The sequence below is a fragment of the Lissotriton helveticus genome, chromosome 4_1 (genome assembly GCF_964261635.1).
Source record: "Lissotriton helveticus chromosome 4_1, aLisHel1.1, whole genome shotgun sequence".
In the NCBI taxonomy this organism is placed as follows: Eukaryota; Metazoa; Chordata; class Amphibia; order Caudata; family Salamandridae; genus Lissotriton; species Lissotriton helveticus.
In genome coordinates this window covers 1,384,688,195-1,384,832,373 of record NC_136063.1, presented here as the reverse complement: position 1 = coordinate 1,384,832,373, position 144,179 = coordinate 1,384,688,195, and positions in this window count along the sequence as shown.

Genomic DNA, 144,179 nt, shown 5'->3' with positions numbered 1-144,179 from the left:
GAGCATTTCATCGCTAATGCGTGAATATCGCTGTATTCTCAGTGACATTCGCGCATTTCGCCTCTATCGCTGGATATTTTAGCACAATGGAGAAAAACGTTGCTAATAGCATGTTTTCTCCGCTAACATATCCAGCGAGAGGCAGCGATAAAAAAATAGTCGCTAAGCCTATTTAGCGATAATTATCGCTACTTGTTGGTAATATGCCCCAGTGTTTTCCCCATGATGTAAGTAACTGATTAAAAATGCTACTATACTGTATTTCTCAGTGCAGGAACTGGGTAACCAAAATGGTATAAAATATGTTTTGTCCTAGAGAATGCTGTGTGGCACGTGTTGGGCCAGATATATTTTCTCCTGAGTTGTCTCCCAGAGCTTCCGAAGGAGAACATATTGGTCAGAATAAACTTTCATAAAACAAAGGGAATATACAAAATGAAAATTGCTGGCATGCCGGGACAATTCAGAGTAATTCATTCTATTTTCAGATACACATAGGTGGTAGGCATATAGACATCATACTTATCACTTTAATGCAACTTAAATGGTCAGCAGCTTTTTTTGAGGTAGGATTACCTACAAAAAACAGGATGTGTATTATACATGGACACATCTACCTGTCTTGACATTTTAGCAGAGTTATGTTCATTGAAGTACATTCAAGATCTCTTACGTTATCGTCTCTTACGCTGGTGAGCTATATAAAGCGTATACCTGCCCCAGGTAAACAATCAATAGAGGAAAAGGCAAATGATGTCTTCCTGCAAGATTGACCTCTCCAGATCCATATCCAGAGTAGAGTGTTTGCTAACTTAACTTTTCACACTACAGAGACTGTGATGTTTATTATGCTTTAAAGTTTAGGAAACTGAATTGAAAAGTAGGAACATGATTAAAAGGAAGAAGGTCGGATGCTGGGTTCAGGATAGATTAAAAAATGAAATTGACTACTTCTGTGCATTTAAAGCTCTTTCAAATGTATGAATTTTAGTACAACAGACGCTTAACGCGGAGTATCTCAAACGGTCACCATAAAACAAAGCAGAACGCTGAAAAAATACATTCAAAACACTAAAGTTTATACATATATTTTTTGTAATACAAAACACTAACTCATATGGCAACTTTCTAGTTTCAAACTGTAATGGTGAACGCACTTGTCCAAAATATATAAAACTGTAAACAATTTTCTTAACTTCTTTACTTCAGTCCGGGCACTCTTAATACCCATAAATATCTAGGGGCTCTTCTTGAGACACAAAGCCATGGTCTTCAGTGGGAAACAGGCTTCTTAATCATTACCTTTAGTACCAGAGAGAAATGTTCAGGCCAAATGGACTTTCTGGTTTTCTCCAAGGTAGCCCAGCACACTGTGGAACCCTCCTCCTCATTTGAAGCCCTACGAAGCGACAGTACTCAGAAAGGCTCTCCTGGATCATAGCTGAATCTACCGTTTGCTTGTGGGACAATGAGCACCTTCTCTGGTAATGAGAATGACCTCAGCTCTTGTGATTCTGAAGAAAGGTTTCCACCCGTCCTCCAATAGGAGACAGGAATGTGCTGTCCTCAGCCTCTTCTTGTCTTCCCAGGTTCCAGCATTTCCAGATGATGAGAGTCCACATTTATAGAGCTAATTCTGCAGTGATTGGTGGTCATCTAATCCAATCAATGTACATTTCCTATGCCGTCCCCACCAATGATATACAACACTTTTTCTTGCTAAAGGCATCACAGGAGCCACCTTTCCTGTATTTTTAAAAGTGGTAAAAAGAGAGGTAGGCCACTTCACAACTTGAGCTCCATAGGCATGCCTCTGCTCGAGTCAAGAGCAACTTTCTCCCATCAAAGACAAGCCCACTCATACTGATTGCCTATTTTTTGTCCCTCTGGGAGTGAGGTGAGAGTATGTCTCTGCGAAGACTGTCTTCAATCTTCAAAGGCCCTTCCATACATTCCCCTCCTTTCGGCTTGTGGGTGGGCATTACAAAAGGCCACGCCTGCTTTTGTATGATGCATTTGTCCAAACCTCCTCTCATTCCCTCAAATCTACCTTCTAAGAACAGTGATGGGATTCATGAGAGTGACAGCGAATGCAATTTAGGGTCAGATTTATTAAGAATTCACACAAAACAGAACAGCAAGGCAAGTTGTTGCGCTGTATTGTATGAATAGGAAAGCGCTGCAAATTGCCATATCTACTAAGATGTGATACTCTTCAGCTCTCTCCCTGCGTTGGCGCACTTGATGCTACCTACTGCCAACACACGCACCCTTGCACCATGATGTTTTTAATCCAACATATAGGTATCAAAAATGCTATGTTGCATCTTGCATTTGGTGTAAGACGTTTATGCCACTTGAGTTATTTTTGCACATTTTTATTGTGAACTTACTTAAAACAAAACCTGGTCTTTGCCAATCAATTGCCATGTTAGGGATTGAGCACAAGCATTGAGAGGTATTTATCACAACCTCATTGCACAGAGATCCAGAAAAGCAACCAACCTCCATCAATCTTAAACAAAAAATATGAGATGGAGCATGTGACCATGCGTATTTCTTTCGCTACACTTGCACATTCAGGGGCATATTATCAAGACAGGCGATAAAATTATTGCCACTTTATCTGCAGAAAACTGCCGCTAAACCGGCGATAATGGGCTTGATAATATGCTCTATGAAATTCCCATCGAAGCCCGTGTTAGATGTAAAGGAAGACATGGGCTTCGATTGGAATTCCATAGAGCATATCATCAAGCCCATTATCGCCGCTTTATCTGCAGTTTTCTGCCGATAAAGCGGCGATAATTTTATCGCCTGTATTGATAATATGCCCCTCAGTTCTTTTCTACCTTCCTTTCTTGTTCTTCTCTCCCTCTTCGCCTTTTTGACAGCTGTAATCGCGATATCCTAGCTTAGTGCAGGTCTTATAAATTAAGAACGTTCCTGCTTTTATTGCTCATTTTGTCGCTTGCATGAAACAGAATAGGCTTTGCCCCCAATCCCGACCTAAAACTTTCGCCCTCATCATACTTCCAGGAAGGCATGAGGATGTTTTATTAGTTAGGGTGTTTATGCTTTTTTTTGTTTATGACTTATTGATGGCTACTCGAAATAACAAAATGACTATTACATTCCCTACACATTAGTCACAATCAGCGAGCTAAATCGCCAAGTCTCTGTGTCCTCACTTCTTTTACTTGATCAACTCACGTGCTTTAACTGACAGTGACGTCAACTATAAGAAGCAATCCTCACATTGAGCTACAACTGTTCCACTTCTTGCATCAACTTTGTTTTTATAAAAAAAATCCAGGGCTGTGATAGTAATGATGTTAGAAATTTACTTTAAACTGATCTCCATTTTAACTTGGGAGAGACTTAAAAATCAGCCTTCACTATTGGACAATTTCGGGAAAAAACGTCTAAAGACGTTTTAATATTATTTGATTGGGTGCATTGTAAATATTCATGGGTAGAGTGGTGGAAAAAAATTATTAGATGATTCTATGTACTCACTTTGTAGAAAATCTTATGGCTGTGACAGAAGCTCTTGAGGACAGTATAAAGGGAAAGCTACTATTGATTAGGTAATTAACTCTTCATTGGATCATGCTAGCGGCCCACACATTATTGATGATGTGGACATTTTTATGGTATGCCATATACAATAGTAAATGCTGCAAATAAAACATACAAGATAAACAATAAAAGACCCCCAGGATCGTCAAGTCTGTTGATTTTCTTAATTGGATAGTAGTAACAATGGTAATTGCCAATTTCCCTTATTAGAGTGCCATATGAGTTAAAGTTCATTTTACACTTCACATTACACTTTAAAAGCCTTACCCCGTCAAAACTATCATGAAGCAAGACTACTTTAAAAGGAAACATTTCATATTTTATTCGGAACTTCTCTTTTCTCTTGAAGATTAATTCTTGAAATTTAGATTGATGTGCTTATTGAGTCGCAGTCGTCAAAGGTTTTTATCATTTTTTGAAAATTATAACATGGATATACCACTCTTTATTTTGCTATATCTTTAAGTAATGATCTTCATAGAAGGTGGTTTATAGGTCGTGCATGGGCAGCGCATGCGCTGCTCTGTAAGGCATGCTGTATTGAGGTAAGGCATAGAAGTTCCGCCCATTTCCCACCCACCTTTTCAATTGGCTCCTGTTATTGTCCTTGCAAAATTGTTGCTTTTCATTTGTGAATAGGCTTAGTAGTTCACCACCTTGGTACCTCCTTATCTGCATTTGCAATGTCCTATAACGACTAGACTTGTCACTTGTGTTGTTACACGGTCTGCTTTATGTAGTCGGCGAGCAACATTTTCTTTAATCATCCTCCCCTATCCCACCCAGGACATCGCAGCACGCTGCACACTTTTATATTATTAATAATGTATTTATTTAAATTACAGCACAGTCCGCTTTAATTATAACAGACACACTTATTTATTTATTTAATTTACAGAGCAGGCTGCTTTCACTTCAGCAGCCACGCTACAGAAGCTTTCGTAATTAATTTATTTTTTATCACTGGGTGAAAGCGCCCATACGCGTTTTCACTTTAATGTTGGCCATGCCCCTTTCTTTAGACGCTGCTCACTGTAACCTGAAAACGGCGAGCAGTGTCTAAAGAAAGGGGTGCGGCCACCATTAAAGTGGTCTCGCATAGGCGAGAGATAGAGCTATTGGGATTGGATATAACAATGCCTTTTATATATATGTGTTGCTTTTAAAAACACATAAATAAAAGGCATTGCCACTTACAATGCCAATAGCTTAAACGCTCACAAATGCGAGACTTATTGCATTGAAAATACTTATTTCAGATTTTAGGACCAATTCACAAAAAAGTAGTAAATCCTCACCCACAAATTTATATCTACACGTGTGTAAAGATGTACTACTTTTAGAGATTTGCAAACATTCCCACAAAGGCACCGAAAAAGCTGCTCTAGGCACAGGTTTTAAGGTATACTTCTGAGAATGCAATGTGCTCTTCCCACAGATCCTATTCTCCATGTAAAGAGATCTCCATACCGGTGAAGTTAGCTCAGGGGAAATAGCAGCCCCCTAGGCAAACACATAATTTCTTATGAAGTTGTTTTCCCCATAGGCAATAGTGCACTTTAAATGAGAATCAGATTTCACACTATTTTTAGGCATTGGAAGGTAAAGTGGTTTACTTAGAATCACAGGATGTTGAGTCAAATCTAGATTACAACCTTGTTTTCTAGTTCCACAGACAGCATTTCTAGCCGGTAGGATTAATCTCCTACCACTACTTCACATACTCCTAAATGCCTTTGTGAATTTGCACCAGGAAGTCAAAATTCTTTATTCAGCTCCATTGAGCCAAATATATCAGATCATAAAAAGAATATACAGTAAATGATACATAATTAAACAGCCATAAAAATTGCATTGTTAAAATAAACCTTTGATAAAATCAGAAACATTCATTAAATGGTATAAGAGCAGCAGAATGCAATTAAAACTTTCAGTATTTGGATCATAATCTTAAAGAATTTAAGATGTAATGCAGAACAGCAATAATAACAGCTTAATTTCCCAGACATTGCAAGTAAGGAAGGGCAACTGTGTAAGATCTAGAATCCAATGCATGCAGTACTTGGGCGCAGAAACTGCTTTCCTGGACGGGAACAAAATGTAAAAAATAAAGTGCAGAGTGCTTTGTTTAGCTGGGACTTCACAGTGACAGGGGGGCGAGTGCCTTTGGAAGGAAATGCTACCAGGAAGTGTTTAGTTTGTCGGAACCTTGTCAGTAAAAACTTCTGTCTGTAAGTAAAGTGCTGGGCTTGATGGTAAAAACCGGGAAATAACTGCACTATCTATGCCTAACTCGGACATTATTAACCATAAACTGGTGCGATCCACTGTGGCAAAGGCGCATGTTAGGTCCATAAAGGCAAGATGGACACATCCTTTTTCTAGCCTTTGTGCATTTTTGGACTCTAACAGGTACATGCATCAAAGGATTTAGGAATCGCAAACGGTGCGAATCGCAAAATTCGGCCGTTTGCGATTCCTAAATCACTATTTGGGATGCATTAACAAAAAATACAAGAAATCGCTATTTTTTGCGATTTCTAAAAACGCGATTGCATTTAAGGAATCGCAATTTGCGATTCCTTAAATGCAATGCATGACACTTAAAAAATAGTGAATTCGCAATTAGGAGGAAAAAATTACCATGAGGTTGGACCTCATGCTAATTTGCGAAAACTTAGAAATGTGCAATTTTGTGCATTTTTCTAACTGTCATATTGTGCACACACATGCCCTTAGGGCATGTGTGTGCACAACATATGTGTATAGATTGATTTCAGGGGTGCAACAGAATGTCCTCTGGACACCCCTGCACCCTTGAAATCGCAATCTCAATTTGCGATTAGCTAATTGGAATCGCAAATTGAGATTGTCTACCCATTCATTCCTATGGGCCTTTTGGCCCATAGGAATCAATGGGAAGGGATTCCTTAGTTGCGATTCGCAAATTGTGAATCGCAATTAAGGAAAATTAAGAAATCGCAAATAAAAGTGCGATTTCTTAATGCATACCAATTTGCAGTTTCTTAATTGCGATTCCTTAATTATCGCAATTAAGAAATCGCAAATGGGCACTTTGATGCATGTGGCTGTAGGAGACAGATTTAAGGTCTGCTCCACTGTTCCCAGGCCTGGGCAAAACCCAAACTGTAAGTCTGATAGCCCCTGTGTCTCTGCCACCCAACTTTCTAGTTTGGCTAGAATAATCCATCCTAAGAACTTAACCGTGCTATCCAGAAGAGAAATTGGCCGGTAACAGTGTGGCTGGCTTTTATCACCCTTTTTAAAAATAGGGATAATAATGGGCTCTTTCCATGTTTTACCCAGAGGCCCAATGATTGCACATCTTAGGACATTAGCTGTTACGGGTGCCCAGAACTCTGGGAGAGATTTAAAGATATCGGAGAGGATTTTATCGGGTCCTCAGGTATTCTCAGATGGACTATTTTCAATTGCTAAAATAACATCAGAGATCTTAATGGATCTGCTCAGTTCCCAGCTGAGGGTGGGGTTGCAGATAGGTATATCATCAATATCATGTGCAAGGGTCTGTGTCTTTGGGCCAAATATATTTGAAAAGTGGGTCACCCAGAAATTACTTGAGACAACACACTTAACTTTTAGTAGGGACTCATCTAGAAGGGCCTGAGAGTTTACTACCTTCCAAAAGGCTCAGGAATCTTTCAACTCACTAGCAGCTCTTAACTCTTTCCAGGCCCTTTCCATTATTTCTGTCTTCCTTCTTAAAATGGTTTCTTTATATGTTTTTCTGGCCATCGCTACTCCCAATCTATCCCATGGGCATTCATTAAGAGCTTACTTTAGGAGTTTGTGAGCTTTGGGAAAAGGTACTAAGAAACCACTTAGGGCCGGTGTAGATTTTTCCAGCATTTTTTGTCAGCTTATCTGCCATATACTTTTTAAGAGAGGTAAAATCCTGAATTGTGTCTCCTGGACTCGATTCCTCTTGAAGAACCTGATTAATCTCTATTTGATTGTGAGTGAATAGGTCTCTGTCAAAGGTACCCTTGTCAATCTTTCCCATCTAATGTTTAGACCTTTATTTTTATTATCTTCAATTTGATGTTGAGGGATGTTCTGAACATCCCTGGATAAAGGTAATTTAAGATTCAACATTAGTGGGTTATGATCACTTATGCATTAGGCAACTGTTTTACAAGCGACCAGTACTGGTAACAGATCCTTAGAAACTAATGTATTGTCTATGGTAAAATTAGACCCTGCCCCATGTATTTTGGAATCTGAATGGTGGACCACTTGCTATAAACATGTGCAAATACCAAATTGTTAGCAACAGACACTCTATTTAATGTGTCTCCATAGGGAGTATGTCTAAAATGTGTAAGGGGTTCACCTCAATCATCACTAATTCCACATATTGCAGAAAAACCCACACATTTTGATGTTAAAGTCTCCAGCCCACATGATTAATAAATCCATTATATGGTCGTTTAAGATCTTATGCAAAGCGTCCTGTATCCCATCAACAATCTTGATTTCATGCGGAGTCAAATATATTATAATAATAGTTAACCATAAATGGTCAAAAGATTTCTTCAGTGTGATCAGGAGTATGTGATAGAACGGGGTGATGCCCAGCTCAGAAACCTTACAGTCAGTCACTGTCACAGAGATAAATGTTATCAAACCCCTTTAGCTAGGCCTGATGTTGAGGGGATTGTTGGAACATGGAAAGTGATAAAGCCCTTTAAATGTGGTGGGTCCAATAGTCAGTACTCTAAACAGTCACAGGGGATAACATTCACTCAGTTATTTGCCTTTTCAAAATAAAAACTTAGCACTTCATCTGTTTTTATGTGAATTGTTGATTAAGCATGCATAGGTGCGTCTCGACCAGCACCAGTGCACTATTTGAAAGCCCTTCAAAAAAAGTGCTTCAGCGAAAGTACGTGAACAAATGCGTGCAGCCAGGGAATGTTAAACAAAGGCCCAATTAAATAATAAAAGTGTCAGAGAAACAAAGAAATGTAGCCATGCATGCTGCCATGAAAAATGCATCAGCAAAAGTAGGCAAACATTAGTTTAAAGGAATCGGATCCCAGCTTTAACCTAATAAAAAACGTTTCAGCCATAAAAGCGGATAAAAGCAGATAAGAATGAGTAATTGGGCCATGTAATACTGATAAGAGAATCACACCCTAAAAAAGGAAATGCAACGCTACAACCATTAGAAACGAAGAAAAAGTAAAGTGACAAGGACACGGACAAATAAGAAATGAAGGCGGGATGTAAGTTCCTTTTAAGGCATATTGAATTTCACAAGCACAGCACCAGTGTTGTGCAGGCAAAACCTAAGAAGGGGGTAAAGGGTGAGGGGGGATAATGGCATTGTAAAACCAACTGGAGCAAAGTAGGAGGGGCAGCAAAGTGATTGTAAAGAGTGGAGCATAGTGGGAGAGAAAAAGGAGTTTGAAAAACATAGGAGTAAAGTGGGAGGGGGTAGGTAGGTTGTAAAAATGGAGTAAAGAAGGAAGAGGTAAATGGTTTATAAAAACGGAATAAAGTGTGAAGAGTGAAGGGGTTGTAAAACGGGAGTAAAGCAGGACTTAGAGTAAGGAGTTTGTAAAAAAAGGACTACAGTAGTGAAGTTAGGGGTTTGTAAAAAGGAGTAAAATGAAAGGGAGTAATCTGTTTGTATAAAAAGCAGTAGAGTGGGAGAGGGAGTAAGGGTTTCTAACCATAAGGAGCAGAGCAGGAGGGGGGTTATCACCAAGGGCATGGAAGACAGGGAGAAAGGTCTTTAAAAAATTAGAAAAAGAGGGATAGGGATTAAGTAGGGAACCACCCCTTAAGAGAGCCAATAAAATCCACCTTAAAAAGGATTATGTTTGTCAAAAAACACTTTCACCAGTTTGGTTTCATCAACTTGGTAAAACACTTTCTTGATCAAAACAAATTTGTCAACATTAGTTTGATGAAAAAATGTAGTCGAAACCACTTACATTACGCTGGTCTTTCATTCCAAATTCCATACAACATATGCAAGCATTAAGAATTCATGACCAATCACAAACACCAGAACAGCAATGGTATGCCTCTAAGAAGCAGGGTTGCAATTCCAATGTCATATTATTATTCTACAATGCTTCCTACATTCTGCATACTTTTCACTATGTTAGTATATTTGCCAGCATACTCATGATAACACTAAGACAAAGATATCATCCATCATTGATATGTGATGTATTCTTGGTAGTGTATTTAGGAGCTATATTAATTAAATCATCATGACTCATATTAAGACTATTGTTCAGCTACTGAGAAGGTATAATCACATACAAAATAGGACATGGGCAAATGTTGCTCTGGCCCAGGGACTTCCTTCTTAGCATGACAAATTGTCTGCTATTGCATGTCCTGTGAACTAAATCTGAATGTACAATTTACAGTGAAAATGCCTTAGGATGAAGACAAATACCTACAAATCTGCAAGTCTATTCAAGGGACATTGTCACCATGAATAAGGGCAGAGATCTACTCCTGTCAAGCATAGGAGCAGATCTCAATCAAGGATGGTTCCATATTTATGAGGTTTGGTGGAATAGGTTTCTCTACCACGAAAAACCTTTCCCTTGAAAGGAAAAAATAATATTGTAACATTTAAATTCACAAATTTGCACCTATCATCATCAGTATCTGAGAATGCTTTTGTGTGAGAGAATGGAATTCACAAACACATTCCATAACTATTCCTAAGAAACTGCAACTGTTGCAGCTTCTCAGGTTTATTCCTGGAATTTGTGGATTTACACCAGTGCTGGCCCACAACTTGTCACTGTTACCACATTTTATTGCTTTAGAAATTTCTCCAATAAACAGTGGAATTACCTGCAAATTTAAGACCCTTAAATTGGTCTCAAATTAGGAGCAGGCTCACCTCACTTGCAAATTATACTGTAAACTTCAAAAATGGCACAGTAGTCTTAAATCACAGTAGAAGGGGGCCATATGCCAAATTGAAGACTAAATAAACACTAAATTAAATGAAACACTAAAGCAAACTCTTGAATAAGGTGCAGCCACAGCCAAGAGGTAGAGGAGAACATAACATCCAGGTCCTGATTACAAGTTGAGTGAAGTGGAATTTCTGAGTGAAATTCCACTCCACTCAATCATGAATGGACAAGTGTTCTTGCACCCTGAGTTTCAGGTTGTGGGGATAACTGATATGATTTTAACAGAAAATCCAGCTGGAATATTGCCTTAGAAATTGGCTACAGTGCAACCTGGCCCCATTCCTTGGCACAGGAGAAGCATTTAGGGCTAGATGTAGGTAATCTGAATTTACCGATTCATAAATACCGAATTTTACCGATTCGGTATTTATGAATCGGTAAATTTGAAGGAGGGAGATGTAGGGAGAATCGGTAATTGAATTACCGATTCTTTAAAATTCGGTATTTACCGATTCGGTAAATACCGAATCGGTATTTCGTATTGATTCCTATGGGCTGTGAAGCCCATAGGAGTCAATGGGAAATACCGAATTGGTATTTACCGATTCGGTAAATACCGATTTCAGCAAGGGAGCAGGGGGTGTCACTTTGACACCCTCTAGCACCCCAAAGACTGGCATGTGTGCCATGTGGCACACAGACATGCCCTAAGGGCATGTCTGTCTGTCACATGGCTAGGTGTGCATGCACACATGTGCATGCACACCTGGATTCGGTATTTTACCACCCAATTGGATTGGGTGGTAAAATACCGAATCTGTAATGGCTTTGGGACTCTGAAGAGTCCCACCTACATATGAAAGTTTCCGAATCGGTAAAAATACCGATTCGGTATTTTACCGATTCGGTAAATTTACCGATTCGATAAATTTACCGAATCTGTAAAATATGCCCCCTACATGCCAAATCTTAAATACCTGTCGGTAACGGCCGAAATCGGCCGTTACCGACTGGTATTTTGGCTCCTACATTTGGCCCATAATGCTTTTCCACCATCACCGTCTTCTTCCTTTTTGCACACTCCGCCAGCCACCACCCTGCATGAGCCTTCGCTGCCATTTAGCCCCTGCTCTGAACAGTTAGTAAATGTTAGCATTAACCTCCACTGAAAAGGAAATACCTTGTAGAATTCCACTGGGTAAAATCAGGTTTGCTTAGTTATTCCCATTCTGGAAATATTAACTCATAATTGCACAGTATTGTTGAGGAGTCATTTCATCTTATCCTTCCGGTGTTTACAGCTGCAAAGTTACCACCCGGCCAGCACCATGGAACTCCTAATCGTAGCCTTAATGGAGATGCAATTTAAAATGTCATTCAATTAAATGTTTGCCATTTAATAAGCTTTGCAACCAAGCTTTGATTCTTGACAGAATGAATTGTGATTCTAAGAAAATCACTTCATATTCATGTGCCTTAAATTGTCACTATGTATGTAATGTAACTATAGCAAAAGAGACTAGCGGTACAGTTTAATTGATATTACTGTCTCAGTGTCCCAATTAAGGGCCTCTCAAAATCCATAATGCATGGGGGATGTTGCAGAGGAGGGAGGGGGATAGTATCATTAGCAAAAGAGTAGCTTTCAGGTCCCAGGGAAAACTAAGGTAGGCAGGAAATTCTCCATGCAGAAAGCAGGGAAATCTTTTCTTATTCTGCTGTTCATGCTGAGTGTGTCCAGCAGGATATTTAAACACCAAACTTGGTCAGTTATTAGTAATCATCACTGAATAAATAAGGTCATGGTTCTTGTCTTCTCCCTCCTCAAACAAAAAAGCACATAATTTCATGATTCAGTAGCCTAGCTGCACAGATGATTGTTTAGATGTAGTGTAACACAAGCTGGAACTTTACTCTCCATGTTTCCTAAAATCCATGTACAAGGATGGATTTCCTACTTATTTGGTCTGTATAGCAAAACACACAAGATGATGGATGGAATATTGCACAATAACAAAACATTCACCCTCAGTCACAGATCTGGATTTAATCCATTGTTATTTTGCTCACCAAGCCACCCCAGTTCAGACATGGCCATATGCAAATCAGCCTTAACCCTGTGCCTCATGGGAACAGTCCAGCCCAAACTGCCAAGCCATGTCTTCCCTGGACAGGAATCAAGTATCCTAGGACTGGGATAGTGGGATAGTTGTTGAGCAGAAAAACGATGGATTGAGGCCCAGATCTCTGTACCGGGGTGAATGTATGACATTGTTCTGCATCCTGTCCATCAACTGTTGTTTTTGCATTTGTCACCCCGAGTGGGACGGGTATGCTCAAACGTGAGTTCCGTGCTCTCCATGCCACTGGAGTCAAGCTTTCCTGGCTGAAGACGGCTGATAGCCAGAAGCCGGATCTATGATGCTTGATTCCGGTCCAGGGAAGACATGGCTTGGCAGTTCGGGCAGGACTGTTCCCATGAGGCACAGGGTCAAGGCTGATTTGCATATGGCCATGTCTGAACTGGGATGGTGTGGTGAGCAGAAAAACGATGAATGTAGGCCCAGATCTCTTTACTGGGGTGAATGTATGACATTTTTCTGCATTCTGTCCATCAACTGTTGTTTTTGCATTTGTCACCCCGAGTGGGACGGGTATGCTCAGACGTGAGTCCCGTGCTCTCCACGCCACTGGAGTCAAGCTATCCCAGCTGAAGACGGCTGGTAGCCAGAAACCCGTCCTAGGATGCTTGATTCCGGTCCAGGGAAGACATGGCTTGGCAGTTCGGGCTGGACTGTTCCCATGAGGCACAGGGTCAAGGCAGATTTGCATATTGCCATGTCTGAACTGAGATGGTGTGGTGAGCAAAAAAACGATGGATAAAGGCCCAGATCTCTGTACTGGGGTAAATGTATGACATTGTTCTGCATTCTGTCCTTAAACTGTTGTTTTTGCATTTGTCACCCCGAGTGGGACGGGGATGCTCAGACGTGAGTCCCGTGCTCTTCACGCTACTGGAGTCAAGCTATCCTGGCTGAAAATGGCTGATAGCCAGAAACCGGTCCTAGGATGCTTGATTCCGGTCCAGGGAAGACATGGCTTGGCAGTTCGGACTGGACTGTTCCCATGAGGCACAGGGTTAAGGCTGATTTGCATATGGCAATGTCTGAACTGGGATGGTGTGGTGAGCAAAAAAACGAGGGATTTAGGCCCAGATCTCTGTACTGGAGTGAATGTATGACATTGTTCTCCATGTTGTCCATCAACTGTTATTTTTGCATTTGTCATCCCGAGTGGGACGGGTATCCTGAGACGTGAGTTCCGTGCTCTCCACATAACTGGAGTCAAGCTATCCTGGCTGAATTCGGATGATAGCCAGAAACCAGTTCTAGGATGCTTGATTCCGGTCCAGTGAAGACATGGCTTGGCAGTTCGGGCTGGACTGTTCCCATGAGGCACAGGGTCAAGGCTGATTTGCATATGGCCATGTCTGAACTGGGATGGTGTAGTGAGTAAAACAACTATAGATTTAGGCACAGATCTCTGTACTGGTGTGAATGTATGACATTGTTCTGCATTCTGTTCATCAACTGTTGTTTTTGCATTTGTCACCCTGAGTGGGACGGGTATGCTCAGACGTATGTCCTGTGCTCTCCACGCCACTGGAGTCAAGCTATCCTGGCTGAAGACGGCTGATAGCCAGAAACCAGTCCTAGGATGCTTGATTCTGGGTCAGGGAAGACATGGCTTGGCAGTTCGAGCTGGACTGTTCCCACGAGGTACAATGTCAAGGCTGATTTGCATCTGGCCATGTCTGAACTGGGATGGTGTGGTGAGCAAAAAAACTATGGATTTAGGCCCAGATCTCTGTACTGGGGTGAATGTATGACATTGTTCTGCATTCTGTCCATCAACTGTTGTTTTTGCATTTGTCACCCTGAGTGGGATGGGTATGCTCAGACGTGATTCCCGTGCTTTCCACGCCACTGGAGTCAAGCTATCCTGGCTGAAGACGGCTGATAGCCAGAAACCGGTCCTAGGATGCTTGATTCTGGGCCAGGGAAGACATGGCTTGGCAGTTCGAGCTGGCCTGTTCCCATGAGGTACAGGGTCAAGGCTGATTTGCATCTGGCCATGTCTGAACTGGGATGGTGTGGTGAGCATAAAAACAATGGATTTATGCCCAGATCTCTGTACTGGGGTGAATATATGACATTGTTCTGCGTTCTGTCCATCAACTGTTTTTTGTTGCATTCGTCACCCCGAGTGGGACGGGTATGCTCAAACGTGAGTCCCGTGCTCTCCACGCCACTGGAGTCAAGCTATCCTGGCGGAAAACGGCTGATAGCCAGAAAACGGTCCTAGGATGCTTGATTCCGGTCCAGGAAAGACATGGCTTGGCAGTTCGGGCTGGACTGTTCCCATGAGGCACAGGGTCAAGGCTGATTTGCATCTGGCCATGTCTGAATTGGGATGGTGTGGTGAGCCAAAAAACAATGAATTTAGGCCCAGATCTCTGTACTGGGGTGAATGTATGACATTGTTCTGCATTCTGTCCATCAACTGTTGTTTTTGCAGTTGCCACCCTGAGTGGGACGGGTATGCTCAGACGTGAGTCCCGTGCTCTCCACGCCACTGGAGTCAAGCTATACTGGCAGAAGACGGCTGATAGCCAGAAACCTGGGTTAGGATGCTTGATTCCGGTCCAGGGAAGACATGGCTTGGCAGTTCGGTCTGGACTGTTCCCATGACGCACAGGGTCAAGGCTGATTTGCCTATGGCCATGTCTGAAGTGGGATGGTGTGGTGAGCAAATAAACGATGGATTTAGGCCCAGATCTCTGTACAGGGGTGAATGTATGACATTGTTCTGCATTCTGTCCTTCAACTGTTGTTTTCGCATTTGTCACCCTTAGTGGGATGGGTACGCTCAGACGTGATTCCCGTGCTTTCCACGCCACTGGAGTCAAGCTATCCTGGCTGAAGACGGCTGATAGCCTGAAACCGGTCCTAGGGTGCTTGATTCTGGTCCAGGGAAGACATGGCTTGACAGTTTGAGCTGGACTGTTCCTATGAGGCACAGGGTCAAGGCTGATTTGCATATGGCCATATCTGAACTGGGATGGTGTGGTGAGCAATAAAACGATGGATTTAGGCCCAAATCTCTGTACTGGGGTGAATGTATGACATTGTTCTGCATTCTGTCCAACAACTGTTGTTTTAGCATTCATGGTCTGTATAGATATTTTTATACTAGAGATGTTCACAAGTTAATCGCTAATACACACAAGAGAAAACAAGATAAAAGACGAGGGTGGCAAACACAGAGTAAAAGACAGCACGGGAGTGAGAAAGAAAGAGAAAGAAAAAGGGGAGTTGAAAAAGAGCAAGATAGAGAGTGAGGCAAAAAGAGAGAAAGAAAAAAAAAGCAAGAGAGGACTCTTAACTACCATAAACTACCTTAGTGTGGAAACATTTTCACCAAATTAAGGTTTTTTAAACTAAGAAAGATGTGTTTTTCTAACATTTGCTACTAGTAATTTGGGAGCTGAACCCCAATAATCGTCTGAACCCATATCATGTAAAAAAACATTTTACCTTTGACAGTTTGGCTTCGAAATCTCTTGCTGATATAGTGGCAAGAAACTACACTATTCCTCAATTAAACATTACTTTAGCAGAGTAAAAATCTAGAGTCATTTAATAACTGAGATCTGGATCAAAATAGGGAAAAATTAAGAACGATACCGAAAAATGCATAATCTGCCATGAAGACTCGGATACATAAATACAGAATCACAAAAAAAGTGCCAGAGCGGAGATTCTTGTATCTTTTTTTAAATTTATCTTTTTATTAAACAAACTCGATATAGAGGTACAGTTCCAAAAGAGTCAATAAAGGGGGTTACAGTGAAATCAGATATACATACAAATACAAGAGGGTATTTCATTGGAAATCACGGCGAGGGGGGGATCATCACAATCAAGATCATGGGGAGGAGTACATATGTTGCCGCGGTATTTATTCCAGGGGACCCATGTCTTATATATACCACTTTCGGGGGCAGCCTCTGGCCATGTAAACTTTCTTTTCCCTTAGTATGCACCAATTAAGGTATTTTTTCCAATCTATAATCGTGGGTGTGTGTGAGGCACCCCAGAGCTGCGCGATATTTCTCTTGGCGATCATGCAGCCGAGTGTGACCCATTGTGTGGTGTGAGTATTGAGGTTGGAAGGTTCCCAGATGTTAAGGAGGCATCTGGGCGCTTCTGGCTTGATTTCAACCTTACAATGCCATATTATGTGCATGAACGTGCCCATTTGAGTGCACCCTCGCCTACAAGACCCGTCTGCCGGCCCACCCATGTGTATCAATTGGGGACCTGTTATATAAATTCTGTGCAGGGTTTTTAGATGCACCAGTCGGAGTCGCGCCGGGATCGCGACAGTTTTGGGGGAGCAGACTGCCATTTTGCCAGCTTTCATCGTCTAGTTCGATGCCATCTCCAGTCCATATTTCCCGTAGTGACAATAGGGGTCCTCCATATTATAAATGAGTCTTCGATAGGTTAGGGAAATAGCATTTTTGGGTAGATGGTCATCTAGCAGTCTGTCCTCCAGTGGGGAGCTATCTGGTGGAGAGGAGTTACGGGGCAACACTGTTTGCAACGCATGTCAGACTTGCAGGCATCGAAAACGCTCCGAGTCTGCCAGTGCATACTGACTTTGGAGGGTGTTGAAGGACTTCACGCCCTCTGCATCCCAAAGGTCCCTAATATGGGAGATGCCAATTAGATCCCATTTGTCAGAGCCTTTGGAATTTCCCAAGTCTCCCAGTTTTTGTGAGTCCCACAATGGTGTGGCAAGAGTCAACCTATGGTTGGTGCGGTCAGTAAGTGGGTATCCGTCTGTTTTGGAGTATAGTGCACGGGTCTAGGTCCCGTTTGGAAGAAGCCAACGATCCATAATGAACCCCAGGTCGTCAGGGTGACCATAAGTGCAGTGGTTTATTGCTGTAAGATGTGCTGCCTAATAATATTTTTAATGTTGTGTAATCCGATTCCGCCATCATACCAACTGAGCGTAAGTTTTTGTAAAGCAATACGCGGTCTCCCTCCCCAGAGAAGGTCCCACTGGAGCCCTTCAATTTCTTTAAAATACGAGTTTGGGACAGGGTTGGCCGAGTTCTGTAGGGCATATAGGAAACAGGGCAGGGATATCATTTTAAAAAGGGCTGCCTTGCTCAATAGTGAGAGCAGGAGTGCCTGTCACATTTGAGTCTTTGCAGTGGGGGGACAAGGTTATGAGCGTATCTGATAGAGGGGTCAAGAGAAATGAATATGCCTAGGTATTTCAAGCCTTCTGATACTATCGGTGTGGGGCAATTCCGGGGTATCGGAGGAGGGCTCCCACAGAGGACATATAGGAGAGAATTTTGCCAGTTGACATGAAAACCGGAGTATCTGTCAAAAATGGCCAGGATGTTGAATACGGCAATCAGGGATCTCCTGGGGAACGTGAGATACAGTAGGAAATCATCTGCATATAAAGAGATACGGTCTTCCCAGTCTGCCGACCATCGCATTCTCAAATCATAACATCCTTACGAAGCCATGCTGCAAGGGGTTCGAGGGCCAAAGTGAATAATGATATGGGGCGGTAGGAGGTGCAATCTGTTTTGGGTTTCCCTTCCTTGTAGATTGTAACAATGGTTGTGATTCTCTGATCTAGGGGCAGGGACCCCTGCTTCAGGCTGTCTTCAAACATGAATTTCGAATATGGGGCTAATTTATCTGGATAGAGCTTATAAAGTTTGATTGGGATACCGTTTGGGCCAAGGGCTTTACCCAAATGCAGCACTCGTATCGCGAGTGCTATTTTGTCAGCGTTGAGGGCACTATCCATAAACGTTCGGTCGGTGTCCGAGAGTGTAGGAATTGAGATATCTCTAAGTAGGTCTGAGGAATCTGTCTCAGTGTATGGCGTTACCGAGCTGTAGACTGTGTGCAAGTGGGCTGCAAACGGATTGACTATGTCTTGGGGGTCTGTTATGAGGGACATGTCAGAGTCTCTTAGGGCCAGATGTAGGTAATTCGTATTTACCGATTCATAAATACAGAATTTTACCGATTCGGTATTTATGAATCGGTAAATATGAAGGTGGGAGATGTAGGTATTTCCAGAAATAGAAATACCGAATCGTTAATATTCGGTATTTACCGATTCGGTAAATACCGAATCGGTATTTCCTATTGATTCCTATGGGCTGTGAAGCCCATAGGAATCAATGGGAAATACCGATTTGGTAATTACCGAATCGGTAAATACCGATTCCTGCCAGGGTGCAGGGGGTGTCACTTTGACACCCTCTAGCACCCCAAATACTGGCATGTGTGCCATGTGACAGACAGACATGCCCTCAGGGCATGTCTGTCTGGCACATGGCATAGGTGTGCATGCACACATGTGCAAGCACACCTGGATTCGGTATTTTACCACCCAATTGGATTGGGTGGTAAAATACCGAATCTGAAAGGCCTTTGGGACTCAGAAGAGTCCCACCTACATCTGGAACTTACCGAATCGGTAAAAATACCGATTCGGTATTTTACAGATTCGGTAAATTTAGCGATTCGGTAAATTTACTGAATCAGTAAAATAGGGCCCCTACATGCCAATTCCTAAATACCGGTCGGTAACGGCCAAAATCGGCCGTTACCGACCGGTATTTTGGCTCCTACATCTGGCCCTTAGTTCTGGAACGAGCCTACTAGCATGTTCTTTTTTTATCTAGCATGAAATAGTCGTCAATGGACTTATTTAGGTCTTTGCGTATTTTCGGGTTTTTGAGGTACCAGGGATTTATAGGGGCAACGTGTCCTACTTGTGTATGGTCTAGGACTATGTGAACCCATACAGGGGAATTGTCGGAAATACCTCTGGCCAGATGTAAGATCTCGTGGATATCTGTGACTTGCGGAGCCGGGACAATTAATGTATTCAAGGCGGGAGAGACTATTGTGTGCCCCAGAGTGAAAAGTGTGCTGAATCTTGTCCGGATTATATGTTCTCCATCCATCCACCAACCCCATTGCCTCCAAAAAACTGGAAAAGGAGTGTGCGGCTTAGGAGATTGGGCGAGGGGGATGTCTGTCTAGTGAGCCCGATAATATTTAGTTAAAGTCACCACAGAGCACTAGGTGCCCATCAGGCAGTGTTAGCAGCACAGCACTGAGGTCAGGGAATGTGACAGCTTGTAGCCCTGGAGGTGCGTATATCGACATGAAGGTGATGGTTCGGCCCTCCCAAGTGCCTGTGATCCCAAAATACCTGCCACGGTCATCAACACAGGTGGACGTGAGTGATAATGGGAATGATTTTTTTTGCATGATGCCCACCCCTCTTGAGTTAGACGCAAAGCCTGCGTGTGCCACCATTGAATATCCCCATCTACGCATAGCTTTGCATGTGTTACCTAAAAGGTGAGTTTCCTGAAGTAATACAATGTCCGGTGACAGTCTCTTGATATATTGCAATACCACACTTCTCTTAATCTTGTCCCCCAACCCGTTAACATTCCAACTTAAGATTTTGACTTCTTTGTTACACTGCACACCCATTGACATGTACTTAGAGCACCACAAATTGCATCTCACAAACAGGGACTGTATCATCGAGATAACGCAAAAAATAATAAACAAGAAAAAAAAAAACACCCTGCTCACCTGCACTCTGGGCTCAGAACTGCCCATAATTCTTAAATGCAGAGTGCCTGTTGCACAACAATATTGCTAAAAGAAGAATTTGGGAGGGGAGGCCACGTCAACCCCCTTTCCTACCGTTACTGATTACAGGTGCATTACGTAGTAGATGGTCAAAACACAGACTATTAAGTACTTCAGTACATTGGTGTATAGTTCGACGTCTTCGAGTGTGCGGATACTGTGAGTGGAGCTCAACTTACGGAGGGAACAGGTGGTTCGGAACCATCAAAAGCTGTCCGATGAAGATACATTATCTCTCTCAATGGTCGCTGGAGCTTCTTTCCAGTGTGATCCTCCAGCTGTCCATCCAGCCAGATGCTACCTCTGGTAGATCGAAGAAGCATGTTTTCCCATCGGCCTAGACTCGCAGACGTGCAGGGAAGAGCATGGAGTATGACCTTTTTCCCGCAGCCTTCATTTGACATCCAGGAATGAGCGTCCAGGCATCTGCACTGCCCGAGTGAAGTCGGGAAAGAAGGTGATTTTTGAGTTGTCCAGTTTGCTCGGAGAAGCGACCTCGGCGTCTTGCAGAATTGTATCCCTATCCCTATAGCTAAGCAATGGGGCCAGTATCGTACAGGGGGACTCCCGGCTTCGGGCGACCCCCGAGCACCCTGTGCACTCTTTCGATCACAAACAGCTTGGACAGGCCCTTCAGCTGCAGTTTCGTCGTGATCAGGTGTTCAATGAAAAAGTCTGTGGCGGGATCCTCCGATATCTCCGGCACCCCAAGAACGCGGATGTTATTGCGTCGTTAGCGCCCCTCATAGTCGTCCAGCTTGTCCTCTGCGAACTTACGTAACGCTTGGAGCACCCTGACATCTGTCTGCAATTGCGAAGTGTCTTCCACTAGGCTGGCGGTGGTGCGCTCCAGCTGTTTGACCTTTTCCCTATATTTTGTGAGGTCGGCCCTGATCAGTGTTACTTCAGAATATAGGGTATCAATGGAAGGATGAACCCCTGTGATAGCTGCCATTAAGTACTTCATTGTGGGCTCGGTAGGATCCTGTTCCGCCCCGCTCGGTTGTTTGTCGCCTGTTCCCCTCCGCTCGGGCAGGTCCGCCTTTGGACAGGTGTAACGGTCGAACCTGCTCTGCTGGGATGTTTTTGTACCCTTTGCATTAGACATGGTTAGGGCTTTGTCTGCGCGTCAGGCCAACAGCACGCTGATTAGTGATTCCGCCGGATCAAATCCGCCACGCCAGAGCTCCAGCGCGGGACAATGAACAAACGCCACGTGATGGAGGGTGCACAGGGCTTAGTTCGCAATTTTAGGCACTTTCACTGTTTCTTGCCGTGGCCCACGCACACCGTATGCGCAGAGGGGGGGCTTCCTCATCCCTGGACAGCCAACTCAGCGCGACCAGTGTCTGATACGTATGTCCCAGGACGCAAGGCCACAAAAGTCAGTGTCACTCCTTTCAGGGTGGGCCAGTAGCAAAGGCCCAGGTGGAGGAGCTAAATGGAGGTGAGTGAGGGAGGGGGGCACATGGGGCCCCCGGCAGCCGGCACTATAGGAATGCGGAGATTGAATAGCTCCCGATCTGCACTCGCATGTATAGGCCCTCCCAAGTCCTCTCACAGCATGCACAGATAAGCCTTCGATTTAGCATTGGCTTGCAAGTCCGCCTCACCGGGAGGAGCGCAGACTGTTAATGCCTCAGGTTCCGTGACCGTGCGCGTCGCAAGCTGATTTCCTTACTTGATGTTTGCGCCCCCGGGATGACTCAAGGGGGGCCGTCGGCACTTTGGGACTTGCTGCGGTAGGCACAGCCGCACCGGGTCTCGGTCCACACAACCGGAAGGCCCCAAGCGACTCGCCTCACCCCCTCGAGCCCAAGCGAGTGAGCGGGTGTTGGTCCATAGGGTCAGGTGCTGCTTCAGCTCCTGCACATATGATCACCCCTCCACAGATGGCGGTAGGGAGGGCAGTGGCAGTGTCTCCCGATCCGCTGGCGCCTCAGGTGAATTTTCTAACACTGTGCTGCCTGTGAATTGCTGTGAAGTATAACGCTGATGTAATAGCTCTCACTGTTGGATTTTAGAAGTACAACGCTGATTTAATAGCACCATTGAATTTTAAAAACTGAAACGCTGATGTTATAGCGCATATCTGAAATTTTAATTGTCCCTCCGAATTAATAGCGCCGATTTTGCTGTGAAGGCGATATTTACAACACTTACCATCTAAGCGACCTGTGCTCAATCACTCGTCCTGCCCGCCCCGGTCCGACTCGGCAACCAGTGCCGTAGAGCGGAGGGCGGGTCAGGCAGAGCCAGGTCACTTCCGCCTGCAGCGAGCGGTTAGCGCTCTAGTTGCTGCATGTTGAGGAGTACATAGGCAGCGATGAGCAGGCGGCGCATCGCGGTAGGGAGGGCAGTGGCAGTGTCTCCCGATCCGCTGGCGCCTCAGGTGAATTTTCTAACACTGTGCTGCCTGTGAATTGCTGTGAAGTATAACGCTGATGTAATAGCTCTCACTGTTGGATTTTAGAAGTACAACGCTGATTTAATAGCACCATTGAATTTTAAAAACTGAAACGCTGATGTTATAGCGCATATCTGAAATTTTAATTGTCCCTCCGAATTAATAGCGCCGATTTTGCTGTGAAGGCGATATTTACAACACTTACCATCTAAGCGACCTGTGCTCAATCACTCGTCCTGCCCGCCCCGGTCCGACTCGGCAACCAGTGCCGTAGAGCGGAGGGCGGGTCAGGCAGAGCCAGGTCACTTCCGCCTGCAGCGAGCGGTTAGCGCTCTAGTTGCTGCATGTTGAGGAGTACATAGGCAGCGAGGAGCAGGCGGCGCATCGCGGTAGGGAGGGCAGTGGCAGTGTCTCCCGATCCGCTGGCGCCTCAGGTGAATTTTCTAACACTGTGCTGCCTGTGAATTGCTGTGAAGTATAACGCTGATGTAATAGCTCTCACTGTTGGATTTTAGAAGTACAACGCTGATTTAATAGCACCATTGAATTTTAAAAACTGAAACGCTGATGTTATAGCGCATATCTGAAATTTTAATTGTCCCTCCGAATTAATAGCGCCGATTTTGCTGTGAAGGCGATATTTACAACACTTACCATCTAAGCGACCTGTGCTCAATCACTCGTCCTGCCCGCCCCGGTCCGACTCGGCAACCAGTGCCGTAGAGCGGAGGGCGGGTCAGGCAGAGCCAGGTCACTTCCGCCTGCAGCGAGCGGTTAGCGCTCTAGTTGCTGCATGTTGAGGAGTACATAGCCCCCTCGTCACAGTGAACGCGCAGCGGTCGCGCGCAGCATAGCGCCTGAGATGCGCCAGAGAGAAGCCCGTCAGCGCCCGTCCGCGACAGGACGGGACCAGGGGCCCCCCTCCCTACTCCGTTAACCAGTATCGCCATGGCCTCTACGAGGAATGCATGTATCAGGTACACCTCACAGTCCCTATTAGCCCTCCAACCCAAAGGTCAATTGAGGTGTGCAAGCGATAACTGGCCATTTCCTGAAGGCCCGTTTTCTTGCCCTACATGCAGATTCCAAGCCACCTCTAACTCCATTGTAATTGGCTCCGCTAGGGCTAGCGGTACCATCACTATAGGTAAAGGTTGGAAAAGCTTCCTTTTGAATGTCCGATCCCTTCCCCGACATCATGTCGAGTTATGGGACACTATTCAAAGCCATAAGCCCGAAATATGTTTCCTCACGGAAACCTGGCTGAAGCCCCACACGGTCCCATCAATAACTCTGGGGATCCCTCAAGGTTACAAAATCCTAAGGCAGGACCGTCCAATAAAAACTGGTGGAGGGACTGCCATCATTTTTAAAGAAAATCTCCATATCTCGGTCCAGGAGCAAATTATCTTGCCCACCATGGAAATAATGATCTTCAAAATCAATATCAGAGCTAAGGAACACTGGAAGGGTGCCTTGGTATATCGTCCTCCGGGCCCCAATGCTGGTTTCTCACTTGCTTTGACCGAGATACTAGCCCCTCACCTAAGAGCAAAGGAAAATTTTATCCTACTCGGTGATTTTAATTTCCATGTAGACGTTGCAGAAGACCCCGACACTAATCTCCTCCTAGCTGACCTTGCCCTCTTAGGTCTTCATTTAAGAAACTGTGGCCCCACTCATAGAAAGGGCCATACATTGGACTTAATATTCTCCAACCACCCTTTAATACACTGCCACCCACCCAAAGCCATCAGTTGGTCAGATCATAGCTTGCTGGATTTCTCCTTCTTACTACTTGAGAAACCCTCGGACCGCTGAGTATTACCAAAAGGTCGTGGCACAAAATTACTCTGGACTCCTTTAAACAACTCTGGAGAGAGCCAACTATCTCTGACTCTGACAATGTCGAAGTGGCTCTATCCAAACTAAATAATACCCTTCTGGATATCACCAACTCTCTAGCCCCTCAAAAGACTGTCAAAAAACCTTCGACCACCAAAAAAGAACCATGGTATTCAGAATCATTAAAACTGGAGAAACAAAAATGTAGGAAGCTGGAAAAACAATGGAGGAAAAACCACTCTCTTGCCAGCAAAGAACTTTACCAGCAGGCTTTATCCTCCTACTATAAAAACATTAAAAAGGCAAGGAAAACCTGCCTGCTGTCCCAGCTTGATGGAGCGGCCAACTCAACAAAGGAATTGTACAAAATTCTCAGGACCTTTTCCAACCCCCCAGCCTGTGAAAGTTCTGACACCTTCTCACAAGAGTTGTGCAATAGCATCTCCACATTCTTTGAGGACAAAATAGATAACATTTACAACAAAATTCTTATTAAACATCCTAACAATTTGGAAGTCCCCAGCACCTTGTGCAAAGAAACCCCCACTGAGACCTTTGAAGTCTTCCCTGAAGTCACAGAAAGTGATATACTTACTCTCCTGAGTAGTGTGAAATCTGGTTCCCCTCGTGATCTTCTCCCTGCCAGAGTAACTAATAACCTGGGCAGCTTATTATGCCCTACCATCATGAAGATCCTCAATCATTCTTTCATAGAGGGTAAACTTCCGCAACAGTGGAAAGAGGCAGTTGTGAATCCGATACGCAAAAACACCACCTCCCCCTGGACGGAACTCTCCAACCTCCGCCCTATTTCTCTTCTGCCCCTCCTGACTAAGTTGGCTGAGAAATTTGCTAACTCTCAGATCTCCAGTTTCATAGAAGCGACAGGGGGCCTGGACCAATCTCAATCTGGGTTCAGGCCCAACTACAGCACCGAATCTGCTCTCCTCTCCGTGACCGACAACATCAAGATGTCACAGGATAGAGGAGGATCAATGATTCTGGTGCTGTTAGACCTGTCAGCTGCTTTTGACACTGTGTCACACAAAATCCTGCTGAACCGACTACAAGGAGTGGGCATCAGAGGCCAGGCGCTTGCATGGCTGGAGAGTTTCCTATCTGGGCGTACACAATCTGTCAGCTTGGGCCCCTATCATTCCATCACCAGGGAGCTCACTAAAGGGGTGCCACAGGGCTCATGCCTAAGCCCCACACTGTTCAATGTGTATGTGGCCCCCCTTGCTGAGATTGTGAGGAAGTACGGATTCACACCAGTGTCGTATGCCGACAACACCCAACTCCTCTTCCCTTTCCATGCCCTCAACGCTAATGTTAGGGAAAATTTTGCGGAAGGCATGAGGGCCATCTCTAACTGGATGGCTTCCAACTACCTCCAGTGCAATGTCGGGAAGACAGAAGTGATGCTTTTTGGTAAAGCTAGCATGCTCTGGTCTCCCGACTGGTGGCCCCATGACCTGGGACCAGTACCTTCCCCAAAATCCACTATAAAAAATCTAGGAGTAAAACTGGATCAAAACCTAACCCTAAAGGATCACGCGAACGTGACTGCTGGAGCCTGTTTTCATACCATTGGCTTACTCAGACGTATCTTCCCCCTTTTACCTGACATCTATAGGAAGACATTGGTACAGTCCCTTGTAATAAGTCGGCTCGACTACTGCAATGGGCTCCTGATACTAGCCAATGAAGACGCCATCAATAGGCTGCAGGTGGTCCAGAATACGGCGGCCAGATTGATTCTGAATGCCCCTCCTAGAACACCTTCTGGACCCCTGTTGAGAGAACTCCACTGGCTCCCGGTACGCCAACGGGTCAAATTCAAGATCTGTTGCACTGTCCACAAATGCCTATTTGGAAACGGCCCCAGCTACCTAGCCCAACTATTTCAGCCTTACAGACCGGAACGTGATCTACGTTCAAGCAACCAGCTCCTGCTTAACTCTCCTTTTATTAAAAAGACCAGACGAGGTGGCCGTGCTCTCTCTTCAGTGGGGCCAACTCTGTGGAACAATCTGCCCCTTAGCCTCAGACAGATCCCCAACCACCTCACTTTCAGGAAAGCACTAAAAACCAATCTGTTCACTGTTATATAAGCTTTCATTTCCTCATTATGCATCCTCAGTTCACCTGTATAGTGGTGACTTATTACCTGTGTTTGCGACCTTAGCGCGGAGATAACCCTTTGGGCTCGATTCTGGCGCTTTATAAGCATATAAAATAAATAAATAAAAACAGATGGCCACCCAAAGCTCCCGGTCCGATCATCGGGCCCGTCTCCGTCACGGCAGATCCGGCACATAGGCTCCAGGCAGTGGGTCGGAGCATGGAATTGCAGCGTTGCAGTTCTCGGGGTACTGCTGGGTGTTGGTGTGTCTCGCGTCCGCTATGTGCAGTACCCCCCGGATGGGGGTGGGGGGCCCGTCGGCACACTCAGCGTCAGCGGCGGCAGGCGCTTCTATGCGAGGCCCCGGCTTTTCCACTCAGGAGGCCTCAAAAGCCGGCAAGGATATCTTTGGCCCCAGACGTCTGTTTGCAGTCAAAACAGCAACAGTGGGCACCCCTACTCCTCCGGTGTGGGGATCGGATTGATGGGGCAGGAAAGGGGGCTCTGGAGAAGCCTTAGCAAGCAGCCATGTTGTTTCACCGCGAAGCTGCACCCCTCGGATTCTTGTATTTTATTCATCAAGTACAATCATCAAATAACCCTCATCATTGATTGTAAGGACCTTTGTTAGTCGACAAGGAGAGGTGATTAGAAGTTGTCATTTACATCAGTTACCCTAAACAGTGAAGTTCAATTGAGGCTTCACAGAAATCGCCCAAAACGATTTGGTATGAGTTTAAAGGGTTTATTAACATATTAATTCAAATCAATCATTTCATTAAGTGTTTACATTTTAGTCATCATTTTTACAGGTTAAAATAATCAAAAAGGTGATATTTTAAACAAAAAGATAAAATAACACATAGTAAGAATTACAATAAAATGTAGAATATGCAGCAAGTGCATTACATAAAGGAAAATCCCTAATCTAAGTCAATGATCTTTAAATATAAAAGGGCACTTATCTTCAGCAAGCAATGTAAAGTGTTAGTTTCTGAAACCCAAATGAAGGGTTCTGATGAGAGAATAGGAATGCACAGACATGAAGTCTTAGTAAGTCAAGCAGTGGAGTTTAGCAATGGTTGTGTGGGCCAAAGTCAGCAGGCATCTCTGAGTTCTGCCTCCTACGTTCTACAGCAAGGTCTCGGTCTTAGTCTAAGGAACACACATTAATATAAAATATTAATTGTCACAATTCTCCCATTCCCTTCTCCCACAAACCAATCAGTCTTCAGCAAACTCGCGAGCATGTAAAGTCCCCAGTTCCTGCAATCGCTTCTCCTTCTAATGAGAACCTCACTATCAGTTGTCTAATACACTACAAACTTAACTAACAGTAGGCTTATGGAAAATTACAGCATCTGCAGTGGGAAGAAAAAAAAGATGTAATTCAAAACAACAGTTTGAATGCGAAATTTAATCATATAAATCCAAGAAAATTTTACGTGGCAAACTCAGATAGGGTCCTGACAGAATCCCAAGAGAGGAAAAGTCTCAAAATGTTCGGACAGAGTCTGGTGATGAAAATGGAAAGTGGCCCAAGAAACTTCAAAACCAGGAGTTTTTATACGCAATTTATGCATAACAATTAATAAAACTGCAAAATCAGCATGGTATAATCACAGTTATGCTGCATTGGCAAATCAAAACTAACTACGTTATTAATAATATTTCTTAACACTAACACATTTCTTAGGTAAGAGAAATCTTCCACTTGCTTCCTCAGTAACTGCACTTGTGAGATGTACAACATAATTTGAAACATTTCTCAAACATTAGCTCATAGAATTATGTCCTTTTCGACGCATGCATACGAACTTCCAGTGGAAATCTTTCAAAATTATACATTAGGTACAATATGGGAAGCTTCATTCACAATACATGCTTTCTAATACAATTGTCCCCTTTTACGTCATAACATTCTGTGCTCCGCATAGCCTTTGGGGAGAGATGATTTACAGCTGGTTACTGATTGGGAGGGTAAATGAGCTGGAGTAGGATGAACAGAACACCAAAAACTGATGTCTCAAGTAAAAATGAGGCGATACAAAAGGGGATGATGGACGTGAGTCCCTTGCTCACTTGGCCACTGGATTCAAGATAGCCTGGCTGATGAGGATTATGAATCCGAAACCGGTCCCAGGATGCTTGTTTCCGGTCCAGGGAAGACATGGCTTGGCAGTTCGGGCTGGACTGTTCCCATAAGGCACAGGTTCAGACTGATTTGCATATGGCCATGTCTGAACTGGGGTGGCTGAGTTGGCTAAAGAATGGTGATGGATTAAACCCAGATCAGTTGACTGGGGGTGAGTGTTTGATTTGCTCAAACGCTCCGTCCATCATCCCCTTTTGTATTGCTTTGTTCGCCCTAAGTGTGGCAGGGTATGCTCAGACGTGAGTCCCTTGCTCACTTGGTCCAAGGGTGCTTGATTCTGGTCCAGGGAAGACATGGCTTGACAGTTTGAGCTAGACTGTTCCTATGAGGCACAGGGTCAAGGCTGATTTGCATATGGCCATATCTGAACTGGGATGGTGTGGTGAGCAATAAAACGATGGATTTGGGCCCAAATCTCTGTACTGGGGTGAATGTATGACATTGTTCTGCATTCTGTCCAACAACTGTTGTTTTAGCATTCATGGTCTGTATAGATATTTTTATACTAGAGTTGTTCACAAGTTAATCGCTAATACACACAAGAGAAAACAAGATAAAAGACGAGGGTGGCAAACACAGAGTAAAAGACAGCACGGAAGTGAGAAAGAAAGAGAAGGAAAAAGGGGAGTTGAAAAAGAGCAAGATAGAGAGTGAGGCAAAAAGAGAGAAAGAAAAAAAAGCAAGAGAGGACACTTAACTACCATAAACTACCTTAGTGTGGAAACATTTTCACCAAATTAAGGTTTTTTAAACTAAGAAAGATGTGTTTTTCTAACATTTGCTACTAGTAATTTGGGAGCTGAACCCCAATAATCGTCTGAACCCATATCATGTAAAAAAACATTTTACCTTTGACAGTTTGGCTTTGAAATCTCTTGCTCTTAGAGGCACCCTCCTCTACAGACCACCAGGACCCCGCGCAAAATTCAGTGAAGACATCACGGACTTCATCACCCCACACACGCTCCCCTCCAAAGACTACATCCTGCTGGGAGACCTCAACTTCCACCTTGAAAAGATCAACGACCGCAACACCGCCACCCTCTTAGACAACCTCGCCAACCTCGGACTTAAACAACTGGTCATTTCCCCCACCCACATCGCAGGTCACACACTCGACCCCATCTTCACCTCCAGCAACCATGTCTCCTTCAGCCACACTACGGATCTCCTCTGGACTGACCACAGCTGCGTTCACTTCACCTACAACAAGCCGAAACCCATCATCCACTTCCAACCAACTCTACAAAGAAACTGGAACAAAATCACCATGGATCAGATCTCCACATCGCTCCTTCGAACCTCCCCAGCCCTCTCTTCTAACGCCAACGAAGCCGCCTCCAACCTCACCCTTTGGTTATCCAACACCGCCGACACCTTAGCACCACTGAAAAAACGTCAAAACAAACCTGGCAGCAAGAAGGCCTCATGGTTCAACGATGATCTTAAGAAATCCAAGAAACTCTGCCGCTCCCTTGAAAAGGCCTGGAAAAAAGACCCAACCACCAGCACCAAGGACGCCTTCAAAAGCGCCACCCGCACTCACCACCAACTGATCCGAAAAGCCAAGAAAACAGCATTCAAGGATCGACTTGACAACAACGCCCACAACAGCAAGGAACTTTTCAACATCGTCAAGGAATTTTCCAACCCCTCGGCCAACTCCAACGACATCACCCCCTCTCAAACCCTCTGCGACTCCCTAGCCTCTTTTTTCCACAACAAGATTGCTGACATCCACAACAGCTTTGACAACCAACCCGGAAGCCAACCCACCCTACCATCTGCTGACCATCTTCCCCCCGTAAACACCCTCAACGCCTGGAACCCAATCTCCACTGAGGACACCATCCGCCTGATGAATTCCATCCACTCTGGATCCCCCACAGACCCATGCCCTCACCACATCTTCAACAAAGCAGACTCCGTCATAGCTCCGCACCTCCGAGACGTCATCAACTGCTCCTTCAACTCCGCTACCTTCCCAGAAGACTGGAAACACGCTGAACTCACCGCCCTTCTGAAAAAACCAACAGCAGACCCCACCGAACTCAAAAACTACCGCCCCATCTCGCTTCTTCCATTCCCGGCCAAAGTCATCGAGAAAGCTGTCAACAACCAGCTCGCCGCCTTCCTCGAAGCCAACAAATCACTCGACCCCTCACAATCTGGCTTCCGAGCCAAACACAGCACTGAGACCGCCCTCATCGCAGCAACAGACGACATTCGAACTCTACTGGACAATGGAGACACAGTCGCCCTCATCCTCCTCGACCTCTCTGCAGCCTTCGACACAGTCTGCCACAGCACCCTTTTACAACGCCTCAGAAACATCGGAATCCAAGGAAAAGCACTGGAATGGATCACCTCGTTCCTCACCGGAAGAACCCAGAGAGTCCGCCTCCCACCATTCAAGTCCGAGGCCTCTGAAATCATCTGCGGAGTACCTCAAGGATCCTCACTCAGTCCCACCCTCTTCAACGTATACATGAGCCCCCTCGCGGCCATCGCCCGCCAACACAACCTCAACATCATCTCTTACGCGGATGACACTCAACTGATCCTTTCTCTCACCAAGGACCCCAGCACCTCCAAAACTAACCTACACGAAGGAATGAAAGAAGTCGCCGAATGGATGAAACAAAGACGTCTGAAACTGAACTCAGACAAAACAGAAGTCCTCATCTTAGGTACTTCCCCCTCTGCATGGGACGACTCCTGGTGGCCGGACGCCCTCGGAAAAGCACCCATCCCGACAGACCACGCACGGAACCTTGGCGTCATCCTAGATTCCTCACTCTCAATGAACAGACAAGTCAACTCCGTATCCTCTTCCTGCTTTAACATCCTTCGCATGCTCAGAAAAACATTTCGCTGGATCCCCTCCGAAACAAGGAAAACAGTCACCCACGCTCTAGTCACGAGCCGACTGGACTACGGAAACACCCTCTACGCAGGTACCACCGCTAAACTCCAGAAGAAACTACAACGAATCCAAAACGCCTCAGCCAGGCTCATATTAGACATCCCACGCAACGAACACATCTCTGGTCACCTTAAAGACCTCCACTGGCTACCCGTCAATAAGAGGATCACTTTCCGACTGCTTACCCACGCACACAAATCACTCTACGACATCGGACCAGATTGCCTCAACTCTCGACTGTCCTTCTACACCCCCTCCCGCCAACTTCGCTCTTCCAGCCAAGCCTTCGCCACTGTACCTCGCATCAACAAAACCACCATGGGAGGCAGATCCTTTTCATACCTGGCTGCCAAAACATGGAACTCACTCCCCGCTTACCTTCGCCTCACCCAGAATCACCTAGCGTTCAGAAAGCAGCTTAAAACGTGGATATTTGACAAATAATCCTCCTCCCCTTCCTAAGCGCCTTGAAACCCTCTGGGTATGTAGTGCGCTATACAAATTTTATGACTTGACTTGACTTGACTTGCTGATATAGTGGCAAGAAACTACACTATTCCTCAATTAAACATTACTTTAGCAGAGTAAAAATCTAGAGTCATTTAATAACTGAGATCTGGATCAAAATAGGGAAAAATTAAGAACGATACAGAAAAATGCATAATCTGCCATGAAGACTCGGATACAGAAATACAGAATCACAAAAAAACTGCCAGAGCGGAGATTCTTGTATCTTTTTTTAAATTTATCTTTTTATTAAACAAACTCGATATAGAGGTACAGTTCCAAAAGAGTCAATAAAGGGGGTTACAGTGAAATCAGATATACATACAAATACAAGAGGGTATTTCATTGGAAATCACGGCGAGGGGGGATCATCACAATCAAGATCATGGGGAGGAGTACATATGTTGCCGCGGTATTCATTCCAGGGGACCCATATCTTATATATACCACTTTCGGGGGCAGCCTCTGGCCATGTAAACTTTCTTTTCCCTTAGTATGCACCAATTAAGGTATTTTTTCCAATCTATAATCGTGGGTGTGTGTGAGACACCCCAGAGCTGCGCGATATTTCTCTTGGCGATCATGCAGCCGAGTGTGACCCATTGTGTGGTGTGAGTATTGAGGTTGGAAGGTTCCCAGATGTTAAGGAGGCATCTGGGCGCTTCTGGCTTGATTTCAACCTTACAATGCCATATTATGTGCATGAACGTGCCCATTTGAGTGCACCCTCGCCTACAAGACCCGTCTGCCGGCCCACCCATGTGTATCAATTGGGGACCTGTTATATAAATTCTGTGCAGGGTTTTTAGATGCACCAGTCGGAGTCGCGCCGGGATCGCGACAGTTTTGGGGGAGCAGACTGCCATTTTGCCAGCTTTCATCGTCTAGTTCGATGCCATCTCCAGTCCATTTTTCCCGTAGTGACAATAGGGGTCCTCCATATTATAAATGAGTCTTCGATAGGTTAGGGAAATAGCATTTTTGGGTAGATGGTCATCTAGCAGTCTGTCCTCCAGTGGGGAGCTATCTGGTGGAGAGGAGTTACGGGGCAACACTGTTTGCAACGCATGTCAGACTTGCAGGCATCGAAAACGCTCCGAGTCTGCCAGTGCATACTGACTTTGGAGGGTGTTGAAGGACTTCACGCCCTCTGCATCCCAAAGGTCCCTAATATGGGAGATGCCAATTAGATCCCATTTGTCAGAGCCTTTGGAATTTCCCAAGTCTCCCAGTTTTTGTGAGTCCCACAATGGTGTGGCAAGAGTCAACCTATGGTTGGTGCAGTCAGTAAGTGGGTATCCGTCTGTTTTGGAGTATAGTGCACGGGTCTAGGTCCCGTTTGGAAGAAGCCAACGATCCATAATGAACCCCAGGTCGTCAGGGTGACCATAAGTGCAGTGGTTTATTGCTGTAAGATGTGCTGCCTAATAATATTTTTAATGTTGTGTAATCCGATTCCGCCATCATACCAACTGAGCGTAAGTTTTTGTAAAGCAATACGCGGTCTCCCTCCCCAGAGAAGGTCCCACTGGAGCCCTTCAATTTCTTTAAAATACGAGTTTGGGACAGGGTTGGCCGAGTTCTGTAGGGCATATAGGAAACAGGGCAGGGATATCATTTTAAAAAGGGCTGCCTTGCTCAATAGTGAGAGCGGGAGTGCCTGTCACATTTGAGTCTTTGCAGTGGGGGGACAAGGTTATGAGCGTATCTGATAGAGGGGTCAAGAGAAATGAATATGCCTAGGTATTTCAAGCCTTCTGATACTATCGGTGTGGGGCAATTCCGGGGTATCGGAGGAGGGCTCCCACAGAGGACATATAGGAGAGAATTTTGCCAGTTGACATGAAAACCAGAGTATCTGTCAAAAATGGCCAGGATGTTGAATACGGCAATTAGGGATCTCCTGGGGAACGTGAGATACAGTAGGAAATCATCTGCATATAAAGAGATACGGTCTTCCCAGTCTGCCGACCATCGCATTCCTCAAATCATAACATCCTTACGAAGCCATGCTGCAAGGGGTTCGAGGGCCAAAGTGAATAATGATATGGGGCGGTAGGAGGTGCAATCTGTTTTGGGTTTCCCTTCCTTGTAGATTGTAACAATGGTTGTGATTCTCTGATCTAGGGGCAGGGACCCCTGCTTCAGGCTGTCTTCAAACATGAATTTCGAATATGGGGCTAATTTATCTGGATAGAGCTTATAAAGTTTGATTGGGATACCGTTTGGGCCAAGGGCTTTACCCAAATGCAGCACTCGTATCGCGAGTGCTATTTCATCAGCGTTGAGGGCACTATCCATAAACGTTCGGTCGGTGTCCGAGAGTGTAGGAATTGAGATATCTCTAAGTAGGTCTGAGGAATCTGTCTCAGTGTATGGCGTTAGCGAGCTGTAGACTGTGTGCAAGTGGGCTGCAAACTGATTGACTATGTCTTGGGGGTCTGTTATGAGGGACATGTCAGAGTCTCTTAGGGCCAGATGTCGGTAATTCGTATTTACCGATTCATAAATACAGAATTTTACCGATTCGGTATTTATGAATCGGTAAATATGAAGGTGGGAGATGTAGGTATTTCCAGAAATAGAAATACCGAATCGTTAATATTCGGTATTTACCGATTCGGTAAATACCGAATCGGTATTTCCTATTGATTCCTATGGGCTGTGAAGCCCATAGGAATCAATGGGAAATACCGATTTGGTAATTACCGAATCGGTAAATACCGATTCTTGCCAGGGTGCAGGGGGTGTCACTTTGACACCCTCTAGCACCCCAAATACTGGCATGTGTGCCATGTGACAGACAGACATGCCCTTAGGGCATGTCTGTCTGCCACATGGCATAGGTGTGCATGCACACATGTGCAAGCACACCTGGATTCGGTATTTTACCACCCAATTGGATTGGGTGGTAAAATACCGAATCTGAAAGGCCTTTGGGACTCAGAAGAGTCCCACCTACATCTGGAACTTACCGAATCGGTAAAAATACAGATTCGGTATTTTACAGATTCGGTAAATTGACCGATTCGGTAAATTTCCTGAATCAGTAAAATAGGGCCCCTACATGCCAATTCCTAAATACCGGTCGGTAACGGCCAAAATTGGCCGTTACCGACAGGTATTTTGGCTCCTACATCTGGCCCTTAGTTCTGGAACGAGCCTACTAGCATGTTCTTTTTTTATCTAGCATGAAATAGTCGTCAATGGACTTATTTAGGTCTTTGCGTATTTTCGGGTTTTTGAGGTACCAGGGATTTATAGGGGCAACGTGTCCTACTTGTGTATGGTCTAGGACTATGTGAACCCATACAGGGGAATTGTCGAAAATACCTCTGGCCAGATGTAAGATCTCGTGGATATCTGTGACTTGCGGAGCCGGGACAATTAATGTATTCAAGGCGGGAGAGACTATTGTGTGCCCCAGAGTGAAAAGTGGAAAAGTGTGCTGAATCTTGTCCGGATTATATGTTCTCCATCCATCCACCAACCCCATTGCCTCCAAAAAACTGGAAAAGGAGTGTGTGGCTTAGGAGATTGGGCGAGGGGGATGTCTGTCTAGTGAGCCCGATAATATTTAGTTAAAGTCACCACAGAGCACTAGGTGCCCATCAGGCAGTGTTAGCAGCACAGCACTGAGGTCAGGGAATATGACAGCTTGTAGCCCTGGAGGTGCGTATATCGACATGAAGGTGATGGTTCGGCCCTCCCAAGTGCCTGTGATCCCAAAATACCTGCCACGGTCATCAACACAGGTGGACGTGAGTGATAATGGGAATGATTTTTTTTGCATGATGCCCACCCCTCTTGAGTTAGACGCAAAGCCTGCATGTGCCACCATTGAATATCCCCATCTACGCATAGCTTTGCATGTGTTACCTAAAAGGTGAGTTTCCTGAAGTAATACAATGTCCGGTGACAGTCTCTTGATATATTGCAATACCACACTTCTCTTAATCTTGTCCCCCAACCCGTTAACATTCCAACTTAAGATTTTGACTTCTTTGTTACACTGCACACCCATTGACATGTACTTAGAGCACCACAAATTGCATCTCACAAACAGGGACTGTATCATCGAGATAACGCAAAAAATAATAAACAAGAAAAAAAAAACACCCTGCTCACCTGCACTCTGGGCTCAGAACTGCCCATAATTCTTAAATGCAGAGTGCCTGTCGCACAACAATATTGCTAAAAGAAGAATGTGGGGGGGAGGCCACGTCAACCCCCTTTCCTACCGTTACTGATTACAGGTGCATTACGTAGTAGATGGTCAAAACACAGACTATTAAGTACTTCAGTACATTGGTGTATAGTTCGACGTCTTCGAGTGTGCGGATACTGTGAGTGGAGCTCAACTTACGGAGGGAACAGGTGGTTCGGAACCATCAAAAGCTGTCCGATGAAGATACATTATCTCTCTCAATGGTCGCTGGAGCTTCTTTCCAGTGTGATCCTCCAGCTGTCCATCCAGACAGATGCTACCTCTGGTAGATCAAAGAAGCATGTTTTCCCATCGGCCTAGACTCGCAGACGTGCAGGGAAGAGCATGGAGTATGACCTTTTTCCCGCAGCCTTCGTTTGACATCCAGGAATGAGCGTCCAGGCATCTGCACTGCCCGAATGAAGTCGGGAAAGAAGGTGATTTTTGAGTTGTCCAGTTTGATCGGAGAAGCGACCTCGGCGTCTTGTAGAATTGTATCCCTATCCCTATAGCTAAGCAATGGGGCCAGTATCGTACGGGGGGACTCCCGGCTTTGGGCGACCCCCGAGCACCCTGTGCACTCTTTCGATCACAAACAGCTTGGACAGGCCCTTCAGCAGCAGGTTCGTCGTGATCAGGTGTTCAATAAAAAAGTCTGTGGCGGGATCCTCCGATTTCTCCGGCACCCCAAGAACGCGGATGTTATTGCGTCGTTAGCGCCCCTCATAGTCGCCCAGCTTGTCCTCTGCGAACTTACGTAACGCTTGGAGCACCCTGACATCTGTCTGCAATTGCGAAGTGTCTTCCACAAGGCTGGCGGTGGTGTGCTCCAGCTGTTTGACCTTTTCCCTATATTTTGTGAGGTCGGCCCTGATCAGTGTTACTTCAGAATATAGGGTATCAATGGAAGGATGAACCCCTGTGATAGCTGCCATTAAGTACTTCATTGTGGGCTCGGTAGGATCCTGTTCCGCCCCGCTCTGTTGTTTGTCGCCTGTTCCCCTCCGCTCGGGCAGGTCCGCCTTTGGACAGGTGTAACGGTCGAACCTGCTCTGCTGGGATGTTTTTGTACCCTTTGCATTAGACATGGTTAGGGCTTTGTCTGCGCGTCAGGCCAACAGCACGCTGATTAGTGATTCCGCCGGATCAAATCCGCCACGCCAGAGCTCCAGCGCGGGACAATGAACAAACGCCACGTGATGGAGGGCGCACAGGGCTTAGTTCGCAATTTAGGCACTTTCACTGTTTCTTGCCGTGGCCCTCGCACACCGTATGCGCAGAGGGGGGGCTTCCTCATCCCTGGACAGCCAACTCAGCGCGACCAGTGTCTGATACGTATGTCCCAGGACGCAAGGCCACAAAAGTCAGTGTCGCTCCTTTCAGGGTGGGCCAGTAGCAAAGGCTCAGGTGGAGGAGCTAAATGGAGGTGAGTGAGGGAGGGGGGCACATGGGGCCCCCGGCAGCCGGCACTATAGGAATGCGGAGATTGAATAGCTCCCAATCTGCACTCGCATGTATAGGCCCTCCCAAGTCCTCTCACAGCATACACAGATAAGCCTTCGATTTAGCATTGGCTTGCAAGTCCGCCTCACCGGGAGGAGCGCAGACTGTTAATGCCTCAGGTTCCGTGGCCGTGCGCGTCGCAAGCTGATTTCCTTACTTGATGTTTGCGCCCCCGGGATGACTCAAGGGGGGCCGTCGGCACTTTTGGGACTTGCTGCGGCAGGCACAGCCGCACCGGGTCTCGGTCCACACAACCGGAAGGCCCCAAGCGACTCGCCTCACCCCCTCGAGCCCAAGCGAGTGAGCGGGTGTTGGTCCGTAGGGTCAGGTGCTGCTTCAGCTCCTGCACATATGATCACCCCTCCACAGATGGCCACCCAAAGCTCCCGGTCCGATCATCGGGCCCGTCTCCGTCACGGCAGATCCGGCACATAGGCTCCAGGCAGCGGTTCGGAGCATGGAATTGCAGCGTTGCAGTTCTCGGGGTACTGCTGGGTGTTGGTGTGTCTCGCGTCCGCTATGTGCAGTACCCCCCGGATGGGGGTGGGGGCCCGTCGGCACACTCAGCGTCAGCGGCGGCAGGCGCTTCTATGCGAGGCCCCGGCTTTTCCACTCAGGAGGCCTCAAAAGCCGGCAAGGATATCTTTGGCCCCAGACGTCTGTTCGCGGTCAAAACAGCAACAGTGGGCACCGCTACTCCTCCGGTGTGGGGATCCAACACCGGGGGATCGGATTAAGTGCGGCGGATTGATGGGGCAGGAAAGGGGGCTCTGGAGAAGCCTTAGCAAGCAGCCATGTTGTTTCACCGCGAAGCTACGCCCCCGGATTCTTGTATTTTATTCATCAAGTACAATCATCAAATAACCCTCATCATTGATTATAAGGACCTTTGTTAGTCGACAAGGAGAGGTGATTAGAAGTTGTCATTTACATCAGTTACCCTAAACAGTGAAGTTCAATTGAGGCTTCACAGAAATCGCCCAAAACGATTTGGTATGAGTTTAAAGGGTTTATTAACATATTAATTCAAATCAATCATTTCATTAAGTATTTACATTTTAGTCATCATTTTTACAGGTTAAAATAATCAAAAAGGTGATATTTTAAACAAAAAGATAAAATAACACATAGTAAGAATTACAATAAAATGTAGAATATGCAGCAAGTGCATTACATAAAGAAAAATCCCTAATATAAGTCAATGATCTTTAAATATAAAAGGGCACTTATCTTCAGCAAGCAATGTAAAGTGTTAGTTTCTGAAACCCAAATCAAGGGTGCTGATGAGAGAATAGGAATGCACAGACATGAAGTCTTAGTAAGTCAAGCAGTGGAGTTTAGCAATGGTTGTGTGGGCCAAAGTCAGCAGGCATCTCTGAGTTCTGCCTCCTACGTTCTACAGCAAGGTCTCGGTCCTAGTCTAAGGAACACACATTAATATAAAATATTAATTGTCACAATTCTCCCATTCCCTTCTCCCACAAACCAATCAGTCTTCAGCAAACTCGCGAGCATGTAAAGTCCCCAGTTCCTGCAATCGCTTCTCTTTCTAATGAGAACCTCACTATCAGTTGTCTAATACACTACAAACTTAACTAACAGTAGGCTTATGGAAAATTACAGCATCTGCAGTGGGAAGAAAAAAAAGATGTAATTCAAAACAACAGTTTGAATGCGAAATTTAATCATATAAATCCAAGAAAATTTTACGTGGCAAACTCAGATAGGGTCCTGACAGAATCCCAAGAGAGGAAAAGTCTCAAAATGTTCGGACAGAGTCTGGGGATGAAAATGGAAAGTGGCCCAAGAAACTTCAAAACCAGGAGTTTTTATACGCAATTTATGCATAACAATTAATAAAACTGCAAAATCAGCATGGTATAATCACAGTTATGCTGCATTGGCAAATCAAAACTAACTACGTTATTAATAATATTTCTTAACACTAACACATTTCTTAGGTAAGAGAAATCTTCCGCTTGCTTCCTCAGTAACTGCACTTGTGAGATGTACAACATAATTTGAAACATTTCTCAAACATTAGCTCATAGAATTATGTCCTTTTCGACGCATGCATACGAACTTCCAGTGGAAATCTTTCAAAATTATACATTAGGTACAATATGGGAAGCTTCATTCACAATACATGCTTTCTAATACAATTGTCCCCTTTTACGTCATAACATTCTGTGCTCCGCATAGCCTTTGGGGAGAGATGATTTACAGCTGGTTACTGATTGGGAGGGTAAATGAGCTGGAGTAGGATGAACAGAACACCAAAAACTGATGTCTCAAGTAAAAATGAGGCGATACAAAAGGGGATGATGGACGCGAGTCCCTTGCTCACTTGGCCACTGGATTCAAGATAGCCTGGCTGATGAGGATTATGAATCCGAAACCGGTCCCAGGATGCTTGTTTCCGGTCCAGGGAAGACATGGCTTGGCAGTTCGGGCTGGACTGTTCCCATAAGGCACAGGGTCAGACTGATTTGCATATGGCCATGTCTGAACTGGGGTGGCTGAGTTGGCTAAAGAATGGTGATGGATTAAACCCAGATCAGTTGACTGGGGGTGAGTGTTTGATTTGCTCAAACGCTCCGTCCATCATCCCCTTTTGTATCGCTTTGTTCGCCCTAAGTGTGGCAGGGTATGCTCAGACGTGAGTCCCTTGCTCACTTGGCCACTGGATTCAAGATAGCCTGGCTGATGAGGATTATGAATCCGAAACCGGTCCCAGGATGCTTGTTTCCGGTCCAGGGAAGACATGGCTTGGCAGTTCGGGCTGGACTGTTCCCAAAGGCACAGGGTCAGACTGATTTGCATATGGCCATATCTGAACTGGGGTGGCTGAGTGGGCTAAAGAATGGTGATGGATTAAACCCAGATCAGTTGACTGGGGGTGAGTGTTTGATTTGCTCAAACGCTCCGTCCATGATCCCCTTTTGTATCGTCAAGTAAAAATGAGGCATAACTATACTGCATTATTATTCACACTTCTGAGCAAAATGATCAAATCGTTTCAAATGCAACATTATTAATTCATCAGTTACAACTATATGCATCATTAAAATTATAAACTTGCAGAACTAAATTGTCACCCAAAATTGCACTTCAGAACCAACCTCGGCAGTAACAGGGAGCAAATAAACTGGATTTACAAAGACTGGTTATGAGTATGTGTGATTATCACTTGTATTACTGGGTTGCTCATGACTTTCAGGCTTACAACTGAAATTCAAGAGTATTAGAAAAGTAAGCCACAGCACAATCTTTGAGAATTACCATTGTGATGCTAAAAGTGTGCTGAAGTTCACCACAACCCCATGAAAAAAGACAATTTCCCTGGTGTTGTAATTTTCATATAAAACTGACTCTTGTATGCATAAAAACAATACATGACCTCCATATCTCTTGCAGCCTACAAAGCGATGTGCCCGTTTTATCGCAAGCACTGCCTTCGGTCTGCTGAGACACCTGCTTTGTCTTCAAACCTTTCCCCTGCCTTTGGCTCAATATTTATGGATCACTCAACCTAACAGATGCAATGGAGCCGGAGCGGATGAATATCCAAACAGGAGATTACAGAAGGGGTGATAAATGATAGTTGATGGTGCTCTCTATGAACTGCTGTAATGCTGCACACATTAGTCTCGCCATGCCATGCCTAAATGCCATGTTTGGGAAAAGCTGTAAACAAATGCAATTTATGAACCATCCAGATTGATGTTCGTTAATTGAGTTGAGTGGTCCTCAGAAAAGTCATTGTATGTCATAGTGTCAGAGCGTTACATAAACCATTAAATACAGAGATGTAGATTACACTCTGTACACATTGACAAACAGAGGGGCATATTATCAAGGGTGGCGATAGGGAATTTTCGCCGCTTTAGCGGCCGTTTTTGGCCGCTAAGCGGCAATAATACTATCGCCCTATTAGCAAGCTGTCGCTAACAGCAGTTAGCGACAGCTTTTAGGTGATAGCGAGCGGTTTAGGGCCCGCTTTGAATGTTAGCGATATTTATCGCTAGTGACATGCAAAGTGGGCGTCCCAAAACTGTTAGCGACTGAAAACAGTCGCTAACATCGCTATCACCTATTAGAAAGGCAGGAGTAGCGATGGAAATATTCGTGCTAAGCGCGAATATCTCCAAATACTAACACCTGCCCAGACCAGTTCTTAGCCATGTTATCCAATGGGAGGTGGATAACATAGCTAAGAGCATTTCGTCGCTAATGCGTGAATATCCCTGTATTCTCAGCGATATTCACGCATTTCACCGCTATGGCCGGAAAATGTATTGCTTTGGAGATAAACGTTGCTAATAGCCCGTTATCTCAGCGATAAATTCCGGCAACGCTCAGCAATAAAAAAATCGCCGCTAAGCCTATTTAGCGATAAATATCGCTACTTGTTGGTAATATGCCCCAGAGTGACTCAGGGCCGGACTGGCTACCGGGCAGTTGTGTGTGCTGCCGAGCTAGGGGCTAATTTAACTGTGGTGGGGGCTTATTTAGTTGATGGGGACCTGCGTGTGATTTAAAATAAAAAAAGCAAAACGAATTTTGTTTTGCACACGCAGGTCCCCATCAACGAAATTAGCCCCTAGCACGGCAGCACACACAACTGCCCGGTAGCCAGTCCGGCCCTGGAGTGACTAAGATTCCTTTGCCTTTGTCCCATCATAATTTTAGAGCATCAATTCCATTGTAGGGAATTCTTAAATAAACAAGAGTCATGTGTCTCTTGTAAAAGTGCATTTCTTAATGGTCAGATGATAAACATGCAAATTAGCATAAATTATGGGAATTCATATTTTGGGGAAAATTACATACCATTTGCATGGTTGCATATTAACAGATTACCTATCGCAATGGTTACATTTTTGATGTTGCCAGATTACCAAAACAGTAGCCCAGAATTGTAAAATATTTAACAACAAGGGGTGGTGATGGACAGAGTTTCTGAATTAAGCAGAATACTCTCACCCAGTCAAGAGATCAGGGCTAGATCCAACACCGTTTTTTAGCTCACTGCACCATCCCAGTTCAGAACCTGGCTATATGCAAATTAGTCTGTTCCTGTCCCAGTGCATGATGGGAACAGGGCAAACCAAACTACCAAGCCAATTCTTACACTGGGAAGGAAACAAGCTTCCGGGGACCGGTTTCTGGCATTTCAGCCGTCGTCGGCCCGGCTTGCTTGAATCCTGATGGTGCAATGAGCAAGGGACTTACATCTGAGTATACCCTTCCACGCTTAGGGTGGACAAAATATTTAACAACAAGGGGTGGTGATGGACAGAGTTTCTGAATTAAGCAGAATACTCTCACCCAGTCAAGAGATCAGGGCTAGATCCAACACCGTTTTTTAGCTCACTGCACCATCCCAGTTCAGAGCGTGGAAGGGTATACTCAGACATGAGTCCCTTGCTCACTGCTCCATCAGGATTCAAGCAAGCCGGGCCGACGAGGCTGAAATGCCAGAAACCGGTCCCCGGTAGCTTGTCTCCTTTCTGGTGAAGAATTGGCTTGGTAGTTTGGTCTGCCCTGTTCCCATGATGCACTGGGCCAGGGACAGACTAATTTGCATATAGCCAGGTTCTGAGCTGGGATGGGGCAGTGAGCTAAATAACGGTGATGGATCAAGCCCTGATCTTTGGACTGGGTAAGAGTGGTCTGCTTAATTCAGACACTCTGTTCATCACCACCCCCTTTTCTGAATCATTTTGTCCACCATAAGCGTGGAAGGGTATACTCAGACATGAGTCCCTTGCTCACTGCTCCATCAGGATTCAAGCAAGCCGGGCCGACGAGGCTGAAATGCCAGAAACCGGTCCCCGGTAGCTTGTCTCCTTTCTGGTGAAGAATTGGCTTGGTAGTTTGGTCTGCCCTGTTCCCATGATGCACTGGGCCAGGGACAGACTAATTTGCATATAGCCAAGAAGCAATCTAGCAGTAGAATTCTGAAGTACCTGTAGTTTAGCTACTACTGATTTATTAGCTCTGACCTGTAGCCCATTGCAATAATCAAGTTTGGACAACACTAGAGCTGCCACCACTGTTCTGCAATCCCACCGGTATAAATGGAAGAATTTTCCTCAAGATTTTAAAAATATAATATGTAGATGTAGTGAGCGCATTTACGTGATGGGAAAAGGAAAGGGAGGTATCTATAAAGGTTTTTGTACTTGGCGACTGGTATTCTTGCAGTAATAGGCACGCAATCTCATATGGACACTATTCTTGTCAATTAAATTGCTTATAGCCTGTAGAATATAGTGACACACTGTTTAGGACATGTTTGTATGTGTAGAGCCCCAACCTAGCTACAGAGCAACACAGCACTGAACAAGTATGGGTGGCGTGAATTACGATTCAGGATCATTTACAGTGAAGTAAGATGTTCACAGACGGTGCATCTTATCATGTAGAGATATAAGTCCAGATTTACTTGCTTTTCACACAACACAGGGCAGCATCCACAATTTTCTGCCCTGCATTGTAAAATGGAGAAACCACAGCACCATATCTACAAAGATTGAGCTGCTGCTGGTGTCATCCCCTCCACTGAAACTCAAGCAGGGCTGCCTTGCCCAATGCACAGACTTACACCTTGGTGCAGAGGTGAGTACATTGTCTAGCATAGAATTTGTACTGGAAGCATACTATTCCAGCGCAAATAACTCTGCTTAGGCAAACCCTGAATGTTCCTACTCATTTCCTGTGTCCTGTATACCACAGCACATATGCAATATGCCATTTCTGTTAAGAAATTAATGCTTTTGCCATTGTTTGAGCCTGATTGTATTATGCACTAAAGTTTGATGCAAAACCCGGTCTGGCCATCTTAATAGATTGTACTTTGCGACAAAACCTGTTGCCGCGGTCCCTGCCTTTACCACCCATGGGGGAGAGGGGGGGGGGGGGGTTATGGTAATAAATCGTGTGCTTTCCGCCCACGTGGCAGAAGCATGTAAGAGCGGGGGGCGCTGCTGCCCCCAAAACTCGGACCTCCTTTGCTACGCCACTGGACCCACCCCAAGTAATGCCCTCTCAACAGAAGGCAGCACAAAGGATATTTGTGTTTTGAAAAGTGCACCTTTCAAGTGGAAAACCACCTTTTGTGCTGGACACTTAATAGCATGCACCGGTTTGTGTCACTCTGCATTGCGCTTGTGCTGGTGGTAAGCCTTAGTAAATCTGGGACATAGTGGGGCATATTACCAAGCTATAGCGATAATTATCGCTAAGCTTGGTTAGCGGGTATAATAATATCGCCGCGCTCCGACGATTTTTACCGCTGAGATACCTTGATATTATCAAGGTTTATCTCAATAGCGGTAAAAATCGTGGGAAATGCATGAATATCGCTGAAAAATCATCGATATTCATGCATTATCGTGACAATGCTCTTAGCCATGGTATCCACCTTCCATTGGATAACATGGCTAAGAACTGCTCTGGGCAGGCGTTAGCTTTTGGAGATAATCGCGCTTAGCGCGATTATTTTCAAAAGTTGGTAATAGGGGATAGCGATGTTAGCGACTGTTTCCAGTCGCTAACATCTTGGCATGCCCACTTTGCATGTCATTAGCGATAATTATCGCTGACATGCAAAGTGGGCCCCTAAATGCCGCTATCGCCTATTAGCTGTCGCTAACTGGTGTTAGCAACAGCTAGGTAATAGGGCGATAAAAGTATCGCCGCTTTAGTGGGAAAAATTCCCGCTAAAGGGCGATAAGGCCCTTGGTAACATGCCCCAGTGTTCTCTTAAAAGATGGGTCTTCAGTTCCTTTCTAAATTGCAGGAGAGTTGGAGCAATTTTGATACTGATGTATTTTCGTAAATTAATGTTTTTAAATTCTGTACTTTTTAGGTCATGTTGACCGAAATAAAGTTACTTTGACTTGACTTGATACTGATTCCTTTATTGAGAAGAATGTTCAGATTGTGTTGCTTCTGCTTAATATGGGGTGTTTTATTGCAAATCACTTTCAACGTGTTGATCACAAAAACTTTGCATGTTCATTACACGTGCTATCCCTGCAAAGAGAATCACCAATGGTCTCAGACTGAGGAACCAGACTCAGAATTAATGCAATTCTTCATTTTGAGAGATTGATTTCCTCCTATTCCCAGATAGCTCTAGCGCTGTCCATCATATAAGCAAGACATAAATCAGGTCAGAATTCCTCAGTAGAGAATAAATCCGCCATAGGCCCTACACTTTTGTATGATAATTCATATATCCTTCAGAGATTGTTAGACAACTCTTAAACAGTGAAATTCTCTTTATGCAAGAAAACCTTTAGGCAACACTCTTGTATTTCTACGTTTCCCCTTGTATTCTGAGAACTACAGGTCCTCAGCATGATGCGAATAGCTTTGCACTTATTCTCGCCAGTGTTTTTCGATCTTATTGACAGTAAGATTTTATATATAGCTGAATGTTCAAATATATATGTACAGAAAATATCTTCACAAGTCAGTCATACTTCTTTGTAGATTTTACACTGTCTCACTGCACTGCTCACAGTCATCATAATGTCAATGAACCCAAGATTTTACCATTGTACTGTGGCATTGTATCCCGTCCATTGACAACTAAGCCAAACTGCCTCTTGACACAGGGTCCATACATTTCCTCATCCTACCCAGCATTTTTGTAGGTACATGATAGTGGGTAAAACTGGCCTAAAGTCTGGTGGCAACATTATGGTCACCAGGCTTCAACTAAGTTTGGGCTGTGTACACTTGAAATGTGTATTTTAAAAAGGCAGCTTTAATTTGATAGACAATGAAAATAAAATAAAATGCATGCATGAATTGAAATATATTGAGCAGCGCTACCTGAGTTTCTCTATAATATGTGCTAGATATGTAACATAACGACGACCACGTGGAGGACACATACGTTGTAAAAGGAGTTGTAAATGTCAGCATGAATAAATGCTGGGCACCAAAATAGCACCATCAGCAACATTTCCCAGACTGATGACAGACAGCTAATGTCCTGAACTGAAATGTCACAACGAGCATCATAAAATGATTGTTCATGGTGCCACGCTAAAGAAAGGAATAACAGCAAGCTGAGCTCCAGCTACTGCAAAAATAAATACATGCTTTTGTGCACAGTGAATCTACTACCTAGACAGCAAGCACCATGCTTTTGTTTAATGGAAAACCTGTTTTTGTCTACCAAGAGAATGATAAGATAGTACTCCAATTAAAGAAATGAGAGCATTTTATGTTGTTGAAAAGAAAATTAAAAATAGAAAAAAGAAAAATGAAGCAAGCATTGGCAGAGCCATTGGTCTGGCATTGGTTTGAGATACGACTACAACAATAAAAAACGTATTCGGCAGTGAAAAACCAAAACAAACAAGCAGTGGCAAAACCAACAGATCTAGCTTTTAAAAGATAGGTGCTGACATGGCAACTTTGCCAATGCTTGTTTGCACGGCCTGCCTTCCAACCTCCTCTTTGGCTTGTGTAATAATAAGAGCCAAAATAACTGTTGGTGCGTTGTGTCATGACTGATGCATGACCCTGTGGGGCATGAGCACTTTGCGGCCATCATGGAATGGTTAAGTGGTCACCATCTGGCACAAGCCTCACGACACATGAACGTGTGTACATGACATACACGCTTCCCAATGAACGCATATCAGGACACAGTGGTAGCTGTTTTCAACTTTAATGTTACAACATAGATGAGGGATGTGTTAGAACAGTAAACAAAACAAAATGTGCGCAGAAGTGCATCAAAGTTTAGCCAACCTCCCAATAGCACTCAACTGTTGCTGGGCCCGTAATACATAAATAAAAAACGGGAACAGGGAATGGGCAGGTGAGATGTAGCACAGGGATGCAACAGATGAGTGGAGAGGGATTAAGAATAGCAACAGAGCAAGGAAGGGGTGGGACACTACAGATTAAAAAAGTAAACAATTAATAAACAGCAATGTGTGTGTGAAATACTTTTGACGGAGATTGCATAAACGTAACGCCCTGTGCTTCATTCCAACACTGATGACACACCCCTAGGGCCAGGGCCTAAAACAAGCTGAACCACACTAGACAGTAGCTGGAAGGAACTGTTGAAAAGCCCCTTGTCTCTACTTATAACGAAGTGCATGTTGTGTATTGCTTGTTGTGTGGTGTGTTTGATACTATGACTTGGTATAGTTGCTTTTACATTTGAAATACAATGTCTGAATTCATATAGTAAAGGCATAACATTTTGAATAGATGAACGTGTTATTTCTTTGTCTGTCTAAGATGAGCAGCAGCCAGTAAAGCTTATTTTGCATAGTACAGGGAGCAAAATTCCCCAAAGTTATTTATTTTTAGTTTACCTGCTTTTTGAATTTTGCTCCCTTAGTTTTACGGTCCCCTTTTTACCTCATTAAGCAGCCCGCATACAAGTTTCAAAACGCCATTTCAGAGTGTTTATGTCCAGGAAGGGACACCTTCCTTCACATGAACTATCATTCCCCTCAACGCAGGCACCCTTGCACTTTCGTGCAAGGGTGCCTGCTTCGGCACATGGCAGCTAATTGTGCGCCAGCACAGGGGCGAGCAAAGAGATCCTTCATATCGTTGTAGATATGATGGATTCCTTTGCTCTGAAATTAATACAGCGCGGCACAGCCAACTGGCTTGCAGCACCATGATGCGTTAATTCCATGTAAATAAGGTCCAAAGTTATTTGTTTTTAACTTAACTTTACTTTAAAGTTTTGTTCCTTTACTATTATGGTCTCTTAGTCCACCCTCAATAATCTGGTTAGTATTTATATTAGTGCACTGGAGCAGCATAATTTTGGCTCCGCCCTTTCATGTTATAAACACACAATATATACCTGTACTTAGTACTGCATATTTTGTGTATCCTAACGTTAATAATGTAAGGTGCTGCAGTTAAATGCAGTACTGAAGTGCTTTCACTGTAGAAGAAAAAATTCATGTACACTGTATACTCAACCTTATCAAAATGAAATGCAGTATTTTGAGATTGAATAAAACCATCTTCACGCTATTAGAATGTATTTACTTTAGAAACAAGAAAGACTTATGCCAACGTGTTCACTAATGTTTTCACATTTACATTCATAATGTAGTTCTCACTTGTACCTAAATGTATGTATTTCCAGTTATATTGCCTTTACTTAAAGCGAAATCTGAATCTAATGCTGAATTTATATACCAATGTGTCATTTATTTGTAGATGTAGGTCCACACATGAACACCTATTAAACATGCACCATTGAGTCATATGGTCAGAGTTGACCAAAGTAGGCCTGTATTTCTTTCTGCAGAAAATACTGCTTTTCCATTTCTGCTTGTATCTCTTTTTCCTTGCAGGTACGTTCATACGGTTTGTTAGTTTGAGAATAGATGCAACAATGTATTAGTGTTAGAGTCTCTGAGAAGAGGACCTTGACAAAGAGCGTTAATTGACAAACCTTATTCCGTAACCCATAGAGGAGTTGCAGGTACCCAAAGTCAATATAATTCACAGGACTGGTCTGGGAGAATTTGCTAATATTGTCGCTCACATTGCAAGAATGAAAAAGACAATGATGATGTGATCAAGAGGTGTTACCCAGACGATTTGTGTGGTATTTACTAGTGTTTGAGTGTTGTGGTAATCTTATCACAAAGGACGCTCTCCTTTGACATGAAACGAAAAAGTTTCTTCAAATGTTTTTTCTCTTTTGATTAATTCCACAAAGAACTTATAATGTTATCACATTCTTTCTTTGTTTGATCATTAAGTTTTCGTCAAATCGATAGTTTTCCAAACATTCATTGTAGTCATGAATAAGGATTATATTTCATTGTGCCCAATGCATTTCGGGTTATCAGATTAACCCTTCGTCAGGGGTCTGTGAAGAAACGTACAGGACCTTAGCGTTCAGAACATAACATCAAAAGCTTTTGAAATAAATGCAATCATTTGTAAATTAGGTCATTCAATGTACAATGCAGAAAAATAACATGAAGCTTAAGCCTAACGAACTGAAATATCAATTCTCTAACGTATGGAATACGTAAGTGAAATAGCATAAATGTATTGTGTGCATGCTTAATTGAGGTGTTGAACGTTTCACAGGTTAAAACACAGAATATGGATATCGTTAAATAAATCATCGCTGTAGAGATACATGTGTGAAAGTAGATATCACTCTATGCTAATGTCCGGTGCTATGTTCATGGCTCATTTATACATCCAATAGCCGTAAATGAAAAGTTACATGTTAACATCCAGAATGGAAAACTCAATTAATAAAAGGGGACTTTATGCTTAAATCTGCAAAAAATAGTGACTGGCGATATGTTAAACCGCTAACATTAATCAAAGATCGCTCGGACAAACTTACTTTTAAAGACGCGTTATGGGTTTCCGGGTTTCCGAAAAGGCTGCTTCTATGAGAAGCCAATTAAATTGCTTCTTATGAATCGTGTGGATGGTCACGTGATTAACATATCATAATCGAAGTGATATAAATGGTAGTTTTAAGCATCATATGAGAATAGAAATGATCAACAACGGTCAGGGGATCCCATACATATGAGAACTTAAAATAATCGAGCTAATCTGGCGTTTTTAAAAAAACTGAAAATGAAGCGAGTATGAGAGACGCGCTCTGATTGGATCAAGTTCCGATCACATGGTATCAGCGAAGGACTCTCGCAAGAAACGTTGAAATGAATAATAAAGTTAAATGCGATTGAATGCATTCTACACTGATGAGTCACTGAGCCATTTGCTAAACATACTAAAAATCGCAAAATTAATTGTCAATGATGATGAGAAAAATTACACTATGACTGTATGTGGAAGGCTAATGATAAAGTTGGATGTAAAAATCAAAATTATAAAAATGTAAATGATAAGAAATTAAACATCTGCATTGGTACTATGATTGCATCAGGGTTGGTACTATGATTCTTAGTATTATGCAACAATGTGTTGACAACATTAACAGTTCAAATAATCAGTTCAAATAATCAGTTCAATTAATCCGACAGTAATTGAGTGGGTTGAGAAGAGTTTTGAGCTTAAGCTGTGAGTTTCTAAGTAAGAATAATAAAGGTATCATGAAAAGCACGAAAATTCTATACGATCATTCATCCCCCCGGGCTGTAGGGAATTAAGGGGCAGATTTACAAGCCCCTTGCGCCTCATTTACGCCGCCGTTGCGTCACTTTTGTGACGCAGCGGCGGTGCAAATCCTGCTCCATGGTGCGGTGGTACTTACAACGTGACGCATCGGAGAGATGTTTCACATTGTAATACCCTGCGCCACATGTAGGCGTTCCTGTGCAGGGGTGGGGCGTTCCGGTGCAGGAACGCCTCCTAAAAGTGGCTGAGTGAAATCTGCAAGATTTCACTCAGTCACTTTTAGGCCCATGCTGCGTCAAAACCCTGCTCCTGCCTGAAGCAGGCGTAAGGATTGACGCAGCATTAACTAGATAGGGCCCCTGGAGCACTGCTAGAGATGCGTCGCACTTGCGACGCAACTCCAGCAATGCATCACTTTTAGGCACAGATGCGTCACGCATCTGTGCTGTTTTTGCACCATGGTGCGCCGCATTGTAACTGCGGCGCATCCATGATGGCGGAGCTGTGGCGCACAATAACTGGCGCATCCCTGCTGATTTGCAGGGATACGTCAGTTATTGTAAATATGCCCCTAAGTTTTTTGATCCAGAAGAATTCAGATTTCAAACGTTGTTTAACAGGATCCATGTCGCAGCGATGTGGGAGTATCTCAAGTATTGTGAATCTTAACTGTGAGATTTGGTGATGAGCTTCAAGCCAATGCATGGCTATGGTTTGATTTGTTGTTCATTGTTCGAATGCTACTTTTATGTTCTGATATTCTCACTTTGATTTTGCGTTCTGTCTGTCCAACGTAAATCTTGCCGCACGGGAATTTAATTGCATAGATGACATTAGTGGAGTCACATGTGCCAGAATATTGTAGATCAATTTTATGGCCTTTAGCCGGATGCATAAAAACATTACCAGTTATTACATTATTGCAATGAATGCAATTTTGGCATTTGATCATTCCTTTGAACGGTGGTTTTGTTTCCTTTTTAATAGATAGAATTTCCTTGAGATTTTTGGATCTTTGGAAGGCAAAGGTGACATGTTCATTGTATACATTTTGTAAATCAGGTTCAGTTCTGATTAAATCCCAATGGCGATTAATGGCTTTTTTGATTCTTAGGGATGCTGTTGAATATTTCAAAACACACACTGTTTTTTGTGTTGCTGAGTGGCTTGATGTTTTAAGCAATCTTTCTCTGGTCAATTTTTCTCATTTTTTCAAAGATTCTTCTAGTATTTCTTTTGGGTATCCTCTTGAAGTATACTTTTGATGCTGCTCCATTAATGATGTTTTAAGAGTATTTTCATCAGAAGTTATTCTTTTATACGAATAAATTGAGAAGTTGGTAAATGTTTTTTCAAGGAATCGGGGTGAAAACTTTGAAAAAGTAGACTGGAGTTTCGATCTGTAGGTTTCTTGAACACTTTAGTATGCAGTTGGTGATCAGTGATAATGATGTGTACATCCAGAAAGGAAATAGATTCTTTTTCAATTAAGTGTGTAAATTTGATTCTTGGATTCACATTATTCAAAGTTGCTATATTTTTAATGAGTTGCTCTTTGTTTCCTTTCGAGATTAGGAATATGTCATCAATAAATCTCTTGAACATTATCAAGTTGTTGGTCCAGTCTACATTTTGTAAAATGTTTTCAGTGTCAAATTTAGACATATACAGATTTGCATATGAGGGGCCCCCCCAAAACCCATCGAGGTACCGTTGCGTTGATTATAGTAGTGTTGTTTCCATTTGATAAAGCGAGAAATGCATCAACTCGATTAGAAATACTTTATCGGCTTCACAGTCATCTTCTTTCAATAGATTCCATTCGAGGGCTTCAAGCCCTTCGTTGTGTGGGATTGAGGTGTATAGTGCGACAACGTCCACAGTACATAACCAGTATTCTGTGTCTTTATTCAATTCAATGGTGTTGAGGAAGTTGAGAAATGACGTTGTGTCCTTGATATATGTTTGACATTTTTGTACTATAGGTTGAAGATGGTGATCAACATATTTTCCAATACTTTCCGATATTGACCCACAAGCTGACACAATGGGTCTAAATGGTGGCAGGAGAGAAAAAACGTTTCATGTCAAAGGAGCGCGTCCTTTGTGATAAGATTATCACAACACTCAAACGTTTGATGAAGACACTGAGAGACACAGTGCGACAAGGTCTGCGCCAATACTAACTATCGTAATACTATCAATGAGCACAATGTGTGCACGGAGATAACAAATAATAGTATTTACTAGTGTTCTCACAGGTTGAAGTTGGCCACTTTTGCTTTGGCCTTTAAGAGGAACTGACCTCTATGCTCTCCTTTGAATTCTTTGCTAAGTGTGGCTTAGGCTAACATGTATTTGCCTATCCTTAGTAGACTTTTGATGAAGCTTCTGCAATGCTAACTCCTTCCCAATATTTTCCCTTTTTTGCATTTCCCCAACTTTTTGAGACTTCCTTAGATTTATTCGCTTATGAGTGTTTTAGACTTTAACCGCATCGTTGCGGCTCATTTTCCCGCTGTGCGCTAAACATTTTCAAAATCCCGCGGTTCATGACGAGATCAGCTCGTCATCAGCGTACAAGAGGTGTACTTCATGACGAGCTGAGCTCGTCATGAGCGTCCAAGGGGTTAAGGGACAGATGTACGACCCTACCAGTTTGCAAGTCACAAATTGCTTTGTTTTGTTACTCGCAATTTACGAGTCGCATATATGAATGTGCCACAGTGTCTCAGGCACTGTTTGCAATTCCTTATGGGATTGCAAATTGCCTGCCTTATTAATATTCATGAGGCAGGTGCTATTTGCAACCCCATTAGGAATGGCTAACACTCCAAGGGATGGTGGCCTGCTGTGGTCAGCAGACCACCATGCCTGTGACTGCTTTTTAAATAAAGCAGTTTTATTTTTTTAAATGCAGTCCGTTTTTCTTGAAGGAAAACTGGATGCATTTAAAAAAAAGAAAAATTAAACTGTTTCATTTTTTAAGAGTAGGCAGTGGTCCGTGGACCACTGCTTGCTCTGAAAAAATATTGGAATGCTAGTCACAAAGGGGAAGTGGTCCCCTGGGGACCCCTTCCGTTTGCGAGTGGCTTACCACCTACTTGAAGTAGGTGGTAAACTGTGAGTGTTTTGTGACAGCATTTGCGTTCACAAAACAATAGTACATACCATTGGGACTTGCTATTAGGAAGGGACGCCCTTGGCACGTCCCTTCCTAAAAGAGAGTTGCAAACTATATTCTGCAAGTCGGTAATAGGTTATCGATTTGCAAAATAGTGTTTGTATATGGGCCAGACCTATTTTGCAGTCGCAAACGGGGCGATTTCCCATTTGCGACCGCAAGAAACGGTCGTACATCTGGCCCTTAAGTAAGATCACTTTAGACATTACTCATGGTTGAGTGAGAGGATCAGAGACTCTTCTCTGAGCATCAGATTCTATTGTTAATTCTTTGTATTGCTGTGTCTGAACTGCTCGTTTGTCTCATGCTGATGTGCCTGAACTTTCTTAGGAGGTTAGGTTATCCAGTTAATATTCTGTACCTTTACAGCATGGTATTGAGATTCACCTAAATTAACCTAACTTCTAACTTGTAATACAACTTTGAAACTTTCTTTCCTGATTCCTAGTCCATATAATGGTTACACCATTAATTAGATGTGTTTGACTAATTCAACTCCCTACACCTATCAGTTGACAAAGAAAAGACCCATCGGATAATCAGTGATAAGAGGTTGGCCAAGCACTGGAACAGCATCATCATGTGAATCACAGAGAAATTCAGGTTGGCAAAAAGATGATCCTCTACACACATTTGTCTTTATTGTTTGATACTCTGACCTGCCAATTTTGCTGCTGCATTCAATATTTAATGTCTGATTTCATATGTTACATTTTGAATAAATAATGCATTATTCTTCTGTGAACTCGACTTAGCGGCACTCAGTAAAACTTATTTTGCATAGTACACAGTGTAGAATTACACAAACATTTGCACTTTAGAGTTTTGCTCCCTTTCCTTTATGATACAATTGATACGTGTTATTTCTGTTGTCTGCCATCTTGTTTAGAGTCACCCAAAAAATCAGTTTGACATTCTAGACACTCATGCAAACATGTCAACCGACCAGTTTGTGCAAAAATGTGATCATTGCACTGCATTGACCATTTAATTCCCTGATATGCCATTTTCTGCTGCTACATTTGATATTTGATATCTGATTTCAGATGTTAAAGATGTTACAGTTTGAATAGATTTTATTTTTCTCTCTGTCTCGACAGAGCAGCAATCAGTAAATCTTATTTTGCACGATATCCAGGGTTCGTATTGCACATAGTTATCTATTTTTAACATAACTGCACTTTAAAGTTTTGCTCTCTTTGTTTTGTGGTCCCTTAGGGCTCCCTCCATCATGAGACCTACGTTGTTATTTTGGACTGATCGTTGGTTTTTGGCTCAGATTTACTGCTACACAAAGTTCCGACTTCCCATGCCTTTTTAGGCTTGATGTCTTTGAACCTGTTTTTGTACCTGGCTATGGATTTAACTTTACATGGTTTTGACAGAAATGATTCTAATTCAGGAAGAGAGATGTGCCTTCTATCTTCGATTCTCCGGCAACTATCCTGGTTTGCCTGCCTGAGGTCTAGTTACATCAATGCCTCCTCTCCCACTGGGTAAGCCGCATCACACTTTTGAAATTGTATTTACCTGTTGACTAATTTACTCCATTATCGAATACTCACTGTCTTCAGTTGTTTCCTCTTGGTAGTAAGTCTTAATGTGCCTCTGCAATACTTTGTCAGCTTGTACCTCAGAGAGTCAAGTCCTGGTCTTCTGGCAACCATCGTTCCGAAACCTATTGTCTTGCTGTGTCAGTCACTCATTCCGTGCCCCCTATTTGCCTAATCTACAGTTGTTCTCTACTCACCTGGATACCAATACAGGAAGTGGTATCACGTTTAAGGGGAAAATGTGCTACTAGTTTCACCAAGTCACGTTACAAGAGTCATGACACTTCGCCACACCACATATGTGGATATCGAGGCTAATCTGTTCCAGGTTATGGTACAAGCAATCAGTACAATTCTGGGGGAACAAAACACTGCTCACCAAGAGAGATCTGTTTGGTTAGACAAGCTTTATCAGTTATTCATTGAAAACCTATTGAGTGTATTTGCAGCAAGAACTCCTCCTCAAACAGGGTCTTACCTCACCACAAGTAATGCTGACGCAGTATGCAGAAATTCTATATTAGGGTTTTCATATACCCATTTGTCTACTGCAGCGATCACAGGCCCTGAATGATCCTCAGCAGACCCTCAGCAATTCCAATCCTTCATGTCCCAATGTGCATTTTTTGGCTAAACTCCAGCAGCTCACTACAGAATAATCCAAAGTAATATTCATGCTATTATACTTGAGTAAAGATGTATTATCAAGGGCAATGACCCTAATTTTGGATTAAAGTCCATGGGTTTCCAAATTCCAGACATTTGTTCAACAAATTTGGATGATTTCTAGCAGAAAATAAACCAGAAAAGGAGACTAACTGTAAATACCAGACTACTGACACTTCAACAAAGCGAGATGTTAGTGCTTATCTTTGTACCAGCAGTTAGTGGCCAAGGCAAGCCACTAACAAATGAATCTGCAGCTGTCTTATTTTATCAAGGCCTAAGAGACGATTTAAAGTAGGCATTATCTTTAGTAGTTTACCACATCAGTGGAGCTGGTATACTTTATGCTACAAATTGCCTTACAGAAAAATAAAGGCCTAGATGTATCAAGCCTTTTGCGATTCGTTAAGGCCGAAATTCGCAGAATTTCGGCCTTAACGAATCGCAAACGGACATTTTGCATCTTTTGGGATGTATTAGAAATTAGCAAAATAAGGAATCGCAAAAAATTGCGATTCCTTATTTTGCTTAAGCATTTAAGGAATCGCAATTTTGCGATTCCTTAAATGCCATGTATGAAATTTTTTTACATTGCGAATTCAGGTCAAGGAATCGCAAATTAACACCAATTTGAGGTTTGTGTTAATTTGCGATATCCTTCCAAAAACCAAAATATGACAATTTTGAAGGTGGCATGTGACACACATACATGCCCATAGGGCATGTATGTGGGCCATATGCACACACATGTAAGTTTCAGGGGTGCAGCAGGGTGTCCATGAGACACCCCTGCACCCTTGAAATAATTCTCAAATTGCGATTAGCAAATTGCGAATTCGCAATTTGAGAATTACTTCACAATCATTCCTAAGGGCCTCCTGGCCCATAGGAATGCATGGGAAATTATTCCTTATTTACGAATTCGCAAAATGCGAATTCGCAAATAAAGATTAATAAGGAATCGCTAAAAAAAAGCGATTTTTTACATACATTCCGTTTTGCGAATCTTAAATAGCGATTCGCTAAAAATCGCTATTTAAGATTCGCAAAATGGAATCTTGATACATCTAGGCCAAAGACACTAATTTTTCCCAGAAGGGTCTTTCATGCAGAATCCTGTGAAAGGTGCAGGAAACTCTGTGACATGAACTCAAAGAACTAATGCAGATTCGTAATACCAGAGAGACTCTCTCTTCAGGTGAGAACGAGCAAAAAATGTATATATCGTGGAATTGACTTTGTCAGAAATTACCCTTAGTTGGTGGGAAAATACAGAGCCCAATCTTGACCTCTCTGGGATTACAGAAACAGAACAAAACCTTTCATTCAGCCAATTGTGCTTACTTGTGCTCAGAGAAATATACAGAGAATGCACAGTGGGTCGTTTTCAATATATTTCTTGAACCAAATGTATTCTTGTATAGAAGAAATGTGCTGCGATGATCAATAGACAGAAGCATATAAAAATGATTAAAAGCACCAAAAGAGTAAATAGTAGATACAGTACTACCTTGATGCTAAAGCATGGTATACATGCAGGCAAATAAACAAGGCTGTAATCTGGTGCACTCCTACTATGTATCCTACTATGTAAACCCTCCTCTCCGTGCACCTAGAGTGTGTATAGGTGTGAAGCCAAGAATGTCCTCAAGGGATGATTCATCCCATTGCCTGGTGGGAGACAATGTAGGACCAGGTCTTGGTGATAAACTGGACACCCCTCACGAGATGACATACTGCTGCGTGGTGAAGACAGCATGCATGGGCACTTGGTGTCAGCTGAAGTGCCTTCTCTGCTAACCTTTTGGAATGCTCATTATTTATATTATAAAGCATCCTTGTGATGCACATATAGATTAGCAAGGTTTTGGATATGTAGATAGCCTTGTCACCCCATGGAGGAAGATAGAACAACATTTGTACATAGTGCATAAAGAGGCCTTCTACATGGTGTTCGAGGCATTGTGATAATGTTATGCGAAGCTAGATGTGTATACAAAGTTGTTTCAGGGAAACTAATCCAACATTGTCACACACGCAAATATGTGCAAAAGGTCACAGCTGAAATGTTATTGTGCAAAGTTAGGACAATGTAAGAAAATGTGCAGCTTCGTTACTTGGGCCTAACCTGGGCACATAACAGTCTTACATACAGAAAATGTCACAAGGAATCCTTTTAATTTCCAAATACAAATATTAACACAGAAAGGACCCTTGAGTTTGTTGACTTAAATAAACTGAAGGGACTCTAGATGTTTCAAGGATCAGGTATTTCATACTTTGCACAGACTTACCAGAGAAGAAAACAAGAAATCAGAAAGCCATTATGGGAATTGATGGTAATTGTCTGATGGGAAACAATTAACAAAGGATTTACCGAAAATATACGTTTTGATCTCATTGACTGCCTTTAACCTACCTTGTGCGAAAGAATGAATCTCCTTCAATCTGTGTCCCTGAACCTTACCAGAAGTTTGAATGTGTGTTCAGTAAGAAAGAACAAGAGCAGTTACCGTCACAGTGGCCTTTTGACTCTCCTATCTGGATGCTAAGATCCTTCATGGGTGTATTTATCCTCTAACGATGAAAGAAGATACAATTATACTTGAGTAATTAAAGAAACGTTTTAGAAGGGTTTATTCAACATTCTACCTCTTTAGGGGGAGTTCCTATCTTCTTCATCTCAAAATCAGGAAGGGTATACCCGCCATTCATTGACTACAGAGAACTTAATGCAATCACAATATGCAATAGCTATCGTTACCTCTCATATCAGTTCTCTTAGACCAGATCAGATCTGCAAAGTTATTTTTCAAATTCGGTTTGAGAGGTGCTTATATTTTAGTTAGAATAAGGTAAGGAGACAAGTGGATGACTGCATTCAATACCTGATGCAGACATTTTGAATACGTAGTCATGCCATTTGGTCTGTGCTGTGTAATGCTCCCACACATTTTCTGCATTTTTTCAACTACATTTTTAGAGATGTGTTGGATATATTCATGGCTGTTTATCTTGTTGACATCTTAATATTTTTGAATTACCTTGAACAACCAAAAAAAACTGTCAGAGACATTTTTAAATGGTTACAAGAACAAGGTGGGGAGCGTCCACGTGAGCTGTGGCCCTGAGTAGGTCTGAACTAGACCCCTGATCTCAATGAAGAATGCCTGACCCCAAGATGGAGCCGGCTCCATAATGTTGTGACTGCCAGGCAAGGAAGCAGGACTCCGCCTTGGAGGTACTGGAGCGGGGAGCAGACAATCCACTTATAATCTCTTATACTCCATACTCTGAGTGCTCTGAGACCCCAGTTCCTGGTGGAGGCAAGGAGGCTTTAATGGCGGCCTACCCCTTTCTGGGTAGCGGCATCACTATTTGACCCTGAGGCGCCCAGGGTCCCCCTACCACTGGGATCCTGCTCAAATGCCCAACACTCACTACTGCTGCTGGGAATGGGGTAAGATCTGCGGACTTTGGAACTGTCCCTTCCACCTCTCCTCTCACCACTCTTGACCTGGGAGCGAGCTAGAGGATGAGGTGGACGGCGCTTCCCAGCAACACTGTGACCGGTGCTCTCGATGGAAATATGAAGATAACCCCTGGTCGGAAACCATAACTGTCTGTACCTACAGCGGTGTCCGAGCAACCTTGACCGATGCCCGGTGGAGCTCTCCTATGCAGCTATAGAGGAGTTTGGCTCTGGTTCACCCCTCGGCCGTCACCTACCCAGCTAGACATCGGACATTGTTTTTCCTCGCCTCCCCGTTGTGTTTCGTACCTGCATTCCTTACCCTTGTTTACCATTCCCCCTCTACCTTTCACTCCCCATAAGACGTGTATAAGCACTAATAACTCACATTATTGTGTAATCTCACGTTTTTCTCCTTTGTATATACTTGGCTATGTAATTAGTAACCTGTAAATCACTGATCCTCATGTAATGCGCTCTAATACCACCGGGTCTAGCCAGCGCTATATAAAATGTTGCAAATAAATAAAAGACTTTGTTTGCCAAGATGGAAAAATGTCAATTTGAAGCCACAGAGGTGTTTTTCTGGGTTTCAAGTTCTGTGGCAAAGGAATCTATATGGACCAATATAAAGTTAAGGCTGTACAAGATTGTCTGTCCCTCAAATCAGTGAAATAGATTCAACAATTTTTAGAGTTCAATAATTTGTACAACCATTTTTATGCAAGGGTTCTCAGAGATTGGGAGGCCTATATCTTGAATTACACAGGATGCCCTATTTCATAGGGGAAATGGACAGAAAAAAGCATTTAAAAGACTTCAAGAGGCCTTCACAAAATGCTCCTATTTTGAAAGATCAAGGTAGTGAGTTATCTTTTATCCTGGAAAAGCATGCTTTCTCTTATGCTATTGGAGCAATTTTGTGAGAAATAGATCCAGATAATGGGTCTGTACATCTGGTAGCCTGTTTTTCTAGGATCCTTAAAGCAACAAAAATTAATTATGCTATCCATGATAGATACATTTTAGCTATAAGAATGCTTTGGCCCATTGGCAACATTATCTGCAGGGACCTCAATTTTAGATTATAATTAGGACACATCATACGTATTTGCTGTACCTCAAGTCAATGAAATGCATGAACTCAAACAACATGTGAGGTAGTCTTTCTTCTTTTCTGGATGTTACTTTGAAATCACTTATAGATCTAATAACAGATATGTAAAAGCAGATGTTTTTTCCAGACAAGGAGCTCAGAAACAAATGATAACCAGGACTCACTGATTGTGACATAACAGCAAAAACTAAAACAGATGCTGAGATTTTGTTACAGCCCCTAAAAAAAGATATCAGACACTCAACATAGAAAAATAGATTGTAAAAAGTCTGGAACATCAAAGAATAGAAAAATAGCTTTTCTGGCACAAAGGAAGGATGTACACCCCGGATTAAGAATTAGAAGAACTCACTTTGTTGTTTTTTCCCTCTTCCCTCAGTTTCTCTTCTCCTATCTGTTTGAGGGCACGGGTACAAGGTCAAGAAAAACAGTCACCCTTGAAGTCCTGCTGTGCTGCTCCATCGCCAGTCGGTCCTCACCATGGAATCCTAGGAAGGGAAATAGGACCGGATCAAATACGGATAGAAAGAGAAGAAAGACTATGAAAGGAAGAGACAGGTGAGTAGTGACGTGCAGCAGTTAAAAGGGACTCTGCTTTTGGACAGGTGTGGGAGAGGAGAAGGAGAAAGACAATGAGCAACGAGAGCAGGAGAACGAACACCTGCAAGATAAAGGAGACTTGGACCCCGTTGAGAGACTGGGAACCGTGAACACTGACACATAGGAAAGAATAGAAGATGTGACTCTTCCAGCACTGTAGGCCAGCACCGAAGGTGACACAGATGTCAGTGGGGAAGAAGTACCCGACGAGGCAGCTTAAACAGAGGAGTAGTGGACTCGTCGGTGGCCATGAATTTGCTTATCACAGGCCCGGAGGGTTGTGTATAGCTGGATGAATCTTGTGAGCTGAGGATGAGAAGGGTGTGGAAACAAGAGTCTACAAGGGAATTGTGGTTTTCGTTCATTTGTTATGCTTTTATTTTAGCTATTTGCAGCCATTGACCTACAAAGTAATACTCCCTATGAGGTGACTATAATTTTGGAAAGTTGTGTGAGATCTATTTTTATTTGCACACGGTCACATGTATTAAATTAGTATCCAGCATATAAGGGTGAGAATAATACTTTCATCGAAAGAGATAATGAGTAGGGGTAATTTATAACACAATTGCTGCCCAACAGTAGAGAAAAGGGTCAACTAGGAATAAAGACCCAGAAACTGGTTTCTAATTTATTATTGTTGTTTTTTTTTTTATTTACCTGGTGTTGTCTTGACTCTTCTTCCCAGGAAACCATTGACCCAACCACCACATCTCCAACTGAAAGAGAAGGAAAATACATCTTATTATTTCTTGAGAGAGAAAGAGGAAAATACCTCACTTTTTAAATCTTAAACTCTGTGCCGGTGAGAATTATTTCTATACTTAGGTTACGTACGGTTATGGAAAAAAAAATCACGATTGCTAAACAAATCATAAATGTTACATGCTTTACTTTTCTTGAGCCCTATCTCTGTATCCCTTTGATTAATACCTTCTTGCTATCTAGATTGGAGTACGGGAATGCTGTTAATCTTTTAGCCACAAATAACTCATAACCCGCCTCCAACCCATTCAGAATGCTGCCACCAGTCTGATAAGCATGATAAGCAACATCACTATATATGATCATGTTTCGCTCCTCCTGAGAAAACTGCACTAGTTGCCTGTTCCCAAAAGAATAACTTTAAACTTAAATCCATAATCTTTGTTCATAGAGCTGTTTACAAAGGCACATCAGATTTTAGCAGTTAGGTTTAGATGATAGTCTGTCAGATCCCTCTGTTGGGAGCATCACTTTCTTCTATCTCTACTGAAATAGCATACCTCTACCCTTTGGAAACAGACCTTACTCCATTGCTGCTGCTAAGGTACAGCATTTTCTTCCTCTTAGTCTACTGAGTCAGTCTTCACTTACAATTGAGAAAACTAAGCAACCATAAACAGCCTTCTTTTCAGCCCCAAAATGCTTCAAGTGAACAATGTGCTATATAAAGCCATGCAACATATAGCATAACATTGGGGTCACGGTGCGGGAGGAGTCAAGCTCTCGTGAAACAGATAAGGCTGTCTATGGTTGAGACCAAAAATAATTGCATTCTGCATACAAAGCATCTATGAGATAAAGAATGTAGGGTCATATTTACAAACATTTCACACAACACAGAGGAGCAAGTGTAGTTGCTGAACTGCGCAGTGTAAAAAGGAGAGAGCAGAACTGCGTCGCTGTTTTAAACAAGCATTTACAATGCAACGGTTTCGCCTTTGCCAAAGTTAGAGCTATTGGCATTGTAAATGACAAAATTTGTATTTATGTGTTGGTTTTGAAAACAGATAAATAAATGGCATTGTCATTTACATTGCCAACAGCTTAATCTCTTGCAAATGTAAGACCTATTGTACCCTACTGGATTTCACTGAAGAAATTCAGAGTCTGGTCTGCAGGTGTCACGTGACAGACGGCCAATTGACAGCTGAGGGGGTTAAACCGTGCTGGGGTGGCACATTAAGGCGACGCTTGCTGTCCGTGCTTGTGAGGAGGTAGTGCACCTGTTGAGGGAGAGAGAGTGTGTTTGCATATGTGCGTGCATGCATGTGTGTGTGTGTGAATAAGCACTTCCAAGATTTAGTGGGACTAGAGTTTTTATCTACAAATCATTGTTTTCAGCTGTGTTCTAATGGAATCAAAACACTACACCCCCCATAATGCATAGTGTGATCACATAAAAGTACAGAACTGGAAAGAGTGTCCATAATGACCAGCTAGACGGTTGTCACCCTAAGAAGGATGTGCTTCAGTCTCCAGTGCCACGGGCGAGTGGAAACACACACTGTGCTGGTGGAGAAGTAGAAGAAGTACAAGTGTCCATAGAAGAGAAGTAGAGGGGATGCACATATTGTACTATGAATTTTTAAACCTTATGTCTATTGTTGATTCAATAGGTTTTTTTAAAATAAACTGTTTGTGTAGCTTACTTTTTAGTTGGTTGCCAGTGATTTGGTTTTCTCGTTCACTCTGATGTGAGAATAGACCTGAGAGTGTGTACAGACACCCTTCTGGGGTCTAAGTGTGAGTGGTAAAGTGGTGTTACAAATTGGCGTGCTAGATTGGTTTCCCAGGGGAATCTTTTCCAGACAACTGTAACTTCACTGAAAACAGATGTACTGTTCAGGACTTGGAAACGCCACCTTTTAAAGTGTTGAGTCCTTGCATAATAAGTCTCTGTTTGAAAAAACTGGAATTGACGCCAACGAGATTAATAAATCATTGAACATTTATGACTTCTTCTAGTATCTGTTACATGTGAACAAAGTAACTAAATATAGGTTAATAAAACTTACTTAAACTATACATTACTTTAAAAAAGCATTAAATGTTGGGAGTGCGGGGTATATTTTGTATATAATGTTATAGCGCAAGGACTTTTTGTTGTCGTGTATCCACACCCAAGGTAGTGTGGTGTGTGTATTCCCCTGAGTGGCACCACGATTATTCATAGTTGTTTTGATTTGAAGATCAGCATCACTTTGCCCATGTAAATTGTTCGTATTACGAGGTGCAACTTTTCTCTCCACCACTACCCTCCATTTATTTTGTTTACCCAAAAGGGCTTCACTAGAAGACTATTATCAATTTACAAACATTTGGCAGTGAGTATCTGTTGTTTACATGTGGTTTTTAATGCAAAAAAAATACTGATGCATCTCTTACTTTCATAATTTTAACATCTTTATTAAGGGTCTCAGCAACTTCAGTTTTCAAATAGCTGGAAGGCAAAAGAGCCTAAGTTAAGAATGCAGCTAAAAGTCGTTCCTCCTCAAAATGATTCCTTATGCCTACCTAAAATGGTCTTAAGTGGGGGTTAGAATAGGAGCTAGAAAATATTCTAATTTCTGACCATAGCCATAAACGCTCATGAATATTTTAGTGAAAAGACACTTCAAGGCGCCACTGGACTAAGTGTGTAATGTACAGTCTGCAAAAGGAGAAAAGCAGCAGCAGTGGGGCTTTAATAAATGCACAGTGCCCCCGCGTTGAATGTTAGGCACGCAGGTTTCTCTCAGCACCAAGTTACATTTGAGCTGTGCAAGAAAAGACATTCTACTTTGCCGGATCACGGATACTAACGGTAGGAAAACATCCTGGTGTACTTTGCTGAAAACACAAGGTTTTTAGGCAGTCCTAATATATGGCGAAGCCCTTGAGCTGTTTGCTTATCAGCGCTAGCAGACTAGGCCAACCGGTTACTGAACGCTCAGGAGCAGCTCCACGGACTGCAAATGGCTCTGAATTCTTTCGGAAACGGTCTTCCCCCTTGCGCTGTAGGGTGACTACAGATTACGATACAGCATGGGGAGTGCTGTCTGCACCAAAAGTGCCCCTGCTTACAGAACCGCCGCACCGTACCAACACACTGACATTTACAGTTGCTTTCCCCAACGTTGGACTCGAAAAATGCCTTGATCGTAAGGGTATCTTCCACCAAGGTGTTAGTGAAACTTGATCCAGAAAACAAACATGATAACATTACTTTCTACATTAATATCTTAGCATAAAAGATACTGTAGGCACTCCGGATTGTGGCAGAGAACGAAGCCAGCACAGGCAGAGCTCCCGGCTCACCTAGTTTTCTTACTGGTGCTTCACACAAGAGTGCCAAGGACTTCACTCTCACGGTCTCGCGGCTCTGAGGGGCCCTGGACAAGAATGGGGAGCAGTAGTGTCAGGGTTGAGGCGTGAGCTGCTTGAATAACCAGGGGAGTTGTTTATCTTACTCCAAGCAGGCAACCTAAAAGGGAGTATAAGGATTCGCTTGGTTGTCTCCTGTGAGCACGCACGTCACTCACGTCGATATTGATATATTTAATCTAAAGTCCGGCGAATTTCAGGAACTGAACCAACCTAATATAACATCGACTGGAGCCATCGACGTAACTTCAATTGTATTACAAAATAGAATACAATTCCATTAAATGAACACACGATACACGGCATGCGCGTTACACATTGTGCACACGTTTAGGGTTCACTAATTGATTGCAAACACTGTTGAATAAATGAAAAAAATTGTACAAAGCACATTGCTGCCCTTGAATGCGGCATGCTAGTGTCTGATAAACTGATCGTACCCCAAAGACAGGGCCTCTGTCGTTGATGGCTCAATGGCAGATGCAAAGGGAGGGAAGAACGGAGTGTTGGAACGAGGTCGACACAAGAGGCCAGATGAAAAATAATGTCAGACACCTAATTAAAACCCAAAAGAATGAGGTGACCTACAGCTCAGGGGAGTAACAAGCACCACGAGCACAGGGAGGGAGGGTGGCGGGAACGGGCACAGGACAGGGGGGGGGGGGCGGGAAGCGGGCGGGAAAGGACCCGAGCCGAGCTCCAGAAACAAATCCCTTTCACACGGGGAGGGGGCGGAACGGGGAGGAGGGGGCGGGAAGGCAAGATTTAACACGCACTCACCAGGGCTTCCTCCGGCGGCCGTGGTCGAAAAACGGGAAACGTGCACAGGACAGCGAGGAGGGGGACAGCGGGGAGGGGGGACAGCGGGAGGAGGGACACAGAGTAAGGCAGGACAGCAGCAAGCACGGCCCGGCCGGACCAGATTCGGGGGCGTTCCCGGCTGACGTCGCGTGACGTCGGCAAAAGCCAAAGAATCTCGGGAACGCCCCCGAATCTGGTCCGGCATTGACGGACAGGCCCCTCGTCCAATGGCTAGGCTCCATTTATGGAGCCAGCCAATGAATGACGAGGGCCGACCCAAAGCCACACTACAGTTCTCATAAGATTTCTCCTGCGCAAAAGCTGCTTGCGCAGCTTTTTGCAGTCGAAACCTAAAAATGGGGCAGATCTGCTCTCTCCCTGCGCCCGCACATGTTAGGCTGCTGAAGGCCAGCTTAGGCAACCTCACTCTACAGTGCAAGGTTGCTTGCTTTATGGTGAGGGTAGTTTTTGTGCAGGAAGGGGTACCTTCTGGATTGTGTTTGTGCAGGGAGGTGTCTTCCTGCACCAAAATATCCTTTGACGCCTTAGAATGCAGCACACCGGCAAATAAGAAACAACAAGAAAAATAATGTTACACTAGCGTCAGGCAGGAGCACCTCTTTGGCACAAACTCATGCCCACATCTCTTTGTAACTTAGGGTTTGCATCAAAATTCATGGCTGGATGCATGGCAATGCCCATGCACAACCCACGGAACGTCTACCTTACACAATGAAATGTAAGGCAGTGCAATACGCTGCATTGCATTACTTTTTCTTTCAAAGCCACCCAAATCAACATTTGAGTGGATTTGTAAACACCAAAAATCATTTTGTGTCTGGGCTGAGTAAAAAAGGGATGCAACCCAGATGCAACATCTTTGTATATCTTGACTAGAATTACTAGAATAAGGTGATATGAAAATACTCCTTTGGATGTGCTTAATTTGAGCTGGTGGTTGCCGGTAGGGGCTCTTTTCTGGGGACCAGCAATTATTTTTCCTCATCCAACATTTCCCGAGAGCGAGAGAGGGTAAACGCACAACAGAGAAAGAAGGAGAAAGAGAAAGATGGAAAATTCTTCACAAATGGAGGAAGCAGGCACCTGCCAGAGTGAGATAAAGTGGCAAGGAGTGTCTGAAAGTGTGTTACGGAGGCATGTGGTGGTTTTCAGACTATGCAGCCATGGAATTTGGTGCGCAGGTGCCGGCTTTGGGCTTCTGAGCAAACCTTTGGTCACCAGCACTTATTCTTCAACAAATTAAGCACTGTCCTTTAGGGACGGACTAAGCCAAGGTATATATATTTCAAATAATTGGTACCAACAGGAAATTGGTGGCAATAGGTCTAGGTTAGGCAGCGCTGCTGTCACCCAGGCCTAAAAGCAAAGAGTGCCTGTATGTACCAAAGGGCATATTTACAAGCCCCTAACACCGCCGGTGTGACTTTTTTTTGACACGCCGGTGGCGCAGTTTGGTGCTCCATATTTAGAAGGCCACGTAAAGCAACCCTGCATGGCTTTTCGATGCCTTGTAAATATGCCCCTTTTCATGCAGCACTTTGCTTGAATGGCACCATGGGGCAAGGGGGCCTGTGTTGGCGCATGCAGACAATTATGCGACAGCACAGAGGAAAGCACAAGGATGCGGCATGTAAATATGACGCATCCCTGTGCTTTGTAAGTGACGCAGCGCGGTGCAGCTAAATGGCTTGCTGTGCCGCGCTGTGTCACTTTCTTGTAAATATGTCCCTTAGTTCACTAGTTGTATTTTAGGAGCACCCTTTGCCTTTCGTCCGAACCAGTTACCATTAGTGCGTAGAACAGAGTGCATGGTGATTTTATTATTCACACCATATTGGAACTGCAACGCTAACACTAACTCTGAAACTCAGGCGGCTCCATATATCCATGCTTAAAGATAGGGCTTCATGTTTTTGATATAAACCTCATACACAAGCACTTGTTGCCACTCCTGCAATCCATCGACAGCTCTGTGTTTGTAGGCAATGCTGATGTAAAAGCGTAGATGTACTGTACAGCCAAATGTACCTTAAAACGAAAGCGCAAAAAAATGGCAATGCACCTTGGAGTCAAAATGGCACACTCACAAGCTAAGAGTGCTGCTTAAATTATGCAAAGTACAAGTTAGGGAACCCTGGGTTTGTGCCTGGAATGGTAAAACGCATTTGATCATTTTCTAGCTGAGAATGGATAGCCCTCCAGCTAATCCTATATTAAAAGAAATTCCTTGAAAAGAGCAAAAGGCTTTGCCAATTTTCTAGCTGAGCACGGATGGTACTTGAACTAATCCTACGCTTAAAAATGTTTCTAGAAAAAAGGACATTTAAGTGAAGCGGCTTTAGAGTGCGTTTTGTGTTTTGGCGACATACTGTGAGAAGCAGCAGGTCTCCTCCTCCTAAAGGACCTTGGATGCATTAGAAACACCTGCACCTTACCTACATTAAAACAGATGGACCAGCCAGGGCTACACAAATGTGCACACTGGATCAATTCCATAAGTACATCTTAAAACGCAAAACCAAACGCAACTAATTGTAACTAATACAGTTCCATTTTATGGTGAAGCAGAAATTACAAGACAGAAAATGACCACAGGTGTGAAGAGTAGAACTCCTTAAATAAGTGTGCATTTTGTAGTCCCTAAACCTAGGCGTTGCTGGGCCGAGCATCAGGTTAAGTGCAATTGTCAAGGTGGACGGTGGTCAAGATGCAACCATACATCCTCCTGAAGAAGGGCGGAAGCGCACTATCATGTTTGCCACTATGTCAACTTCTAAGTGTTTTTTATGCCTAAAAGTAGGAGCTGGCTTCTTACTTTTCTTTAAGTATTTTTATTCAACAGTTGTACAGCTCCAAATATTATGTAGTTATAAACCAAGAGATTTGCATATAACACGTAGTACGAGGCAAAGCATGAGAGAGCCAATGTACGTAATTTTGCATAATGTAACTGTTATCGAGAAGTAACAGTAGATCAATGCCCAATACAAAAAAGGAATTAAAACCAAAAAAAGAAGAACGTACCAAAACCTTAACAACCGGGACAGTGGGAGGGGCGCTTGAGGGGAAAAGCTGTAGGAACAGTAGACCGTAGGGATAATGAAAAACTATGGCTTCATTTCAGCAGTAGGTGCCCAGGAGCCGAAAGAGGGCAGATTACTGCTGAGTAATCTAAGTGTCAAGAACTCAGAAAGGGTGGTAGAAGAGTAAAAGAGCAGGAGGCAGTAGTATATATCAAACCAGAGGGGTTGGAACAGTAGCCAATACCATGCTAGTGTTCTGCTAGTTAGTGGCAGCTTGGGAAAGAGGTGGGTTAGAAAGAAAAGAAAAAAACTTACCTTCTCGTCGCCGGTAACCAAAAATAGCCTCTTCTTCGCCCTCAATGTTCTGCTGGCTCCAGGCAGCACCCAGGCTCCCCAAGGCAAATCACAACGCTACTGTCACCATGACAGTAGTCTTCTGCGCACCATGGTTCGGCACTCAGACAGGGACTGACAGCCTGTGCATGTTCTCCACCTAGTCTATGCATTACAGCCCGGAGGAGAGCATGCAAAGTGCACATGACTGTTTGGCCAGCCCAAGAGGGCCGGCCAAACAGTCATTCACACTTGTTGCAGCAGCAACCACTCCTCCTCCCTTGACCTCGCAAAGACCAGTTCTCCGCCATGCCCTAACCTGGCTGGAAGATTCTAAAGATAAAATGATAATAACTTCTGTTATTATCATTTAATTTTTCCTTTTACACTGCACCGAGAGCAGTGGGGCGACACTTCTCAGCCTTAGCTGAGAAGCCGCCACTGCTACTAGTGCGGTTCTATCCCAAAATTATGCATTATCTGTTATATTGTGTGTATGGACATCAGTGCGCCATTCCAGTGGAAGCCATGATGGCTACGTATATGTTTAGTCTGAGTGCCATGTAAAGAGGTACAATTGAACATTATATGGTGAACATATTCCCTCAACATTTACAATTTCTATTGCCCATGGGCACATTCCGACATGCCACTGTGGTCTAAAATAGATGTAAGTGTGCACATTTTTTCCTCGTAAAACTTCTGGTTTCACTTTAGTTTATTATAACTTTTTTAGAAATTTGGTTCCTCCCAGTGTTAGAAACTAAATAGCATCAATTCATTGTTTAGTGTCCACTGAAAATAAACATTGGAAAAAGCCAATAAGCTATCCTTTTGTTTTGCTTTGTCATGGTATTTACAAAACTTTATTGATGGGCACACTGTTGGATCCTTGTTAGTTGTTTTGGGGTATAATAATAATAATAATAATAAATCATTTATAGATCGCCTGGCTACACATAGAACAGTGTGTCCCCGCGCTAATCACTGATAAATTCTACAGAGGAACGAGGATAACGGGATTATGAAAGGGGGAAAAAGAGTGTTTTTAGTTTCCTCCGGAATCCTATTTCAGATGGCTCCATCCTAATGTTCAGTGGTAGAGCGTTCCAGTATTTGGGGGCTAGGTGCCTAAATGAGCGTCCGCCCATTCTGGCCCTAAGAATACGAGGTGTTTTAAACAGCATCGCGCCCGAAGATCTTAAATTGCGCGTAGGGCGATGTATGGCCAGGAGGTTCTTAAGGTAATCCGGACCTTTGTTCTGGGCTATGCGATGTGCGTAGCAGAGGGCTTTGAATTTAATACGCTCCCTGACAGGAAGCCAGTGGAGCTTAGCCAGGGCCGATTTCCCTGATGCTCTGCGTGGGAGGCCAAGCACTAGACGTGCGGCAGCATTCTGCACGCACTGCAGTTGGTGAAGTGCTTTTTGGGTTAGCCCTAGCAGCAAGGCGTTGCCGTAGTCGAGGTGTGGAGTCACTAGGGCGTGGACAATGGTTTTTCTAGCTACTGCAGGAAGTAGGTCTAGGACCTTACGAAGGACCTTAAGTAGGCCAAAGCATCTCCCTGTAACTTTCTGAACGTGGGTCTTGTACGAGAGGTCGGTGTCCAACATAACACCAAGGTTACGTACTGACTCCCTCGGAATGGGGGGGTCTCCAAGTTCACTGGGCCACCATAGCCTTGACCATGTAGATGTTGCTCTCCCGACCACCAACAACTCTGTCTTTTCACCATTGAGGCGTAGGCAGTTGTCATTCATCCATACTGCCACTGCCGACATACAGTTCGAGAAGTTGCTGGCGACTTGACTACGGTCGGGTGTAAGTTTAAACACCAACTGGGTGTCGTCAGCGTAGCTAACAATGTCCACCCCAAAAGCTTCTACCACGCGAGCCAGGGGTTCCATATAGATGTTAAACAAGGTGGGGCTCAAACTCGAGCCCTGAGGAACCCCATGGCTTACCTTGCGTGGAGACGATCTGAAGGGAGGACAGTGTAGCTGAAAGCTTCTGTCAGCCAGAAAAGACAGTGCACATTACCATAACAACCTCTCACACTGGAGTTAACTACTTTGTGTGTATAAGTGCTCTTTGGGAAAGGGCAGAATGTTCACTCACAGTGAAGTTAGCCATTGGCTGAAGTTGGTGGACCCTTTGATCCATAAAAAATGTGAATGACACAATAATAGACCAGTTGATGAAGGGTGCTGGCTGAAAGTTCCTATAAGTAAATATATGTATGTTATACATATAAGCTTAGTAAAAAAAGAAGTAGTCTGTTAAACTATAAATGTTTAACCCTTAACATGGCTGGTGGGTGCCTTTGTTGAGACTGCTACCCATGAGGAAATGTATTCCTTTTAAGAAGTTATGAAACAGCCAATCAGAGCAAGGGTGGCATACAGAGCTGGCACACCTCCTCTTACATACAAGGTTCAAGATGACAAGAAGATGGCAAGAGCAACACAAAAGTGACTTCCAGTAAACTATGCATTAGGAGCAAACAATTAAGAAACATCAGATTACCACACATGTCTACAAACATTGCTCAGCTCCCTGTTAAGCATGTGTGCTGGGCTTCACCAACAACCTATGTCACATTGAACAAATTGTCCCATCAATCTATCACATGCAAGGATCACAACCTACATCTCCGCCATACTCTCATCATGACAAATACGACATTTTGGCACAGTCAGAATGTCTGAGACGACCTGAGGATGCCCACTAACACGGCCTAATGCAGAGACCTGTACCAATGTCACAGGTTCCGCCCCAATGAAAATAGGAGTCCTGCGTCATGAAAGACTTTTGAGAATCAAGATCATCACCACGTCTGAAACGAATGGGCTAATCTCTGATAGATCCCAAACAGGTCTGCTTGTCCATGAGTGTGTGAGGGTCAGGGGCACAAGAGCCTACCCTGCTGAATGTCCAGCATCTGCCTACTTGAGAGCATACGCCAATGATGATATTAGATTTACAGAGCTCTAGAAAACATGGAATTTGAAGGAATGATCAGTGGAGCCTAACGCGTACCAGGCAGTGGTTGTGGAGGTACATCAAATTAAGTAGGAAAAATTGTACCATAAATAAGTAAAGGTTTACTGCACTTAACTCCACTTAAATGTACCATGATGATATACATAGCTAAAATATGTAGATGTGGAGTTCAGAATAAGAAATCTGCGCTTACCTATATATACTCATCTCCTCTGTACGTTGGTCCTTGATACTTTGCCTACGGTAGGACGGTATTCGCTTTTCGACATTTCGGAATACTACCAACAGGGACAACATTTTGCAAGACATTTTTACTGTGAACTAAACGAGTTCTATGTATGTTAATAGAGTCAGTTTAGCCTCTAAATGCAAAATGTGAACATGAACTATTTTGTGTGAATTGGCAATCCAATCTATTAGCGGATGGATACATGTGTTGAGGCTCAGGAGTTGAGTGGAACAGAGGTTAACCTGGAAGAAGATTTATAACGCATGTTTGACTCAAGATAATTTCCATTTTTAATTCGTTTTTTGGGGGAAATTGTCGATTTTTACTAGCCACAAAGAGCCTGTGATGAGAATAAGAGCACGGTACTGCGGTCCCGGTTTAACAGCAACTAAACAAAGTGCACTGATTGTCGGTCTGAACCAGTGCAAATAATGTCCCCGGATGTTGTGGCGGAGCACGTGCAGACCAAGACAATATAGTTATCCCTTGCAAACTAGAAGCAGTTGTGATTGCATTCATTTCTGATACGAAAGCTGCATGACAGTGACAAAGAGCAACTCCATGATTTATGGGGCAGTTGCAGAGAAACGCAATAAAAATATCCCAGCGCTGCAGAGAATTATCGTTGCAATAAAGGCCTCTGAAATGAACATGCTTATTAACATACTCTCACATGCACGCAGGCGAGGAGGGGTGGCGGGGGCTGCACCTTTATTTTTATGGAGTTGGTCTGCAGTTTTTTTAATCCAGTTGCGAGACTGATATCTATGGGCAATGATTAACACCCCCCTACCCCCACCCTTTGGGGATGATTGATTTCAAGGGTGCATCCTCCAACATGGAGAGCCTTTGGTTCGCCCGATGATGTTTTCGCAGCATTAGGGACATTCTGTGCATTTGAAAGGTATCCAGGTAGGGGGAGAGAGAACAAAAGCAGACAGTGGCATTATACGGGACAGGAGAGACTTCAAGTGGGGCTTGGTTCATTACAGAAGCATCTTTAGAGAGTTTCGAGTTCTCTTTTTGGCAGCATAGACCTATCCAATCCAATCGAATCCTAAAACATTAAGGAGCACATTTTTCAAGGTTTTGCTCCAGGTGGAAAGTCACAAAAGATTCCAGAAACCAGAACAAAGTCTTCATGAACTAAATGCGTTCGAATGCTTTAAGGTATCCATACATTAATGCACTTTATGTCAAGGGGATGTCTCAACTGTGGTACATGGGCATTTCCATTGAACCAATGATGCTTTTTGATGAAACACCCTATTTACTAGATTTTGAAGACAGGACTTTGAAAGAAAATACACCTTCTTAAGGCAGGGGCAAAGTAGCAGTAAAGGTTTGTTTCTCTCAACTCAGCAGTGGCTCCTCCACTAAGAGAGAGGAGTGTTGCCCCACTGTTCTCAGAGCAGCGGAAAAAGGATAAATAAAATGAGAATAACAACCTTCATTATCATTTTATTTTACTTACCAGCAACAGGGCTATTTTAGGGCGGGCATATGGGGTCACAAGGAAACGGAGTGGTTTGAGTACCATAAGTGCGCATGACAGTTTGGTCATTCACACTTAGCATTTCCCCATGTGGCTGTATTTCACAGCTGTATAGAGAACAGTGCCAGGGCTCCCAGGCACTGTCAGACCAATCACGAAGCTGCTGTCATGCTAGTGACCGCAGCGTCGTGATTGGCTGAGGGGAGCCTGTGTGCTGCCGGGAGCCAGGAAGAGAAGAGGATGGAGGAGGAGCTGTGGCTGTATTTAGGAAAGTGTTTAAAAAAAAGTTTTTTCTCCTCCACCCTCATTCCGTATGCGCCGCCACTTTTTAAACCTTTCCATACATGCTGTCATACTGCGTTATACAGCACACAAACAAAGTGGGAAGCATTTTTAACTTGGTCTAAGCATAGTAAAATATGCTTGAAGGGTATCTTTCTAGTACAAAACCTATGCTAGACTCATGTAAACAGTTTTGCACTGTGGTTCTGAGGTTTGGACGTAGCCTGAGTCAGTCAAAAAGTGCATCAGCGCAAATGAAGAAGGCAGCAGTGCCACATGTTTGTAGATATGGTGCTGTTCTGCTCTCCCCCTTTCACACAACGCAGAGCAGCAACTTTGGGGGCTGATCTCTGAGGTGTGAAAAACTGTAAATCTGCCCAATATTTACTTTCAATATACAGCTATTTAGAATCAACTGTTGGTATGCTCATTTGAATTATAGACCAACCAGTTGGGTGCATTTTCTTGCCTCCACATTTCTTATATGTTTAGCTTTTTTCCTTCCCATTCAATCATTGCTCATCTCAGAATGATTTGTCTCTCACCTCTACCCTGCTATCAATAACACATCTTTATTAATTTCTAGGAAGTTTCTGCTCTTTTATATTGCCAGCGAGTGAGATTGATGCAGGAGGTTGAGTATATTAGAAACATCAACGCCCTAATAATAAGCTGTGTATGTGGATGTATGACAGTACAACGCGATCACTTTGATCGCGGTACTTTACATTGCGGTTTTTACAACGCAAGTAGTTACAACGGCTTGCCTTGGAGGCTGCTGGATTGAGGATTAATATGATTTTCTATTCTAACTCTAGCCCACGTAACAGTAGGGAAGGTGTTGGAATATAAAATCCAAGAGCGCCATCTAGCGCAAGTCGTAGTAATGACTTGCGTTGTAATGGCTGCGTGATAAAGGTCGTGCGGTGTAAACACTGCGTTGTAAACGATGTTCACGGTGTATGTATCTCAATTTTAAAGCATAAGATTATCATGTCATAGGTGTCATATTTTCACGGTGACAGAGCCTGTGACATGGGAGTAGGTTTCTACAGCTGGCCCTGTTAGTGGATAAGCCTCAGAGCCTCTCAAACATTCTGGTTGTGCTGAAACGTTCCATTTGTCATCATAAAAGAATGGCACCCATTCAGGTTGAGGTCCTTCTATGTGGTAGGTTGATGGGACAATTTGTTAAAGTTGATATGCAGTCGGTAAAACCCAGCAGATATTTTTCATATGGAGCTTTGTAATAATTGGATCTGCCAGTGGTAATCTGATTGTTGGACAACGAGGCAGCATCTGTGAGGCCTGCACAAATAACATGAAACATTTGTCCTTCACTGGGAGCCAAACACCCTAGGGCAGCGCCTGACTCTCAGAGGGTAGCGTTGCAGAGCAGTCTGAGGCTTACTCAAGGGAGGTGGTATGGGCTAGTAATCGCCATTTGCAGGTGCGCAAAAATAACACTCAATAATTGATTGTCCAGTCTGTACTTTGCTTTGTAAAAGTAAGAGTACATTTATTAAACACACACACCACTCAATACTATACACCAATTTACAAATATACATAAGCTGATGGAATTACTTTGCGACATTGCATAACATCTCCACCCTCCCGCAGGGGGGTGGGGTCTAGTACCACCACTCCCATGTATGCACATCATCTTGCCCCCAATGCAGTGAATTGGTTTTAACCTGGAGCGAGGGCCCTGCGCACTGGCACCATCCCAGTGGCAACCCCCCCCATTACCTCAACAAGCATTAAACAGGCTACACCTGCCTTGGTGACACATGACCCTGACTGAGCATCTCCTACTGACCATACAGTATGCACCTCTACATCTTAAGGGCTAATAGTCAGGAGTCTTCCCCTAAGCGCAGCAGGAAGAATACATGTTTACGCACACTTTAGAATGACAGTACTCAGCACATTTGGACATCACTAAAAATGCATTGCAATTACAGCCCCTAAAGGCATCACAGATGATCACAGGATTACGTTGTAAATACTGTCAGACACCCTAGCAAGAGTGTCTAGCCACTTAGCTTATGACATCAGCTTACACCAATACTTCACATTGAACATCAGTCCCTCTAAAAGAAATAACCATTAATAACTGCATTTCGGTGCAATTACACCTCTTCACCTCCAGGAGATGCCCTTCTACAGACATCCCCAACTCAGCCCTTCACTCCTTGATGCAATTATCAAAACACCCTCAGCTGAAGAACAAAAGTTTCAGCCCAGAAGGTGTGACCTGCAAGTTGAGCCCTGGAGGGGTTGATTCCTTTGAATCCCCAAAACACTTGGGGTAGGACTTTGCTCTTCATGTTGTGGGAAGGCTGCGCTTCTCCAGCAGCTCCCCAGCACCTTTGTACATGTTGGGTGGTGACCCCGTTCTCCTGGGGCCACCACAAGCCAAGAAAACTCCGTGTTGCCCTTGCAGGCCGGTCCAGACCTGCAAGGCATTATGGGCCTCTATGCATAAATGATGAGCGGCTCTCCCGCTGCTTCAGGGAGAGCTGTGCTGTGGCCTCCGGCTGCGTCTTGAGCCTCAGTGGGGGGCCTGGACCCACCCGGACCCCCAGGTGAGAGGATGTGGCTCGGGGAGCCCACCCCCGGCCGCTCTGCCCGTTGTTGGGGGGCCCGGTCCCACCTGGGCCCCCGACATCGACTTTGTTGTTCGGAGGGTCCCGGTCCCACCCGGGACCCTCGCTGTCACCAGGGTTGGAGGGCAGCCCAAGGAGCCCACCCCTGGCTGCCCCTGCGGGCTCCCCGCGCAGCTAGCACTCTTCTGTGCTGCCGCGGGAGCCGGCCGAGCACTTCTGGTCTGCCCGCTCTGTCGGTCAGACGCAGCTTCAGCGGTCCCGTCGGGACCTCGAGGGAGTGCGGCGGCACTCCCCCAGCCTTCGCCTCATTGTCACGGCACGGGGATGGGGTCCCGGGCCCCCTCCATGACTTCTTTGTGGGGGGGGCGTGACGCGTTTCCCGCCCCCGCCTCCTTACACGAGGCCCGGAGTTGGCTCCCGGACCCCTCCTCCCGCCTCTCTGCACGGGGAGCACGACGGCGCTCCGCGGCGCAGGTTTCAGCGTGGGCCAGGGTGGGCTCCTGGCACCCCGCAGGGGCAGCTTCACGGGGTGCGCGACGGCGCACCCCGGCTTTACTTCTTTCGGGGGCAGCCCCCGGGACCTGACCCACCCTGGGGGCATCTCTGAGATCGGCGGCGGAGGCCCACGCGCTTCGTCGTCGGTCTTCTTAGGGGTCAAAGGTCGCCTACCTTCCGGGGGCCATATTTCAGCCCCTGGGGGTCCGATCTGCCCTATTTACGCGTCTTCTTGTTCCTGGTGGCACTCCCCAGCCACTGGGAGCACTCTCCTTCATCCTCTGGGTCTCCAAGAGGGTGCATGCTACAGGGAGCGTTTTTCACTTGCTCCCTGCTCCTCTTTTCTCCCTGCACAGAGGCCCCTGCTTCTGTGCACCGGTCCTGGGCTCTTCTTCTGGCGCTGTTAGTGGCCTGGGGGGCAGTCAGGGGTGTCCTCCTTCCAACTGCCCATTGCGCCAGGCTCCAGCACCTTTCACCTCAGCAGACCACACCCCAGAGAGAGCTTCTCTTCCTGTGCAAGTACTGTTTAAAAGTTGAGTAGGGGGCTGGCAGGAAGTCTCTGGGTGTCCTATCAAACAGCGACACATCACTTCCCTGCCCCCTCCCTCCTTCTTGTCCAGCCTCTGGGTTGTTCAAAATGGAGTCGTCCAGTGTCTCTGGGCACATGGCCTCTGAAACCCAACTCCCCCGCCCCCACTGCCTTCCTTCCTTGGTGTAGCCTGGTGCCTGGCACCCAGCGACAGCAGTTGATGGATTGGCTTGTAGGTCCACCTATCTTTTCTCCTTGGAGGGAAGATCTTCAATCTGGGAAGAAAGGTCATTAATCTAACCTGCCAGGGCCAGACCCCAGCCAGGGACTCAGAGAAATATGACATTTATGGACGACCCAAAAGCACTACAAATATGACTTTGGACTCTGCAGAATACTTATTTTCACATCCACTACACTGGACTGTAGTGCGTGTCTGGAATCTGTAGGCTTTGTTGAAGTCATTTTAGTCATGGGCCCCACATCCCCATAGGGAAATAATGAAGTGAAAACACAGTAAGACACACTGACTTTCCCTGGCATGTTCCTTTCCAGTGTATAAAGCCTATTCCATGTCACCACCCAGTTCTGCATAAGTCCTGCCACACCATTCACTCTGTAGCTGCTCCTGGACTGCTCGTGCTAGGAATCTCCCCTGCACAGCCCCTACACGTGTGCACACGCATGTACACCTGTGCCTTCATGTAACCAGCACGGTGTCCCACAATCCAGCTGCTGCGCAGCGGCCTAGTCAAGCCAGGGGTACACCAGTAAAATCTCCATGCAGTCTCCTTCAATATGAGTTCACTGTGGGTGAGTCCCAGATTATGAGGCTCCCCCACAGTAAAAGCTCAACAATTAAGTGCTCAAAAAGCGAAAAATCTGGGCGGCCCATATTGTCAGTGCAACCTTCTAACACTGATGGTTTGCAGCATCCTGCTCATAGACATATTTGTTGTAAGTCATGTTTGTGATGCTCGTGCCATCTTGAACCGCCAAATGTAAAGGGAGTTGTGACCCTCTGCTTACTGTCGCAGATTAACATTGCTCACACTGGCTGCCGCATAACCTCATGGGGAGCTCCTTAAAAGGAATCCCTATATTCATGTGTAATAGTCTCAACAGAGGCACCCAACGGCAGTGTTATTATTATTATTATTATTATTGGGCATTTGTAAAGGGCCTCGTTACGCCACTGGCGTGTCCCCGCGCTGTAGTAAGTGAGGTGGCTGTCCCCCCCTCTCCCAAGAAGACTACTTGCTGAAGAGATGGGTTTTAAGCTTTTTCCTTAAAAGAACTTCAGAAGGTTCAAGTCGCAGTTCTAACGGTAGGGCATTCCAGCAACCAGGGGCAAGGTGTCTAAAAGATCTACCCCCCATACGTGCTTTCCTAACTCTGGGGATCTTTAGCAGTCCCGTTTGAGAAGACCGCAGACTACGTGTAGGTTCATAATGGGTCACCAGACTCTGGAGCGGAACGGGGGCTTTACCGCTTAAAATGCGGTGACATGTGGAGAGAGCTTTGAACTCTATCCTCTTCTCCACGGGGAGCCAATGTAGGGCTTGTAAAGCTGGTTTGGAGGGTGACCTCCTGGGGAGCCTGAGGACAAGCCGTGCCGCGGCATTCTGGAGCACTTGCAGGCGACCCAGGACCTTTTTCGCGGCCCCCAGATATAGCAGATTCCCGTAATCGAGCCGCGACGTGACCATGGCGTGCACCAGCGTCCTTCGAGCAGAAATAGGGAGAAGATCTAAAACTTTCCTTAAGGCTCTCAGGACACCGAAACACACCCCCGTCACGCGGCTAATCTGGGGGCCAAAGGCAAGGTCCTTGTCCAACCACACGCCGAGGTTCCTAGCCTCATGGCAGGGAACGGGGACCTCGCCCAGGCAGGGTGGCCACCACGCCGATGACCACGCAGATGGACCTCCCCCCACCATGAGCACCTCAGTCTTGCTACCGTTCAACTTTAAACAGTTTGCGGACATCCAGATTGCTAGATCTTGCATGCAATTCCTGAAGATGTCCGCTGCAAGGCCGGGAGCACGCGATAGGGAGATGACCAGCTGCGTGTCATCAGCGTAGGACACCAGGCGAAGGCCGTGGCCCTCCACGATAGCTGCTAGGGGGGAGACGTAGATATTGAATAAGGTTGGGCTCAGGGACGAGCCCTGAGGCACGCCCTGGCCCAACTCAATCTCCTTCGAGTAGCTATCACCCAGGCGAACCTGGAAACGCCTGTCGGACAGGAAGGACCTGAACCAGCCAAGCGCTTCTCCAGTGACCCCGCCTTCATTCAGACACTGCAGCAAGGTGGAATGTGCTACAGTGTCGAATGCTGCACTTAGATCAAGTAAGATCAAGGCCATTGTTTGGCCCTCATCTGCGCCCTGGCGTAGTGCTTCAACCGCCACCAAAAGCGCTGATTCCGTCGAGTGACGGGGGCGGAAGCCAAATTGAGAGTCATGGAGTATAGAGGTCACCTCCACGAACTTCATCAGTTGTAAGTTGGCAATTTTTTCCGCCACTTTGGCCATGTAGGGCAGGAGGGAAATAGGGCGCAGATTGTCGAGTTTTTCGAAACTGACATTGGCTTTCTTTTGCAGAGGTAGTACAACTGCCTGCTTCCAGGCATTGGGAACACGCTGGGACTTGAAGGAGGTATCTAATAGGTGGCGAATATAGGGTTCAAGTACTTGTAGGCTACCCTTCAATCGACCAGGGGTGGTCGGGTCTCTCGGGGAACCAGATTTTATCGACCCACAGATGCGGAGGAGTTCCTCCGCAGGAGGGGTGACGAAGGTGGTTAATCGCTGTTCCCCTTGGGTTGTAATGGTCTTCTGGTGTAAAGGACTATTGTCTGCTTTCTGAGGGAAGGAATTGTATATGTTGGTAACCTTGTTTGCAAAGAACTCTGCAATCCGGTCACAACCCTCTGGGGTGCAAAGTTTCTTGGGCACCACCGCGGGCTTCCCTACTGCAATAGATTTATAGATTGAGAAGAGTTCCTTAGTGGACTGTTCAGCTTCTTCAATCTTGTTGCAGTAGTATATAGATTTGCCCTTTTTTATCAGTTTATGATAATTGCGCCTCCATTCAGTGTATTCTGCTTTGGCATGGGGCGAGTAGGCAATCCTCCATTGCCTTTCAGCACGTTTACACACTGCTTTAGCCGCCCACATGTCCTCGTTGTACCATGGAGCCGATCTCTGGACTCGGCCCCCCATTTTTGCCACACCAAGCGGAGCCACCAGGTCCAAGGCCTCCGTGATATGTTGGGAGAGGTTAGAGTTGATTTCTTCAACCCCATCACCCCCAGGATGACCCTTCACAGTTAGTGCTTGATTGAATTTGGCTTGGGAGAAAGCCGCCCATCTCCGCCTAGGGTGTTTATCAGCAGGAGGTTCGGTCGGACACGCTCCCTGCATCTTAATGGTGAATGGGATAAGGTGATGATCGGACCATGGAATGGGGATCGGAGTCTGAGCTTCCACTTGGCTCCAGTTTGCAAAAACCGGGTCGAGAAGGTGGCCCATCTTGTGGGTGGGGTGCTGTACTTTCTGATCAAACTGTAGATCTGCCATAGTTTGACAGAATTCACCTGCCACCTTGTCAGCGGGAGTATCTAAGTGTAGGTTTAGGTCGCCTAAGACTAGACATTTATCAGTACTTAGTGCGGCCTCTGTAACTCCTTCGACTAGCTTCTCGATAAAGGCTGTGGAGGAGCCAGGTGGACGGTAGATCAGAAGGCCTCTCAGGGTGAAGTTGCCGTTTATCGAGACAGAGAAAGCCCCGGCTTCACTGTCCTCAATGATGGTACGTTGTAACAGACATTGATAGTCCTGTTTAGCAGCAATAGCTATGCCACCCCCTCTCCCTAGTGGTCTATCTAGCCTCTGCAGGCAGTAGCCCTCTGGGATGGCTTCAATGATCTCCGGCATGGAGTCTTGGTCTAGCCAAGTTTCCGTAAGGAAGAGCAGATCCAATTCCTTCCCGCTAAGGAGGTCATGGATGTCAAGACTGTGTTTACGTAGGGAGCGTACGTTCAGCAGGCCACAGACCAGGGAGTGTTGGTCTCTGAGCTCCGCCTCCCCTGTATGGAAAGAATGTGTTAGGGGTTGAAACCTTGTAGAGTAGCAGATTACTAATGAAAATATTCAAAACTTTCTAGAATGGTTGAACAGTGAGGAACCACTAAGAAAAATAGTCAAGTTTGAGTCTAGCAAAGGGTGAGGTTACTTAGTTTAGAGGTATAGCAGTAAGTTGGAAGTTGAGTTTCTGCTAGGACAATGATAGTTTATCACACTTTTTTGCTATGATGTCAGACAGTTCTATAACTCAAATATTAGATTAGCAATTCAGCGGCACAGGCAACTAAAGATCTGATTTAGAGTTTGGGGCATGGGTTACTTAGTCACAAATTTTGCAGATAGCCTGTTCTCCTTATTTCAAGTACATTATATTCTATGGCACTTGTAATGAGGTAGGCGGGATATCTGTCACATTTGTGACAGAGTAACCTGTCCGCCAAACTCTAAATAAGGCCCTAGATTCTTTGAAGATGCATTTGCCCTGATTTGTAGGAGAGATGCTTAAGCAATCTGATAGCGCTGGTCAAGGTGAGTCAGAGGTATTCTTCAAAGTAGCTGGAAGAATTTTGAGAGCCGGTGTGGGTGGAAATGTGTAACCTTGACCATTACTTTTTTTTAAGGGTATGTCAACAGTTGTCAATCAAAATATGACTTATAGATTGCTCACTTATTTTATGTGTTGTAATTGAAGCAGTTCAGATTACCGACCTTGGCCTTACAATATGGTAGGATGTCTTGTTTCCCTTAAGACATTGTCACTGTCTTATTTCAATGCTTACACATTTTTTGTAAAAAGATGCAATAATAAATACTGCAAAAAGCTTACTTAGGGCAACAGTAACTCTTTGAGTAATGCCCCTCAAACTGGTGCTCAAATGGGTACAAATGGGACCAATTGTACTTGGGTCTACTTAGGCACTAGGCAGGTGGACATCTCCGTGCCTTTAACAGAGCCGCCTGATTGGGTCCTGATGAAAAGCCAAGGGGATGGCTTTGAAACATGTTGACAAGGGAGGCGGTAGCCCATTGTAGCATATTACCTGCACTCCCCATTTTTAATGATACCAGCTAGAAGGAGCATTAAAAATGAGTTTTCCACATAGCCAGGTATTTTTTAATAGAATTTTCTATTTTCACGTTTGACCCTTCCACTCTCACTTTTTGCATTACACATAGTATATTCACTCTTAAGTGCTCCTGCATCTTCGTTGGTTGTAGCACGCTACGTCCTGCAGCGGGGCGGGAAGAACCCAATGATGAAGCATGCCACCAAGCGATCTTTTGGGGGTGAGGGTTATTTTAACAACACACTGTCTCCCCCCTACACATCAGTAGGGTATATACATTTCACAAATAGTGAGCAAATATCTTGGACGGATATTTTCATTTCACTTTTTCCTAGGTGGATTCCTTTTGGTTTAGCTACAACTCTGATAAACATCCTGATACTTTGCTGAGCAGCCGCATGTTTAATGTGGCCTCCTACCAAAGGTTTTTGATCTTCAAAAACCAACACCGATGGTGGGCGCTTTTTTTCAAAAAGTAAAATCAAAATGCCTCTGACACACTGGGAGTTTTCTCCCAGTCTATGAGGGTAATTACTTGCTTTCATGTTTGGGACTGCTTGGCTATCCCAAGCGGTCCCCCACAGGAAAAAAAATAATGTCAAAACATCTGCCTTCAATTAGGTGGACAGTTTGAGGAACTCTGACAAATGGCTCAATATCAAACACCCCATGGGTCATGGTCTTCCACCTGTAGAACTAGAGTAGATTTTGCTGTTGGAATAATAGAGGTTCACTTGACTCTAAACAGAGCGTGGGAACTGCAAGTTTGGGGGAGGTTGTACCTTTAACATTTTTGAAAGTAGATCATATATGGCAAATTCTAATTGAGGGCTGAAGACTCTTATGTTGTAAGGATCTCACACATGAAAATGCTACCTGCCCACATATGGAAAATTCTAATTGAGGGACAAAGATGGTGTAAGCATCTCACGCATGACAACGCCACCTGCCCTCAAAACTCTTCAGCGTTTCATCAACGGCAGTAAGTACAAAATAAATGCCACTATAATGGAATACAATAAAATAACATATGGCATAGAGAATGCAAACTTTTTCTATACCCTATAGGTACAAAATGAGTAGTAGAATGCAACACAGAGTCAATGTTTTCTAAAGTGTTTCAGTTTATACTAATGCTGTCCTCTGATTCCTGGGTAGATAGGTACATTATTTCAGGGGGATTACGGATAATTCTCATTCTCGAGAGAAAGGATAATGATGACAAATAATCTTTGGAGTGTTATGAATAGGTTTTAATTCAACATGATGGTTTTCTATGCTTATTGTTGCCTAGGGATAGGATACAATGCTTACATTTGAATATACAGCAGTGAAAGCCAAAAAGCAACGTATTTAGATTCCCTGTGCAACAGTACAGATATGGTATTAGTAATAATAACTATATTAATCACAATTTTATATAGTGCTTCATTTCACAGTGTTGATGCATCTAAGCATGTAAATAACAGGTAATAATAATATGCAATCTAATGAACTTAGGCCCAGAATCTAATCTGACATGGGGTATTACATTCATAGTGTTAACTCTGAGTGGAATACCTCAGCTCTGAACTACAAGCCTATCTGTTCTTAGAGTTATCAGATCTGAAAACTCTAGACCTGATAAATCTGGACCCAGAGAAAGTGAGCCTGTCTCAAGAGCTGTAGGGGGCAGGGGCTTTTGCCACCCCCACAGTAATCAGGGGTCGGTGGTGCAGAAAATGCTTCCCCACTGGACTGTCATAAGTATGCCTTGCTCACCTGTCCCTTGTCTCAGCCCCCTAACTTTTACTGACTCCCTGCTGACACCTTCCACATTTTCAAAACAGAACTAAACCGTCCGGTGTTTTCTCCCTGTAATTGAGAAAATATACACTGTTAAGGGCCACAGTACACACACATTACACACATTTACAATGCCAAAATGGTGTTATTGTTTGTCTCAAAATCCTGTCGACTATGGTTAGTAGATAGGGCTTTACACCAAAAAACATGGAACTCCCACATGACACAATGTAATGCAAAGTGCTGCTTTGTATTACTTTCAGCCAAATTTCCACTAAAGTAAATTTCAAATAAATATTTTGCTTCAGTTTGCTTAACTTTTGTGACAAAAAACCCAGTGCAAAGTGTTAGTAAATCCGACACAAAGCTTCTGTAAATGTTAGAAACACAGGCAAGCGATCGAATAACTTTATCACAACAATAAAAACATTTTTGGACTGATTAAGCAAATCAAAAGTGCAAGTGAAAGTGGTCACTGCATGGAGTGGTAGAAAACAAAATTTGTAGATGATTACACTCGATTGCCACGCTATGAGGAAAGAAAGTAGTAACTTAAATCGGATTTTTAGATTGAAAAACACAAACGTAGGGGTCCTGACAAACCTAGGAAGAGAAAATGTTGGCACTTGTAAGAAAAACCCAGAAAGTAAACGCACCAAACACAGCATTCAGCAACAAATACATGGCAAAATCGAATGCAAAAAATAAAAAGAAGCAGCGATCACTACTAATTGAAGCTAAAGGAGAAGAGAGGAATTGGCAAAATAAAGAAGCACACAGATAAGGAAATTGATAGTTTCACCAGCTACATAAAAAATTGACTTATGAAGAAACACAGATGTGCTCACATAAAATAACAATCCCAGAGGTGAGCCTGCGTAACCATCATTATCTAAAAAATAAATCATCTCATAAAAGGCATTCCACAAAACAGAAACCTGAACAACTGTAACAATCAAGCCACATGATTCCATGCCAGACGTGGAACTGGAGCTAGAGGACAGTCGAGGTGGAAAGGCGCTGATCTGTTGATGGACCTTATGGGCATCCCCAACCAGACAAGTGGATGCAGGAGTCCAGTCCACACAAAGATACATTTGGCCAGAAGAAACAGAGGAACAGCCTCCGATAGAACAGAAATTTCAGGAACAAGTTTTAATTCAAGACGTTCCATAGTGCCTTTAGTCGTTCCAGGAAAATGCAAGTGCACACAGGATTTCTACATAGGACAAAGTGTCTGTCTCCAGTCCTTCTCCTCCTCACCCAGGAATCTGGAACCCAGGCTGTCCACATGAAAATGTAGGGGTGTGCCAAATTTCATATAAGCTGTGAAGTCTACCCAAGAATATTCAAACTATAGCACTGCCAGGCAGTTCCTGCCTGGCTAACTCCATAACACATTCCTATTAGGTACAATCTTGATAACTCACCCTGGACGAACAGGTTTATTGAAATTATAGGAAATCTGTCCATGACACATAAAACTAATGTCACGTCTATCAGATTTGTAGGTACTGAGGAGCCTTTACTAGATGTATTAAAGAGCTATGTGACTGCGTCCTGGTCCCTCAAGCACAGTATTATTGTCCAGGAAACACAAGTGGGTGCTATGTAGTTAATGTAACTGCTTGACGTTTGTTTCCCACAATTAAAATTCTAGAATTAATGTTACTTCTTTTGGACTTGTCATGTTCACTGAACTGCCTCTGATCCTTCTCACCTCTGCAAACAACTTCGATAAACTACAGATTATACATAGCACTGGCACTGTTAATTTTTTTTTTTTGTTTGTTTTTTTTGCAGAGTTTTATATAGCGCGAACTAGACCCAAACCGAATCAGGTATCAGAGCGCTTTACATATTTTCCAGTTATGTTACATTTTTACGTTTTCCAGTTACTTTCATTTTAGGCACGGGGAGATTAATGGAATGTATAATTTCAGAGGTTTTCCCACAGTTTAGACTCGCTTTTGAATTCTTTGATAAAAACTACAGATACAAACGATGATTCATTATTGACTTTTGTTGCTCAAGTAAAAAATATCTTTCATTGACTTAAAAGTGGACTTGAACCAGAAAAGTTGCCACACAAACAAGTTTAATTTTAAAGGGTCATTTTTATATCTTTTAACAGACTTTCAAAGCGAACAGCTATCGCTGGACTGAAAGTCCACCAACAACCATGTTCTGCAAAATCTAAGGAGGGTAAATATAGGCACCTTTCAATAAAGAGCACAAAGCATTTTTTAGGCAAAATGCTTTCAGTAAGTAAAATGATGGGAAATAGGACAAATGAAGCAAATTCAGAAATAATGTCTTCAACACACATCGGAGGGTTCCCCCATGCCCTCCACTGTAAATTGGGGTAGACTAGACCTATCGCAAATTATCAGGGGTTGTAGTATTTACTAGGAGTGGGAGTATATCGCATAATTCAGTGTAGCATAATCACGCGGAATGACCTAAAATTACGTGGGACTATGCACAATAACATGACAAAAATACTTCTGTGTTGAATGCTATTTCTTAACTCAAAAATCCCCTCACATCCAAAATGAGCGTAAGAATGCATTTTTCCACCAGGGAATAGTGCTAAATGCAAGAGAACACAAATAGCAAGAGTGAGCAGCCACTCGTGTTGGCTAAATGTGCTCTTGTAGCCCAGAGGATCACATTCAAATCCCTATGAATGGCTCATAGGGCACACATAGATAAAAGCCCCCTAATCTTGTGACCCTTGATCACTCTCTATACTCCGAACAGAACCTTGTGATCTACCAATGCCCCCTGGGCTGTGGTTCCTTCCATCAAAAGAACCAGAAACGGAGGTCAGTCCTTCAAATACAACATGCCCAAAGTTTGGAATTCCCTCCCCCACAATTTACGGATAGCCATCAAGGAACTCCTATTCTGAAAAATTGACTAATCGACAGCAGCCCCATCTAGATATCTCGAGCCTGTCTTTGTCACTCTACTAGCGCTGGTATGCCCACGGGTAGGTATGCACTCCATAAATGTGTGTTGTGATTTACATGCTGCGTACCACTTTAGGACACCATAGCATCTGTGCGGCCACGTGCCATCAGCTGGCATTCTGGATTGTTTCCAGATGTCAATTGATAACCAGATGACTACTGATGACTGATCTTATCGGACGTGCACTGCTTTCTCTGCGACCTGGCCTTCTTTTACGTATATGTTGTATTCTTAAATAAAGACACTATCCTTCAGAATTTTGCGTGAAGTGTCTTTACAAAGCTATATAGATAGATAGATAGAGTTCCTCATCTGTGATCCAACCTCTAGAAAGATCTCATCTAAGGGGGTAGATTTTCAAACATTTTGCACTGGGTTGGCGGCACAAAAGTGACGCTAACCAGCACCAAACGCTTTTTTTCTCAATTTACTTTCCAACGCAAAACTTGTTTTGCATTGCAAAGTGCCCTGCAAGTAACACAAAGCAGCATGAACCATTGCTTTGTGTTACTTAGTGCCAAGGGAGCATTATATGGGCGATACATGGGTGTTCCCATGCAACCACCTATGACTTTTGACCCAAAACCCTGCCTACAAACATTTGTAGACAGGGTTTAGTGCCAAAAGTTAACAACATCTGAAAGGAGGCGTTAAGAAGAGAAATGTTTTCATTTCTCCTTTCTTTTCCTACTTTGTATGAGCACATACGAAGTGAGAAAAGTGTTTGAGCTTGTCTTATGTATTGGATGGATACCCTTCCTGTACACTTATGCTAGACTCAAGCACGCACCTCAGTGCTGTGGAGCTAAGGTGTGCCTGGTGCATGGCAGCTGAAAGCAGCGCTGGCGTTAGGGAGAGGGGGGGAGAGAACTATATATCTGCCAATATGGTGCAATCCTGCTCCCTTCCTGTCACACAAACCAGCGCAACAATTTCGGCTGCTGCGCTGCATTGCATGACTTCTTTGAAAATCTGCCCCTAGCTGTCACACCAGAACTCTGGAACTTCACAGAATAACTACTGTAGAGTGGAATAGTGAAGAAAAACTACATGCCTAAGAGTCCACTGAACCAGGAATATTAAGGACAGTAAGGGAGTCAAGAAATGAGAGACGATAGATGGGACCATAGAGGGCAATTTGATGTGTAGTGTCCAACTTTTTGAAAAAGAGGTTTTTCAGATTTCCATCCTTGTTCAACCTTTGCAGATTTTCTAAATCAGCTTCTGAGGTCTCCAGGATTTACGGCTTAACATTTGAAGCAGTAGCCTTCAGTGTTGACTGCATATATTGAACGTTTATATGCTTGCAAACTGTCTGAATCACTGTTTGTGACTGCAAAGAAAACGTTTTTTACTTTACACTAAAGCAATTTCAGGAGCCAGTACACGTTTACTGACTCCTAAAAAGGCTTTAGGACTGTGCTTAATCACTATTTGGATGGGCCTTGTTGAAGGCATCCCTACCAAACAGTATTTCAATACGAGGTTTATTAATAGTTTGAGACTGAAACCTAGTTGCAAAACATTGAACATGTGTTGACTTCCGAGTTGGGTTGATAATGCTTTCAAACAAGGAAAGGGGTCGCCTTGGGCTGCCTTCCACTTTGTGAAAGTGAAAAAAACAGCTTGTTAGTAAAAATGTAGTCAGCCAGGAGACCACTGCCAACTCTTAAACAAACTTTTCACAAAAAGAATGTTTTTTTGTTTTTTTATGCAGTATAGTTTTTTTGGTTGGGGGTACACAGTTTCAATATTATGAAGACTCCAGGTAGGCTGTGTGGCACAGCCCACCTAGAATTGCTGCCTTATCAGTGTTGACCCTTCATGGCACTAATGTCTTTTGAACTAGGCTTAAATGCCTATGTGTGGATCAAGTATGGTGGGTTTTTGACATTGGCTCTTCTTTGAAGTTATTTTGAGCCATCTCTCACATAGAGGACCATTCAAAGAAAACCTCTTGCTTGGATAGTTCCCATAAGGATATCATGGATTAAATCATATTATATTGAGCACAGTAACTGCGTATTGCCTAGAAATTAACATTCCATGCTCAGCAGTGGGCTCTCTTGAGTCCTGGTCAGTCCTGGGATTTTATCTGGTCCAGTGTCAGAAAAGGTCTTACTGTAAAATTTAAATTTCAACTTGTAGAATTCAAATTTCTCCCATTCTGAGTTTTACCGCCACAGGTTATGGAGATTTGAGCAATGCATTTTGAAGCTTCTCATGCTTTCACAGTTTACCCAATGTAATGGGCTATATGGACACGTCTGTTTTCTTTTATTACAAGAAACCGTTAATAAGCTTTCATCACTGTCCCTCCTCCTTAAGAATCATTGGATTGAGTTTGATCTGTCTGAGGAGCTACAGAGGCTGTTATGTTATGTTATGTTATGTTGTAAAGATTTCCAAAACGCACAGATACCCCCAAGAGGGCCTCCCAACGCTAGTCACAGGTGAGACATGGCATCAGTAAGACAGCATCTAGTCAGAGAACAGCCAGAACTTCAGCTGTTTCTGTAATTGTAAGGGATCCTGAATTTTCCTAATGTTAGGTGTTATGGAGTTCCATAGGGTTGGGGCTAAAACATGAAAGAAGCAGCCTCCCATTTTGACTCTGCTGTAGAGAGGGATATAGCCCAGGTTTAAATCAGCCGAACAAATTGTTCTAAAGGGAATGTAGAAATGCATCAGAATAGCTAGGCTAGGGGCTTCTTGCTTATATAGAGTTTTGTTAGAGGTACATAGGGCCTTGAATTTGCTGTGCTTTCCGATGGATAGCCAGTGAAGCCTGACAAGAAGATGGGAGGAAGAATTGAATTTGGGTAGGGAAAAAAGAGATCTTGCAGCAGTATTTTTGATGACCTGCAAGCAATTCAGAACTGTTTTTTTTTTAACCCAGATAGAGGATGTTGCAGCAATCAAGTCTCGAGATGGCCACGGATCGCACAAACAGTTGGCGTATTTGCTGGGGAAAGAAACTAATAATATGCTTCGGGTTCCTAAAGATGCCAAAACGGTGACTGGCTAGCGCTTTGTCTTAGTTTTCAAAAGATCAAGAATTATCCATATCTAATATATATCCCAAGGATTTTCAACACTGATTTAGGTTCAGGGGCAGCCCAATGTTGCCAACAACCAGTGGTCACTCCAAAGATGGGTATGCCTAGCCAGCAGGAGGATCTCAGTTTTTTTGGTGTTAAGCTTTAAGCAGTTACCGTGCATCTATCCAGTATCTGCTGTTAGACAGTTTTTTAAATTAGTACAGTCGATGGGTGAGTCTGCTGACAAGGAGATGAACAGCTGAGTGTTGCCCGCATATGACACTAGTGAGATTCCAAAAGATGTCATTACCTCTGCTGTGGTCTGACATAAATGTTGAAAAGGGAAGTGCTAAGCACCAAACTTTGAGGGATGCTGTGTACCAGTGCTTTATGGGATGATGCAAAAGGGGGTGAAATCACTTGAAACTACAGCTCTTTTAGGAACGAGGCAAACCAGGACAGAGCTTTACCCTGTACTCCTAATTCAGAAAGGCGTGATAGTAGGCTGGAGGCTGCATGTGCTATTTCTCATGTTTTTTATTGCCCTGTATCATGGATGAAGTGATCTGGCCTTCAGTGGCAGGGGTTTTGTACACCACTTGATAGTTGTTCTCAATTCTAAGCCTTCAGAACACTCATCTCAATGTGTGCTTTCATGAGGGCAGGGTAGCCCAGATCTGGCAGCTGTTTTATCCCTTTTTGTTTATTGTAATTTTCTTTTCCCTTGTACACCTATCCTCTGATTTTTATTTTCATTCATTTGTCCTGCTGTGCTTTAGTGTCGAGGTTGCACTAAGCTAGAAAAAAGAGCAAACAGGAGAGATGGTAGTATTCACAATTTCCTGATCCCAGTGATGACCATTCAAATAATATCTACACTGACTAGCACTAGATCAGGAGAAGGGGAATGGGATGAGAGAGAAGAGACAATTGGTATCTTCACCACACTTGTGGTTACTATTGAACCTGCACTGCATTGGTGTTAATATCTACAAGAGAGAACTCTTTTAGTATTTGGTCAGTGATATTACAGTTCTGAAATGCCAGGTAAAATCTCTTTATAACCCAGTCTTTATTGTTGCTGATAAATCTTCGACTTCATTGAGCTGAAAGATATAAATAACATCTCTAAATAATGTATGGAATAACAAGAACTGTAATACACATTCTTATATCTATAAGTACATTCAACAAGTTAGAAATTGAGTATGTGATCTCAATGATTCTCAACGCACACATGTCAGAAATCTGGTTATTAATTTAAGAGGGGACACATATGTTAGAAATAGGGTTACTAAATAGGTAGGGGACACATATGTTAGAAATAGGGTTACTAAATAGGTAGGGGACACTCTTACCAACTCAATAAGCATACTCTTGTAAAGTCAGAACACAGTTTTGAGAGACTCTGTGCTCAAGCCCTGAAACAAGCAGCATTCAACCCCATTCCCTGAGAAATGTGTGCTAAGTTTAAGCATGGGCGGATTTTGCGAATTGGCAATCCGCGAACTTGCGTATTTACGGATTCGCAATCCGCAAAATCCGCGAACTCTCGCGAATTTGCGGATTTTTTTTGTGTGTTCGCAAGGATTTCTGCCAGTTCGCGAGGGTTCTGTACCAGTTCGCAATTGCGAACTTACTTGTCGGCTCGCAACGGCCGCGACTATGTTGTTTCTACATCTGGTTCATCATCACAGGTTCACAGCACCCTCTGTTTCACCACTGCCACCCTCTGGTACACCCATGCCACCCTCTGGTACATCACTGCCACCCTCTGGTTGGTTTATCACTGTAGATTATGGGGGTCCCTCAGGAAGCACTACAGGGAATGGTTACTAATGATAAGATTGAACTTTTGCACCTGCTGAGTGCTTTCAGTGTTGCAAAAATCCAAATATCCAGCAGCATCCACAAAAAGTAATCCTTCCAGGTCAAGATCCAAATCAAAGTGACCAGCACATGAAGAAAGCACTGGGAGGAGCCTGGTGGACAGGAACAGGAAGTTGGAGACTGTGGGGTACTTCCTTCCTCCCACCCCCACCCCCCAAAATGGACTCCTTGCAAAGAAAAAGTGCAGGCAAATGTCAACCTGAGGAGTTATTCCGATAAAAATCATAATTTTCAAGGTTTATGCTGCCTGCTGGTGGATTACTTGTGCGAAATTGCAAATTTTGCAATCTCGCAATTGCGAGATTGTCGCTGCCCGCCGCATCTACGTGTTCGCAAGTGTTTACTCCCGCGAAATTGTATAGTATTCTAGTTGGCAAGTGCGACCAAGCAAAAAATCCGCTTCGTACGGATTTTACGAATTTTCGGCAAGTTCGCGGATTGCGAATTTACCGAAAATCCGCAAAATCCGCGAGCGGAACGGATTTTACGCCCATGCTTAGCTAAGTTCAAGCAGTATCAACAATTTTAAAGTAAAGAACATAACACAATAAAATCCCCAAACCAATTGTGAAACAGAGAGACAATTGTAATGAGTGAAGATTCGCCAAGAACATCAAAGTAGGTTTTGGGGAAATGTTAAGGTAAAAAAACACCTAGGGAAAAGTGAAGCATTGTGGAAAAACAGTACACGAAAGATGTGGACATAGGTGCAATTTGAGACTGACCACACAGAGCAGAGTTTTACCTCCACAGTCTCCAACTTCTTCTGGTCAGTCGAAAAGTCTCTAGCTCCTCAGGGCAGGCTTTTGGGAACTATGGGCCAGATGTATCAAAGGGTTTTACCCATTCTGTGTCTATGGGAAAATGTGTTCATACATGTGGCCCTATATGTTTCTGCAGCCAGGTGTCTTGCAAGGTCTAGTTCTCTTCTGTCAGCTGAGCCCACTTGGAGTCAGCCGACCATCTCATTTTTTGTGTCTCTGAAGCAGGTAAACAGGAGAGAGTTCCAATGTACAGCACATGTTTTAGAAGGGAAGAGTATGAAAGCCAGCAAAACTAATGTTCAGAAAAAGGTGAAAAATCTGGGGTGACTATCTAGGCCAGGTGGATTTGCTACAACATAGTTAATCAACTATAACACAATTAATAATCATTAGGATTGTCCTTTCACTCCCTGCAATATACATTCACTTCCCCATCACTGGCAATACCTTAAAATCATACATGGTATAAGTGATATGAACAAAGTGTACACTGTAGAGGATTCCATCGATTCCAACATAAAGAGGTGCAATAGAGTTTATAATCCTAAAAAGGATGACTCCATTACTAAGGTCTAAATCATTGATTGAATCCTTGGTGGTATTTTCATCATTCAGTTGTGTCACTCATTTACCATGCAATGGGCCTCAAGGTGATGCTAATACTAAGTAAGATTTATCAAGCCGTGCAAGGTCACCTTGATTGGCCCTGTGTGACTTGATAATTCTAGAGTAACAAAACGCAGCACATATTGCTGCATTCAGTTACTCTGCCCCAGGGAGGCGTTCCAAGGATGGAGCATGGGTATCCCCACGTATTCACCCATGGATTTCGGGGCATTCCAAGATTTACTATTACTGGCTGACCTGGGAATGAGTCAAAATGCAACACTTCTCCGGGAGAGGCATAACGAGGGAAAATGTCTCTATTTCTCCTAATTTTTTCTTCTTTCTATGTGTGCTGCATTTTAAAGCACACATAAAAAGAGGAAAATGGCTCGGAGAATTGATTGTATGCAGGAAGGTGGCTTGCTGCTCTGCACTGCCTGATTTTTGTTTATAAATGTGCCCTTAGGTCTCTAATGTTTAGCAAGAATATCACTCTCAGAATATGGACCTATGGTCCTGGACAAATCTTAATGACAGTGGGATGAAATCCTGGCAATAAGATTCTAACGTCAAAATGAATAAGAACTAGCTAAGTTAGGGGCAGGGGGGGAGACTCAATGAAGTACGCGTGCAGGTAAACTCATTGGTTTGTTTAGGAAGCCCTCACCCACCAACCTCGGGCACTGCAGAAGGACGATAGGTCCAAGGAGGATCTAGACCGGCAATTCCGGTCTCTTTCTCTGCCAAGTGACCCAAGGAAGCCTTTTACAGCAAATAGCCTGTTAAAGCAAGAGGGAATACCCCTCTAACATATAACGCACCTTAGGGAGTGCGACACATAGCAATACAACACAATCCCTATAATTTAGTTACTTTATTTTTCTACACCTTTTCACATACTCACTTGGTCCTGAGGAAAGCCAGTTTTAAATTAACAAAGGCCTGGCTGAAACATGTAGACCACACAGGACGCTGGAGGTCATAATTCGCACTCCAACACGTCTGTTAGCCTTTTTAGCAGCTAACAGGGTCCCAGTAATTAAAGTTTATCCATTTACCCTCGGGTACTGGGACCCACTGTATAGCTTTTTAACCCTTCACTTTCTCACCCACTACACTGCACACTCAGCAAATATACCAGCTCCGCAGTAATCTGGCGTCGTAGCACACCCGGGACACACTCGGTGTCACTATGGTGGGCCCGATGATGAAGCATGCCACCAACTACGTTGGTGGGTGAGGACTTCATGAACAAACCAATGAGTTTACCTGCACGCGTACTTCATTGAGTCTTCCCCCTTCCCCTAACTTAGCAAGTCCTTATTGGTTTTGACATATAATCCTGGGGATTCGGACTACCTTACCTAGTCCTCACTCTCTCCTTTGATTTGGCAATAAGATTCTAACTGCAGCAACTTAGTAGCATCATGAGAAACCTATAGTCAATTAATCTAGATAACGCCATCATTGCAAGTATGGAGCGAGTCCTATGGGAAAAGTAGTTTGTCTTCTTTCAACTTGCATGTTTTTTGTACTGCAGGCATTGTAGCCACAAAGCCCTCACACCAACCTGTACTTGCACTCTAGGTGTACCACTGACTTCCTCTGTAGCAGAAGACTCGAGCACCGTCAAAGTTTGGAAGAATGCTTGCCCACCACACACAGGCGAACATGGGTCAAATTCCCGACAATTAGCGATAAGAGGGCATAAATGGCTGTTTTAGTTTCTGGACTTTACTAGTTTCAATTCTTTGATTCATTCTGTTTGTGTTCACTGACAATGGTAATATTGTGTAGTATTCCATAGTAGGCATTTCTCCTTGTTACAAAACCAGATTTCTTCATAATAGGAAAATATACTTAAATAACAATGTTTATAGATCTATTTAGGCTCGGACATAGTTGGCCATCGACTCCTATTTTCCTTGCCTAAAATGAACTTATTGTTTTCATAAGACACATTAGTTCAATAAGAATTCCACACGTTTAGCTAAAAGCTTAATGCTAGAGCTGCTGAAATGTCTCTGTCTTACCTATTGACCAGTCCCAGCCAGTATTTGAATATCTTTTGAAGCTGCATTATTCATTGCCAGTAGCATTTAAGAATCGCACTTTTCTTCAGAGGCCTCAATATACTCACCAAACTCACTCACAGACTCTTCATTTCTCATGATCAAGACTGGCTCGGAAGTTCATAGGTAAGAATCTGACACCTTGTTTGTTCAGCTGTTTGATCTCTTCTACTCATATCTGTATTTTTTGTAGTTCCTATGTATGTATTTTGTGGGCTATTCTTACTTGCACACAATTTTCAATATTGGACAATATCTCCATCAGTGGGTACTATCACAATAATTATCACTTGCTTTTCAAAAGAGGTCACCATCTGCTTCACCATGGTCCTCCTTGATATCTTCCTTTGCCTTTATGCAGGCTTGTTCGTTTTCCTTTATTTTCTTTGTTTCACTCATTTAGATTGCTGTTCTCTTGCAAGTCCTCACATGAGACATAGGGCCATATGTATCAACACCCTCATTTGCGATTCTCAAATAGCGATTTTTTAGAAATCGCTATTTGAGAATTGCAAAAAGGGATGCATGTAAAAAATCGCAATTTTTTAGCGATTTATTAATATTCCATAATTGCGATTAGAAAATTGCTAAATCGCAATTAAGGAATACTTTCCCATTCATATTTTGGGCCAGGAGGCCCAATGGAATGAATGGGAATTTATTCTCAATTTGCGATTCGCAATTTGAGAATCGCAAATTGAGAATAATTTCAAGGGTGCAAGTGTGTCATAATGACACCCTGATGCACCCCTGAAATTAACATGTGTGCGCATATGGTGCACATGCATGCCCTAAGGGCATGTATGTGCGCCACATGGCACCTTCACAAATGGCAAAAAGTGCATTTGTGAAAGAAATCGCAAATTACCACCAACTTGAAGTTGGTGGTAATTTGCGATTTCTTAACCACTTCGCTGCTAATGACAAGGGTAACTCGTCATGGAGTTTCCATTGATTTCAATGGAAATGAATGGGAAGAACTAGATGTGCCTTAGCATCCAAGTGGTTAAGGAGAAATCGCAAAACTTCAGTGGTTGCTGCATAGCATTTAAGGAATCGCAATTTTGCATTTGCGATTCCTTAAATGCTTACGCAATGTTAAGGAATCGCAAATTTTGCTATTCCTTAAATTTGCATTGAGATTATCCTCATACATACAGTTTTCCGAATTTTGATTCGCAAACGCTGCTTTTTTACGATTCGCAGCGTTTGCGAATCAAAATTTGCTTGATACAATTGGTCCATAATGAGGACTGACTGTCCTTAAAATGGCTGTCAAGCCCTCACTTGAGCCACTTGCTTGGATGCCTGACTTCCTGATGGTTACTGAGACCTAACACACGCACAACCTTGCCCATGGATGGGAACTGAACTTATGTGCAATCTGCTCTATTGCACTGCATGCTCAGCTCTGGAACCTGATTCTCCTCCAGAATGCACAAGTGCCCAAACAATCTACTGCAGATGACTCTAGTCATGGGGTCAGATTGATAAGCTTTCCTACCATCCCACAAGCTGCTCCAGGTCTGCTACAAAGCTGGTCTCTTGAAATAAATTCTAAATTCACGGCTACATGGTCATGGTTCATTGAGATCTAGGGCCATATTTATTATAATGTATCGCAGTGCAGCAAGTCACTTTCTTGTGCTGCGCTGCATTACAGGAAAATTACAGGAATGTGCCGTAAATATCACAATATGGTGCATTCCTGCCTTTTCCCATTATTGGTGCACAATGTGCTGCCTAGCGCCAATGCATGTACTTTTGCACCATGGTGCAAGGGTGCCTGAATTGCAAGGAGGATTGTTGTTGTGCAGGAAGGGGCAAGAAGGGGAACCTTCCTGCCCAAAACAATCCCCTGAGGGATTTTCCCCTTTCTATCTGTGCTGCAGAATGCAGGGAAGTCATAGCATTTTGGCGCATTCCCAGGTCTGCCAGTAATGGTAAATCTGGCAATGAATCAAAATCCATGGGTGTTGCATAGGAGCACCCACGCACCATCCATGGAACACCTCTCTGGGGCAGGGTAGCACAACACAGCAATTTTCCCTGAATTACTGTGCATTTACCAAGCCACTCAGGGCCTTGCAAAGTGGCCTTGCGTGGCTTGACAAATTACATTTCAAGGGTTGCATCGCTTTTCCACCAAGCAATGGGGTGCAAAAGTGACGAAACCCCTTGATACATGTGCCCCCTAGTTTTCTTTATGAGGCTAGATGTCTACCTGACCCAGAGACTACCTTTTTCAATGTCCAAAGGTGCAACTAGTACAAACATACAGCACAGCATACACAGCATTAAAAAAAGAGTCAAGTTGGTCATAATATAAGAATCCCACTATCTACCTAATCTTTATGGTGTCAGTCCTAGGAAGTGGATACCAGTGTACATATTATGACATAGTAATTTTAAATCAAGGTCTTTCCATTTCTTACAACAAATTGAAATTACAGTTAAAGGCCCTTCTGGCATACTGCAACTTTGGCATGATGGTGTGTAAACTTGTCTACCTTTAAGGTTAACAACAGGGTGAAACCTTTTTAGCTCGTGTACAATGAGATGACTTAAGAAGGAAGAAAGGGATTTTTTTTATAAATAGACCTAATGAAGACCGCAAATGTAAAAGTAATTTGTTCATTTTATCATATGATTTTCCATGGTAGGTTGATTTTTCTTTAGGACCTCGGTTTAATACTTTTCCTTTTTTTGCAATATGAATAACTAAAGTGCTTGCACATCTTCTTTTGATTGCATCTCAAAACTTGCAGAATAACTGATTACTCCTTTTATGATTTGGTTATCTTTGGGAGATGTGAAAAAAAGTTATTTCCCGGTTTGAAACATGGCAAAGCACCTGGGTTCGACAACGTATTTGTAGATGTATTCAGCTTAATACTCACTACACGGAGGTCCTTATAGTCAAGTACTGTAATTATCTTTCGTACCTGCTCCTGACTTATGGTTGGTGGCCGAGATAATTGCAGAGCACAAGAAAGTTGGATGAAAGTAATGAGGTAATTACCAGACTGTGAGGCATATTCTCAAGGACTTATCGCCGAGTTAACAGCACTTTATCGCAGCCAAAGTGGTGATAAATTTATCTCCCCATTCACACGCTGGTGCGAACAGCCCATTACACCAGTTTACCTGCAATAGCAGCTGCAAAAAACATCGCCACAGATGACCCCCGCAACTATCGTTAATGAGATGCAGAGTAGGCATTCCCGCGCCAAAAGCAACGACAACACCACTCCGCAAAATTCTCAACGACCAGTCAGATAGGCGATAAGATTCCCCAAAATGCGATAAGGGTTGTTAGCTGCAGGAAATTAGCACCTGCTCTAACCTGGTGTAAAGTCAGACGACAGCCTGCACCACATAAGGGAGCCCAGCCCAGAGTCACACCTGAAGGGCTACAGGTGCCATGGAGCCACTGATCATGCATGCCGGACACCCAAAAGGGCCACAACACCCACTGCTACCACCCCCAGGACCCATCCCGGACACCCCCTGCCTCCGGGCGAAGACACGTCACATCAACTCCACGAAATCATGCACAAAAAATCCGAATGATGTTACACAATCACATGTAACATGCATGTGTCGTCACAAGAAGGAGCATCACACATTCACCTTCGAAATAACAGATTAAATGTATTCAAAATAACACAAAAGAACATCAATGAAGACTAATGGCGGCTCTCCTCAGGAAAATCTCTGTGACACAGCCTGCAAGACAAAAATCCAGATGAGGAGGTGTGTCATGCGGCCATCAAAGGACAGAGAGAGAGTGAAGGAGAGAGAGAGATACAGAGGGAGAGAAAGAGAGGAAGAGAGAGAGGAAGACAGAAAGAGAGTGTGAGAGAGAGGAAGACAGAAAGAGAGGGAGAGAGAGGGGAAGACGTAAAGAGAGGGAGATAGCGGAAGGCGGAAAGAGAGGGAGAGAGAGGAATACGTAAAAAGAGGGAGGGAGTAACGTGATGCGGACAACAGCATGTCACCTCCGGCCTAGGGGAATGTGATGTAGCAGGGCCCTAGGCCCTCATGCCTACATGAACACCACACGGATACACCCAGATAGAGTGGAAATGGCGTAGAGCACGTGCGCCTGGCCCTTTTATTGTGAGGGTCACATTTCCTGTGATGCGTGTGCTAGATGGGTGTGGTGTGGGTGTAAACCAGCCATGAGGGAGTGGCTGTGGCATGCTGACAACTAGACCTGTGACCAGCAGATCACTACAGGGAAGACCTGGGACATGTAGCATTGCCGCCCCCCCCTGTGAGCATAAGCGGAGTGGGCTGGCCTGGCGTATGCCAGTCCAGCATAAGGGTCTGAAAAATGACCCAGGGGCTCTGGTGTGGTTTCATACTGGGCTGGACAAGGAAGTAACTAATGAGTTTGTCCCTATTTCTGTCTCTGCGCCACCTGGACCGCATTTGGCAATGTGTCACCCTGTAACCCAAGTTCAACGACATGAGCCACATGGACGTAAGAGAAATTCACTGAGCCTACATTCATCCATACTTTAAAACTTGAAAGACCATGGACATGACACATCTGTGGAATTAGGTATGGTTAATGCACATTAAGTGGAGTTTTGCATCTGGAGCAGTACAGGGCCTTGCAAACCCCACATTACAATGTTGGTCCGTGGAGGGCCAGCCAGAGTCCTTCAGGGAATGACAAGGCCAAAGGAAGAGGAAGTGTTTAGTCCGCAGTCTGATTGCTGTGTCATTGACGAACAAACAGAATATGGCAGTCCATGTTGAGGTCCAAGGTGAGTGTCGCCGAGTGTATCGGGGGATAGGGGAAGGTTATGATACAGAGGCCAGAACCAAGCAGAAACAGCCATATGGAGGAGATGAATTCTACTGCGTCCTTCTTACCATGAAGGCAGGTTCATACATCTTCATCCACTGCTGTTTCATGTGCCTGACGTGTGGGTGGTGGTGGCCTTTCTCCAGCATTGTGTGGCAGTGACACCTCAGTGGACGGAGGTGGAATGTCTGCTTCACTGTGTGGCACTGACACTTCAGGAGTGGTAGCAGCAGCATGCATCGGTGCCAGGCCTTGTGGCAGCAATGCCATGAGGATGGTCTTGAGGTAATTGAGGGACCCAGCTACCTCTCGCTGGTGTGCAGGCGTGGAAGCCGCTCTTTCCACCTGGGTCCACTCCATGGTCTTCATTAACCTCTGCATTTGTCCTAACTCTTGTTTGACATCGCTGGAGCCACTCTGACTGGACAGTTCTTCTAGTCTCTGAGTCAGGGCTCCAGCGATGTGAGCCATGGTACATTGGAGAGCATGGAGTGGACTGTGGGTGTCCGTTAGGCACCGTGAGTGGTCCCTTATGGGACTTGGACACCCGCGTATGGCATCTAGTTTGTCTGCCAATGCGGTCAAAGCCCACCTGCATCTGTTCAGCCAGCTTCTCCTGGCACCCCAACACACAGCATTGGACAGCCATGTGTTCCTCCTGGGGGTCCTGGGAGGCAGCCGTGGTGGGTGCTGCCTGCTGTGTGGTCTGTGTAGGGAGTGGGGTCTCATCGATGCAGCTAGGCTGCCCTGCTCCTGGAGGTGGGGTGCGGAGGCTGTCAATGAACTCTTGGAGGGCGTCGTAGTCGAAGCTGTGGTGGACCTCTACATCATCAGAGAAGAGAGGTTCGAGCTGCTCTCCAGGAGGTGTTGATTCTCCCTCTGCAATGTGAAGGGGAGATGTAGTTTAACAAAGTGTTCACATGTATGATGTCGCATTGTACAAGTTTTCATACAGACTGCATGACTGTGTACATTGTGGCTGTTTGGGAGGAGCTGCCTAATTAATGGGGGTCAGTGGACATTTCGACAACATAACGGATGTGTATTTGTACTTGTACGTTATCAACTCACATTTCCCTACTATGCCAAATGTGATTTTCCAGTTTCTGCACACAAGCGGCACCAGTTGTGTCCTGTGTTCTGTTGTGGACGTGTTGCAGTTTGTACCACATTGTTGTCAATGTTGATGTGCTCTGCATGTTATGTGTGTGCTTCATTACGGGGGAATCACCCCTGCAGCTCTAATTTTGCTGCCCCTTGTCCCTATCTTGCAGTGTGCCTTTGACTTCTTTGCTCATGCAGTGCTGAGATGTTGCATACTTTGGTACATTGGTCTCTTGATGGGAGTTGGGGGTCCGGGGCATGGTTTGTTCGCATGTGTGCTCTGCTCAATTGCACATGTATGCCATTGTGCCCATCTCCCCCCGTCCCCCCAGTCCTTGGTTGAAACTCACCCTGGTGCTGTTGTGTCTGGTCGTGTTGAGCAGTGTCCAGTCCCCCAACTCCTGCCATTGTCTCCCCACTAATGACTGTGGACGTCATTCCCTCCATATCATCCAACAACTCCTGTGAGGTCTGCCACCTGCAGTCTACACTGCTGCCATCTGGTTGTTGGCGAGTTTCAACTTGGTTTTGCACTTGACATAATTCCAGCACCTCTTGACCTCTTCCATTGTCCTCTTGAGCCCTCCCATTGCATTCACCTTGTCCACGATCGACTGGTGACGAACTGTTGTTGATGGTGTTCTACCACCTCGGTTATCAGGATCCTGTTTTCATGCGGACTAAACCGTTTCTTCCTACTCTTCTTCTCCTTGTCCTTCCCTGACCCCGAGGTCCCAGGCAGGTCCTCCGGGGGGCTTGTGGGGTTCTGGTTCTCCTCCGTACTTGCTCCGGCAACATCCATTGTGCTTAGCTGTTGTTTGGCATTTGTTTGTCTGGTTTTTTTCTACTTTTATGGTGATTTTTTCCCGCCTGACGTGTGTGAATTGCAGGCCTGTCGTTGGTTTTCGCAGATTTTTGTATTGCGATTGGCCTCATCGCAACTTTTTTTGCATTCGTGTTTCGTATTTTTGCGGTGCTGCGTTGATTTTAACGCAGTCATTTAATGCTTTATCTGAAGACTATTGCATGGTACCGCCATGTTGTGAATACGTGGTTAACACGGCGTAATTTTCTTTCGATAGACTGCGATGTTGAAAGTTGCGTTAAGTTAATTTTACAATGGTTATCACAAGTTCTTGAGAATATGCCCCTATAAGCCTTATCAACAGTATGCACAAGACATTGGGCCTGATTGCGACTTCTGGCAGTGCTAGGGCGGACGGCATGTCACTGCCGAACCCCAGCACCACCAAGAGTTGCTTCCGGCCGCCTGATTACAAATTAAAAGTGGGCGGGTGGAGTGGTGGTTCCAGAGGCTGTGCCTCTGTCAAAGGCGCCAGAGCCGTTGAAAAAGGCACCACATTGGGAACGCCACACAAGGTTCCTGCATGACATGGACTGTAATGTCCATGCTGGGCAGGAACTGGTGTGCATGCACTCAAGGGAGCATATAGTGTGCCCCCCATGTGCATTCACATGGCCTGAGGCACCTAGGGGCCCTGTAGGGCCCTCTTTGTTTCCTCACTGCCACAATTTTCATGGCAGAGGAACCGCCATGAAAACCGTGGTGGCGAGGAAACTCATAATATGCTTGGAGGAACTGCAGTGGCCCTGCCAAGAATATTGCTACCTTGAAACCCCGGCGCCACCACCAGGGAACCTAGGTCCCTGGCGGCAGTCCCAAGGCGGTCCGACTGTCCTTGTCATAATGGGGCAGTTAGACCCCCGGTACGGTGTTGGCTGGACCACTGCATCACCACGAGTCTGGTTGTCCTCGGACCGCCTGACACATAATTAGGCATCTTCTGTGGTATGATTGAATTGGGTTACGTTGAAAATTGGTCAATAGACAAGCATACTTCGCATCTTTTCATTCGAACATGGGGATTAGTATGTGTCGGTCGCATTCAGAGTAGTTTAATTCCGACCCTTCCATTCTTCTTGTGGTTGCTATTTTCATATTTATATATTCTTGGCACATACCATACACGTGTGCAGAGTTCGTAACTTCAAAATGATATGTCCCTCCAGTAGAGCTGAAATTGCTTATTCTTGTTAAATAATGTATGTTGTATACTGATTTTTGATGGTGAAACTAAATTATTTGCTGCTGTGCATGTTTTATGGGCAATCGTACATGCTGCACTAATGGATTTTTATGGTGAGGTGATGTGAATGTACACCTTATGCAACTGGTTAGTTGTTTTTACATGATATTGTCATATTTTTCTTTTATATTTTTGATTTCAACGAGTTTTTTATTGTTTTTATATACACATAAAACATAAAACATACAGTCATCGTAGATATCTAGTTACAGGGTTTCAGCCCAGGTTCGCCTTTTTTGTGGCGCCACTTTGTCGAATTTCTATGCTAGGCAGAACCACTTATCCAATTGTCCTCCTTAGCGGGTAGATGGGGGGAGTAAGAAGGAAAGAAGGAGAACTTAAAGAAAAGACAGAAGAAAGACTACAAGAAGTTTGCTGTTCTTGCTGGCGGTTCGGCCTCTGGGCGGGGTTGTGTCGTGCTCAGGCTGGTACTGTTTAGGGCAGCTCCTATGCGTCCAGGTATTTGTCTAGGGCCTCCCACATGCCCCTGTTTGATTGTATCCAGTAAGATTGCTGGAGGGCGATTGCATCCGCCCCCCCCCAGGTAAGTCACCCAGTTGAGCAAGCCCTTGATTGTTGCTCGAGAGTTCTCTTTCCAATTGGTGAGGACTATTTTTACCGGCGCTGTCAATAGGAGGTCCAGTAGGTCTCTGTCTTGTTGTGAGTCTAGCTCTGTAGTTAAGAATGCAGTTGTGAGAGAGCCAAATACTGGGTTTAGTGTACATCCCTGTGTTTTGTTTATGAACATGAAGATCTTATCCCAGAATTTTCTGACCTTGGGGCATTTGTATATTAGATGTGCGAGGTCACCCTTACCCTTGTCGCAATTCCAGCAAAGGTCATTTTCTCTAGGACCTAATGTCGCCAGTCGCGCTGGCGTCCGTAGGTTTTGTGAAGCAGCTAGAATTGTGTCTGTGCTAGTACTGGGGAGATTCTGTTCTGTGTGGGGGAAGCCCATAAAAGTTGAAGGTCTCTCTCGCTAAATGTAGCCCACATTTCTTTCTCACAGTATGTGTTTGCTTTGTTGTTTAGTTTTGTGGAGCCTAATCATAGTGTGCGGTATAGGTGTGACACTTGGTGTCCTGTTCTGTTAATGTTAGTCATGTACTGGATGATGGAGGGTTTGTGCTTTTTGAGTTTCGCTTTAGTTAGGGCAGTTCTAATTTTAAGGAAGTTGTAAAATTCTAATTCAGGTAGGTTAATCTTTGTTCTTTACATGTTAATGGTGGCCGGGTTCCCTTTCACATCTAGTTGGTTTGGGTAGGAGATGCCCCTTCTTTTCCATGTCTCTATATATAGGGATTTTCCCCTGTACTTTATCTTCCCGTTCCCCCATAATGATTCCCATCTTGTGTTTTTTATGCTAATATCCAATATCTGATCTACCTTGAGCAGGGCATTGCGTGTGTTTTTAAGTATTGGGTTCTTGGGTTGTGTACGCTTGTTGGCTGTGAGGAGGGTTATGGGCTCCACGTTGCCTAGCAAGCTCTTCTCTACCTTGAGCCATGCTAGTGTGTAGTCTTGTATGGGGAGAACCCAGTATGCCCCTTGTTTTGCCAGGAAGGCAGTTTGAAATGTTTTGAAATCTGCCAGGTTAAGCCCTCCTATCTTCTGATGTAGCCTTAGTTTCTTCAAGCTTATCCACGCTTTCTTGTCCCTCCACAAAAATGTGTTGAACAGCTTGTCTATCTTTTGGTGGAAGTCATCCGTTAAGGTTAGGGGAAGCATGTTGGCTACGTAATTGACCATTGGTGTGATCATCATCTTTATTGGCTCAATCCTCCCCCACCAGGTAATGTATCTGGGTGACCATGCTTCCAGGAGGCCCTTTATTTTTGTAATTAGTTGGCTCTCATTCTGCTCTAGTGTGCTCCTGAGGTCCCTGTCAAATTGTATCCCCAGGTATTTAATGAACCCGATCTGCCAGGAAAGGCCTGAATCCCCCATTAGTTCTTTTGTGGTGTAGATGTTAAGGGGCTTACACTCCGATTTGCCCTTGTTTAATTTGTAACCAGAGTAGTTGGAGTACTTTCCTATGGTCTCCATTAGGGCATTGATAGATGACTCAGGGCTCTCCGTGACTATAAGGATGTCATCCGCGTATGCAGCTAGTTTTACCGTCACCTCATTGATGGTAACACCCCTCATCTCGGTGTTGGCACAAATATCTCTGATCAGTGGCTCCAAGGCCAGCAGGAACAGTGAGGGTGACAGCGGACAGCCTTGTCTGGTTCCTCGCTGCAGGTTGAACGGGTCTGAGATTGCTCCATTGATTACTATCCTTGCACTAGGGTTTTTGTATAAGGCCATTACTTTACTTCTAAACACTTCCCCTAGGTTGAATGTCCTCCTACATTGCTCCAGGAAGTGCCAGGATACTCTATCAAACTCCTTCTCAGCGTCTAGTGTTATCGCCACCGCTGGCTCCTCAGTTGCCGCAGCCCTCTCTAAAATGTGACACAGGAGTCTTGTGTTGTCATGCGACATGCGCGTCTTTAGGAATCCTACTTGTGCATTGCTAATTAACTTTGGGAGTACCATGTTGAGCCTTGTTGCCAGTATATTCGCGTAGATTTTAGTCCACATTGATTAGTGAAATAGGTCTATAGTTTTGGGGTAGTTGTGTGTTTTTGCCTTCCTTTGGGATGACTACTATGTTTGCTTCTGACATGGACTGAGTCACTGTTCCTGCCCTGTCCTGGTGATTGAAAACTTTCTTTATGGTGGGTGTCAAGAGGCTTCTGAAAGTTTTGTAAAATATGGCTGTGTATCCGTCTGGGCCCGGGGCCTTGTTGTCTTTAAGAGACTTCACTGCCCCCTCAATTTCTGCTTCGCTTATCTCCTTCCCCAGTGTGCGTGCTTCGTCCTCTGCTATCTTTGGTAAATTTATTCTCTCTAGGTACTCTGTACAACCCTCCTCGGCCAAAGACTGGTCTTTCTTGTATAGTTCCTGATAAAAGTCGCTGAAGGTTCTCAGAATTTCTTTAGGCCTTGTGTGTGTGATGTTTTTTGAGTCAGTGATTGAAGATATGGTGTGGTGCTTTTGCTTATGCTTTAGGAAGGATGCTAGTATCTTCCCTGCCTTGTTTGCTTTGCAGAGGTTGATTGCCTTATATTTGTTTATCCATAGTCCTGCCCTTTCGCTCAGGATTTTATTGTATTCATATTTCTTCTTTGTTAGCATTGCTAGTGTGGCTCTGTTCTTTGAGTCAGCTATATACCACATTGAATCTACCAGAAATATTGTAAGGAGCACCACCTTTACCCTAATATGACCCATTCATGGTATTGAAATATACTGCAAAGCTCGGGTGACTGTGACAGGAATTTCGTAGTCGCTGCAGCAGATACCGTCCATGTAACTTCGACGCACATGAATACCAACCAATGACAAAGCATGAGAGCCAATTTGCCAAGTGACCAACTTTAAACCCAATTTGCAAACATGTTCACATCTGTCTTTAGGAGGAAAGAGATCAGTAGTTTAATTATTTTTAGGATTCTAGACCGATTTCAGAGCTTCATAAGTCATGATTCTGTTAAGGAAGTAATGCCACAGAATTAACATGTTTGAAGATCGACTCCAATGTAAATGGCAACTAAAATATTAACATGCACCTGGTTTACCTTGATTTGTATTTCACTAATGGAAAAGAGCAGCGATATACATTACTGAAATCCTCATTCACTCTCTTCCCTTACCACAGATTTGCATTCTATGAAGTGACAATGAGGCATAGGGCCCGATTCACAAAGGTAAACTTACACTTTTGTGTAAATTACACTTGCTGTAGTAACTTTACTGCTGTTTTGCTATTCACAAACTGTGAGTGTAATTTTACTACTAGTAGTTTTTATGAGTGTCATTTTACTACAAGTAAAATTACTAGTAGTAAAATTATACTCATAGTTTATGAATATCAAAACAGTTGTGAGTTACTACAGCAGGTGTACCCTAACAAAAGTGTACATTTACCTAAATGCACTCCTGTTGTAATATTCACAAACTATGAGTGAAATTTTACTACTAGTAATTTTACTTCTAGTAAAATTACTAATAGAAAACTTACACTCATATTTTGTGAATACCAACAAAGTGGTAAAGTTACTACAAGTGTAAACTTACACATAGGTGTAAGCTGACCTTTGTGAATTAGGCCCTACATGTTCACCTTAAGGAAATAACACAAGAATGATTAACTTACTAAAATTTGAAGAAAGAAGCAAACATTTTTGGCTGCTTGAGAAAGTGCTCACAATGTAAACTGCACTATGTAGTACTTTTGGTAGTGCTACAATAGCACACTAGCACTACTCACGAACTACCAAATGATATTCACAAACCTATGTACAGAGACCTTTGCCTTTGTCTCTCTTAGATTTTCTCAGCGGAAGTCTCTGCCACAGGCACAAATCTACACACAGGTAGGTATATATTTTAGTAATAAACATGAGGGGAAACTGGAGCTGGAAAATGGGAAATACTCATAAAGTGGAGCGGATTCAAGAGGGGTCAGGAGGGGCTTACGAATGAGTAAGGAGGGGTTTAGGGATGGACATGCAATTATCCACTCACAAAAGAGTATGCACATTGCTATTCACAATCTGAAGTTCTAAAATGAGTACAGCCAAAATGAGCCAAAACACTAGTAAATGTGTAGGGGTTTTCGGACACAATCAATTTTTCTCTCTCCTGCCTATCCTAAAGTGCAACTGCATACTTGCAAATACTCAGGGGGTTAGTCACAAAGTGCATTTTGTAGTATGATTTGTAGTACTACAAAACTGGTACATCTCCTGTCTTTTTGTGTTTGGAGTTCCCTGCCCAACCGCTAAGTCTCCGCACCCGTAAGTATATGTTTTTCATAGTAAACGCGGGAAGGACAGAGAGGAGTGGCTGGAAAAGGGAGACTACTTAAGACTAAAGAGGAGGGGATTAGGGAAGAGTAAGGAGGAGTTTAGGGAGCACGAAAGAGGGGTTTAGGTGAGGGATGGGTATTCACGCACAAAAAAGTAAGACCATTGCAATTCACAAACTACCTTTCTAAAGTTATTACAGTAAAAAAGGGACACAAAATGATAGCAAATTATTTCAGTTTAGCTCTGAAGTAAGTCCCGCACCATACATGACTTACGGGTACTACCACAATCTCCAATAGAAAATAGATAGGGTCTTAAAATACAACCCCAAAGAAAATAAGGTTAAAGGATCTAAAATTATTTAAAATACTTACAAATATTAATACATGTAATTTATTGTAAAAAAGAAAAAAAGGGCCCCGTGGAGATGTCCAAATGCCAAAGGATAGGGAAAACAAAAAAAGTTTATTAAACTTTAAAAGTGTTAATAAAAATAGTTTTATGTTAAATATTATTGTAAATACATGTTATATATTTATTTTTAATTGTAGAACAAAAGAACAAATGTTACAGCAGTTTTTAACTTAATTTTGAATTAAATCTTAAAATAATTTAAATATATTAAATTAAATTAAAGTTATTTTTCTAAAGTTTAAATAAAAAAATGTATTTGCACCTGAATTATTTTTTTATTATATATTAATAATTATTAAAAGTGATGTGTAGAAATAATTAAAAGTAATTTAATGTTTTGCTATTAAAATGTAATCTTACATTCATTTTTAAATTCCAAAAAGGATGTTAAAAGATTTTGCATTAAATACAACTATGATTCATTTATATATTTTATACTATTTGATATAATTTAATATAACATTATTTTCCATGGGGTTTTATTTTAAGTCCATGTCTCCATTATTTTCGATGGGAGGGAGTTGCAGTAGTAGAGGTTGGCCATGTGTAGTGCTGGACTTATTACTGTCTCTTTCTGGCAATAGTAACTTACATTTGTAATTTTGGCTCCACACTCATTTTAGGGAGTAAAGACATGTAAGTCATTCCTTATTATCAACTTTGCTCTTTGATTTTGTAAATAGCCAAAAGTAGTAAAGTTACTCAAAAGTGTATAAGTAAATGTACACATTTAAATCACTCACAAGAATAAGTTACCTTTGGGAATAGCCCTGTTAGAAAGGGCTGTTCCATTCTACATTTATGCTTTGGAGAGAGACACAGGATCTAAGAAAATGTGCTCAATGTCCCAACAATATCCTCAAATTTAGAAACACAGCATCACATTCAATAATACCACTGGATATTGCCTTCTTTGATGTCCTCTTTCTAAAGTAACGGGCTAAAAATCTTCAAAGTGCATTACCATATTTATCGCTAGTTTTCTTTCAGTAGTTTTTTTTTTTCCCTGGCTGGCACTAATATGATTGTGCCTTATGTATACTACAAGCAAGAACCCAAAAATTTGAAGCTAAATCAACTTGATTTCTAATTAATTCACAAAACACCTATGAAACTGAAACTATATGTGCTCGGTAGCGGTTGCACTCTAACAATGCCCACACTATGAGACCCTCAGTGAAACTACAACTATGTTTCTCAAATCGAATGGATGTTTCAGAAATGGCAAGTAGTACAATTTAGTCTGAGTGCCATGGGCTGCAAGTAAGGCTTGTGGTACAAGATTATAACTTTTAGGCTCTGCTGAAGAAAATGGAGTGGCAGAGGGACACTAATTGGGAACCTTCCTCCTAATTAAGTCTTTCTCTCTCAAATTTTCAAAGAGTTGACACAATCGAAGGTAGCAAGCAACGTTAGGTGCTGTGTTGTATGAACTGGAGAAAGCAGAACTGCGCCATAGTTACAAAGATGTGGTGAAGTGCTGTTCTCTCCCTGCCCTGATGCCCATTCCGCAGCCGTGCACCATCGCCGACACCCTTGCCCCATAGTGCAAGGCTATCTGTACTGTGGTCAGCACTGTATTTGGCAGGAAGGGGTTCCTGCACAAAAACTATACTTTACACATTTTCCCTTTTGTATGTGTGCTGGAGAATGCTGCAAACATAGAAAGCGGAAAAAATTAGACAAAATAAAAATATTTCTCATCTTTACGTCACCCTCATGGAGTGCAGGATTTTGGCTCAAACCATGTCTACAATTCTTTGTAGATAGAACTTTTGTCAAATTCCATGGGTGGATGCACGGGAAATCTTATGCACCAACCATGGAACTCCCCCTTGGCCCTAAGAAATGTGAGGCAGCGCATTGTGCTGCGCTATGTTGCTTTTGGTTACAAACGAATGCAAATCACAGTTTGCGTTAGTTTGTAAATGCCAACCTGGATTTTGCATCGGGTGTGCATTAAAAAAGCAATGCAACTCTGACATAAAATCATTGTATATCTGAGCCTATATTTTATCGTCAGTGGGTAGAATGTTTGAATAATATTATAGCCCTTGTACCTCGGCCTAGAGCATTCCTGGAAGGTTCTCTTGCTGAGGCAGTCCACAGCAGTGGACTCTCATGCTTGAAGAGTCATTTACACAGAGCAGAGACATACATACTAGTTGTGTGGATCTTTAAAAATATCTGGGAGATTCCAAGGACATTTCTTAAGTGCTACAAAGTTTCTTTATGAGGTCGGCAGGGCTTGGCTTATTAGGCAGCACGCCTGAGGCACTCTTCCAATGCCTGAGACCCGTGGCAGACCTCCCAGCCTCACAGGCTCAGTCAGTCTGTAGCATTGCCAGAAAAAATAGCTATTCTGCATTCACTTTTACAATTTTTCTCTGTAGCACCACCAGACATAAACAGGAGAGCCAAAGGTGAACTTGGAATGCTTGGACTCTAGAGCTTATGATTAGTCCATCTCTAATGCTGAGCTGGTTGGTTGTACATCAGAGGAAGGTGAATCACAAGTGCCACGTCTTTTTTCTTTCGATTTCTTCATCAGCTGCATGGAAGCAATAGCAAATGTATTTTATTTTCAAAGTTTTCATGTCTATTTCATTCATATAAGGCAGTAGTTCTTAACTTGTGGTCCCAGGACCCCTGGGGGGTTGTAAAGCCTACTTAGAGGGTCCGTGACTGCTTACAAAATTAAATAACATTTACAGAATATTAAGCAAAAGTAAAATTGACAATTTTAAAACGTTCTGTAAATGCGAAGCAATTTGAAATTGGAGGCTAAAAATTAAGTTAGCATCCTCAGATTGATTCGTGGGGGGAGCAGAGCAAGTGCATCAAGTGCAAATTGTGATTGTTTTTAGATTTGCTTATCATTTAAATACAATAGTTCATCACTTGTGTATTTGTTTTATGACTACTTGTTTCTGCATTTTTTGTGTATTGTCAGTTAATAAAATCTAGCACACTTAGGCTGGGGTTCCCTGCTTTCAGTAATGACTCTGTGGTGGTCCCTGGATTCCAATGATGATTCAGTGGGGGATCAATAAATTCTAATAATGATTAAGTGGTAGTCCACAGAAGTCAAAGGTTAACAACCACTCAGTTAAGGTATTCATTGTGGTAACCTATATCATTAATGACTACAAAATGTAAGCATCTTTGGTCTTTTTATATGTTGGCAGAGCCGAAACCACTTGGCAGAACCTATTACAGTATAGTCATACACTGACTGCTTGGTAGGAAGTGCCTGGGGGATTCCTCACACATATTCCTGACAATTAAACACGGAACCTTGACGTTACAAAAGAGCTGTTTTCATTCAGTGCATGCATTGACTCCACACTCCACCATCTATGAAGTTGCTCCTTTTGCTATCATTGGCAAGCATTTGCTCCATCAGATTACACCAAATATGCAACCATTGTAGTCCTTCTGTTTCCTTTCCTGTTACTGGAAGCTATGCCTTTAATCAAAGCTTTGTATAGACTGTGCAAGTTAGGATGATGCTTAAAGGAGCTCTGTCTCTCTCCTTGCCTGTATCCCAGTCAACCACAGTGGTACAAAGCACATCTTTCCCTCTTACCATAAATGTCTCATTGAACATCCATTATCGCATGTCCCATTTTGCGTGGAACTTTTGCTTCAGTGTTAAGATTCTGCTGCTGGGCAAAAGGCTCGGAGTAGTGATACCACCAGAATTGCATGACCGTGGATGGGCCAAATCACGGAGTGGACAATGCTACTGCTTGCAGCAGTGATCAGCCTGGCCCCTACATTTCACACCACTCATTTGTGCAATGACTATGTAAGAGCGCCTGCCAAGTGTGACACTAAGGCCACTGTAAGGGCTACATCCCATCTACACTACTGTCTAACAAGACCTGCCAGTGCTAGCGGGGGTACACTGCCTCTTCCTATCCCTGTTTGTCTTTTGTTCATCTGTGTTTCCCTAGTCCTTGTTCTTTTTGCATTTTTCTTCCCAGACCCCTTGTGTTTATTTCTAAACATCCACTCCTTCCTCACAATCCACTTCGCCTTCTTTCATACCTAAGACTGCTCTCACTTCTCATCTGAGCTCTAACATTGCATCATAGTGTGTGATCTTGGACAGGCTTGCTGCAAAGTCTACAGAAAACTCTATTATTGGCGAGTGGGCATAATGCAGCTCTTATAGATCACTGTTTCTACTCAAAATCTGTTTATTAAATGTTTTTAAAGTGTTACAGCACATTTACAGGTTATAGAACAATAGCACTGATAGGCATTTGCATAGCATTTGCAATGCACACACAGATACATACAGTGGGTACCTAAAAGTCGTCCTTAATGAACCACAGGGTAAGGAGGAGGCTTTTAGTATGCTAGGTGGTGCCAGTTTGTCAAGTCATAAAGTCCTAGAAAAGGATATGGTGTAGTGCCCTGGTACCACTGTGTGCAAAAAATGTGACAGTATAACAAATGGGGGTATGGGGGAGGGTAGGAGATGAAGGGGACCAAAGAGTGTCAAGGGGTCTTCAGCGCGTTACCCTTAGCCATAGAAGTGTGGAGGACAAAGGGGGTTCTGGATCTGAAGTGGTCTGCAAGCCCTCAAAGGGGGCAAGGAGAGAGGCAGTACCCTCCTCTGGCGAGGCAAACAAGTGAAGGGAGCATAACCTGGGGGAATGAAAGCATGTGTATTCTTAGCGGGACATGTAGTCGATAAGATGCATTCACTAGTGCAGGAATGTTTTGTCCATGTGCAATAGTTTATGTGTCATCTGCTCCATCACAATTGTGTGCCATAACTGTGTAAACCAGGACGCTGCGGGAGGAGTGCAATGGGATTTCCAGGCTTGGGCTATGAGCTGCTTGGCAGTGTTGGTCATGTGACGTATGAGGTACCAGTCTGCCTGTGTCATAGCTTCTAATGAGGTAGGGCAAGGGCAACTGCATGATAGTATGCCCTTTAAATGGCTTAAAATCTCCTTATAGAAGGTGGTAAGAGTGGGGCCCGCCCACCGTATGTGATGGGATATACCCACCGGTGCCCTGAAGAGTCAGAATGAGGCTGGGGCTGTGGGGTATAATACCACTGCAGAATTACCTTATAGGCTGTCTCTTGCTGAGGGATGCTTCTATGTGTTTGGGGAATCTCTCTCAACAGTAGTTCCCACTGTTTCTGGGTAATGTCAGGAGCATTGGCTGGGACCCATTTCCGCTGGTACGGGTGATGGGGGAAGAGATGTGATTGTTGTAAGACAACGTATGTCTTGGACACTAGGCCACAGGTGCCTTCGAAGCTGCAAACCAATTTTTCGAAGGAGGTGAGTGGGTGGGTAGCTGCCAGTGTATTAAGAGGATGAAGAACCCAGTGCTGTAACTGGAAGTATTGATGGCTACCCGAGTTGAGGAGACTGAATTTTGTTTTACAGTGTTCAAAGGATTTAATGGTGGGGCCATGAAATAAGTCCAGCAGGATTATGCACTCACATTTGACCCCATCCGGAAAGGAATCACGAGGAAGGGAAGGAGAGAAGTCGGGGTGCCGCGCAACTGGGGTATCGGAAGACTGGAATATGGTCACACCTCTCCCAATCACCAAGTTATCCCATATCTCCAGCACTGTGCGCGTCTGGGTGGCTATGTAAGCACAACAGGGGCAGAGCTGCTTTGAAAGCCAAGCAAGGTCCCAGAGCGTCCGACAGGCAACAGCCCAATCCATATGCACCCAGTGTTTTTCACTCTCTCTTGCACGACCCACTCAGAAAAGTAGCAATGTTGGGCCGCCCAGTAATGGTCTTGGAAGTTGGGACAGGCGGGCCCTCCCCAGTTTCTAGGGCACATAAGAAGTGTGGTGGAGACACTGGGGCATTTCTCTTTCAATATAAAGGAGTGAAGATCCCCCTGTATGGGTTTAAAATTATCTTAGGGTTTAGGAATGGGCAGTGACTGGAAGAGATATAGAAGTCGTGGGAGGAGAATCATTTTAACCACATTTTTGTGGCCTGGTCATGATAGTTGATGTGGCCTCTAGTGCCGAAGATTTTCAAGTATTGATTTACTGTAGGTGGCCAATTAGCTTGTGTCCAAGTGGTTAGAGAGCTGGTGTTTGTGAGGCCTAGGTGCTGAATGGAATGTGATGAGCACTGAAAGGGGGTGAGTGCCTGTAGGTGGTGGAGGATATGCGGTAGAAGCGTGAGATTAAGTGCTTGGGACTTGGCCAGATTACTCTTATACCCAGACACCTGCTTGTAAGTTTGGAGAACTTGGACCACTGCTGGGAGAGAAGTGTCTGGCTCCGTCAGCGCAAGAAGATACAGAAGTACCTTGTGGTCATTTCCTCCAAAGATATGCTTCTAATGTTGAGGGATTTTTAGTGAGAAATGGCGAGGAGCTCCACCACAAGGGCAACTAACGGGGAGGACACGAGTGCCCTGGGACAGTGGGGAAAAGCAGGTTGTCTGACCGCTGAGTTGGATGGAGACAGTGGGCGCAGAATATGAGGCCATGATTCTGCTGACCATGACTGTTCCCAGTCCTATTTTCTGAAGGACCGGTCTAATGTCCTGCTCACTCTATTGTAAGCCTTCTCGGAATCGCTGGGGAGGAAAGAGCGGGAATGGCATGTCTGTGTGATTTTTCGACCAGGTGGCAAGGCAGGGGACATTATCCGATCTCTTGCCATGTTGTATAAGCCGGCCTGATCAGGGTCTATAAAGCCAGGTAATAGAGTTTCTAAGTGGTTAGCCAACATTTCCGTGTAAAATTTAGCATCAGTGTTCAGTAGGGCTATTAGGCAGCAAGATGAGCATAGGGTTGGGTCCTTGCAGGGCTTGGCAATAAGCGTGATTTATGCATTAGACATGGTAGGTGTGAGGCCTGTGACATGTGAATGAGTTGTAAAGCTTGAGCAGTTGGTCTAGTAGTTGGGGGAAGAAAACCAAATAAAAGGTTAGGGTAAGGCCTTTCAGGCGAGGGGATTTGCCCTTGGGGATCTCTTAGGGGCTCTACAGAGCTCAGTCAGGGAGAAGGGTTCCTCTAGCTCTCGAGCTAGTGAAGGGTCAAGCAGCTGCCAGGGGTAACTCTGGAGACAGGGGGCTATTGCAGTTTGATCTTCTCCCCCTGATGTGTATAGTGCCTGGTAGAATGCTTGGAAAGTCTCCTCTTTGTCTCACTCCCTGACAGTCCAGTTAGAGTCCTCCGTTTTGAATTTAGCGATGTTGGATCTAGTGTGTTGTTTGTGCAGCCTTTGCGCAAGAAGGGATCCCACCTTATCGCCCCCTCATAGTACTTTTGCTTGAGCGCTAGAAGAGAGCACTCTGCTTTGTTAACTGTGTGCCCGAAGTAGTTTTTGCAGTATGGAAACTGTTGCTTACCCTCAGTGTGGGGTGCTGTTTATCAGAGCACTCTAGGGAGAGGATGTCGACTGTAAGTTTTTCTTCGTACAGGCACGCCTCCCGAGCCTTAGCTATAGAGATGAGGGACATCAATTGTCATATGGTGGCTTTGAGCCCATCACAGAGGGTGTGGGGGGAGGGTTTGGGGGAGGTGTTGAGGAGGGAGTTAAGAGTGAAGCATTCAGAAATTGCGTCTTTTATGGCTGCTTTATCTACTGGGTCTCGCTAAACTTAGGGGAGAGAGGCGCCAGTTTGGGGCTCATGAGACACCCACACGTGGTGTCCATGTTAGCTCTACATGTGCCTGATCGGAGATAGAGATGTCAGAAATCTGTGTGGATGTTAAACGTCTAAGTAAGGAGGAGGAGATGAGCAAGTTGTGTGTCAATGCGAGAGTAAGATAGATGCAAATGTAAGTAGAAGGAGTAATCTTTTGAGTCCGGGTGGAGGTAGCACCAGGCATCAATGAGGCCTACTTCTGTGAGCTCCTTCTTTAACCCATGTGAGGGGCAAGGTACATAGCATGTGTTTTGGAACAAGAGAAGGTCTCCTCATGGGTGGCAGTGAGAGGGGAGAGCCCATCCCTCCATCTTTGAGCTCTGTCTAGGAGAGTGGGGACAGCATGAAGACTGGTCGGAGAGGGTGTGGTTATAGGGTGGCAGAAGGGGGAACTAAATGGGCCAACAGGGCCAAACCAAGTGAATCATTCCATGTGGGTTCTAGGGAGGATTTTCTGACCCTGTGGAGGTGTCACCCTCAATGGAGGAAAGCCCAATGTGTAGTGGGTGCGTGGCCAGAAGCAGGGCAAGGACACAGTTTGTGGGATAAAAATCCCTGTTAAAATAAGAAGAAAGATCACGATTCGTGGGGAACAAGTCCTAAGAGTCCAAGGGCCCTGCTCAATGTGTTGAAGTTCGATAGGCCGACAGGTGTCTGAGGCAAACCAAGAGTGTGGCGAGTGTGAGGCCTGCACGGATCAGTTCTCCTCAGTCGAGGGGTGCGCAGTCTCCTTTTTTATCTTTTGGAGGTGGGCGATGATATCTTCTTTCACTGCGTGGGAAGTCTGTGAAGCTTTGTTGGGGTTGCAGCTGCGTCATAGAACTGTGTGCCACTTAGGTCATCAAGCATCTGGGCATGTGAAGGGCGAAGGTTTAGTGTCTCTGCTGGGGGAGTCCCCTGGGAGGCCGAAAGGTGTCCTGACCTCCAAGAGGGACTTGACCATGTACTGCTTTCTGGTCCACGTGAAGAGCAGACCAAAGGGGTGGGCCCATTGATACATGCCACCCTGAGTGCACAGATACTCCAATACAGGCCTAAACACCCACCTTTTCTTTAGAGTCAGAGGGGAGAGGTCTTGATAAATCTGCACAATGTGGCAGCGGAACACAATATTTGCTTACATCCTCACAGTCTTGAAACAAGTAGGCTCTGGTTAGAATGTCAGGGGCCAAGCCAACATGACTGCCACCAGATTCATCCTAATAAGGACCAATGGCTCCACCCCAAATCGCCTCAGAATGCCCCCAGGAGGTCCCTGGTGAAGGACATGATATCCTCTCCTTCTTCCCCAAGGGGGATGCCTTGGATGCGCAAGTTGTTCCACCGTCCCTGATGCTCAAGGTCCTCCTGCTTGGCTTGGAGTTTGATATGATTCTCTTTCAACATTTTGACTCTTCTTCAAAGTTCCTCCTGATCTGCTGTGGCGCGAGTCAACAGTACGTTCCAGGTTATCCACCCTGTCTCCCACCGCCGCCACGTCCATGCAGCAGTCACTAATGCAGTTATTAAAGTCCATTTTCAAAGACCCAATTTCGGAAGTCTGCCAAGAATTTCTATATGTAGTCTTGCGTGATGGGGGGGCAGGGAAGGCCGCGAAGGCTTGTGCGGGGGGTCCTTCTTGCAGCTCGTGCTTGCTTTGTTTTCGCCCCAAGGGAGACCACAGAACTGTCCCTGGAGATCCTGTCCTTAGGCATATTAGGCCAGATTGGGACCACACAAGCTGCAAAGGTGCTGGATGGGGAGCCATCAATAGGTCCCTGCCTAAAGACACAAGCAGAGGTTGTGAGAGGTAGGAAAGTTTGTCCCCTGTACTGAAGGGGTGATCAGAGTTGGGGGGTTGGCATCATTTAGGAGCCAGATGAAGCAGGTGGGGCAGCACGGAAAACAGCTGTGCAAGGTCTGCTGGAGTCAATGGGTCAGGAGGCAGGTGGGTTTAATCAGGCTTCAGATATGCGGGCAGTGCCGGGCGTGCATCCACCTTATGGGGCTCCAGGTCCGCCGCCGGAGGCCCAGGCAGAGCTGTGTGGTCTAAGAGGGTTGGACCCAGGCTCTGCAGTGGTGCTTCTACCTCCCCCCCCAGGGCAGGCCAGTGGAAGGGGGCTTCGGCATCCATTCGTGAGCTCGTGAGGTTCCATGATTTCGAACCAGACTCCATTTTGTTTCAGTTGTTCGTGACGCCATTTTTGTGTTGCCCTCACGTAGGCCGTGGAGGTAACCAAACGAACAAAGTTGCATGGGCCTCATTGTTCATGTATGCATTAACAGGCCCTTTTCTGACTTGTGAGTGAACTGCAGGACGCTGACCTCGTCACCTGAAACTGACCCTTCGCGAGGCCAATTTCCCTTGGTTTGATTCTTGTCTAAAATTGCCAATCAATGTTCAGGATATCGTTAACTTTTAGTTTCTTGCACATATCTTATCCTACTCAACATCTGAATTGTTTCTTTCCTTACGACTTTTCATTACATGGGTAGTGCTTTCAATTATGGGTTTGTCCGGCTTGTGGAAATTGAATTTGGGACAGTCCTAATAATTAACTTTTGGGTTGGGTTACTGTAAATTGGGTTTTTGTTAATGTGATACTCAGTTAGAAAATGTGTCCTATTGGTGAGAATTTTGCGCAGTGGGTGTACATTTGTAATGAGAATATGGTGTATAAAAAGAGATGTCTTTCTCTACGAAAATTGAGCAGTTTCCTGAGTTCTACACCGTGTTGTATTGCTTGGTTTACTGTTACTAGCTGCAGCTAACAAATGTGATCTTTGACGCCATCCAGAAGTATTCCGTGTCTCTGTATTCCAAGACAGGAGAATCCGAAGACATCGGGTGTATCCTTGGCACCGCTGGGTTCTAAGAAAACCTGGTTCTTCAGTTGGCGACTTCAGCGGTACCGGTCCAAGCCTGAGGATCGTGAGGAGCCACGTGAGGAAATTCTGGAGGAAGGCCGCCACTTCATCGACCCCTGCATGTCGACGTGGACCGAAGGTTTTTTCTGCGAGGCTTCCCGCTTTCCAACGGCTACGAAGGACTGCTGCCCAGACTGTCGCCCTGTCTTGGACCCTTGATTGATTCTTTGTAAAGCGAGACGATAGACGGTCTTCTGGTGGTGTGACAGATATTTTGGTTAAGTATAAGTGGGTCGCTCCCACAACTTTGTTTTGGTTCTTGGTTTTGATTCGGTTGTTGCAATAATCGAAGCCGAGAGGCTCGTATATTTACGAGTGTATCGATAGTTGATAACCACATGAAGTTTGAAGCTAGATTAGTGAGCTATAAGATGCCTGGTCTTAGCAAAATTAGGAAATGGTTTAGTTGTGGTTGCAACAGGGATTCCCGATTGGAGGATTCGTGTTCGATACCTCCGGTTGGAACTCCGACTTATGAGCTCTATTCCAAACACGGAGTGGGTCCTATCACTTATAATGAAGTGTGGGTCCGCTATACAAGGAAAGATGGTGTTTTATGATGGCCCCAACATGGTAGTTTCGAATTAAATATTTTAGATAATCTGGAAGTTGCGCTATTTAAGAAGAAAGCCCGGCCGGCAATGTTTGACTCTTTCCGCCTCTGGCGTAAGGAAGCCACACAGCGAGAAATTAAGCAAGCAAAAAGAGATAGGAAAGATAAGAATATGTCAGTACTACAAGCTGCTAGGCAGTTTAGGGAAGATGGAGAAGAGCGTGCGAGTGAAGTCTCAGATAGACAACGTTGCATGGCCATCGATAAATGTTATCCGGCCTTGCCATCTTCTCCTCCAAAAGTGATCGAAGATCCTGAAAAAGATCCTTTGATCTCTCATCTACTGAGATTGCCACCCCCTTATGTGCAGGGTGCTACTGCGCCTCCATTATCCCCGGTTGTTCCACCCTTTGTTGTTCAACCTCCTGCTGTTGTTCAGCCACCCGGTGCTCCACAGATGGTTTTGCCTCCTACTGCGCAACCCACTCTAGGGTCGCCAGCTTTGCTACCAGCTGTGCCTCAAACTCCTTTGCCTTCTACTTCTGTATCTTCAACTTCTACTGCTCTTGTCCCTACACCTCTTTTGCCTCAAAATACTTATTCTCCTGTTCTTATGTCTGCTTCTTCTCCTTCTGCTTGAAAACGAATGACCGAGACTGTTGTTAATCTGTTGTCTCCATTGTTTGGGTCACTGAATATGACCCCTGTTTCGGAACGTAAGCAGAGTCGTAGTCAGCTTCCTAGTTCCGAGGAACGGACAGTGTTGGATTTGTTGGCTCGTAGATGGATTTTAAATGCTTCCAGGTATAATTTGCCAGCGGTTATGGATGTTTTCTTTCAGTGGGATCCGCCTAAGCAAAGGTACGTTTTTGATGTAATGTGTACTTTTCTTCGTCAGGAATGGGAAGATAATGAGTTTGGTCCGATTCCGCAGGACGTGCTTGATGTTCAGTCCGAATTTGCTAAAGGGACAATAGTGGAATCTGATGTTATAGATGCCGTGGAGACGATACTTGTTTTTAGGTCTAGATTACCGCCTCAGACCTTGTACGAACCTGATTCCTCTGTTAGGAGGAAAGTGAAGCAGTATCCTATGAGAGAGGTTCCCCCTGTATGGAGAGAGGAAGTTGTTGCTAATGTTAATCAGGGTATTCAGGGTGTACCGGCTCATTTTCAGCGAGTATGGGTACATGTCCCTTGGAAAAGAGCAGAGGTCTTGGCTCTTAAACAGACTTTACCTGACCCCCGTAAGAATCCTGCCGGTTATTATAAGGAGTTGTCTCAGACAGTTGAAGCGTGTATTATGAATTTAGCTGACATAGATATGTTAATGGGTAATGTAGTTCCTCAACCTTTGTGGGCAAAGATTCGTCATGAAAATCATGCGCAAGAATTAGGAGATACGTGGGCTAATATTGTTGCTGCAGATGGTCGGCAAGTAGGTGGTGCCAAACCTGAGCCCTTAGTTGCAGAATTACCTGGTAGGATTATTAATTTAATGAAAACTATGATGCCTCCTTTACGAGTGAATTGGGACAAGTTAGCAGCATGCAAACACAAGAAAGACGAGAGTGTGTCTGATGTCTTCACTAGGTTTGAAGAGACGTTTATCGATCATAGTGGTCAGGACATGAGTACGGAAGGTGGTCAAAGGTTGTTTGTGGACAAATTTGTCTTTAATTTGCTCCCCGAACTTTCTAATAAGTTAAAGGACTCTGAGAGTTCATGGGCTGTTTCTTCGTCGGCCCAGATATTGGCTACTGCACAATATTATGAGAATAGGGATGAAGATGAGAAGGATAAAGGAGAGAAGAAGACTAAAGAATTAAAGACGAAGGTTCTTTTAAAGCAAGCTTATCCGCCTCGTCAGAATCAGCCTCAGTTTCAGCAACCTCCACAGTTTCAGAGATTGTTACAGAAGCCTGAGCCTTATGCTCCGCGATTCTTTCCTGGACCTAATCAGTGTGCTTATTGCAGAGAGGAAGGTCATTTCAAGAATAGTTGCCCGGCTTTGTTACAGCGTGCGAATGGCGTATCTGGTCAGAGAGGTCGTGGTGGTTTCCAGCAAGCTCCTAGGGGTAGGGGACGTGGTGTGTTATCCTAGAGTGAGCATTCCTCTTCCCTTCAGAATTCTGCGAATTATTTTGACAGACAGAATGTTCCGAGTGGTCAGTCTGCACAGTACTATGTTGATGATTACTATGTCGAAAGTGAGAGTGCTGGTTATAATGATAGTTAGGACAGCCATGGGCAAAGAGAGGGAGTAGTGTCAGTTCCAGTAGACCAAAGTGGACCGTATGTTGAAGTGATTACATCAGGTGTGGCAGAACCTTTTCTTTTGGATACTGGTGCGACGAAGAGTTCTATTATGCACTCTAAACTTCCTGGCGCACCTTTGTCTGGCTTGACCAATGTTTCCGTAGGATTTTCAGGCTCCCCAGTTTGTAACCCGGTTTCTAATCCTTTGCCCCTTTGTATTGGTCCTTGTGAATTGGAAGCTCCACTTATTCTAACGACTGGTTGTGGTGAGAATCTGTTGGGTTTGGACTTGTTGAAAAGATTGCATGCAACATTACATTGCTCTTCTTCGGGAGTACATCTTACCTTGGGTAAGAAAGTGATTTCCCCGATGTATTTGTCTAAAGATTGTCTTCCACTGGAATTGCGTTCTCTTCCTGATACACTTTGGGCTACAGGTCCCAGTGATGTTGGTGTTTTGCAGATTCCACCCTATGTTGTTACCCTTAAGTCAAATGCTAGGCTACCTGGTATTCCGCAATATAAAATATCTAGTGATGGCGAGAGAGCTCTTTTGGCGATCATCTACGATTTGGTTGAGACGGGTGTGGTTGAAGAAACGAGAGGTAATGTGTGTAACAGTCCTGTTCTGCCTGTCCTTAAGCGTACTGATGCTTCTCAGCCACCTGTGTATCGGTTTGTGATCGATCTTCGAGAAGTGAATAAGATTGTGGTGCCACAGTTTCCTGTTGTCCCTGATATCACTGCTTTGTTGACTCTGATTCCTGCTTCGGCAGCCTGGTTTTCTGTTATCGACTTGAAGAATGATTTCTTCAGTATTCCAATTGCCGAGGAAACTAGAGATATTTTCGGCTGCTCTTTAGGAGGCTGAAGCTTCCGGTTTAAGAGAGCTCCTCAAGGTTATTGTGAAAGTCCCTCCATCTATAGTCAGGCGTTGAAAACTCAGCTTGATGATTTTTTGTGTTGCCGACTGGTGCTACTCTTATTCAGTACGCTGATGATTTGCTGGTTGCTGCTGATAATGAAGAGATTTGTAAAGAGGCTACTCTTTCTTTGTTACGACATTTGTCTGACCTTCATCATAAAGTGTCAAGTTACAGTATTGCCGACAAGAAGTAACCTACTTAGGTCATCTCTTGTCGAAGGAGGGAAGAAGGTTGACCCCAGAACGAATTCAAGTGATTGCGCAAATGAGTGTGCCATCCACACAGAGAGAAGTACGTGCTTTCTTGGGTATCACCTCGTATTGTAGGCAATGGATCCCTAATTTTTCCCTGCTAGCGAAACCTCTGTTGGCACTGACTCTTAAAGATACTCCGTATCCTCTCCCTTGGTTTGATGATTGTCAGAAAAGTTTTTCTGAATTACGTGATGCATTGTGTTCGGCTCCGGTGTTGGGTACTCCGGACTACAGTAACCCTTTCACGTTGTATGTTCACGAGAGAGAAGGTTGTGCATTGTCAGTATTGACTCAACAGTTTGGAGACAAGCAACGCCCATGTGCGCATTTTTCAGCGATGTTAGATCCGGTAGCTAAAGCGTTGCCGAGCTGTCTTGCTCTACGAAAATTGAGCAGTTTCCTGAGTTGTACACCGTGTTGTATTGCTTGGTTTACAGTTACTAGCTGCAGCTAATAAATTTGATCTTTGATGCCATCCAGAAGTATTCCGTGTCTCTGTATTCCAAGACAGGAGAATCCGAAGACTTCGGGTGTGTCCCTGGCACCGCTGGGTTCTAAGAAAACCCGGTTCTTCACCCTAGAACCTGCATCACTGTGGATTCGGAAGTGGGCATACTGATGAGGGGTCCCCGGGGAGCCCCTTGCAGGAGGGTTAGCAGTCCCCAGAATCACTGCGTAGCCAGAGAGGGCAAGGTATCATTCCCCTAAGGCAGCACCCCAGGGCCCGGCTCAGCACTGCTGTTAGGCCCCGTGGGGGAAGTTAGGGTCGCTCAGCTGTAGTTCAGTGGCGAGCAAAGTCTCTTTTGTCTCTGTTCCCATAGTAACACAGGTCATCTGGCCCTGGTAGGGTCTGATGAAGATGAAACTGTGTGGCAGGGGCCGCAATGCAGCTGAGCAAGCGCCACTTAAGGAACAAGAAGGCACCATGTGGAGTCTCTTGGGGTTTTGGGGGGCCACAAAATCAATGTGTGTCCTGGAGGGTTGCCAAGGAATGGCGATGCAGGAGGCACAAGGACCTTCCTGGGCCCCAGGCCTGGTAGGCCCACTGGTGCTCAGTTTGGTATATCCATTCAGGCACCTGGGAGAGAAGGGCTGCCCATCTGGTGATTTGCTGTGGCCAAGGCTGCCATAGCTGCTATCCCTGGGACGTCAGCGAATGATGTGCCCCTTAGGGGTGAGAGGATATTGCGGGGGTATGGCAGATGCCATGTATGGCACTTCCTATGGCCTCCCAGGCACTCAGCAGCAGCCACCTAAGTAAAGGCCTCAAGGAGGTCGCCCTGCATATATTTTTTTAACTTGGATCTAAAACTGTCTTCAAACTTGGGCTCAAGGACAACTTGAGGGCTCCAATTTTGCAAACCCAATAGCAAGATTTGCAGACCCTGCAATAAAGGTCATGGACTTGGGGCTCAGGAGTGCCCCCTGACATGTTACAGTTCTTTTAAATTGGTTTCTGGATGCAGGGACTGAGCCCGTCATCCTATAATCAAAGACACACAAGTGATGGAAGGAATGCAGAATTAATCAAAACATTCACCCCCAGTCAAGAGATCTGGGTTAAATCCATTGGTCTTTTGCTCACAATGCCACCCCAGTTTAGACCCAGCCATATGCAAATTAGTCTTGCCCAAGTTCCTCATGGGAACAGTCAAGCCTGAACTGCCAAGCCAGGTCCTCACTGGATCGGAAGCAAGCATCCTTGGACTGGATTCAGGGTTTCACTCCTCATCAGCCAGGCTAGCTTGAATCCAGTGGCACAGTCAGCCCGGGACCCCGTCTGAGCATACCCAGCACACTTAGAGGGAGAAAGCAAAAGACACCCAAGTGATGGACGGAATGCAGAACTAATCAAAACATTCATCCCCAGTAAAGAGATCTGGGTTAAATCCATTGTTCTTTTGCTCACAATGCCACCCCAGTGTAGACCCAGCCATATGCAAATTAGTCTTGCCCAAGTTTCTCATGGGAACAGTCAAGCCTGAACTGCCAAGCCAGGTCCTCACTGGACTGGAACCAAGCATTCAAGGGCCGTTTTGGTTTTACTGTGGTGAATGTATGACACTGTTCTGCATTCTGTCTTCAATTGTTCTTTTTTCTTCATCTTATAATGGTTTGAGCAAGAGAAAAGTTCCTCTGGCAATTATTCGGCCAATCAGAGCTTCATGGTCCAACTTTCAGTCTTGAGACACAAAATGGATGACCTAAAAAATAGCACACTTGTTCAATTGTTTTTAGATATTTTTTAAGGACCTAAGTTCAAGGACAGTTTAAGGACTCAGTGCACAAGATATACAAAGTGTTTAGCCTTTTAAGCCCACCCACCACATTTTCAAATCCTAATGTCTCAAAAACAACTGAATAGCTTTACACCAAATCACATTCACCCCACGTTTGGCGTAAATGGGTTCAGTGTGTTTTTACTGTAGTAGTGAGCAACATTTTCTATGGGAGCTAAAATAGTTTAATATAATTTTGACTGCACCCTTCTTAACTTTTTTCCCCTGCATGAATCTGCATGAAAATTGAAAAGTTAGAACTTAGCTGCATATGCTAAGTAAGTGCTGTATTTGGCCCAGACCCGTCCATGGGGACTCATGTAATCAGCATAGGCAAATCGAAAATGGCTTGTCAGATGAAAGTGTGGCTGACCCAAACATAACTACACAGTGGCACCTGTCACTGTGTTTTCTATAAATATGTATTCACTGAAAAAATACAGTTACAAACTGAGTATTGGTTCTGGCTCAAATGCGCCTAACCACTCAAATTAGCCAGCACACAACACATAGTATACTATGCACACTTGCATGTTCTTCTCTTGATAGCTCTTTCTGTGCTAGTGGTAAGTTGGTGTTTTCAACAAGGCAGGTGGTGTGAGTTATGGTATTTGCTGGATTCGTTTTATGTACTGCTAAACATAGCTGTCAAATTTAACTGGTTTTGCTCATTTGAGCCAGAACTATAACTCGGTTTTTAACTATGCTTTGTTTTTTCAATGAATTTCATGGATTTGTTTGATAACACACTTCATTTCCAACCCACACTGCTATGCACCTTGGCAGTTGGCTGAAGAGCCTGCCTCCAACTCTTAGAGATTTGGCTAATCCAAACTACGGATGACCTATGACTGACTTTTGACCTGGCCGGGAACCCAATCTGCCATGTGTGCAGAACACTGAACTGTGGCCAGATCCTGCCACCAACTCGCTGCAGTGGGTGCCAACCTGCTTTCGTTTGCCATCTTGGATTCCAACTCCTGCAACTTATGTCCTTTGGCTGTAAGCAGGGTTTTTTCCCCTCTCATCTTTTTATGTGAAAAGGATTTTCCCGTTTTATTTTTAGTGAAAATGGTGATTTTAATGACAATTGTGATTTTCAGCACAAAATTGCACTTTTATCCTGTGAGAGCTAAAATGGGAAAGCACGACTTTTTTTTATACATCTCATCTCTTTAGCTCCACTTCTCCTGCAAAAAAATATTTTTTTAAATGGGGAAGCCAGATCTTAGCTGACTATGTCAAGTGATTGTCAGTTTTGTTGCAAATCAGTTAACGGGGGTCAAAAATTATAGGCAAATCAAAAAAGCATTTTCAATGGAAAGTACAGATAGCTACACAGTGATACTATGTAAATATATTTCCAGTTCAAAATGAGCTGTGGTTCAGTCTCACTTTCCCTACATCAAGGGTGTTTTTGTTTGCTTATAACTTTGTGTCGTTTGCTGAATCCGAACATGCATTTTTTCATTAATTTCATATAGGAAATTGTGCTCTCCATTACAAAAGAAATCACTCAACAGATCTGATCAAACTTGGCAGGTAAGTAAACTTTACTCAGTAAGTGTTCTTTTTTAATTCGGTGTAAATCTGTTCAATAATTTGTGAGCTGTTAAGATTTGAATAATGTGCCAGGTGAGCATTGATGAGTTTTATTTTCTAGATAATTTGGCTTTTTAAACTTGTGAGCAGGATCCTAGTGAGTTCTTTCAACAATATTCGAATTTCTATGAAATATGATTTGCTGATGAAGGGCTTCAACTATTTTTCCAAACCATCTTGAATTTGTGGATTTTCAAACATTTGTAACTGTTGAACCATAGAAAAACAAAGGGGAGAACCAATGATCAGTTCTAGCATACTAATGGGAGTGGAAGTTACCCAGAGGGATAGAAAGAATGAACAACAAATGTAAAATGCAGTTAGAGGATGGTCCACTCACAAATTCACACAAATTCACAAGGACATAGCAGCCATTTTGACATAAGGAACAACTGTGATTTTCACAGAGACCAAAAAAAGTGGATATTCATATTGGCCAGAGGTACAAAATTGTGTGTTTGCGATTTCCTAATAGCAAATCTTAATGATTTGCAATTAGGAAATCACAAACTACGATGTACAACAGTGTGTTTGACATTGTTAGTGATTCGCAGTGAGTCACAAATTGACCTACCTCATCAATATTCATGAGGCAGTTGGCAATTTGTGACTCAGTGTGAATGGCTACAAACACAGGGATGGTGGCCTGTGGTGCCTACATTCACAAAGGGTAAGAAGTCCTTTGGAGGCCCCTTCCCGTTTGTGAATGGGTCACCACACACTTGAAGTTGGTGGTAATTGTGAGTGTATTGCAACTGCATTCCCAGTTGCAAAACATCCATACATACTAGTGCTATTCGGTATAAGGAAGGGATGCCCTAAACACGCCTCTTCCTACTACTGAATAGCAAAAGCAAAATGTGATTCGGTAGCGAGTTACTGAGTCGCATTTTGCATTCTGTAAAAGGTAAGAGCAGGTGTTGGCCTCCTCAGCTAGTTGGGTGTGGCCATGCAGGTGGAAAGTGGCATGCAGTATATGTTGAAGCACCCAGACGTCACTAAAAAGACAGTTAAAGATCAGTTATGGTTCAGTGAAGAAATATGCAACTGTTGATGGATAACTGTGGGTAACAGGGATGTTTTTTCTGCGGAGTTCTACATGAGATCAAATAGGCAACAAGGGCAAAGCCTGAGTTGTTTATAATGTCTCTCAAACCCCAGAGGTTAAAATCATTCCCAATATTCACATTTTAGCCATCCATGTGGATTTGTGATCACTGAACACACATCTGTTTTTGTCTCTTAGCACTCCATGACGTAGAGGATTGCTCTCTGTTACTGCACACAAAGAACGTAAGAGCCATATTTCAATATTTTATATAACACGACAAAATATATACCACATCCTGCTATATTCATGCATTATATGGCTTTTGTGGGAGCTGAATTGTCCCGTTGTGATAAATAAATTGTCAGTACCGAAAGTCTGAGTGGGAGAGTGGGGATTCCTTCAGATGTAAATTAGACTTTTATTGTGTCTGTCAAATTGTTTAAAGTTATTTTAACTTCCCATCGCAGATATGCAATTTTGGTAACATGTTCCCAGCACTATAAAGGAATTCAAACACCCGTGGCTTACAGCATCTGTGAAACAGCACATTGTGCTAACGGTATGTGCAGTGACTCAGAGATGCAATGACCTTCAAAGCTGGGAACTATCACCACAGTTTAATTGCCGAGGACTGGTAGCTGCCCTGTCATACATTTACCGCTAAATGTTTTCTCTGGACTGTAGTCAGGGCAACACCAGGTAGTGCCCTGTCAGCCCTTTTTTTGTGTTAGTTTTCCCGGTGTGTACTCTATGACCTGCTCTTCATGACGTCAGCGGTCCAGTAGCGAAACGCAAAATGGCGGGGGAACTGCTGAATTTGATGAGTAGGCCCAGAGTATCTATTATCTCACTGATATTCATTGGTCTGTAGACCCTCGAGGGGTGGGGGGCGGGAGTTAAATGGTTGCCCCAACCCTCTGCGCAGCAGGGACTGCAGGGGCCTGTGACACCCCTGGTCATTACGGCTGTCTTAAGTGCCGTTAGTATTCCTTTTATTATATATTTCTTAAGGGTGTTTTATAGCAACACTTTTCACACTCCGTCGGATTCGCAGAGCTGTGACGAAAATTAATGTATTTTCCCCCCTCCCCAGTTATTGTTGTTCTGACGTTTTATATTATTTTGTTGTCATTCAGGTATTTTCTTCTTAGGAAATGTTTTTGACAGCGTCTGCTTGAGAAACAATATAAAGGATGGCACTGCAGGCTACCATTTGTATATGCATGTGCGTGCATATATTTTTTTGATATCAACATTTATTGCTTTTTAGAAAACAAAAAGAAGTTAAGCAGCAACAGCACGGTACACAGGTTCACACATAAGACACGGTGAGGGTGTTGGTAGTAAAGTTATACAGTAAGCACAGCGGTCGAGCACTTTACATAGCAAAAACAAGCTGCCTATCCGAAGGAAAAAGCCATCCCATGAACCCCACTAACCCAGTTGGTCCATCCATTTACCCCATACTTTCTGTTACTTGGCAGGGCAGCCTCTGGCTTCAAATAAGGGTTTCTCTTGAGCGGCTCACCAGTCCACACCTCAGCGCCATTTAGCTATTGTGGAGGGGTCAAGTTGAATCCAGGTCATGACAATATCACGTTTGGCTACCATGATGGCAGTCCCCTGGAATAATTTGTCTGCTCGGGACTCGTCTAGACCATCCATAATGCCCAGGAGGAGGCGCATAGGGTTGTGAGGTACATGCCAGCCCAGGATGTGTGTGAGTTCAGATTCTATCTTTTCCCAATATTTTGTGAGGCGGATCAAGACCAGACAATATGGTACAGGTCTGCTGGTTGGTGCCTCCAGCATGTGCATTCAGGCGAGGTACGCTGCCCTGCTCCATGTAATATCTGGGGTAAGGTATGCAGTGTGGAGGTAGTATATCTGGATGAGTCAGAGCCTGGCAGAAGCAGTGACGGTGTTGGGGGCCATAAGAGCGTCTCGCCAGTCCTCATCCTCAAGGGGGCCCAACCAACCCTCCCAGCAAAGTTTAAGCGAGTACAGTGAACGGGGGCCATTGTTTTTGAGAGTACAGTATATGCGTGGTATGCCTCCCTTCCCAATATTTCCCATCAAGACCTGTGCTTCCGGCAGGCAGGATTAGGGAATTGTGGTGCAACTGCAAATATCTGTAAAATTGTGAGGCGTGTAGGACAAAACGGTTCTGTAGATCCTGGAAAGTCCTTCTATGGCCTCCCACCCACACGTCACCCAGTTGGGAGATGCCAATGGAGTCGCAATGTTTAAACCCTCATGACGCCGCCACCTCAGCAAGCCACACACCCTGCCAGAGAGGCGTTTGTTGTGAACACCAGGCCAGAAACACTATCTGAGTCACAGTTAGGAATGGGGGATCCATACATGAGTCCCTAGATTCAAGGGAAGTCCATGTTTCGAAGTTCAGTTCTGTAAGCTGGATTGGACCATCCTCCAATGAACCAGCCATGAAGGACAACAACCGTGTGGCCAGATAGTATAGGTATAGGTGCGTCATGCCCATACTGACGTCAAAAGACAGAATGCGGCATTGGGCAAAAGTCATACGGGGTCTCCCTCCTCCCCACAGGAACCGTGTAGTCATGGAGTCAATCTCCTGAAACCAGCTTCGGGGGTAGTGAAAGGGAGTATTTTGAATAATATCCAGGAATCGAGGGAGGATCATCATCTTAATTAATGTCACTCTTCCAAGTAGATTAAGTGGCAGGGATTTCCAGCGACGAAGGGCCTCTCTAGCCTTTTTAATAAGCGAAGTAATATTCAGTGCCCACTCTAGTTCAGGGAGTAGAGTAATCCATATACCTAAATATTTGAATGACTGCCGTCTAATGGTTATGTTAGTCTGCCAGTCAAAACATTCCTTAGAGAAATGAAGAGGCACGAGGGTCGATGTGGCTGAAACCTTTTCAGGGATTGGAGGCATCTAGGGCCAGAGCGGGCCGGGTCCACCAGGAAGAGCAATACGTCGCCTGCGCATAGGGGAATTTTATCTGCGTGGTGATTTATCCATGTCCAGCCTTGAATCGATTCATCCGTGCTGAAGAGACACCCCAGAGTGAACATGAGGGGGGGGGGGGGCAGCCCTGTCTTGTACCTCTTCAGATTGGGAATATCTCAGAGAGAGTTCCGTTAATCAGCACTCTTGCTCTAGGGTTAGAGTATAGGACTCGGACAAAGCACCAAAACTGCTGACTCATACCCATTATTGTGAGTATTCTCCAATATAGAGCCAATCAACTGTATCAAAGGCTTTCTCGAAATCCACAAGGAGGACTGCTAGGTAAGGGGTAATTGTCTTGTGGTTTGACAGAGCTAGGTGGAGGCGTCTTAGGCAATGTCTGGTGCTACGAGCCAGAATGAAGCCACACTGGTCCAGTTGGATCAGTTTGCTTAGGAGCGGGCGCAGGCGCTGAGCCAAGACCATTGCGTAGATCTTGACTTCTGTGTTGATTAGGGAGATCGGTCGGTAGTCTGCACAGGTAGACGAAGGTGGTTGGGTCGTGGGAATGACTACAAATGTTGCTGTATCTGTCGCCGGGGGAATGCCCCGACTTGTGTCACATGTTGGAACAGGGCAGATAGATGGGGGACCAGCAACTCCTGATAGGAAGCATAATATTCCTGAGGGAATCCATCTGGGCCCGGAGTCTTCCCGGATGTCATTTGGGAGAATGGCACTCCTATCTTTTCTGGGGTGAAGGGAAGGTCCAGGCTAGCTGCCTCTGAGTGCGTCAAACAGGGAAGGTGGACTTGCAGAGGGTTGAGAAGATCTGGGAGAGTACCCTCTAGTTTGTGTGCTGAGTATAAGCGAGCATAATAACTTGCAAAAGCCTGTGCAATCTCAACTGAGGTGTGGCAAATGATTCCTGAAGATTCACAGATCTCGGTTACAATAAAATTTGCCAAGGGATATGAGGCCAGTCTGTGCAGCAGCCTTCCGTTTTTGTCCCCCCAGCTGTATACATGGGAGAAAGACAAGCACCCCAACAGTTTACCAGATTCTAGCGAGGTTTGCTTGATTTCTTCACGTATGGCTACTAATTGTCTATCACGGGCCATGTCTGGGGTTCTGGCAAGGTCAGTCTCCAGTTGGAGCGCTTGCGCCACAAGAAGGGCTAAATGACTGTCCTGGGCTAGCCGCTGCATCTGAAGGCGGCTTTTGGCCAGTCCCCGGATGGCGGCTTTGCTTGCCTCCCAGAGGGTGCCTGGTGAAGATACCGTTAATAGAAATGGGGTAGCCCAGTTAGTCCAGGACCTGGGTATTCTAGAGTATTAAGAGACAATGGTCCAAAGTCTAATATTTTGCAGTGTCACAATTAGTCAACATTTTATAATTCAAATAGTGGAATAGTCTCACAAAACAACAGCCAACCAACACAAAATAAGTGGTGATTTATTCATTTTTTACCACTCTTAGACAATATAAATGTCTTATGCAATACATATAGGTCATGATGGTTGCCCCAAGGGGAGCGTGCAAAAATAGAAAAGTAAAGTGGATTTTGTGATAAAGGAAAGGAGTGAACTGGATATCTTGTGAGCGATCATTGAGCCAGGCGTGAAACGTTGATAACAGATCTTTACTGCCCTCCCATATCAACAGGACATCATCAATGTATCGGGCCCACAAGGATATGTGATTCTGGTAAGGGTTGTTTAAATTGAGGACAAATTCCGATTCATATTCACTCATATAAATGATCGCCAGGTTGGGCGCAAAGCTTGCCCCCATGGCGACACCCCTTGTCTGGATATAGTGTTTATTTTGGAACACAAAGAAGTTCTTTGTCATTGCTATAGTAGGCAAATTAATGATAAACTCGGTAGAGACTCTGTGGGGTGCTGGTCTCTGGTTGAGAATTCTTTCCATGCATACTAGGCAGACTGTTGGGGGATGTTAGTATAAAGGGATGTGATATCCATGGTAACTAGCAAAGAGGTATTGTGGTCATAACTCCGTCCTTCAACTAATTGGATAGTCTGGGTGGTATCTCGCAGATATGTAGATGTGGCCGTAGCTATTGGTTTTAAAAAGACATCTACATATTTGCAGAGAGGTAATTCCTTTAATATCCTTTAACCTCCTCCATGCAGGTAACAGCTGTATTTTTACCTCAGGACCTCAATAGAATGTATTATATTCTTTTAGGAGGACGTTTCATTAATTGAAATTATAATAAGAAAATCACCATAGAATCTTCTATCAACGTCAGGGTAAGCAATGGACCCCTTTCATTCATTCTTAATTAGTTTACTTATTAGCAATAGCCTATTTAGACCATCTTCTTTGTCTCACAGGGTCATCTAAAGATATATGGTTGCCCGCCCTAAGTCCTGATGAAGACTCGCCCGGCCCAGGCTTAACTCACCGTGAGGCCATAAGTCGAGTCGAAACGTCGACGCTCTTTGTTGATATTTGACCTGGACCGATATACTCCCCTTTTCTTTGTGCATTTGATTCATCAATTATATAGGCTCTCTGTAATAATTTGAAAATATCATCGAATTGATTTAGGGTCAGGTCTCATTGTAAGGATGATTATTGATCCTTTGTTGAATTGATAAACTGTTTTATGTCACGCTCTTTGTAATTTCCCTCTTTTTCCTTTATCACAAAATCCACTTTACTTTTCTATTTTTACACGCTCCCCTTGGGGCAACCATCATGACCTATATGTATTGCATAATACATTTATATTGTCTAAGAGTGGTAAAAAATGAATAAATCACCACTTATTTTGTGTTGGTTGGCTGTTGTTTTGTGAGACTATTCCACTATTTGAATTATAAAATGTTGACTAATTGTGACACTGCAAAATATTAGTCTTTGGACCATTGTCTCTTAATACTGGTGAAAATACCGAGCACAGATTCGTAAGGAAATATAGCTGAAGTTCCTCCTCTATAGTCTTTTGGAATTCCTTGTTCTGGAGGAACCAGGCATTCAATCACCACATCCGGTGTAGGCCGTCAGGGGTGTCACCTAGGCGCAAGAGCAATGCTGAGTGGTCTGAGATTCCCCGAGAGAGGTAGGATATATCGGTCACACGTTGACAGTCTGGGGATGGCATGAAAATCTTGTCAATGCGTGCGTGGGGATGGTGCGCTGCTGAGGTATGCATGTACTGGGGTTTTCGAGGGTTCCAGACCCTCCATATGTCACGACAGCCCAAGGCGGTCAACCACTCAACCAACTTCTTAGCGTGGATCAATCTGGTGGGAGAGGGAGTACATGTGGTGTCAAGGGTGGGTTGTATTACCTTGTTAAAGTCCCCTCCCAGGATCGCCTGTCCCCAGGGCATAGTGGAGATAATGTCAGTGAGGTGCCGCAGCGTTGAGGTAAGTGTTACGAGGGGGACATATATCAATAGGAGGTTAATGGTATTCCCACCTAGCATCTCTAAGAGAGTCACAATTCACCCCTGTGGATCCCCGACAATGTGAGAGGGAAAAAATGGGAGGGTCTTTTTTAGCAAGATGACCACTCCCCGAGAGCCCCTGTCAGAGCCTGAGTGCTGTTAAAGCCTGGGTGCCACACCCTATTGAAACCATAATGTGCAAGAAAAGCACAATGGGTTCCCAAGAGATGAGTCTCTTGAAGCAGAAGGATATCGGGGGAATGTTGTTGGGCATATTTCAAGACTGCTGTGCGTTTGATATGGTCAAGCAGGCCGTTAACATTACAGGACATGACCCAAAGAGAATTATATCCCTGGGTTGTGGGCATCGCGTGAAGCAAGTGATCAAAGGGGGTAGCTTGGTTGTACACTGTGGTGAGCCCGAGGCTGGATGCAGGGCTGGCGCAGCCAGCTAAAGCGATGCCCAGTATGCAAGGCTGCACTGCATATGTGACATTCCTGTGCTAAAGTGTCTTGTGCTGTCAGAAAGAAAATTGTAACACAAAACATAAATCTAAACATTGGACAACGGTCCTGGTACCTCCCATCCCCCCTCCCCCCACCCTATACTTCTGAAACTGAAGCATCTGTTGACCTACAACTAGGAAAGAACAAACTAAACTATAGAGTTTAACGTAGGAAACTTGTGCGTACATATATGCATATATACATATACATGTGTGTGTATGTATATATTTATATACATATCTATTGAGTTGAAAACAAAACATTGATACATTGATACAATATGTACAGGTTGACTTAGATAACACACTCACAAAGTTGCTATGAGAACATAAAAACACACATATAGAGAATGTTTAACACCTATGAGAGTTAGTATTCAGGTTGGTAATAACAGATATTTTGCCACAATTTGGCAGACCTACCCTACTATCAGCCACCCTGGTTTTCTACCCACTATATTTGTAGAGAAGACTCTTGGCAGACTGTTCTTGGATTTATGACACAGCCACTATTATTCCATACCGCTCTCCACAGAAAATTCATCAGCAGTTGATGGTCGCTCAGTCACACTAGTAGTTGTCTCCCCACTCATTTTGTAGCAAGATGCCCACCTGTGGGATCATGTTAGAAATGTTGCTCCCCCTAGGATTGTGGAAATTAGATAACTAGGCAGCCCGCTGCAACTACACCTCATTCTGACTCAAAACATAGCTTTCCTGCAAGTGATAAGAATCCAAAACCTTAAGGATAGGTGGGAGGGCTGTGGATGGAAGAGTGTTGGGCTGTCATGTTGGAAGTAGGGATAGTGCATAATATTGTATGTGAGGGCTAGAGATTTGCTCTTATCTTGTTTCTATTCCATCACCTCTATGAATCTGAAAGGAAAAGGAGTGAGCAGCGGTTTGTAATAGCAGTAAATGGAAAAAGGCAACTGGACATGACGTTTGTGAGTGCATTTTGATCTGTGTTGGAATAGTTTGGTTTCATGCACAAGTGAATGTCAGATTATGCTCCGAATATGTCGCCGATCTTATGGATGGGTGTAGGAAACAGTGTAAGAAGAGGCTTGGCCATGCATCTGTATTTTCAATGTGCTGTGTAGTGTCATGCATTTGTATTACATATCCACTAATTGATGGCTATTCGCTGTACAGGGATGATAATTATTTCATTTCGAGTTGACGGGTGTTTGGTGTTTTTCTTTAGATTTACATCCATATGAACGTTATGTTATAAGAACATTATAGCGATGTATGGTTTACTGGGCTCAGACTATGTCAACTAGAGTCTTTTACCATTGGTGTTTTTAGATTTGATCTTTTGTTTGGCCTAAAACTAAGCAAACACCCCATTAACACTTAGGGGTCCATTAGGATGTAGGGCGGATCGCCACCGCCCGCATGGCGCCCGCCACCCATTTAGCCCCCGCCATATTAGTATGGTGGAGGGTACCACGGTGGACGGGAAGACCGTCCGCCGCTTTTCCGTCCAGTCGACAAGTCGACCGGGCAGAAAAGAGTTTAATATGGTGGCGGTGTCTGCTAGACACCGCCATCCATATTAGCATGGGGGCGGAAACATGCCTGCCACGGAAAGGCATGTGGATTATGCTTATGGGGGCCCATTTCGGGTCCCCAGGGTATTGGGGGTGTGGGGGTGCACATGGGGGTACCTATGGTACCCCCCTGCATTGTCATGGACATGGTGGCAGGCACCTCGTGGTGCCTGTCACCATGTGGATGACAATGCACGCAGTGCATTCCCATCATTGTGGTGAGCGGTGCTGTGAGCACCGCCCGCCACAATGCTGGGAATGGAGGATGCCACCGCCATGGTGGCGGTGGCATCCTATTCGCCGGTACAGGACCACTGCACCACTGGCGGCTGGTCCCAGCACCGCTAGGGTGGCGGTCCGCCCGCCTTCCTAATGATGCCCTTCATTTTTAAGGTAGGGACGGAGAGACGTCCAAGGCTTACTTAAGGAGGCGGTGTGGGGTTAGCGACTCAGAACTTAATGAACCAACCCGTACTTGTTCATAAATCATTGTCCAGTAATCTTAAAAAACAAAAAGTACGGGTTAGTACTGTACATAATATGAGACAGAAATGTTTTATTTACTATCTTGTGTAGTAGTATGTACTTCTTCTCGAATGCATTTGAAATCTTCTTGATCTATTTAGGTCACCTCCTAACAGCATTAATTCTTTGTTTCTTCTCGTCTATTCATCTTAACAGGATATACCCCAAGAAATGTTTTAATTGTGAAACATCATGTTCACCAGATTCGTCTCGAAAATGAATAGCCAGAGAATTTTTCCTGTCTGATTTATTCATTGCATTTAGACGCTTCTGCCATCTATCCTTTAACATAAATTTGGAGATGGATACATATTGTTTTGAACAAATAGACTTACTGAGATGAACACCATAGGTAGGATACGTACGAATTAGAATTTTTTTCAAAACTTTATATCCTTCAGGTACATATTTGCAACAAATCCAAATGATGCATCTGTAACAACCTTTCTACGATTCAAGTAAGCAATGTATATCTTGCTCATTTGTTGATATCACAAGGGCTACATATATTTTGTAGGTAACCACTTTCATTTTAAAGTGATCTGATAATAATTAGTGATGTTTTTTTCTTGATCAATATCCAGTTTAAGTATCTTGTAATCTTCTTAAGACTCTTATAAATAACACTGGGGCATATTATCAAGGGATTTATCTCCGCTTTATTGGCTTTAAAAGCCAAGAAAGAGGAGATAAAATGATCTCCCTATTACCTAGCTGTCGCTAACACCGGTTAGCGACAGCTAGTAGGAGATAGCGACCATATTGGGCCCCGCTTTGCATGTCAGAGAAATTTATCACTAAAGACATGCAAAGTGGGCGTGCCAAGATGTTAGCGACTGGAAACAGTCGCTAACATCGCTATTTCCTATTACCAACTTTTGGAGATATTCGCGCTAAGCGCGAATATCTCCAAAAGCTAACACCTGCCCTGAGCAGTTCTTAGCTATGTTATCCAATGGGAGGTGGATAACATGGCTAAGAGCATTCGCTCGGTAATGCATGAATATTGCTGACTTTACAGCGATATTCATGCATTTCGGCCGATTTTTATCGTTTCAGAGATAAACCTTGCTAATAGCAAGGTTTATCTGCGATAAAAATCGTCGCAGCTCGGCAATACATTTTTATCGCTAACCAAGGAATAGCGATAATTATCGCTATTGCTTGGTAATATGCCCCACTGTTTCCTGCATTTAGTGTAGTCTAGACCCACATGCTATCAACACAGATAGGAAGTAATTAGTACGGCAAAGGTATGTAAACGAAAGGGTGCCTGGCAGTGGCGTAGCGTTGGTGGGGCCACAGGGGCAGTTGCCAAGGGTGCACAATTCTTAGGGGTGCAAAATATTAAAAGAAAAAAATTCGTCTGCAGGTCTCTTTCTGCTGAATTATTTTTCTTTTAAAATGTTGCACCCAGACTCGGGTTGGGGGTGCAATACTTGCCTCGCCCGGGCGCTGGCAACCTATGCTTTGTCGCTGGTGCTTAGAGGGAGACGAGCCTTGAGAGGTCTGAGAAAGCACTAGTCTGAGAAAAAAATGTATAAGTGCACCATATTTACAAGCACGTAGTTAGTTTAAATATACTTTGCACAAGAGTGTCTTATATTTAGTAGTGAAACGTATAGAGTGTTCAAGTAGGGTAACAATAATCATAACAGTGTGAGACTAATGTAGAAATGTTGGAATGAATATGAAAACCTCACGTTCTCATGTTAAAGGAATCATGTAAGAGTTAAGTGGAACCTTGCAAACCAGTTATATTGTGTAGGCCTCATGGCAATTCACAGAAAATCTAAACGTGCTGCTAAAATAATGTGAGGTGGGGTTAACATGGTTCTTCCAAAATGTATTATCGAATTTAGTTTGAAATATATGCTTTATAGATGTGTGCTTTAAGAAACGTATGTTAGTTAAGAATGCTGTTTAAATCAAGTTAAATGTTTTCAGAGTGCAGGGACCCGCTTCATGTAAATCAAGTAGGCCCGAACTGATAGTGATGCTCCTTTGATCTGAAATGTGCTCGTTAGAGAAGAAGTCGAGAGGCGCCAAGTACTGTGCTTTCCATATGCTTTACGACCTATAGATATGGGGGCGCCTGGAATTTGAGGCCCACTGTAGGATGGCCTGTATGCAGGTGCGAGGGGTCCTAATCAGTCGAAATGAATGGAGCTTTGTTCAGTGGCGCTTGGCGCAGGCCTGTAGGAGTCTTCAGGAATTTCAGGGGGTATCGGCGCACTGGAGAAGAAGCCTGGGAACCAAGGTCAACTTTAACGAGGGTCTTGAAGAGTACCATCATGGAGTTTACCGCGCAAAGATGTACCACGTGAGGGGCGTCCCAAGGGGCGTTCCTATCGGAAATGTGATTTTGTATTAGGGAAAGCAACCCGGGAGGAGAGCAGAGCAGATGATTTTGGGAGCCTAAGGAAGCGGATGGGTAGGCAGATAGGCTGATCAGGAGAGACCCATTATCAGAGAAGAAACAAAGAGAAGTGCGTGATCTTCTTAGGAAGTCACCACAGCTGACACCTTTTTGGGGTAAAGATCTTGTTAAGTAGGGATGTCACTTAGTCTAGTGTAGGGACAGACTAACTTGAATTTTCTTTTCTGTAATGACTCTTAGGTTGCAACTCATATCAATCCTTGCAAACCTAATGATCTTCGAACTTGTACTCATTATTCTGTTTTGTAGACTCAGATTATTCAAAGAATTTATGTTCATAGTGATACCAGTTTACCTTTTGAATCTCATCTTAAGAAGTTTGTATCTTCAGTTATCTTTGGTTTTATATTAAATTTTCAAAACTTAATCCTGGTCAGTGGTCATTTAGAGTGGTGTAAGTTCTTAATTGATTGACTTATTGTTAGATTGCCTTTTACTCAATGACAGGTACCAACGATCCAGTCGACTTGGTTTGGGATCTGGTAAGGTAACTAGTAACCAGTAATCCCGCGTTAACAGTTGGTAGCAGATTAGGATGGTTATCTTCTTGAGGAAGGTAATCTAGAGAGGTTAGTTTACCCCAAGGCCCCTAGACATCGAGAGACGAGCAGCGGAAGAATCGTGCGCCGAAGGTGCAGACGGTGCGAGAAAAGCAGCAGTATCGGAGGAGAGTGAGTATAACAAGGGTCATGCGTGAACAGATTGCGGTGTTTTGTGTTGTATTTGTATTATAATGTCTTGCGGAGTTGAATGCCTGTAGTGTGAATGAGAGAAGGTTGTGAGCGCGCGCAACCTGGTGAACCGGTTACCTGGTAAACGGGTGAACTGGCAAATCTTAAGTTCAGGCCAGAGCTTAAGTGGTTTTGGGTGTATCGAACATCCAGAGTAGTTGTCGACCATAGTACGGAGGTCACGAGGTACCATTGACCGCCGTGGGACCGAGATAGGGGGAGTGTAAGAGTGAGCGTATGAGTAACGGACGCTGGTCGAAAGTTACTGTGTGTGAGTAACCTATCAGAGAAGGCGATTGTCTGGAAACGGAAAGACATTTCGTCAAGTTAAGGTGACAACTACAGAAAAGACTGTGGGCGTACAGTCAAGAAAGGTGATCGCTTGGACGGAAGTAATCATTTTTCAGAGTATGAATGAGATGCATGCGTGACCGAGGAGACGAGCTGAAAAAGGAGGGGAACTGCTGCGAAGGGGGACGGGTGACGTCGGATAGAGCCGCGCTGTGATTGAGCGGTTGGTGTGACGTTAGCTAGAGCCGCGCTCTGGTTGGGCGGCTAGAGTGACGTAGGAGGAAAGCCGCGCTCGGATAGGCCAGTTAGCGAGAACAGCACGGTGATTGGTGGATTGTCATCAGGAAGTAAACAAACGCGGAGAAAAGAGAAATCATGAAGTGTTTTAAGTGTTTGAAAGGGATTTTTAAAAGAAAAAGAAGTGAACATTATTACGGGGAACAGGCACCGCCGGAGGGTACACCAGCTCATTATATGGCAGCGAATGTGGGGCTGCATACGATATTGTGGATTGGGGCTTGGAATAAGCTTACGGAAGGAAATGAGGAAATGCAGTTCCCAAAGTACGGAACGTTTAAGCTAGAGGTGTTACATCGGCTAAAAGCAACCATGTCCTCATTGAAACCCTCACCTAGACCAACACAGTTTGATGCCCTTAATGCATGGATTAGGGCGGCACACGATAGAAATTTGGACAGGCGTCAACAAAGATTGACGCGATCGGTAAGAGCAGTGCGAGATTCCAAATGGGACGAGGAGGCAAAGAGATGGAGGGTACAGGCTATTGAGGTAGAGAAGTTGTATCCAATGAGGGAGGTGGTAGGTGGGAGGAACCTCATGGAAGAGGATGAGGAGAGCGAGTCGGAGGACAATGTGATAAATAGATTATTTATAGACAGACCACCTCCGAGAGTTGAGGAAATTGAAGATAGAGGGCTCGCAAGGGAAGATGGGAATGCCATAGAGGGGTATACACCACTCCCTATATCGGAATGGACACCTATCAAAGGTGGGGAGACACCTCAACCTAGTAGAGTACAGAGTGTAGTGGGAAGGTTTGTGGTGCAGAAAACGCCAACCACCGAAAGGGTTGAGTCTTTTGGATTGCCAGACGCTCTTCAAGTGCCTGTTACCATAGGACCTATAGTATCGATCTATAACCCTGAGAGAGATAGAGAGAAAGAACAGAGGCAATTGGATAGAGAAAGGATCGAGATGGAAAGGAGGAATAACGTGACAAATGCATGGAAGCAATTGCCAGGTTCGGTAACGTGGAACACCCCATTAGATACAACAGTAGGTCCCAACACAGGACAGGGAGGTCAGAGAGGACCGATGGACCTAAGGAGACCGCGGCCAAAGTCCTATACAGAATTAAGAGCTGATTTGAGGGAATGGGATGGGTCCGCAGTAACCCCGAGTAACAGGTCAAGAACAGAACCAGAATGGGAAAGCAGAGATAACGGGACTGTATCTCATTGTGGGGCCAGCGAAAGCAGTCAGGGGCGGGAAGGCCAAAGTCAGGAGAATAGAGGAGTTACACGTCCTACGGATGAGAGGGAACAGCAGGAGCAAAATAGTAGGAGTGTAGAGTGTGAGGAGATGTCCCGTCTCTGGGAGAAAGGTGGAGACCAAATGGTACATGCTTTTCAGAATAGGTTTAGGTGCCTTCATCATGTACTCGGAGAAGACGTCCAACATTGGAGAAAGGAGAACAGTGATAGGTCCCGCCATGCCTCGAGTAATCAGGAATCACAGGGAAATAGTGAGGAAAGGGGGAGTAATGGAATGCCTTACTATATATCCAGAGAGACCAGGCAGAACGGGGAAGGTGGGAATGTGAGAAGCAATGGAGTATTTCACCATCCACCCCGAGAGGACGGAAAAGCCTGGGATCTAGAGAGGTGGGAGCATGGGAAGACTCCGCATAACTCACCGGAGCCTAAACGTAGATCTCGGAGCTGGGATGGGAGAGATGCGGATGGAGTAACTAAATTTAGTGTGTTGAAAGCTGAAATTAAGGCAAAG